The sequence below is a fragment of the Dipteris shenzhenensis genome, chromosome 4 (genome assembly GCF_047967505.1).
Source record: "Dipteris shenzhenensis isolate YYH24624 ecotype China chromosome 4, Dip_SZ_1.0, whole genome shotgun sequence".
NCBI lineage: Eukaryota > Viridiplantae > Streptophyta > Polypodiopsida > Gleicheniales > Dipteridaceae > Dipteris > Dipteris shenzhenensis.
In genome coordinates this window covers 40,984,644-41,128,822 of record NC_141599.1, presented here as the reverse complement: position 1 = coordinate 41,128,822, position 144,179 = coordinate 40,984,644, and the positions used below count along the sequence as shown (strand labels likewise).

General features: G+C 43.3%; 1 protein-coding gene and 1 pseudogene across 1 annotated transcript; both read left to right on the top strand.

The window, feature by feature from the left end:
* Positions 1–42,515: 42,515 nt before the first annotated feature.
* On the top strand, positions 42,516–140,741 carry LOC147902873 (uncharacterized). Its single transcript, XM_087373880.1, has 12 exons — positions 42,516–42,891; positions 50,593–50,704; positions 51,334–51,422; positions 51,528–51,596; positions 52,325–52,454; positions 59,303–59,461; positions 75,867–76,218; positions 97,116–97,228; positions 112,184–112,334; positions 137,696–138,183; positions 138,398–138,599; positions 138,794–140,741. The coding sequence occupies exons 1-12, from the start codon at positions 42,705–42,707 to the stop codon at positions 140,576–140,578; spliced, it is 3,837 nt and encodes a 1,278-aa protein (XP_087230006.1). The 5' UTR covers positions 42,516–42,704; the 3' UTR covers positions 140,579–140,741.
* LOC147902874 (uncharacterized) lies at positions 123,746–134,699 on the top strand (annotated as a pseudogene).
* Positions 140,742–144,179: the final 3,438 nt, after the last annotated feature.

Genomic DNA, 144,179 nt, shown 5'->3' with positions numbered 1-144,179 from the left:
TAGGAAAACCTAAGAAGAATTAAGAAAAAAAGTTAGTCAAAACCACTAATTAGCACGGTGTTCCTAATAAGAGGATGTCAAGAAAGACGTACCAAGGTATTGAGGATGATAACTTCATATGAATTATTTGCTATTAAAGTGGCCAATACTAAGCATAGTAGTGGGGTCAAGTACTACAGAAGTGGAAGGGGATGTTATGTGTATGGTTCCATAACCTTAACTTTACCCCCAATAAGGGATAAATTTGTAAGTTTTGACCATGGTTCAAGGTTAATATAATGAAAATTGGGTCAAGAATCTTTCATCTATTGAGTTCCTTGTATGAGGACCATATGGAATTAGTATGGGCATATCTATGTGCAATGAGAATTTTTGCTATGAAGTTCCATGATCGGTACTTGATATTGGGCATAGCCCATGAGGAATGTATAAATGGTAGGCGAAGAGGTATTTTGATATACCCTATAAGTTCTCTCTCTCTCTCTCTCTCTCTCTCTCTCTCTCTCTCTTTGTGTGTGTGTGTAGTAGACATTTACAACACCCCTTTCCATAGTGAAGAGTATACAAATTTGGAGTGGAAAGAGAAATGTATAATAGATAAACTTTGCAATAAACATCACAAAAAATGAAGTAGCATCATTATAGGATTTCCAAAAGAGAAAATGTGAGTAGTAAAGCTTTGATAAGTCATTGGCAGAGCAACACTTTTATTGAAGAGGGGAGTCTGCCTACTTGCCACCATCCAACAAGAAAAATGATAAGAACCATATTTTCACTTGGTTGGGAAGATAGGTGTCATAGACATCCCTCCCTTGTTATTGGGATCACAATAAAAATAGTTGCTCACACTACAGACTTATAAAGTTAAATTTTGATATTATGCTTTAAAGGAGGAAGAAGAAGGTAAAAAGAAGGAGGAAAATTTAAAGGTTTGGAGCACTTTTATTAAAAGATTGAGTATTTTTAAGAATGAAGGTTAAATGAGAAATAATAGGAGCAATAAATTGAATTTAAGACTAGGGGCAATAAACGTGAAAGTGGAAATGAATCTAAAACTTAGAGCATTTAAGAAAGGAAGGAAAAATTAAAGGTTTGAAAAAGGTAATCCAAGAAATTCTAAATAATGAGGAAGATAAGGGAAACAAGTCATAAGAAAACACTTAGACAACCAAACTTGGGAGGGAAGGGGGAACTTGGGAAAAAGAGTATTAAATGTCACAATAAAACCGATAACTTGACAACGAATTTGCAAAGCTTGATGTAAAATATTGAGAGTAGGTTAAATTGTCATAACATGAAACTAAGGGGAGGTTGTGGAACAAACGAAATAAACTTGGAAATATTAAGCTATTATCAAGCACCAAAAATTTAGAAGCAAAAACCCATTTTTTGCTAGTGGAATTATAATCATGTAAGGGGGGGGAGGGAGAATTACAAAGAAAATAAAGAGTTTAGCTTAAGGGGGAAGGTTAGAGAATGAGGGCCATGGAAAGAATAGGGGAGAAATAAAGTAAAGATTATTTAGAGGGGGAATATAAGTTTAAAGTATTGAATATTTAGAGAGAGGGGGGGGGGACGAAAGGAAGAATATATATAAAATTAGAGGGGGGTTTATTAAGGAGGCAATATGCTTAGAGAGGGGGGTACATTAACGAGGGGGTTTAGTCGGGCTATATGCTTAGAGAGGGGTGTGGAGATGAAGACTAAATAAGACCAAAGAAGGGGGGGGGCAGCCAGTCCAAGGAATGTAGGTACTAAGGGGATAAAAAACATAGAGAGGGGGGGGAGGGATAGCCAAGATTATAACATAGAATTATAATGTAAGCCATGCAAGTAGGTAATGAGCCTGTGTTCATAGCCGCTGTGCGGAGCAGCAGTCGAGGAGCTTGCAGTTGCAGACATGCAAGTGGTACATGCATAGTACCACCAAGGCAGCAAGGCATGCAGACAGTGGGGAGGGGCTTTGGGGAGCGGGCAAGAGAGTAAGGTGGTGCAGAGGCTACAAACTTGGGGAAATACGGAAGTGAGGCAGGCTGCAGGGAGCATGGGCAGCGGGATCTGAGAGTAGTGGGTGGGTAGTGAGTGGAAGGAGGGTGTTTGATTTTTAGGCAAAGCTAGGCTAGTTGGGGTAGGGGAAGTCGGGGAAGTGAGGAGCCCAAGCAAACTGAAGAGAGGAGGATGGCAGACATTGTCAAAGCAAAAAAACATATGCAATGCTAGAAGATTTTGTCTCCAAATGAGGGAGGTTCTGGGAGCGAGCCATAACTTCATCTCCCATGAGGTATGGGAAAAGCTACAGGTTCCCCTAAACCTCACCGTCGCTTTGGTACATGCTATCAATGGCCAACTCTTAAGTACCTTGGGTTTTGTGAACTTGAGTCTAACGGTTGTTCCCCAGGCAGTCATAGAAATCCACTTTTATGTTCTCGCCATAGAAGCAACTAACGAAGAGATCATATTAAGAAGGACCTAGTGTTACGCCATGAACTATCAAATTGACTGGAGGGCCAGCAGCTTCCCTCACAAATGGTGGTAGAACCACAATAATTCCCTTTTGTAAACCATGCCCTACTCCTTCTACAGCACCATTGCTAGCCCAAGGCAAGGAAGTTCTATGGGAGGGCATACCTGAAGCTCAATCCACCTCCAACCCTCCAAACACTAACCCTCTAAAGAAAGACCACCAACCCCAAAGGATCAGAGGACCAACTGCAGGAGCAACCAAGTGCAATTTCCCATTACTCTACCACTGCTATCCCCCACTTAGGAAAGCTATGAGCAACAAATACAAGAGGCTATTCTCTGCGCTCAATGCTACTTCAATAGCAACCGACCACCAGAAAAGATCCAAGTAGGGCATGGCTCCCTAATCCCTCTGGGAATGTCTTTGTCAAAGGCAACCTCACCTAGGAGAAGGATACGATGCCATCTATCGCCTCGACTCCCAGGCGCTAATCCACCCCCTCAATCGCAGAATCCCCCCAAGCATTGGGTTGCCACAAAAATCTTGGAAGACCAAGATAGTTACAATGGCAAGTAGGTCGTCTGGGTACCGAAGTTCAAATTGCAAACTATAGGGGTTCCAAAAGGTAGTAGCACAATAACTTGTGTTGACCTTGGATGCAGTACCACAAGAACCTATTGTCGAACTGACCACAACAACCAAGCCCTAGAGTCTCGACCGTGCCCTAGTACCACGAGTCATACAACTCACTACAAGGATCACCCAAGATAGTGCGAGGAAGCAACACAAGAACTGATCCCTATAATGAGGGGAATTACACAAGAAACTTCCTCCAAATTTGAAGGCAAACCATCAAAGATTGCTCCGATCATACCATCACCGATGGCACCGCCTGACTCACGAAAGCAAGTGTCTGCATCGAGGGCAGTCACACAAGACCCCACTTATTCCATGACAAAGGATCATCCCACAAGGAATCGTCAGCACACCAGTGTACCTTTGGCGTCCACAAGCTAGACACATGCTCTACATAGCTGTTAACATGCTATGCGGCATGGTGACATTCATCAGCACTGCATTCCACATGATCATGTATGCATGATCAGCCCTACTATGATTAGGGCTAGTACATCCCTTTTGCATTTTTTGTATTCCTGCAAGCTGACCTCACAGTACTCCCCATGCCTCACCTGTACACCTCATGTACACAACCGCCACTTCCTAACCCTTTCCTCTCTCTTTCTCTGCTTTCCACTTTCCCCCTTCTTCACCTTTCTTTACTTTTCTCAGACAGCTTTCCCGCTGACCATTGCCATCTCACTATCCCACTGACTATTTTGCTATCCCAGTATCCCACCGATTATTGCTATCCTAGTATCCCGCTGGTCATTGCCATCTTACTATCCGACCGACCGTCGCCATCCCAGTATCCTGCCGGTCATCACCTTTTCAATATCCCATCGGTCATTGCCATCCCACTATCCCACCGGTCATCGCAACCCCAATATCCCATCGACCATCGCTGCCGGAGTGCGCTTTCTTGACATTTTTGAGCGGGGTGTGCCTATTGTTGTCAGTACCTCTTGGGTGGCCTGTTGCATAGATATCTCTTCCTCCGCTTGTAAATCTTCAATTGGGAAGTTGGAGGGCATACGGATCATGGCAGAGGGCATACTCTGTGAGTCAGAGGGACCAGTGGCTTGTAGGATAGGTGGTTGGGGGTGGAGGCCAAGCTCCGACTCAAACTCAAAAAATTCGTTCTTCGGATCCATTGGGAAAAAAGAGGGCAACTGAATGATGAGGGAATAGGTGGAAGAGGAGGAGCTTGAGGACATGTACTGAGTGCTAGATTGTTGTGTGGAAGAGGGCAAGGGGCTGGGAGATTTCTGACAGAACTTTGAGAGAGTTTGGGGGTAACTACTATGGTGATGACCTAGGGGGATAGGGCTCCTTTATATAGATTTTTCTATCCCCATGACCAGGGGGATGGCGTAGGGAGTACAAAATTGTGCGCTCTCAAATGCACTCGCCACTTGGAGAGGCATGGCTCCAATAACTTGACACATGAGCCATCCACTCCTGTTATGCATACGAGGGTCATGACTACACCCTTCACTACCACACCACAGTGGCGTATCAAGCGCTAAAGGAGCCAGTAGTTTAGGATGTGCTTGCAGGCAGTGATGAGTGGCAGGATTGGGATCTGTGGCAAACCGCCTTCCTTGTCACTTGGACATGAGGCTCTTGGGAGAGTTGCTCCAAGCCTACAACTCCAACACGAATGTGGGCATTCTTCGAGATGTGACGGGCACTCCCTACTTCTACCACCTCAACGTGGACATGGTGCGAGTCGCCTTCGGCCTGCTGAGATCATCGACAATAAGTACTTAGTGAAGAAGAAGATGCCCGAGGCCCTCAATACAATCTGTTAGTACGACCACAAAAAGAGCAAGGGGCGCATCCATTTCTCAGAGATTATCAAGCCAGAAATGGGAAAGCTAGCACGGGCCCTCCAATGGTTGACACAAGTTAGGCACACGGACCACCCGGTCATTCCAAACATCTTGTTGAAGTTGGCAGAACCCCAGGTCATGAATAGGGCCGATTACTTTTGTAATCAGATGCAGGAGGACCTCAAAACACATGGAGAGGTCATCGGCAACCCAATGCTATACATGTCGATTCTCTATCATATGCTTTAGTAGCATCCGCCTATCGGCTATGGGTTGGCCAACAAGTCAACCACAGGTTCGGTATCAGTAGATTAAGAAGAAGCCGAGGTCATATCAAGTAAGCAAGAACAGAGCCCAACACCACCACTCTAGCCAACCATCCCATGCAACTTGACCCAAGTCAGTTGCTCACATAGTATGAGGATCACCAACTACTGCAGGCATTCCTATGCCGTTAGTTATGCCTCGAGCAGTCGGATCCTCAAGACAAGGGCAAAAGTGTACAAAAGGTGCTCATCATGATGGATGACCTCCGGGTGATGAGAGGGTCACCATTGGCCTCCACCTAGGAGCTCAAGTTATCTTGGCAACCCCTGTTATGCCCCAGGTCTCGGTCTCAACCATGGCCCATCCTCAGGAGACCACCTCCTTTGTCACTGGCTCCTCCTCCTCTCCATGGGCAAGCCTCACAAATTTTGCAGCATGCCCCATTATCGGGTACCAAGTGGTTATAACCACACAATAGTAGAGCAGCTCTCCCGTGCCAACCAAATGGAGCATAATTTATTCAAGGCAATGGCACAACTCTCACAATTAGCACAAAAAATTCTATGGAGGCAGCAAGAATAGTCCTCACAACTCTCCGTGACTCTCCTCCAGGCATAGATTTCATGGTGCGACAGCTATACTCTAATGGTCGCGGCCCAAGCCACAGGGCAAATGGCCCTAGATCGAGTAGAGGAGTACCGCACAAAAGCTAAGGAGCTAGAGCTGTTAGTCACCAAGATCAAGGATGAGCTCACCGCACACAAATCCCTGGGCCAAACACTCATGGACCAGGTTGACAAAGCCGAGTCCCACCTCCAGACACTGCAAATGAAGAATAGGCACAAGCAAGCATAGACTCAGGAAGGCTACAAACGCCAGATCTAGACATTGCAAGATCTCTTGGCACGAGAATAGGCAGTAATCATGTCCATGCAGGAACAAAACGAGCGGCTACATACCCTTGGCCACCCAGAGGACTTAGGGTTGGAAGATCATTAGAAGCAGGAGTTTCAGATGTATAGGGAGGGCTCTGCACAATTAGCCACCTACACACTCGGCCCATGCACTATCCCCCAAGCACTCCAACCATACTTCAACACACTCTGCACACAAATTCTCATTTTCCACCTTAACCTCAGCACCCCACTCCCTCCTAACGCCCTCCAAACCATCCTCCACCATAATCCCAATCATTGCCGCCCCAGTCTCGCCATGTCTTATTTCTCCTTAGACCTTCAGCCATCTAGCCTCTCTTTCCTTCGCCCCTCTGACCTCCAAAATCTCGCCTCCCATCCAATTTTTCTTAATTTCCAGGCATGGTGCCGCATCATTGGAGTCCATAAATTATCCTGCAGATGATGATGTGATGCAATTAGCAAAGCCCAAGGAGCTCAGCCCGTGGGTCTGCACTCAAGATAGTCTGTAAGTTGACATTATAGTGGATGCAGACCTACGACCGAGCCTCTGCAATACAAATGCAAGTGCATCTTGCGGCTTACCAATCCACCACCTACCATCCCCTCGGCATAATAATACTCTATAACCGGGTGTTACAAGCTCTCCAAGACTCACTTGAGTCCTTGGTGAGCCATTTTGAAACAATCCATGTAGCATACCTAGAGGAAGTTGCTGAGGAGGAAGGCCAAGAAGCCATCATAGTATTTAATTCTTTCGGCCCCCTGGTCAGATTCCACAACCACCTCCACTGGATCCCACCCAGCCCACCCAGGAAGCCACGCAACGCCTCCCACCCCCCCTTCCTCGCTTAAATTTGCATGAGTACTCTTACAATGCCTCTAATACCACCACCACACAAGATGGGACCTCCTCATCCATCCCAGCTATCGCTCCAGTCGACCTCCTAGAAGAGGCCCTTAATACGCTACTTAAGTCAACCAATTTTGTATGTATGTCCACCAATAAGATGCCCAGAGAGACAGCGAAGGATGAACCAACGCCGATTGAAGATGATGAGGTTCCTCAAACTCCTCCCTCCTCTCCCCACTTGAAGATGTATAGTGGAGACCCGACCTGCACTCGTTCCAAGAACTACCGGATAGTGCCCTCATGCACCATTGGAAGCAGCAGCTCGAAGGCTCCCACCTCCACCTCTATGAAATCTTGGAGGTGCCACCCCTCATGTAGTTCATCTCCTAGTCCTTCCACGACTGGCAGTGCACACATCCAAAGTGCACAAGAGGAGGTTACCATCTCACCCTCGATGCTCCACTTCCATTGACCAATGCCGATGCTGGTCTACAGCCTCACTGATGGATCCCCTTCCTTTAAAAGGAGCAATTTTGGTGTTATTACCACAGTGCCCATGTCGATCGACAAATCCACCTCTTGTATATGCCCATGGACGTCGATGGACTTGGGTCGAGTTTCAAGAGCTCCAGCAAAGGGATCCCAACATTTTGTACAATTTTCCCAAGTACAACTTCTCGAAAGAGATGATGCAAGAGGGATTTTGCTTCCGCCTCCAGTCCTTCAACCACATGTATGCCTCCATTCTCGATCTAGCCATCATTGCAGCGGTCCACTTTAATCGCCTTCTCCTCTTACTACTCTGCGATCTCCCCGCCCATAGTTGGCCCATCGGCTCCACAATCTAACCAATCAGATTGTCTTCAACCCCGACATCGGTCCTACTTAGTTTTAGGACTTCTGTGTTTGCAATCTCCACGACCATCACATTTTCATGTACGAAGACATGCACGCCACCTAGTTTTGGAAGTTTCACTCATACTTGACTCGGCTCACTCCACACCAACTGGACCGCTACGCAATTCTCCACACAGTCCTCTCCACCCACCTCCTCTAGTGCCGTTGATTCGAGCGGCTCAGCAATAGGAAGGGGGCATGCCAACATTCACAGAGTATAGTCACAGAATGTAGGGTAACCAGTGATTAGAGGTGATTAGGCTTCATGATTTACTTCAACGGTTGCAGCCATGGAAGGAGTACAATGCAAGCTCACCGGGTTTGAGCCCTAAATATCCCAAGCGATCACAGGTTCAAGCTGCAAATTGCCACAAATACATCAAGCGGTTATTTGCCTCACGACGGTCAAGCTGCAAGTGGCTCAAGATCAGCCTTGCCACTCCAAGTTTTGAGCCTCAAATGGCTCAAGACTTGGAGGCTTGAGGCTTGAGGTTAACACAAGCGCTATTTAGCACTCTTATCTGGTTAACACAAGTGCTATTTTTGACATAGAAGAGTGGAACACTGGGGGAGAGATGGAAAGAATAGCAAAAATGCCTTGGCACCCTACGGGCCCAAGAGCCTTTTAAATGTAAAGAAAGAGAGAGTGCTAAAAGGAAAAGGGTTGGCCCTCCCTTCAAAAGGTGACATGTATAAAAGACCAAATGATTGACTTTGGTCTTCGTTGTATGCACAAGTTTGGAATACAAGCTTTTCAATCCGAAAGCCGCTTGCATGACACAAGTGGATGGCTCATGCATTGCTCTCACAAGGAGTAGCTTGGAGTGGAGGCTCCATCGGCATTCCTTCAAGATCCCCACAACACATCGAGACTACACACATGGCCTAGATGTCGATAATTGAGGAGTCATATAGAGAGACTAGGACATGACATATCTAGGTCATGTGCACTTTAATTGACCCATGGAAGACTATTGAAGTTGCCCTTCTTACAGGCCTCCAATGCATGAATTTGTATGACTCTTCTCACCTTTACCTTTTTTTTTAATGCCTTCTTTCATTTGGTTCCCTCATTTTTAGTTTTATTTTGAAATTTAATGTTTTTAAGAGTGAATGAGCATGCCATGATTAAGCCCCGCTTCAGGGACATACTTATAAGTGCAAACGCTATTTGTGAGTGTGATGCCCAAGCTTTCATGAGCTCCCTGTCTTCCCAAGAACTTCAAGTGATGAACAATCCATGACATAGGTAGGTCAAAGGGAGTGTCCTTTATGAAGTGGATGTTTGGCTTGGCTTGTATTTCAGGTGAGCTCGATGTCATGGCCTTTTTAAATTTGCTTCTTGTTTTCTCGGAGTATGGACTCATGAATTGGATCTCTTTGTATGTTTGTACATTCTACTTGATTTGTCAATGGCTTACAGGTTGAGTTTAACACATGTCAAGAAAGGGCTTGAGAGGATTAAAGCTACAATTCCATAGGAGGAGAGAGTGGTTGCTAAGAAGAAAGAGATTGAAGAAAGAGATTGATCTAATTCAAAGGAAAATATGAGATTGGATGGGTAGGGTAAGTACATCTTTCTTAAGCAATTGGATATAATGGATAGTTGAGAAGTTTGAGTGTCCTTACACTTAAGTTAATGTCATGCCTTGACCCCTAGTTGGGGGTTGTTAGGTAGTTAGAGTTATTTTCATTGAATTTTGAGGCTACAAAATCATGTTGTTGTAGTGCTTGAGGAGCTCAAGACTGTGGCTAGCAGCATTGGGCAACTATTTGCATGACCTCCAAACTATATTGTTAGTAAGTATTATGATGATATAAAATTGGAGGGAAGAAATAAAATGTGTACATCTCTAAAGATACAAGAGTCTAGTGAATTGAGAGGCATTGGGAAGGCTAAAAATCTAACTACCAAGAGGACAAAACTCAATCAAGCAGTTAATAGGGTGTCTTTAGGTAGTTTCTTTGTTCATTCTTTCTATGAATCTCATTTATGTTCTTCTATCATTGTTTGTGCAAAAACTTGACTACTTTCTTTCATTGGCAATGACTTAGATATCTCACCTAGTTGAAGAGATATGTCAAGTTTTATGACCTCTCATGACATTGCAAGGGTTGGACATAGATTTTCAACCCTACCACATTTATGTATACTATGTCTATGCCACTCACAATGGGAGCTGGCCAGTTGCCCTTGGTAGTTAGATTTTTCTGATGGTAATGTGCTAACATGAGAGCTTGATCTCTACGTATGACATTCTAACACCAAGACTACCAAGACTACATGTGACATTCTAACACCAAGACTACCAATGAGCCATCCAAGGATAAAGACACTCCAAGGAGGAATGGAGCATTGTATGTCCAAAGAAGTATAGTCATATGGAGACTAACATTTCCTTTTTTTTCCCATTGGTAGTGGTGGATGTGGAGTGGGCACCTTCTTCGCCTCTTCTTTGCCTCCCAAGGATGATTGATGGTGTTATAGCTATACATTTAATGTCAAATTGTTTGAATTCGATGTGATATGGATAGGGAGTTTAGTAGGTTGAATTTGTTGCATACATTTGTCTATGGATGCTTTTGAATATGGTGTTGATTTTATGAACTTTTTAATAAGTAGTGAAAAATATCATGAAAGTTCTCACTTCTTTTATATTATGTTTGCCACCCTCACTACATTTTTCTTTAGGCCATGGTGGGCTAGCTTCATATGGATGCTCTATTGGAGATTACATCTTGGTAGGTCAAGACTTTGCATGTGGCAAAAAAAAAGACATATGCCATATACATGACTTTTTTTGGCTAGCATCTGATCATACATCTGATCATACTTGAGAGTATCAGAAGAAGGGGGAAAAAGCCAAATGGGCTACAAATTTTGTTTTCTTGGAATTTTCTAATAGAGAGGAGTTGGGTGTTAGCTCTCCATTGCCATCGAAGCCCAAAAATTATTGGACAATGACATAGTAGGTAAGACTAGGAATTCATAATGCCTATGCATTGTTCTAAACCAAGATTTATAAACATCCCCTTCATCAATATGTATTTGGTGGTACCCCATACATATATTAATCTTAGTAAAAATACATAGCCTATCCCATCTTTCTTATCAACCAATAATAGTGGAGCATCTCATGGTTTGCTTTTAGAGGACCATGTATGGTTTAGCCATAACTCCTTCTAGTTTGGGAGATATTGGATGGCTTGCAATGCTATGTCCTATTGTAGGTAATGTAAGATATTAATATATTACTTGATAAGTGTATGCATTTTTTCCTTCATTTATATGATGATTTAAACTTCTACAACACATTTCCAGACTCATGCTTGACATGAATGGAGAGGGATGTTCAAGTCCTTTGGATTGCATTCCCCTTAATGCAATCTTCTTTCTTTATGGGTTTGTCGGTTGGCTCTACATTCACTATACCTTCTTCAATTCCTTTGTTTTTTTCTTATTTTTCCTTGTTGTGGTTGACTTTTCATTAAGCACATGTTATTGAGAGGTGATTATTTTGAACACATTGGCAAATTATCTACATTACCATTTAGTGCATGTGATGATTCTATAGGCTTTTACCTATGTGTATCGATGAATTCCAATTCTATCACCTCTAGTTTTGGAAACCTTCCTTTCTAATCATTCCTCAATCTCTCTCAATTGATTCTTCAATCATCATTGCAACATCATATATCTTTGTTAGAGTTTTGCAACTATACTAATCCATTTTCTCTTTAATGTCTTCATGCAATCCTTTGATAAAACTTTTGATTGATTGGTGTTTTGTTAGCGATAAATTTTCCTCTATGATAGCGCCCTTTACCTTGTTGAAATAATCTATCATGTTATCCCAATTCTTTGAACTAGCATTGGCAATGTTAGTTTTGAATACCTTTGTCAGATTTTTCATGATTGCCATAATTAATAGATGACATATTCTAATTGAGATCCATCATTGTCCCATCACCATAGCATGGCCATGATTTTAGCAATTTTGCATCCATTTTATGTCCCCTTATGAGAGCTTGTGGGAATACATCTAAGTGATCTTCCTCCTACCTTGAGGTTTCTCCTGACCATCTTTTCTCCAATAGACCAATGAATTATTCAAGATTGCCTTTGCCTAAGAACAAGGGCATGTACATAAGTGGATCATGTTGTGGGATTGACTCCATTGATTTTGGTATACATGTCTATATATTGAGGGTAGTCCTTTGGAATTTGATCCCATATGGGCTCCATTCTAAACTTTTACACTAGCCGTGTTTGTGTCTTGTAAGAGAGTTATGAAGTCAAGGATTGTAATTCAATACTAGTTAACCAAGGATTGTAATTTCCTCCACTTGATGGTGACAACCAATGTAATGATTTATTGAGTTTACTTATACACTGGCCGTGTTTGTGTCTTGTAAGAGAGTTATGAAGTCAAGGATTGTAATTCAATACTAGCTGACCTTTTATTTCCTTAACTTGATGGTGACAACCAATGTAATGATTTGTTGATTTTACTTATAGTGGATCATCAAAATGCTTGAATTGAAAATTGAATTGTCAATTGACCTGCATAAGTTGCTTGAACTTTTGTTTTGTACCACCATTAGTTGAATTGAACTTGAAATGAGCTTATGGCATGTGTTGATCAAGATGCCATGATCTCGTTTATCTTTATGTTTAAGTTCTCCAATTCATGATGTCCTTATTGAACAATGCCGATTTTTTAATGAATCATTTCCTTTAAATAGTAATTTGACAAAAGCACCCAATAATCTTCAAATTACTCTAATATATTACCTTTGAATGGCTAAAACTATTCTTGAAGACTATTGAAGTTGTGATGATTTTTCTAAATTTTTTTGGGGTGGGAGGGATAAAAAAATGGGGAGGGAGGAAATGTAAAAAATGGCAAGGGAAGACAAAAAAGAGAGGGGAGGAAGAGGGAAAGGAGAATGTAGAGGTGATGAAAAATGGGGGGTCCTCAAAACCAAATGTTGTAGACCTCCTTTCTATGAAGCTCCATACAAAAGTGGCAACCTTTCTTGTAGCATGATGGAATGTCCACAATTGCCAGGTTGGGAGGTCATACCATGTCCAATGGGATATTCATTTGAAGCATTTCTGAGCAAAGGATATCCCACAAATATTTCTTATAGAAAAGCTTGCTTGGATTACTTTGAAGTGCAAGCTCATCTAACAATAGGCTATAATAAGGATATTGATGGACATAGGATTGCATAGATTGCATATAAGGAGGCCGAAGAGATTGCAAAAAGGATTGTAGAGATTATGATGAGATCATCACATATGATGAGAGTGAGAATGAAGAAATTGACGAAGAGGACAACAAATCCCAAAAGATGGTGATGTTTCAGGACATAATGTGAAAAGACATCTCTATTGATATAAAATTCATCTTTTTTATTTACTATTTCTTTAATGAAGCATCTTATTTAAATACAGGTGATATAAACATATTAATGTCATAAACAATTGAAAAAGAGGACAAGAAGCCTCGGAGGATAGTGATACCTCAGAGCATTACATTAAAAGACAATTCCAAACATTGGAGAACCATTGGGCATTGAGGGAAACTCAAGACAACATATCCACCATAGCTCTAAGGAAGTTCAATGACTCTCTCCAAAACAAGCAACTTCATCCGTGCAAGTCAAGATTTTGAGCAATGCTTGTGAGGAATTTGTGTAAAACTAAAGTTGCAATTGATTTTTGTTGAAAACTTTAAAGGTCTCTTACCAAAGGATGTGTTTTTGTGTACTTTTTTAGTATTATATTCTTCTAGTAATACATTCTTGAAAATGGTAAACTCTTAAAAGAATTGAATTGATGGATGGATATAACCAAAATCAATTGTGTGGATGCCTAAAAGAATGAGATATTATGCACTCTTTTGCTGATGTAAGAAATTTCATTGCAATCACATAGCATGATCATTGCTCCTTTCCATTATGAGTAATCATTCCCCCCATCCTCCTTCTCATGCCAACGATGTCTCTTGCCAAAGGATGCCTACACTAGTGGCAACACATGTGTATCCACTATGAGTGCATCCCATTTAAAAAAACATGATCTACCACTTTGCCTGGTATGACCTCATGAGAGGGCCTATGCCGCAACCCATCTCTAAAACTAGCAGCAAAAGGTTCTTAAAAATATCTATCCAATTAGGAAACATAAAATTGTGTCGAAGCCTTTCCTATGAAGTATCCACAAATCTGGCATTCAAGAACATCTCCCAAACATCTCTACAACTAGGACTCTTTGAGTACACCACTTTTGTAAAAAAATGAAGTAGAAAGTATTCTCTTTGAGAAGGCCCAAACATGGATGCTAGCCATAGAAGAGGGATTGCATCATCACTATGCACAAGAGGATTCCCAATGAAAACATAAAGATAGAACAATCAAATGCACTCTCTTATTAAAATACTCGCAAGCCAATTCTCGATGCGTTCATGAAAGGAGAACAAAAAGAAACAAAGCCACTACAAGATTCACAAAAACTCAAAGAAGTTTTCCATGAGCAAGTATGATTAATGAATGAATTCCAAGATCTTTGACAATAACAACTGGCACATATTTGATAACAATTACAACCAGAGAGCAATATCAAAAGAACAACCCTTGAACAACCACCCATCAAACAAAATGATGGGATTGCACTTTTGACAAGTACATTCTCACAGATGCATTCAAATTTCAATTCTCCTTACTAGTCCAACTTACCATCACTCCCATCTACTCAAGTACAAGGCTAGAAATGCTTCTGTAAAATCCAAAAGACCAATAAGAAAGCAACTTCTCTATGAAACATGTTCCCAATCATGAAACTGGTCTTTGAAAGAAAGAAGAAAAAAATCAAATAAACAAGTGGCATTTGTTAAAACTGTATTTGGGGGCTAAACCATGAAAAACAACATGTTTTCAAAGCCATTGCACCACTAAATAAAATTATAGGTAAGATTCTTTTAAATCCTACAATGTTGCAAATTTGTATACTTAGACACACATAGGTTAGGTCCACAAACACACACACAAGTTTTTTAAATTTAGACATGATAGATGCAAGACTAAGTTCCCATTGGATAGAGGAGGGAACGAATATGTTAAGAAATCAATCTCAAACTTAAGGCATAGTCTTCAATAGTCCTAGGTGAATAGGTGATCATATTGAATATCTAGCTTAGGTAGCACCATAGCCAACGAGTTCCAATCATGAACTTTCACAATCTCTAGGTGAAAATGGGAAGTTTTAAAGAGCACAACATATGCCATTAAGACAAATCAAGTGAATAGGTGGTCATATTGAATATCTAGCTTAGGTAGCACAACAGCCAACAAATTCCAACCATGCACTTTCCAAATCTCTAGACAAATATAGGAAGCTTTAAAGAGCACAACATATGCCATTAATACAAATCAAAACAAGAAGCAAGTACACTCAGGTAAAATTATTGACATTGTGAATACCATAGTTCCCCATGGGTTCCAAAATTGTACATTCAAGTTCTAACCACATCCTTGACAGCCTCATCTTTGTCTCTCTTACAAATAATCCTCTCAATGAACAATGAATCAATCACAAGGATCCTAGGAGCCATATGTTTTATACAAATAGAATACATGAAGTAATAGAGAATGTGTTTGTGAGTCAACATTGATGCCTACAACATAAAGAGAACATGCTCATCATCATCAACATGCAAAAACTCATACACATGGTATTCATCACAACTATCCAACATTGTGCCACATGGTTGATCAACAACCCATTTTTATACAATCCACCAAAAACTAGGAACTCTGGAAGCACTCAATGTCAAGGCAAGGACTACTTTGATAGCAATAATCACGTAAATAAGAAGTTCTATCAACTATGGAACAATCCAAACCTTACAAAAACAAAACTCTAGGGAAGGAACAAGTTTAAAAACTTCCTACTCAATACCTAAGGGCATGTATTGAGACTATAATCCGAGGGAAGGATGATCATATGCCAACAAGGACCTAAGCATTCTCAAAGTGTGTAAACTATGTGTAGAGTAGCAACAATCCTCTACTTGTAGTTACATGTGCTTAAGAGCTATTATAAAGGTTTGATAGGATAGACATTGCCAAAACTCTCTCTAGGAAAGATCTAGTCATACTTGTAAAATCTAAATGATCAAAGAGAAATACTAGTTTATTGAGAGAAAAGTGCTCACTCTAGACTGACAAGAACAAAATCTCAAAACTCTCAAAAGGAATCTAGGAATAATATCTTATAGAATCCTATATACAATTTCTACATGCAAAGAGAGAAATTCATATGATTCCTACATGCACGAAGAAAGTTTACGATTCTTACATGTAGAGAGAGAAAGTCCTATAGCTCATACATTCAAAGAGAGAAAATTCCTACAATTCCTACATGCAAAGAGAGAAATGCATACGCTTCCTACATGTAGAGAGAGAAGGTCCTATGATTCCCATCTATAGAGAGAGAAAGTCACATGGATCTTACATATGATTCCTATGTTTAGAGAGAGAAATTCTCATAAGTCCCACATGCAAAGAGAGAAGATCTCAAAACTTGTATAAATATCTCATAATGGAATGGATCCACACTCTTTGCAGCTTAATCCCGAGGGGTTAACTATGTAAAACCCCTATATCATGTGTGTTCAATAAAATGAGTATTAGGTGCCCCTTATGTATGTATAAATTTGTAAATCCACAACAAAATAAAACCCCGACTATTGAACCCACGTGCTATCTTATATATGCTTCAGTGAATCCCCCAACAATTCAATGCTCTATTCTCTTTTGTGTTCATATGCTCATCTCCTCATGTCCATGCTCCCTTAATGTGTGATAGTATGCTCTAACCTTGAAATCTTGTATCATTGTCTCCTCTATCCCTTCTCTTCCTCCTCCTCCAATATCCCACCTCCTTGCTCCTCCTCCTCTCTTCCCCCCTCTCTTCCTTCCCTTCCTTATCCTCCTCCTCCTCCTCCTCCCTCCCCTTTCTCCCTTGTCCATTCTTCTTCTCTTCCTGTAATATCTCTGCCAAACTATCAAAGAGTGGTCTTATGTAGTAGGCTCTAATGATAATGCAACATTTTTACCTACTCAAAAGGTGTTAGGGTTGAAAAAGAATGATGAGCAATAAGAATGCCCAATTTAAGCATCTCATGTGAAATCCAAGCCTTTATTTCATGGGAGTCACTTTATGTAAACCCTATATATCACATGTCTACAAGGTCTATTTCTTAAATTCCAAACTGTTTACATTTGTTTTCTATATAGATCTATAATTTTTTCCAAAATATTTTTTTATGATACCGCTTTGTAAATATATTCTTGTAAAAAATGTGATTAAAAATGTTCTCTTGATGAATGCATGTTATATTTACATTTCTTCTATCTCCTTCTATGTGACCTCCATGAGGCCTATATGATAGAACAAAACTAGCCAACCCCTCTAGGAGGGTGACCATCCCCTTTGTTTGAGTTGAGAGACCCTACATTATTGTCCTCATGGATGACTCTTCATACATTTGATCCTATAAGGTGTCCTCTTCTTCTTGTAGTCACTCTTGTATACTAGGTGAAGCTTGGTTGTCTATAGCCAACGTTTGCCAAAACTACCTAGAACTCAATTACTTCTCTCTTTGTAGTGAGATTATGAATGTTATATTTTAAAATACAAATCTCTTAAGTAGAGGAGTCAACCTATTAGTCTTAATGCTTCTTTCACCTTCTTTCAAGTGGGTCAAGGTGGTGGTCATGTAGGCTTCCACTCAATAGATAGCATGGTCATTTTTTATATGAGTTACCACTTAAATTGCTAAAATTGGATTACCAATTCCTTGGCATTGTGATTTTTGCCTTTATATTCTTATAGCTATTCGTCAACGCAATTCAATGCTACTCAATATCTTGGAGATCTTGGCTTTGTACTACTACTCAACATCATGAAAATGGTCCTCCATGGCACTACTTCAATCATGAAAATTCTCCATATCCCGGCCTTTGGGGTGCGATCCCCCCATTTTGCCCCAATATTGTGTGCCATGATAATCATACTATTTAAATAAGATTTATGAATTTTCTATGTGTTTTTAATTCAATTCCATTTATGAAATATTTTCTTTATGGACATGGTAAGCCATTTGTTGAATGATGATCATAAGGAAGACATGGTGATGATTAGATGGGGAGCATTTCCATATGCAAACATACATCATGAAACTCTAGGAAAGTATGTGTGATCATGACAATGATGCTTAATTAAGGAATGAGCTTATGAATAAATAATTTTTTGCATATTCATGGATAATTCATGTAAGCTGCATGGGTTAAGTATTACTCACTAAATTTGGATTCACATGCATCTCCAACCTATTTAGTAACATAAGGTATGAGATCAAAAATATATTGTGCCTATGATCGGAGTCTAACTCTTTTGGTGAGTTATGGATGTAGGGAGATGGCTGGCCAAGATGGCATGGGAAGAAGCATGTAGGATTAGAGATCGCAAGAAATGGTTCACCAAATCTATAACTTTGACTTCTACAAGTAGCCAACTCTCTTTTCACTTCTCCCCTATCCCTCACCTTTCACCACTTGCTTGATAGGTAGCATATCTACATGATACAAGGAGATCCTCCACTAGTATTGTGTGCTTGTTTTCCCTAGGATGAGTTGTATGGACAATCGTTAAACATTACCACTATTATGAAAAGAGGATGGGAGAATATTAGGTTTGACAAAATGCAAGCCATAAATATTGTAATGCATATTTGTGATTCTCTTGTAGGTAGGTCAAAGGGGAGTCAAAGGTCAAGGTATTATGTATCCTACTGGGGCAAAGATGGGTACACACACACACACACACACACTACTATCCCTTCCTACATTGGTTTTACCACTTGCTCATTAGAGCTTCCCTCGACAACCCCCCTTAATTTCCATAATTTCTTTTCCCTCAAACTCCCTTTTTCTCCCCCACACACACACACTTCCTATTCACTTCCCCTTTACATTTACCTTATTTTTTCCTTCCCCCCCCTTTTTTTCTCCTAATTCTCTAATATCTATTCTCCCTATAGTTCCATTTTTTTGGAAAAAAACCCCCCTTTTTTAATTTTCACCTGACTTTACCTTAATTTCTGCCCCCCTCTTTTTCCTCATTTTCTCTCCCTAATTTTTCCTATTTTAATCTACCCTCCCTAATTTCCCCCTATTTTTCTCCTAAAAACACCTTCCCTAAGTTTCCCCTATTCCCCCTAATTTCCCCTAATTTTCTCCCTACTCTTCCCTATCTCCCTGTATTTTCTCCTATTTCTTAACTATGTTTTTAAATTTTTTCTATTTTCTTCTTTTATTTTACTTTGTTTCTCAAATTTTCACTAATTACTCTACTCTACTTTTCACTAATTTACCCTCATCTATTTTGTACTATGGTTCGCTATTCCCCCCTTTTTCCTTATTAAAAATTTCACCAATTTCTCCCCTAATTTCGCTATTACACTAATTCTCCCCTTTTAGTCCCAAGGCTCTCTAAAGCCCTTATTGTCCCCTATGCTAGGCCTACCTACAACCTTTCTACCCACACAAGCAACCCATAATCACCCATGTGCTCATGTGCGACTCTTGCCATCCTCCTCTCTTCAGTTCCTCGGGCTCCTCACCTCCCCGACTTCCCCTACCCTGACTAGCCTAGCTCTGCCTATCAATCAAACACCCTCCTTCCACTCACTACCCACCCACTACTCTTAAATCCCGCTGCCCACGCTCCCTATGCCCTGCCTCACTTTCGTATTTCCCCAAGCCCGCAGCCTTTGCACCACCTTACTCTCTTGCTTGCTCCTCAAAGCCCCCCCCACTGTCTGCATGCCTTGCTGCCTTGGTGGTACTATGCATGTACCGCTCACATATCTGTGACTACAAGCTCCTTGACTACTGTTCCACACAGTGGCCATGAACACAGGTTGATTACCTACTTGCATGGCTTACATTATAACTCCATGTTATAATCTCGGCTATCCTTGCCCCCTCTCTAAGTTTTTTATCCCGTTAGTACATACATTCCTTGGACAACCCCCCCACCCCCCTTTGGTCTTATTTAGTGTTCATTCCCACACCCCTCTCTATACATATAGCCCGACTAAACCCCCCCTCATTAATGTACCCCCCTCTCTAAGCATATTGCCTCCTTAATAAACCCCCCTCTAATTTTATATATATTCTTCCCTCCGTTCCCCCGTCCCCCTCTCTCCAAATATTCAATACTTTAAACTTATATTCCCCCCTCTAAATACTCTTTACTTTATTTCTCCCCTGTTCTTTCCATGGCCCTCATTCTCTAACCTTCCCCCTAGAGCTAAACTCTTTATTTTCTTAGTAATTCTCCCTCTCCCCCCTTACGTGATTATAATCCCACTAGCAAAAATTGGGTTTGTGCTCCTAAATTTTTGGTGCTTGATAATGGCTTAATATTTCCAAGTTTATTTCATTTATTCCACAACCTCCCCTTAATTTCATGTTATGATAATTTAACCCACTCTCAATATTTTACATCAAGCTTTGCAAATTTGTTGTCAAGTTATCGATTTTATTGCGACATTTAATACTCTATTTCCCAAGTTCCCCCCCCCTTCCCTCCCAAGTTTGGTTGTCTAAGTGTTTTCTTATGACTTGTTTCCCTCATCTTCCTCATTATCTAGAATTTCTTAGGTTACCTTTTTCAAACCTTTAATTTTTCCTTCCTTTGTTAGATGCTCTAAGTTTTAGATTCATTTCCACTTTAATGTTTAATGCCCCTAGTCTTAAATTCAATTTATTGCTCCTATTATTTCTCATGTTAACCTTCATTCTTAAAAATACCCTAATCTTTTAATAAAAAGTGCTCCAAACCTTTAAATTTTCCTCCTTTTTACCTTCTTCTTCCTCCTTTAAAGCATAATATCAAATTTAGCTTTATAAGTCTGTAGTGTGAGCAACTATTTTTATTGTGATCCCGATAACAAGGAGGGGTCTCTATGACACCTGTCTTCCAAACCAAGTTAAAATATGGTTCTTATCATTCTTTTTGTTGGATGGTGGTAGGTAGGCAGACTCCCCTCTTCAATAAAAGTGTTGCTGCCAATGACTTATCAAAGCTTTACTGCTCACATTTTCTCTTTTGGAAAAGTGTTCATCCTTATATGATGCTACTTCATTTTTTTGTGATGTTTATTGCAAAGTTTATCTATTAAAGATTTCTCTTTCCTACTCCAAATTTGTATACTCTTCACTATGGAAAGGGGTGTTGTAAATGTCTACTACACACACACGCTTTCTCTTGCAACTTTGGACGGTTGCACATAGGACATTTAAGTCATCAAGGCCATTTTTTAGGCTTTTTGACTCCCCAATCTAACTTGGTTTTCCTCTTTGCTGTTCACCTACCTCACTCAAGTACTTCTCTTCCATTTCCATTACTTTAAATTGCACTTATCAATACTTCTTATTCTCTTTGGGTAGACAATAGTTCATCACACTAGGTGATGACCTACTGTCTCACCTAGTGTGTTGTATCCTCCTAGGGCAAAGATAGGTACACACACACATACACACACACACACATACACTACTATCCCTTCCTACATTGGTTTTACCACTTGCTCATTAGAGCTCCCCTCGACAACCCCCCTTAATTTCCCTAATTTCTTTTCCCTCAAACTCCCTTTTTCTCCCCCACACACACACTTTCTATTCACTCCCCCTTCACATTTAGCTTATTTTTTCCTTCCCCCCTTTTTTCTCCTAATTCTCCAATATCTATTTTCCCTATAATTCCTTTTTTTTGGAAAAAAACCCCCCTTTTTTAAATTTCTCTTGACCTTACCTTAATTTTTGCCCCCCTCTTTTTCCTCATTTTCTCTCCCCAATTTTTCCTATTTTACTCTACCCTCCCTAATTTCCTTCTATTTTTCTCCTAAAATCACCTTCCCTAAGTTTCTCCTATCCCCCTAATTTCCCCTAATTTTCTCCCTACTCTCTCGTATCTCCCTCTATTTTCTCCTATTTCTTAACTATGTTTTTAAATTTTTTCTATTTTCTTCTTTTATTTCACTTTGTTTCTCGATTTTCCACTAATTACCCTACTCTACTTTTGACTAATGTACCCTCCTCTATTTTGTACTATGGTTCGCTATTCCCCCCTTTTTCCTTATTAAAAATTTCACCAATTTCTCCACTAATTTTGCTATTAAACTAATTCTCCCCTTTTAGTCCCAAGGCTCTCTAAAGCCCTTATTGTCCCCTACACTAGGCCTACCTATGACCTTTCTACCCACACAAGCAACTCTTAATCACCCGTGTGCACACGTTCAACTCCTGCCATCCTCCTCTCTTCAGTTTCCTCGGGCTCCTCACCTCCTCGACTTCCCCTACCCTGACTAGCCTAGCTCTACCTATAAATCAAACACCCTCCTTCCACTCACTACCCACCCACTACTCTTAGATCCCGTTGCCCACGTGCCCTATGCCCTGTCGCACTTTCATATTTCCCCAAGCCTGCAACCTCTGCACCACCTTACTCTCTTGCCCACTCCTCAAAGCCCCCCCCACTGTTTGCACACCTTGCTGCCTTGGTGGTACTCTGCATGTACTGCTTGCATGTCTGCGACTGCAAGCTCCTCGACTGCTATTTCGCACAGTGGCCATGAACACAGGTTCATTACCTAATTTCATGGCTTACATTATAACTCCATGTTATAATCTCGGCTATCCCCACACCCTCTATAAGTTTTTTATCCCCTTAGTACATACATTCCTTGGACAACCCCCCCCCTCTTTGGTCTTATTTAGTTTTCATCCCCACACCCCTCTCTAAGCATATAGCCTGACTAAACCCCCCCTCATCAATGTGCCCTCTTCCCTAAGCATATTGCCTCCTTAATAACCCCCCTCTAATTTTATATATATTCTTCCCTCCGTCCCCCCCTCTCTCTAACTATTCAATACTTTAAACTTATATTCCCCCCTCTAAATACTCTTTACTTTATTTCTCCCCTGTTCTTTCCATGGCCCTCATTCTCTAACCTTCCCCCTTAAGCTAAACTCTTTAAATTCTCCCTCTCCCCCCCTTACGTGATTATAATCCCCCTAGCAAAAATTGGGTTTTTGCTCCTAAATTTTTGGTGCTTGATAATAGCTTAATATTTCCAAGTTTATTTCATTTATTCCACAACCTCCCCTTAATTTCATGTTATGACAATTTAACCCACTCTGAATATTTTACATGAAGCTTTGCAAATTTGTTGTCAAGTTATTGGTTTTATTGTGACATTTAATACTCTATTTCCCAAGTTCCCCCCCCCCACCCCTTCCCTCCCAAGTTTGGTTGTCTAAGTGTTTTCTTATGACTTGTTTCCCTTATCTTCCTCATTGTTTAGAATTTCTTAGATTACCTTTTTCAAACCTTTAATTTTTCCTTTCATTCTTAAATGCTCTAAGTTTTAGATTCATTTCCACTTTCACGTTTATTGCCCCTAGCCTTAAATTTAATTTATTGCTCCTATTATTTCTCATGTTAACCTTCATTGTTAAAAATACCCTAATCTTTTAATAAAAAGTGCTCCAAACCTTTAAATTTTCCTCCTTTTTACCTTCTTCTTCCTCCTTTAAAGCATAATATCAAATTTAGCTTTATAAATCTGTAGTGTGAGCAACTATTTTTATTGTGATCCCGATAACAAGGGAGGGGTCTCTATGACACCTGTCTTCCAAACCAAGTTAAAATATGGTTCTTATCATTTTTCTTGTTGGATGGTGGCAGGTAGGCAGACTCCCCTCTTCAATAAAAGTGTGTTGCTGCCAACGACTTATTAAAGCTTTACTGCTCACATTTTCTCTTTTGGAAAAAAGTGTTCATCCTTATATGATGCTACTTCATTTTTTTGTGATGTTTATTGCAAAGTTTATCTATTAAACATTTCTCTTTCCTACTCCAAATTTGTGTACTCTTCACTATGTAAAGGGGTGTTGTAAATGTCTACTACACGTACACGCTTTCCTCTGCAACTTTGGATGGTTGCACATAGGACATTTAAGTCATTAAGTCTATTTTTTTAGCTTTTTGACTCCCTGATCTAACTTGGTTTTCCTCTTTGCTTCCATACAGTTCACCTACCTCACTCAAATACTTCTCTTCCTTTTCCAATACTTTAAATTGCACTTCTCAATACTTCTTATTCTCTTCGGGTAGAGAGTAGGTCATGACACTAGGTGATGACCTACTATCTCACCTAGTGTTTTGTATCCTACTGGGGCAAAGATGGGTACACACGCACACACACACACTTACTATCCCTTCCTACATTGGTTTTACCACTTGCTCATTAGAGCTCCCCTCGACAACCCCGCTTAATTTCACTCAAACTCCCTTTCCCCCCCCCCACACACACTTCCTATTCACTCCCCCTTTACATTTACCATATTTTTTCCTTCCACCCCTTTTTTTCTCCTAATTCTCTAATATCTATTCTTCCTTTAATTCCATTTTTTTTAAAAAAACCCCCCTTTTTTAATTTTCACTTGACTTTACCTTAATTTCTGCCCCCCTCTTTTTCCTAGTTTTATGTCCCCAACTTTTCCTATTTTACTCTACCCTGCCTAATTTCCTGCTATTTTTCTCCTAAAAACACCTTCCCTAAGTTTCCCCTATCCCCCCTAATTTCCCCTAATTTTCTTGCTACTCTCCCCTATCTCCCTCTATTTTCTCCTATTTCTTAACTATATTTTTTTAATTTTTTCTATTTTCTTCTTTTATTTTACTTTGTTTCTCAATTTTTCACTAATTACCCTACTCTACTTTTCACTAATTTACCCTACTCTATTTTGTACTATGGTTCGCTATTCCCCCCTTTTTCCTTATTAACGTTTTCACCAATTTCTCCCCTAATTTCGCTATTAAACTAATTCTCCCCTTTTAGTCCCAAGGCTCTCTAAAACCCTTATTGTCCCCTACGCTAGGCCTACCTATGACCTTTCTACCCACACAAGCAACCCTTAATCACCTGCGTGCTCACATGTGACTTGATCTTGGGTGTTCAAGCATTGCCTTAAGCAAGGCCATTTGCTTACGCTATCTGAGCTTGGCATTACATGCCCTAGCTTCTTTGATGGCTTGGCATTTCATCCGAGCTACCTCAGCCTTGAGTTCTTTTTCTCTATGGATGGCTTAAAGGGTGTGCAGGGTGAGTGGTCCCTAATATCTCTTCAATTTGCTCCTGTTAAGGTAGCCTTCCATTTCTACTCCATCAAGGGTGGCTATTTGGCAGCACGCCCCTTGTGGAGTGATCTCTACCAAACGGTAGGGACCCATGCCTCGGTACTTGAGCTTGCACTTGGTATTGCGGACATTGTAGAGGAGTGCAAGATTGCCCTCTACAAGGTCTTTGTTCTTGAGTTGCTATCAAACCACTTTTTGCATCGGTCCTTCTCCACCTGGAGGTAGTAGGCTGCACACAACCTTGTCTCATCTGGCTTTTCAAGGTCAATTAAGTGTTCTACCAAGGCATTCTCAGTGATCCTTTCTATGACAGTAAGGCATAGGCTAGGCACTACATACTCCATTGGCATCACCGCTTCCACTCCAAAGGCTAGGCTAAAGGGGGTGCAATTCGTGGCCACATTGTAGGATGTTCTATAGGCCCATAAGGTAGCCATGAGCTTATGCTCCTAGTCGGTATGACTGGCCTCTACTGTGCAAGTTATGATCTTACAACAAGTTTTATTCGAGCTCTCAACCAGGCCATTTGCCCTAAGATTATAATCATGAATTCGTTGATCAGGATTGCTATAGTTTCATTGATAAAATGAGTTCCTTGATCGCTGACTAGCTCTAAAGGACATCCAAACTGTGTGATAACTTGCTCATGTAAGAATTTAGTGGTGGATCTCGCATCTACCTTCACGGTGGCTCTCCCTTCTACCGACTTGGTGAAGTAATCTATGGCCAAGATAATGTATCTAGCCTCGGTTCCTTTAGCCACTCGGCTTATAGGTCCAATATAATCAATGCCCCATTTCTCAAAGGGTTGATCGATTAATATTATGGTTAAGGGCATCGTGTCCACCTTATGTGGGATTTGCACACGCTGGCAAGGGTCGCACCGCTTGATAAATTTGGTTGCATCTTCAAAGAGAGTTGGCCACCAAAGGCACCTTACGTGATGTAACATCAATAGCAAAATGCCCTCCCACAATTCCAGAGTAGGCCTCTTTGAGCACCTTGATGTATTTGTGCTCGCACACACATCTACGCATGATGCCGTCCTTGCCCATGCGGTATAGTTGGCTTGTAATTAGCTGATATGGCACTGCATCCTTGATGAGTTTGCGGGCTCTATCTTTCTTGAGAGCTTATCCTAGGGGTAAGCCATTGGCCAGGTAGTGACCGCGATCTTGGCGGCCCATTCAGGTATGATGTCGATGAGGAAGAGGGAAGCATCGGGGAGGTCATCTTCAACTCCCCGTCTTGGGGCTTCGCCATTTGGGATTCTCGAGAGGTGGTTAGCTAGGACATGGGTCTTCCCTTTACACACAGCGACTGTGAAGTCAAACTCTAAGAGGATTAGCATCCACTTGGTGATGTGTCCCGTCATGCATGGCTTGTTGACCAAGTATAGCAATGCTCGATGGTCCACAAAGAAGACAAGCTTGTTGGCCAACAAGTAATGCTTGAACTTCTTGACTACATAGACCATGGCGAGACCCTCCCTCTCTATTATGTAGTTGACCTCGGCCTCATTCAATTGCCTACTCATGAAGTACACCAGGTAGTCTAGGTTATGCTCCCCTGGTTGGGCTAACACACACCCGATAGCAAAATTGGCGGCATCTATATGAACATGGAATATTAGATCCTAGTCCAGTGCTCTCAACACTGGTGCGGTGGCTAGGGCTAGTTTGAGGGTTTCAAAGGATTTTTTACATTCCTCAGTCCACTCAAAGAATACTAATAGTTTATATAATGGACGGGCTGTGTTCACGTAGAACAAGATGAAACTCCTATAGTAGCGCATGTGGCCAATAAATCGTTGTACTCCCTTGGCGTTGGTGGGGGGTGGTAGTTCCAAGATGAGTTTGATTTTGTTGTGGTCCATGGAGATACCATTCTAGGATGCTATGTGGCCAAGAATTATGCCATGCTTAACCCAAATTTGGCACTTAAGGAGGTTCAAGGATATACGGTACAACCAGCACTTTTCCAGGACGAGTCTTAGGTATTTCAGGTGATGATCCCACATCGAGCTCACACATATGTCATCCAAGATGACTTCCACAAAGTCCCTCAAGTACTCCTTAAAGACATCGATCATCATTCGTTGGAAGGTGGTAGGCACATTAGTCAACTGAAATATCATTACTCTAGCCACATACACACCCCACTCGGTTACGAAGGCTATTTTGTGTTGAACCTACAGAGCGATGGACACTTGGTTGTATCCAAAGAATCCGTCTAGGAAGCTATAGGCTTCCTTTCTGGCTACCCTTTCTAGAACATGTTTTGTGAATGGCAAGGGGTAGTGGCCACCCCTGGTGGTGGCATTAACTTTTTTCAAGTCCATGCATACTTGAATCTTTTCATTCTTCTTCAGGACTATCACGATGGGTGACACCCAGTCGGTATGCTCGATCTCATAGATGAATCCCGCATCTATGAGTTTTTGGATTTCCTCCCTCACTATGAGCACGTATTTGGGATTCATGGGGTAGGAATGTTTACATACTAGCCTGGCACCATCCATCATGGGTATCGTGTGCTGCACAACTTTAGCGGGCTCCCCTTTCATATCAGTGTAATTCCAAGCATACAGTCCTTGTATTCTCATAGGAGAGCTATTAGAGCATTCTCCTCATTGGGGGAGAGATCATCGATGATGAATACAGAGATGAATACAGATTGGGGTCATGCCCTTCCAGAGCCAAGTTTACCTCCTTGACCAGGGCTGGGTCGTCATATCCTTGTGAGCACCTGTCTTCCTGAGATCTTCTGGCCTGTTGGTATGAGATCTTCAATCCTCGATTGTGTAGGCCTTTGTAGTGGGCTGGTACCTATTGTAGATCGTCCTTCTCTCCACCTTCCTCTTCTATTTCTTCAAGAGGAGTGGTCCTCTTGGCCTTATCCAAGCTTTTGGATAACAAGAGTTTCGAACCTAAAGGGACTTATAGAGCCAACGGGGAGGTTTTCTTGCTCACCTTGGCTCCCCGATTGGAAGAGAACTCATGGTAGGCGATAGTGGGGCCAATGTATGCTAGCTAGTGGAGGTCTGATTTGACCCTTACTATCCCTTTGCTCACCTCGCAGGGTTTGAGCATGTTAAGCATCCACCAGGGTCAATTTCTCGAGCTCGAGGGTTGTAATTTGGAACCCTATTCTCTCCAGAATATCAATGCTGGTCAGGATGTGCATCCACTTCTAAGGAAATTCCGGGTCGGGAAGAGGTGCATACCAAAATTCATAAGATTCTTTTTCATCCTCTTCCCTCTCATCACAGTATTGGAACAGCTTTAGGGATGTTGTCCAGATGGTTGTCTCAGATTCCACTGTGAAAAGGTGCCTTGACAATGGGTGGGCCTTGTAGGTGCGCAAGTCCACTCGCATGATTTGTTCCTCATGCCACAGATAGATGTTATCAGTACGCCAGTCATGTACGAGCTCGAACATTTGTAAGAAGGGTCTACTTAGGATGGCTTCATATCCCGACTCTATTGGGTGAAGTTCAAGACTACGAATGTGATGGGGTATGTGAATCCGAATACTTTAATGTTAATACCGGTGAGGACTCCCAAGGGTTCTACAGCTCCGCCATCATCCAACTTCACGACCAGATGGGTTTGCTCGAGCACAAACTTTACCCAACATTCACCCCCACGGTGGTTGCTGCAACTTGCTCCACTGTGGCTGCTCTCTGCATCCTTCCTTGCTTTCTTTGCATCATGGCATCCTCTTCCATGTTTGAAAAGGAGTTTTTCAGCATTAAAAAGTTTGATGGGACAAATTTTTCTCTGTGGAAAGAACATATAAGGGATGTGCTTATTCAAAAGAAGCAGATTAAACCCTTGGAAGGAATTGTAGCTAAGCCTGTAACCATGTCTGAGGATGATTAGAATGAGTTGGATGTATTAGCAAAGTCTACTATTAGATTTCATCTTGTAGAGTTAGTTTATTTCATAGTAATAAATGAGAAGACTACAAAAGATTTGTGGAAGAAATTATGTACCACTTATGAGAAGGATTACCTCTAATAAAGTTTACCTCATGAAGAGGTTGCTTGAGTTGCAAATGAAGGAAGGGGTCTCCATTGCTTCTCACTTAAATCGATTCAATATTATTTTTAGCTAGCTTCAGCCTCAGAAGCTGAATTTTGATGTGGAGACTAAGGCAATATTCCTCTTGTGTTCATTACCATCCTCATGGGATACCTTTCATATAGTTGTCAGTAAGTCTACACGTGGTGGAGTATTGAAGTTTGATGTAAAGAGATTAGACGAAAGTCTATGGATGACAACAAGTAGGATGCAACCTTAAATGTGCAAAGGGGTAGATCACAGTTCAAGGGGAACTCCCAAGAAAGAGGGAAGTCTTGTAGCAAATCCAAGGTAGGGAACATTGAGTGTTACCATTATGATAAGAAGGGCCACATGAAAAAAGACTGCTACAAGCTGAAAAGAGAGCAAAAGGATAAGGAAAAGAATGCAAATTGGGGTGCAAATAAGAAGGAAGATAGTCCAAGGGAGGACAAAGGAAAAGTGAAGATCGAGGAGATCAATGCAATTACACTGATGATAGTGACAATGACATTCTTTTCATGTCTAGTCTACCTGCAAAGTTGCTTACCACTTCAGGTGATGCATATTCCCAGGATTGGATTTTGGATTCCGGTGCTTCATTCCATGTTAATCCCCGTAGGGAATGGTTCTCCACTTATGACAATGGAAAGATAGGTTGTGTGCATCTTGGAAATAACTATGCATGTGACATAGTGGGAGCAGGTGACATAAAGTCTTCTTTTGCAAATGTGTTCACTTTTGTTTTGAAAAATGTGAGACATGTGCCTAAGCTAACCAAGAGTCTCATTTCAGCAGGTCAATTAGATGATGTTGGTTTTCAAACCATCTTTGGTTTTGGGAGTTGGAAAATTCAAAAGGGCTATATGCTTTTAGCTAGGGGTGCCAAGTGTGGGACTCTGTATCCCTTACATGTATCAAGGGTGTCTGATCATGTTGTTGCAATAACCAAGTAGCTAAGTATTTATTTGTGACATTGCCGGTTGGGCCATATGAGCCAAAATGGAATGAAACTCTTATGCTTTTTGGGTTATGTTACAGTACTGATGGGATATCTCAAGGTGTATGCCTCAGGCACACCTTGGTTTCTATGTGTGAGTGCTAGAGGCACAGTTAGGTGTCCACAAGCACAGTTAGGTGGTGGAGAGCCACATAGGATGATTGAGAGAATCTAGGAGTAGATTGAGGAGATGATTGTGGAGCTCTGAGGTCATCAGTGATGTCAGTGAGCATGTATGAGGTGCCTACTTAAGGACCTCACTCTTCTTCATTCTACAACCGAGTAATGCAAGTATTTTGAGTTTGTGTCCATTCTTTGCTTTCCTTTCAGTTTCACCAACATGGTATCAGAGCCATTTGATCCCCCTTGATCCCATTTCTGCCACATCATCATCTTCTTCTTCATCTTCTTCTTCACCATCTCTCCCTCTTCTTCCCAAACTTTTCTTAAGCTTGTTCTCCTCCGGTTCTCAGCCATTTCCCACGTCCTTCCTGCTGGAGATCTATCTCAAAAGGGCAAACTTCTGGCTGAGAGGAATTGAAGAAAGGCGCGCCCGTTTCATCGCCATTGCACGAAAGTCGTCGATTGTTCCTTCTGCGTTTTCTCCCAGCACACTTCATCTTTCTCTAATTCCTTTCAGGGGGAGTTAGTCCATACCTAGAGCTATCCTGTGCTAAAATCTGAGCAGCAATGGCTGCATATTCAAGGAGAAATCAGAGAAAAACCAGTCGACTTTGAAGAGGTAAGATAGGGCGACCTGACGCGTTTTTTCGCCTCTACTTCCCAGAGGACCTTCTGTGGTATACCAGCTCTCTTTTGCCTCAGAAACCCCCTTTTCCTTTGCTTTGAAGAGTGAGCTACAAGCCCTCCAAATTCAGCTTTTCTGTTTTGATAGTTTTGGACAAGTTTTTGAAGATGATGCTACATAAAATGTTACTCTAGCATTTCTGGTTTTTTGAAGCTTTCAATAACTTCAGTACAATTGTGGCTTCAGTTTTGTTTTGAATTACTAGACCTGGTTTTGATTGGAAAGTATTTATTTCACCCACTTCTATGAAGCATGTAAGAAGAAGCATCATTGATTGAATATTGGTCACTAGTCTTTGCTACATCAAGTGCTCATATTTTGGAAGTCTTTCAGTTATTTTTGCCTTGTAAGAGAGATAGAAACTGCCCAATATCTGGGTTAGACCCTCTCATGGCTACCCTATTTAATCTTGAGAAGTTCAATGGAAAGGGCTTCCACACATGGCAGATGAAGGTGAAATTTGCATTGATGAGGGAGAACTTATGGGGACTTGTCAAACCTACTCCTACCGCTTCTTCTACGGCCTCCAATGCTGGAGAATCCTCAACTCCGACACGACCGGCAAGGGATCCAGCTAGAGAAGAAAAAGCATATGGTATCATTGCTCTTGCTTTAGGAGATGATTATATTCACCATATCTCTGACTTGGAGTCTCCTTTGGAAGCTTGGCAGAAGCTTGACATGATTTTTGGTGCTAGCTCTCACATCTCTAAACTATCACTTAAAAGCTGTTTCTTTGAATTGAAGATGGCTAGTGGTACTACTTTAGCAGCTCATGTCAACTATATGCGGAGTCTTATGACTCAATTAGCTTCTATCAACTCTCCTATTACTCCAGATGATGCTATGGCAGTGTTACTTAAGAGTATGCCTGAAGATTATGATCACATTGTTAGCACTTTGAAAAATCTTCCTAATCCTAATCTTGAAGGTATTATCTCTGCTCTCCAAGAAGAAGAAAGGCATATGGAGCTCAAGAAAGGCAATGACACTGCTTATGCTATAAAAGTCCAGAAGGGCAAGTATACCCCTTGCAATCACTGTGGAAAGACAAATCACCTTTCAAAGGACTGCTTCAAAATTAATCCATGCAAGCACTGTGGCAAGAACAACCATAATGAGAAGTTTTGCAGAGCCAAAGCAAAGACAGAAAATGCAAATCTACTTACAGTTAATGAGCCTCCACAAGATGAGGCATCCTTTGAAGATTATGCATTTTAAACACATCTCTATGTATGCTCCAGATCTCTCTTTTTATGTCAAGGTACTCAGCCTGGATAGTCCTCTAAAATGAATGAAAATAAACTATTGTGTTTTGTGTGTTTTGTAAACACCTCTGGTCACCTTATGATGTAGGCCATGTGTATGTTTTGCTCCATGGTACCTCCTGCAGACATTGTGTGCATGTACATGCAGGGGAGATAACCATTGGAAGGTCTTTTTGTATCCCTTTTGTTTACCTTACACCCAAGGGAACCCTTGCTAGCATGAGAACCTAGCCATAGATTAATCCTTGACCACCATGAGATGGCATGAGAAACTATGAGACTAGATGTATCCTTGACATAGCCTGAGGCATTCCCTTGAGGGGGGGTTTGATGGGATATCTCAAGGTGTATGCCTCAGGCACACCTTGGTTTCTATGTGTGAGTGCTAGAGGCACAGTTAGGTGCCCACAAGCACAGTTAGGTGGTGGAGAGCCACATAGGATGATTGAGAGAATCTAGGAGCAGATTGAAGAGATGATTGTGGAGCTCTGAGGTCATCAGTGATGTCAGTGAGCATGTATGAGGTGCCTACTTAAGGACCTCACTCTTCTTCATTCTACAACCAAGTAATGCAAGTATTCTGAGTTTGTGTCCATTCTTTGCTTTCCTTTTAGTTTCACCAACAAGTACCACATTTGACTTTTTCTAACTTTGAATTTTGTGAGCATTGTCTCTATGGGAAGCATACTAAATCAACCCATAAAAGAAGCGAAAAGAAAGAGCTTGAAAAGCTTGATTTGGTGCATTCAAACGTGTGTGGTCCCATGCCTACATGGTCATTAGGTGGGGCTGAATACTATGTGACATTCATTGATGATGCAACTAGGAAAGTGTGGACGTATGCTATGGCTCGAAAGAGCGATGTGTTCCAGGTATTTAGAAATGGCTGGCTTTGGTTGAAAATTAGTCAAGTAGAATGCTTAAATGCCTACGGACTAACAATGGTGGAGAGTTACTCTCTCATGACTTTCAACATTTCTGTGATACATGTGGGATCAAGAGGGAGCTCACGTCCCTCCTACTCTAGAGCAAAATCCAATTGCAAAAAAGATGAAACGCACCATTCAGGAAAGGTTGCAATGTATGCTTTCCAATGCAAGTCTTTTCTAGTGGTTTTTGGGCTGAGGAATTGAAGACTGCAATGCATGTGATCAATAGATCACCTAGTAAGAGTTTGGATGGTGGTATTCCTAAAGAGGCATGGAGTGGCAAGAAGACCTCTTACTCTCATTTGTGTATATTTGGGTGTGAGGCATACGCACATGTGTCAAAATAGATTCGAAAGAAGCTAGATCCTAAGCCTAGGAAATGCATCATTCTGGGTTATGTGGTGAAAGTGGAGAGATGGGCTATCATCTTTGGGATTCAAAAGCAAAGAAGATCATACGAAGCCATGATGTGGTCTTCAATGAGAAGAAGATCCATAAGACATCCATGAGGGATGTGGAAATGAGGAAAATCACTTTCTAAGATGTGAATCCACCCACATATGTTGATATAGACATCAAGTTGTCCATGCACCGAATGTGCAGGAAATGGTGCACCAAGTATTCCCATAGGGGCAGATGATGGATAATCTATTTTGGTGGAAATGATGAGCCAAATGTGGTTGATATGCAAGTAGGACAACAAGTTAAAATGCCCTTGAGAAGATGAACTAAACTGTCTAGACCGCCTGATAGGTTTGTTCTGGGGGCAGACTATGTGATGCTTACTGATTCTAGGGAGCCTTCTTGCTATAAAGAGGCTATGATGCACGAGGACCAGCGCAAGTGGAAGTATGCTATGCAATCAGAGATGAGTTCACTCATGAAAAATAAGACTTGGGAATTGGTTTCTTTGCCACATGGAAAGAAAGCATTGCCATGTAAATGGATCTACAAGATGAAGGTCACAAGTGATGATGTGCCTAAGTATATGGCCCCTTTGGTTGCTAAAGGGTTGAAGCAAGAGAAGGGTGTGTACTTTGATGAGATATTCTCTCTAGTTGTGAAGGTGACCACACTTAGATGCATACTTGGACTTGTGGTAGTAGAGGATATGTAGCTTATGCAGATGGATGTCAAGACAACTTTCTTGCATGGGGATCTGCATGAGAAAATTTACATGGTACAGCCGAAAGGCTTTGAAGAAAAGGGTAAAGCACATTTGGTTTGCAAGCTGAAAAAGAGTCTCTACGTGGCCTTAAGAAGGCTCCTAGAGAATGGTATCAAAAGTTTGATGCTTTCATTCGGACCCAAGAGGGACCCAAGGTTTCAGAAGGAGTGAAATTGATCATTGCCTCTATACTAAAAGCGCTAAGGATAATAGTATGATACTCTTGGCACTTTATGTGGATGATATGCTATTGGATAGCAAGAACACTTATGAGCTAGATGCATTAAAGGTCAAGCTTCATGAGGCCTTTAACATGAAGTATTTGGGACCTGCAAGTCATATTCTTGTTATGGGCATCATGCGTGATCAGAGTAGGAAACTCCTTTGGCTTTCACAAAAGGAGTATGTTACAAAAGTATTGAAGCATTTCAATATGGAGGGGGAAAGGTAGTAAGTACTCCATTGCCTACATATGTGAAACCAAGTCATGAAGATAGTCCCAAATCAGATGAGGAGAGGGCCATGATGGCCAAGGTTCCTTATGCATAAACGATTGGGAGTCTTATGTATGCTATGATAGCTACTAGACCAGACATTTCATTTGCAGTGGGAGTTGCTAGATGGTATATGACTAATCCTAAAAAGAGGCATTGGGAGGCAGTTAAGTGCATCATGAGGTACATGAAGGGCACCAAGGAGATGTGCATCTGCTTTGGAAGAGGAGAGATGTGTGTACTTGGGTACACAAATTTGGACTATGGAGGGCATGTGGATAGCACGAGATCCACTTTTGGTTATGTGTTCACCTTTGCAGGTGGCGCAATGTCATGGATGTCTCGTCCACAGAAGTGCGTTGCTTAGTCTACCATAAAAGCCGAATATGTTGCAGCCACAAAGGGTTGCAAGAAGGCTATATGGCTTGATTGGCTAGTGGGAGACTTGAGGATTCATACAAGTGTACCGACATCTGACAGGTGTACCGACATTGCATAGTGATTCCATGAGTTCTATTCATACAGGTGTATCAACATTGCATAGTGATTCCATGAGTGCTATTCAACTAGCACGGAATCCGTTCTTTCATGCAAAGACCAAACACATTGAGGTCGAGTACCATTTCATCAGGGAGGTACTTGAGGACAAGAGCATAGAGCTTGTCAAGGTTCATACAAATGATAACCCTATAGATATGTTGATGAAGAGTCTACCTAGTTAGCGGTTTGAGTATTGTCGTGTCTTGATGGGCATGGGATAGTATGTCCACTAGTTTTTCTCACTTTAAGACACATTGTTCTTTAAGTGGGAGGTTGTGGGGATTAAAGGCCACTGTGCCTTAACCTCAATGATGTACACAATACTCAAACATATATATATGAATAACATAGAAGATAAGGGTGGTTCAACACCCACAAATCTGTGTGTTCCTCTCTGGCTCTCACTCTCTCTCTTGTTTTCCGCTTCCGTTGTGAACTCACACCCCACATGTCCCTCTTCTCCTATGGATTGGTTTCCACTTTAAATATTTCTTCAAAATATCCCAAAACATTGCATTGCAAAGTGTAGACTCTTTTCCAACACATTTTTAAGGGTGTGCTATAGAAGCCGTCTCAAGGTAGTATTTCCATTTCTGGCATCTCTAGCTTGATTACTATATTGAGATTTTTTCTCAATGTTTTCTTCATCTTTATTTTGATCCTATCACCAATTTGCCAATGAATATATGTGCAAAACTAAATACTTCCACAACCTCTAACCCACTTCTTCTTTGGGCAGGATGCAAAATTCCCACCTCCATTTGGGACTCTACTATGGCAATCATCCCCCCTTATGAAAGTTCTCAATATAAGAATAAATTATTTAGATTTGTCTTTGAAGGATACCAACAAGAAATAAAGTAACTAATTGATGGGCATAGGGAATAATAAAGTAGAAATACCCTTTTATTAAGGAAGTGTGCAAACCACTCCACATATGAATATAGTTTAAAACAGGCTTAAAACTTGTTCAATAACCACTCTACACCTACCTTCATTAACACCTCAAACCCTATGGGTATCCCTAAAAATCTTAAAATGGTTCTTTTTGGAAAAACACAACACATAGCGTAAAAGATTATGTTGGGCATTAGTACCATGTGCTTCTATTTTTTAATGAATATCACAAAGTAGAGGTACCCTAAATAGAAGGTGTCCGCATGCATACATTATTATGCACGTAGTCATGGCAAAACCTTGAAATGTATCCAACATAGCATTCAATATCATGAAACCAATGAAAGCATTTGCAACAATCCCATCCACACTCGCTAACTGTTCCTTAAGTTCTTTCAGGAACTCATCCATGTTGTCTCCCTCTTGCATCTCAAGATTCTCCAATTGCCTTCTAATAAAGGTAGCATGTGACTCATTGCACACTCAATCTGGCAATTGTGTCCCAAGCCTCCTTGCAATAGAAGATCCTAACCCTAAGGTAGTAGTGATAGTGGAAGGAGTAGCTGGCCTAAACTCAACACCACTCACTACACCCCACACTTCTTCATGTACTGCCACAATGGGTATCAAAGGCATCATGTCCTGCCATCGCAATGCAGACAAAATGCACAAATCCCAAAATTCCACTGAAGCTCTTCCCAAAAATATTCATGCACAAATTTGAGTGCAAAGTGTGTTTCCATACAACTCTCAAGTGTATGTATCTAAAATAAAATCCCTAAGGTAGGAGGGGCAATCCGAATACAAATGGAAAAAAATTTACCCAATATGCAAGGGGAAAATATGCCAAAAAAATAGGGCAAATCAAATACAAGTCCTAAAATATCTCTAGCAAAAATTGCACTCATAGTTCCCCCAAGATGTTGACTAAGACTACATATAGTCTCAAAAGAAAATGATTATAGAATCAACAAGGGTCAAAACTTAGTCAAAGATAATCCATATTTAGATATGCACAATAGTTCTTTGTCAAATTTGGTCACCCCAAATTGTGGACAGCAGATAGTGATGATAAAGAACTCAAAATTGAGTTGAATTAGTTGTAATTGGAGAGCACAGAGGTTTTAAAATTTCAAACAATAGAAGGTGGCCAAATTTGGTATTATTTTCTCTAATATTAGCAAAACGAAAATCCCCCAAATGTTGGTTGACTAACAAGACATAAACTGTCCCCAAAATTAGTGACTATTTTTGGTGTTGAATCGAATAGTAATCGGCCACAAAATAATTAAAGAAATGGTGATTGTACACTCCTTCTTCCTATAGGTGACTTGATATCTGATAGTTTTGAGCCAAATATGGCTGCATAGAAGCAATATCAGACTCCTCTTGTAGGTGACCAGATGGCTGATGATGATTGAGCCAAAAATGTGCTTCTTGAAGTGGGAATGCACCATAAAATGAGGCAATAGCCTGTAGATGTACAATAGGGGTAGAGTTACACCAAAAATGGTGACTTGCGGTTGAATTTGGTGGTGTTTTTGTTGTAGGATGAGGCGCAACATAGGGGCAACTAGTGTCAAGGCAATAGCCTATAGATGTGCAATAGGGGTAGAGCTTCATAAAAAATGATGACTAGTGCAGAATCTGATGGTGCTTTTGTTGTAGGTTGAGGTGCAGCATAGGGGTGACCAGTGCCAACAAGGAAACGAACAATACAAATAAGGCCGATCCCCTTTCAAAACAGCAAGGGCAAGGTTAGGTCCAGTAGGCATAAAATCCACCATTGCCATGTAGGATGAATTCAAGATTTGTATAAATCCATGTTTCCCATGTAGTACAATTACCATGGGGCAATTTTCATCCCATTAATTCCAACTCAAAGCAAGATACAAGTTGGTAGCCACATGACATTGTAGAGATTTGAGACTTTGCACTCTCTATGACACACATGAGGTGGAGGAGCATGCCTTGTTGAGATACCCCAAAGATTATGAGATCCAAAGAAGGTTCCACTAACTCTGCACGCACGAATACGTAGGCATGAGAAAAGTCATCAACTACTCAAACAAGAGATGCACCACACTCTTCATGCATGAGGTTACCCAACTCAGCTATAGGCTCATGAGACACTCCATTGATCAAATAGCAGGAGATCTTTATAGACTCATGAGACACACCATCGATCAAACATCTTTATACAAGAACATGTAATCAAAAGATGCTGAGGGAGAAACCTTGAATTTTAGGTAGGTAAGCAAGAGCTTAAACGCAAGTCTTACAAGCACATGTCCCATCTAGGACACCATCATCATGGCATCTAGCAACCCACCTCATGTCACCCATGTGTTAATCCCACAAGGAGGGGCCAAGAATGCTAGTGATAGATTTTAGACATGTTCCATCCATGCTAGGAGTCCCAATGAGGCCCCAATCAAGCCCACATGGGGTTTGTCCTATCCTTAGTTTTCATTTTATATCATCATCTATAGTTTTCAAGAGGTGTGCTAGACACCTCTAGTTTCCCCATGGGGGGATCTAATCTCATGTGGCATTCGGTTTCCTTTCCTTGATTGCACTTTTCAGCCTTCAACAGATGTTCATAAGTCTTCCTCTATCAAATACACAAAATGATGTAAAGCATGCTAGCTAGCATGCTTCCTTGCCATATTTGGGAAGGAAAGACATAAATGATTCCATGCTTCCTTGCTTTTCTTGGGAAGCCAATCGCAAGAAGTGAAAGATGATTACCAGCAAAGTTTTTTAGCCAAGGAGGAAGGACAATGCCAAATCCTCTAAATTTTCCTATATCTTGCATAACCGAGACACCATATACATTCTTCTAGAAACACAATTGATAAAGCACAAATTGATGCTTATGTAGAGACAAAGGCACACCAAGCACGAGATATGAGCAGCAAAGTGAAAAAGTTTGAGTAAGATCACTTAAGCTAAATGCTAGAGATGAGTCTTGAGACTTTTTTTGCTACTAAAGTGTCCTATCTAGCGTAGTACTAGAAACTTACAGACATAGTTATCAAGGGGGAAATATAAATGCAGAATAACTTTCTAGCGTAGTGCTAGAAACTTACAAACATAGTTATTATCAAGTAGTACATATAAACACAAAATATCTTTCTAGTGCCAAAAATTTGGAGAAAAAGCCCTGTGGAGGAGGAAATATAAATGAAGAAGAAAGGCTAACAAGTCTGAGTGACATAGTAGTGGATCAACAAGCCTTGAGTTGGTAATGGCTACATATAATATCATTGATTTGGCCAAGTTGTGTCAATAAGGCTCAAAGAAAGCCAAGGAAAAGATTAAGTTTATTAGAGTACTATAAGGGCTATGAGGGTGGCAAGGTGGAAAGAAGCTAAAGGCCAAAGATGTATAATAGACCAATCACTTGCGTGGAGGAGCTTGTGAATTCTCTCAAGAGCAATGCCAAAAAGTTACTAGCATGCAAGGCTATATATAAATACCCAATTGAGATACACCCACCTAATCGAAGGAGCAAGCATGTGGCATGGGGAAAGCTTATAAGATTTTGAGAGATTAGACACAAAGCATGATTTCATGCAGATAGGTTTAGCCCACATTATGACATGAAGCAAGGAAAAGAGAAGGGTTCCAATGAAAGCACAAATGGTAGTTGGCTTTCTCTTTGATTATCCATCACATTTTAAAAGTTTGAGAGCTTCGTGACTCTTAGCAGCCAACAGAGGAGAAGGTGATCCGTAGGAGTGGCATGGGAGCAATCTGATAGAAATAGGCAAGGCTAGACAAGAAGAGTTGTCAAAACTACCATCACTTTATGAGAACATATAATTGACCATTGCCTTATGAGAAATAATCATCAAGAGAACTAGTAATTCCAAATGCTTTTGGGGTCAAACCTATTGCATTTTGTTTTGTCACGCATATGAAGAAGATGGCCATGAATGAATTGGATTACCAAGCAAGAAGCAAGAAGGTTCACTCTTCTCATAGTCAACCTTAAGTTGAGCAGGGGCAAGAAGGTTGATGGCTTGTAGCAAATTTTGGCAGACTTGTCAGTAGTTGTGAAAGAGCAAGATCATGAAGAACAAGGTTGGCAAGGATATGGTGATGATTGGAACCCATAGGAGACTAGAACTTAAAGTCGATGTTGATCAAAGGTTGATTATATTTGCTACGTTTGTATGTTATATACTAGTAACTTGAGGTTGATCAATTCACTAGCAATTGGTTGATATGTGCGAGGTGAATGGGTGTATCTTGACAAAGTCACTTTATGATCCAAATATGAAAGGTAAACCATAACGATGCTAGAATAAAGAGACACATTTATAAATGTAAATCCCCAAAAAGGGATTATACCTTCTTGTATGGGTGGGTCCAAAATGGAATCCACGCCCCTTAAAAAAGGCTATAAAATAATTAATCAATCAATATATGCTCAAAATGTAAGAGACATATATAACCAACATATCTAAAGTCTGGCTAATAGATGAGGTGGTCATGAATAAAAGGCCAATGAGATTGCTCCTTCAAGGAAAAGACCATTAAAAAAGAAGTCAAAAGTATGCGAATTGCATATAATGTCTATATTTGCTCAAATAAAGGGTCATTAAAAAGGAAGACAAACGTTTGCAAATTTGCGTAAAATGTCTATATTTGCTCAAATAAAGGGTCAAATATTTGCTCGAATAAAGGATCATATAAATGCAATACGCAAAAAGAATATATGCCCAATATGATAGCCAAAGTTATAAGTAGCTAAGTACAGGTGAGCATAAAAAAGACTTTCAAAATGCGCATGTGTGTGCACACATGCATCTGTGCACAATATCCTCCTCTCCTGCCACTCCTCGCTCATATATAAGCTTTTGGGGGAGCTCCCCCCATGTTAGGTTTCTATGTTTGTGCTAGGCTAATGTTGATACTTAATATTACACCATTGCATTATGACTAATCCACATTACCATCCCTACCACATAAAGTACTCCATTGCATGCATTAACATCCCACGACGCTTTCCTCCCAAACAAAATAAGGAGGGTGTAAGAAGGCATTCCCATCTTTTGCTAGAGCACCAAAATGGGGGTACCTTTGCCCTCAGAACCACAGTCCCATGTTTGTTTGCAGGGTTTATGCTTGAAATATCGTAGTTTTGTTGGACCTCTTGCTCTTGTTAGCATTGACAAAATGGCCAACGTTAGCTATGAATGCATGGCTTATGTGAACGTAGAGGCATGCCTTCCTATCAAACAACCAGAGTTAGCCCTGTAGATACTAAAAAGCTTGGATATATTGAGCTTGATAAAGGTGCTCTAAGGAAACTTTCACGCTCATTGCCAGGTGAGTAGAAATGTCACAATTCTTGTCATTTCAAGTATGTGCCTTAACTTTTGCCATCTCGCAGACGATTTTGCTCCAGTTAGAGGTGGTAATTTTGGGGTTGCCACTTACAAAAAATTGAGGTTTGACTCCTTCTCCTTCGTTTGTGCATACGTTGTGTCTCTGTTTCACAGTTTTCCTAAGGCTGATGTTAGCCACCAAGAACGATGGAAGGCTTTCATGAATGGCCATATTTTTTTAAAAATTTTAACAACCCCCCCCACACATGGCCAACTACGAGGGGCTAACTGCGCATGGCCTACGCTGACAGGCAACAAATGGGAAGTGAAAACATGTTCACTTATATATTAGCACTACTTTCCAGTTTCTTCATCATAATATACTCAAAGGTTAAAGATTAAGTAGCCTCAAGTATCAAAATGTGGCTCTTATATACTCATGGAAATGATTCCACTAAGTAATAGAGATTGAGTAAACTCTAAGACACACTCAAATGCACATGCATGCATGCAAGGGCCGGGCACCCCACCACACACAAAACACAGACACAGACACAGGCACACACACACCCCCACCCACCCCATCTTCACCATCTCCACACGATCCTCCATTTCCTCCACCTTTATTTTGCTTTGCCATGTACACCACCATTGTCCTCCTCTCTACCATCTCTCCACACAGAGCTTGAGCCAGTGGATGGCTGAGTGTGAGCAAACGCCCAAACCGCCTGAGCTCAAGTGAGAGCATGCGAGCCGAGCTGTGGCGCGGCTGGGAGTTGGGGATGGGTCAAGTTTGAGTGTGTGTATGTGTATGTGTATGTGTGTGTGTAATAATAAAGGCTTTGGGACTGTGCTGTTGATAAACACAGAAAACACTCCTTTTTAACCTTTTTCTGCATTCGCCATAGCCCAACCTTGCTCTGCTGTTGCTTCGTGTCCGCCATACCTCCAACTGTTTTAGGGTTTCTTCTCCCCTGCCTCTCTCCCCTCCAATTCCCTTCCCAATTCCCCCTACTTCTTGCCATTCCTCCCCTTCCCTGCATTTCCTCCTCCCCCCCCCCCTTCGCCATGTCTTGCATTTCCAGAGACGACGACGGCGCCTGTTGCTCCGCTGATACCCACAAAACCTCCAAATTCGATCCCGTCGACTCCTCCGCAGAATGGCGATCCTGGGAGCAGCTCGAGGCGTCTTCCGTGTCTACCTCCCCCCCCTGGGACAGCGACGATGACGACGATTCCGGCACATCTGTGTCTGGTAAGCGCGGGGTCTTGTTTGAGTTTGAGTCCATAGGTCGCGGGATAGAGATAAATTTGCTTGCCATGGAATATAGCGGAGTTCAGATGCGTAATGAACGCTAACTTGTCTTTCGTCAAGTGGGTGTATTTGCAACGACACTCTTGTGGATCTCTTATGTTGTAATCTCCAGATCCCCTTGTCTCAAATTTCCTAGCGCAGTCATCTGGCTTCTTACGATGTGCCGTCGGCAGCTACAATTGCCTAGTGTCGTAGCCTCCCTTATTTTGAAGCATGGAATACGCTTGCCGTGAAGCTATTAAACCGCCCTCGTGGTATAGGCTACTTTTATAATAGGTGCATTTCACGAGAATCCAGTCCTGAGCCAGTTCAGATTGTTGAAGCTCTCCAGGTACATGTGGGGAAAGGATGCTAGCATTTGATGCGAAGCACCTGTATTTTAGCGAGCAGGAACTCTTCATGCCCTTTTCTACAGTTATGAATTTTGGGTCCTTAACGACGACGTCGTTTACAACGCAGTTGACACTTGGAACAAGTTGAAACGATAGTTGTAGGAGTGTCACCCTGGAGAAGTGGCGACTGCCACGTTTATTGGGAAATGGGTAGTTTCACCTGTTGTTTATCGATGCGTTGCCAACGTAGTTATGCTGATAATAAGGTCATCTGGGTAGCATGTTACAAAAAAGCGCTGTGTTTTTGTTAAAAAGAAGAAATCTGCAAGGGCTTTTTCTTGGTGTGAACTTAGTACTGTGGTTTTATATTGACGCTGGTGATGATTGTTTGATATATATTGTCCGCCATATGGAAATTTGATCTTTCAATGTCACAGCCTGTGAACTTTTATTACTGCAAGCTTCTTGACGCTCGATTCTTTGTTGAAATTTCAGTATATGGCAAAATAAATACAAGAAAGTGGATAAAGATATTGCTAGCTTTCTTATGAGTACTTATAGTTGTCCGCAGCCCGAGAAACTAATGCAGTTACAGATGTTGGGGTAGCAATAGTATGAAAAAGGTATTGCTCGTTTTGTTTTTGATTGAATTTGGGCCTTGATTCATTCAGATAAGTTTATGTGCCATACTGCTGGACATGCAAGTTTGGCATATGAAATTCTCATCCATGTTGTGGCCTGATAGTTTTCTGTTTCTAGCACCTCCATTGTGCTATCAGCTTAGACTGGGCTGAAATACCATAGGCAGTTGTAGCATGAAGAGTTTCTGGACTCTTTCATGGTAAGCTGTCTTAGTGCTAGGCTTTGTCCTGACCGAGTCTGCCCTTTACCTTGGAGTGCTTACTGAAATTCCATATGAAGACCTTTGTATAAGGTGATACTCGTGTGTGTGGTTGTGGATGTTGCTTGTGTGATAACAGATGCTTAGGGAATGCAGTCTGGTGGGTGCTGATGACATTGTTGGTGATGCCACATAGTCCTTGCTATCTCACTTTTTTGTGTTTTTTCTTATAAGATGAGTTTGGGCATGTTCCCAGATTCATCTACATAGCTCACTAAGGGCGGCTCCAAGTTGCATTGACACATGCAGCATCATCTTTGAAGAAGACTAGGTGAACAATGTGTGTCTTTGGGCATGGAGGTGCCAAAATTTAAGGGAAGTAACCAGCCTTTACAATCTAAGAAATGCTTATGATCAAAGTGTTGAAATATGGAACAATTCGAATTTAACATCAAAATTTCAAATAAAACCAGCATATGCAGTATGCCATCAATGATCATGAATGGCATCGCTTTGGATACTCCAGGCAATGCAGAATCCAAATACATCAGTCGATAGCAAATGACTAGCTAGTTCCAACTAACTACTCTTAGAATTAGAATCTGGATCAGCTAGTGCCATTAGTCAGGACAGCATCCTCTTGTCCTGTCGATTTCTCCTCGTCCTTGCCCTTCTTGCTAGAGCTGGAATGGACCTCTCAACCTGCGGCTCTATTGACGCAATGGCCTATGCCATAGCGTGAGATCGGGTTTGTGGCCTAGCTTCAATTGTTCTTGATAGAGCATAGCATATATGTCTTCTTCTCCTGTCGAATATCAGGAATGACATTGCTGTTATCCACATCCACCTTGTTTGGGTTGACCTTCATAAAGGCAATAATTTAAAGATCAAGAAATCATGCATCATGTATGTAATTTAAAGATCAAGAAATCATGCATCATGTTTTGAACATTACATACAAATTTTCCTTTTGAACTTCTCCAGCAAGATGCAAACGCAACTTTCCAATTGTGCTGTGTATAGTCTATTGCTCTTCTTCGTAAGGAATATTTCCGATGTGCTGCAATTCCACTCACAAGCTGTAGCTGTGCATTCTTGTGAGAGAACTCACCATGCATTGTGTTGAAGAGAGGGAGTGCAAGTCCCATGCTTCTCCCTGCATGACACTGGTGCTAATTGAGTATCTCTGCTCCTCATAGTGGCCCTTCTGAATGGTAAGCTAGAGTTCCGAAACAAAAGTAGCTCATCCTCTAGCTCTTGTACGACTTGCGTGTTGTCACCTTTCAGGAGATCCAGATAGGACTTCCATGTATTGGTCGACTCCTCATCCATGAATTGTTCTTGCAGCTCCATAGAGTATCCAACACATTGGCCATGGTATGGATTGCCTTATGAAACCAATCCCATTGTGTTTGCCAGATGTCATTTATTTGGTCAAGCTCTATACATTACAACAAAGAGCACAAAGCACCCTAAGAAGTATCAGTGGCTACTTCAAAATACAATGCATATTAGATTCTAGTGACTATTAAAAAAAGGAATGCTGAAATTTACAGCATCACATGACATTCCTATTACCTTGTAGTGTGGTGTTTGACTGCAAGTTTTGCCAATCTTGTCCATGAACTCATATAGAAGACCAGGATTGGGGTCTCTTAATGTGTGAGCTGCAATTCTTTGAAGATGGGCCGCAAAGCTTTTGTGAGAGCCATGGCATCAGGCCAAAATGTACTACCCATAATGATTTCTGTAAACTCTCATGCCTTCTGCCTCATCGTGTTTATCCCAATCAACCCACTCATGGGAAACCACAAGTGTGGAGTCGTCCCGGTTTTACCCTCATTATCCTCTCCAAAACAATGCACATGTATGTGAAGCGAGTCTTGGATGGCTTCAAAATCTTGAAGTCACTGGTTGCCTTGCACATAGCTAACACTTTTGGCTTCTGGTGATAAAGTTGACAAGCTTTCTTGCTGTCTCCATAGTACCCCTGATCCAATCTACATCTCTCACATCCTCAATTAGGACGTCCAACCACAAGGAGCCCACACAATAGATGGGAAGTCTTCCTTCACTCCGGAGTGCTGACAGAAACCCATATGAGGACCTCTGTATAAATGGATGCTCAAGTGTGTGTGGATTTGTGTTTGAGAAAATGTTTACTCTATGGTCTACACCACTGATGATGTCTTTGGGGATGTCATACCAGCTAGTTCCTGCTATGCATTTTGGAATTTGTGGTTTTCAACCTTGTGAGTGATGATCATGATATTGAAACTGCACACTGTGTTATTTTTTTAGAGGATGAGTTTGGGCATGTTCCTGGATTCATCTAGACGTATATCCCTCCCATTGCCTTGCACCACATTGTTCATGCCAACATCCAGAACGGCTTGCTTGATGTGCTCATAATTAACTCCCCAGTTATCCTGGTTCCTGCAACTGCAAATGTGCTTTGATACGTAGAGGACGGCCACCAAACTCCAAGTTGCAATACTTGCATCTAAATTCTCTTCACTCCCTTGGATGCGTGGCATCTTCCAATTGCTAAATATTGAAGCCTGTTACCTATGATCTGTACAAAGTAAGCCAAGGTACAGGTAAGATAGATAGAGGCTGGAGTCTAGAGCAGTGGTCAGTACATAGTAAACTATTCACTAGAAAACAGAAACTGCTTGCTCTGTTCAGAGTAAGGTGTTGACTGTTTACTGTTAATAGTCTGCAGTTTACTGTTAACAAAAAAAGCTTCAATTGCAAGTTTCCAGCGTACTGCTATAGTTTTCAAATTAATTGAAAAGAGGAAAATGCGCGGGTGATTATCAATTCCACTGATGTATTGAGTCGGAGGAGTGACATTACAATTGATTGGTAAAGGGAAGACCCCCACAAGCTTGAAAGGGGCAAACGTGTGTAGCGAATAAGAATGTGTGTGTGTGTGTGTGTGGGGAGAGAGAGAGAGAGAGAGAGAGAATGTGTGTGTGTGGGGGGGGGGGGGAGAGAGAGAGAGAGAGAGAGAAAGAAAGAATATTAAAGCCTTCGGGAGACCGTGAAGGTCTATGAGACTAAAGATAACTGATACAATGAGCTTAACGGTGGCGGTCTCAAAACGGGCCAGCCAACCGTTTCTACAAAAAAGAGGTTATGAAGGACGGTGTGTCTAGTCCTGATACAAAAAATATGTGTCTACCTCTAGATGATACAAAAAAGAAGGGGGGGGCACCAAAAATGGGGCAGAGGGGGGAGATACAATATATATGTGCAGGTGGTGATCGTCAGAGACCAATCATAGAGGGGCTGTCAAATGGGAGGCCGGAAAAAACCCTGCGATAGATGATTGGCCTCTGACGTCACGCGGCTTAGTCGAGCTCGGTCGTCGGGGGCGGCGGGTGGCCCTGTGGATGAGGGCAACGGTAACCCCGGTGGGGCGGGCAGAGAGCAGAGATGAGATGTCATGGACCCGGATGTGTGAGTCTGTCTGCTGGCGCAACTGTCGTGGCTCTGGCTCTCGCTCACGTCCACGTCGTCGGCTAGACTGAGGAGAGGTATCCTGTGACTGGAAGAAATCAGTGATAGGCTGCTGGGTGTCCTCACGCTGTGTGTGCTGCTCGTGTCGCCGTGCTCGGAGAGAGAGGTCTATGGGACCAACATGTCCATGGGAGACCAAGAGGCCTATGGGACAGCAAAAAACCAGCTAATACATGCGTTTAGGGAGGGCAAAAGGCAGCTCCCAAGGAGTTCATAAAGTTACTCTGAGCTATTTTAAGTACCGACATTGTAGTCTGGAAAGTAAGACAGTAAATGGCCATACCTAGTGGAAGACTGAGGGTCTTTTGGTTTTGATTTAAGCTCCTTGATTAGGGCCACACCCTCACATTATTTTCCATCCTTTCTAGCAGCCTTGACCTTGGCTAATTGTGTTGCCTTTTGGTCCAGTTGAGTTCTTCAGATATTTCCTTTCAGCTTATATGATTGGCAAAGAAGCTTGATTTGTATATACATTTAGATGCTTGTTTGGGAGAGACTAAAATGAAATCATGTAGACTTCACAAGAAGTTGTAGCTTGAATGAAGAGTGTTTGTACTACTTTTTAATTAGCCGTTGAATTTAGTGCTAGCCTTCATCATGGCTGAGTCTGCCCTTCACCTCCGGAGTGCTGATAGTTTTGTCTAAATTAGAAAACAACTCCTTGTGGGTGGAGTGAAGTGACTGGAGACTCTAGAGTTTTTGATCCATGACTCCTCAGCGTGGCCAGACTTATTTGGCTTTGAGATAGCTAAGGCTTTCTCGAAATTATTAGTCTGATGCATAGCTAAATTAGTGGTGTCTTTACCATTAGGTTTAGAGCTGCTATCTGCCATTCGACACCCCGAAGCAAAGTGGCCAAGCTTCCCACAATCAAAGCAAGGTCCTTTCTTCTTGATTACCTAACTTCTTGCTTTGCCTTTTTGGTTTCCTTAGTGATGAGGTAATCATGTAGCTAAGTGAAAGTGGTGGACTGCTTTTTGTAAGGGAGCATGGTGACAAAATTGTCCCATGAGTCTAGAAGATCAACTACTTGTTGATGAGCCATTTTCTCACCATGCATTACTGGTTCCGTACTTGGGTCTGTACGCGTATGGTTGGCTGCCGTATTGGCTGAATCATACACATATAAAATAATTATTCTGTACTCGAATGGTACGGCCAATCATACATGGCTTGGGGGGGGGGACGGGCCTCCCAGACCTTTATCAACTCTTTTTTAATCACTTTCTTGAGTTTAAAATTAATACAAGTTTGAAGTTGAATTTTTTGTAGCTCTCTGTCAGTTAAATGTGTACAATGTAATTTTTCTGAGTTTTTTTTGTGTGGTAAAATTAGGGTCGCATATGATTCAGCCACAGGGGCTGATCCAGACTCCAAACATACTTCCGTACCAGTATGCAGTATGCGTATGGTAACATATGGAAAAAACTATGTTTGGTTCATCTATCAGGTTTTGAAGCTGATTCAAATGGTCATTCACATTTTGAGCCTCTCACATTCTAAGCCTACTCAATTGTCATTTAATGAGTAAGGCTTTTTGCATACTAGCATCTTCATAGGTGGTTTGCAATGTCTTCCAGGCTTGAGTTTGTGTTTTAGGTTTCTAACAACAGGGATAATGTTATCCTTGATCCTCAGACTTCTGAGTATGAACCTGTTGGTCCTTTTTTCTATAACTCTCAAAATTCTCTTTTGGACAATTTTCAGTCTTGTCAATGATACTCTACAGCTTTTGAGCTTTAAGATCCTAAGTGCTAAAGCTTTTGCAGAGTTCTTGTAACTACAGTTCAGCATAGTAAGCTCCGTTTTTGCCACTTCTTAGGGATAAGCTTGAGAAAGAAAGTTAATTAATCGCTACAAAAGACTGAAGGGTCCCGTCTATGAGGCTGAAAAAAACCCAATACAATGAAGCTAAGGGGTGGGGCCACTAAACGGGCACCCAAGCCCAAGGCTGATGTCTGATGCGAAAAAGATACATCTCACTGTTGGTATTGTTGCGAGAGGGAAAACCAAAGCAAGGACATAAAGGAAGATCCCTGGCTATTGGCTACCTGATCAATGAACTATCCATTCGAGTGAGCTTTTTGTAGACTGTCTTTCTAGAGTAGGAGTAAAGGGCCCACGTCGATCCCAAAACTCTTTGCGGAAGTCCATCCTCTCTTGGTGGTTTGCCGTTTTCCATGCCATTAACAACATTTTCCAGATTTGCAAGTGAAGGTGGAGCCTTCATATGAGGAAGTTCAAAACTCTTGATAGATTTGGCTGGCATATTGACTTAACCATATCTACTCGACGCAACTATGTCAAGATCATACCAAATTGTCACTGAAAATGTTGATTGATTCCCACAAATCTTTAAGCTGCACGCAACATGGGAGCATAATGTAATGAAGGGGAAAAGGGTTAAAGTACCCCTAAATTAACCCCTTTCCCCCCTTCATTACACATAAATAGATGTAAAGTGGAAGTGCATCCTCTTGAATCTCAACTCAAGGGAGACCACCTCCCCCTTGGATCGCCGTCCCAGCTTACCACACCAGAAGCATGGTGGTTGAGGATGCCTACAGTCCCCCCTTACCGTCCTTCTTCATGATTGGTGGACAACTACGAGCTTCTCTTCTCAACCCTAGATAATGTGTGTTCTAGAGAAATAGTTATCCCTAAGCCATTGAGCTAGATCTAGAGGTCTACCAAGATCAGTTAACCCACACACATTTATAGTTATGGGATAGAAACAATTTAGAGTGCGATTTTATTCTAGCATACTTGATGCATTCTATTTACACATTTATGCCCTCCTTTTTTGTTATGAATTGTGATTTTTTGGGTTTGTAATTTGTGAGGATTCTGTTTATTTCTGGTTTTGTCTTACATGGACACTTTTTGGGGCAAATTGGATTATGCATTTGTTCCCAAGTTGACATTGGGATTTTGAATGTTTAGGACCAAGGCCATCTGACCTATATGGAAAGTTTACGTGGAAGATTGAGAACTTCTCACAAATCAGCAAGCGGGAGCTGCGGAGCAATGTTTTCGAAGTTGGTGGTTACAAATGGTAAAACAGGATGAAAATTTCTGCTATTGGTTATATGTTTTGTTAAAGGATTGTGCTTAGGCATCTAGGATCGTGGATGGGATTAAACTGTTCTTCATGAAAGATGTACATGATTGGAAATAAGGGCTTAAGTAGAGTACAAGTTTACATGCAAGGAATTCAATTGCAGTAACAGGATGTACATAATTTTGAGGAGGAGCAATTTGGGAACTGGATAACGCTTTCGAGTCTTAAAGGGTGTTGGGCTAAGCCTTTAACCATTGAAATTATTGAGAATTAACTATTTTGTGATTTCAATATGAGCGGCAAGAAGTACTACTGCAAGTCAGTTCTATGAGTTGTACTTGTTTTTATGTATCCTGTGTTTCATACTTGCAACGCCCCATGGTTTCTTGCTTTAGCTCATGGGAAAACACCCTCTTAACAGTCAGTCAAACTGGCATTTGCCTTTTTCTTCTATCTGTGTAAGATGTGTCTCTTTTGCCTGGGGAAATACAGAAACACTGTGTCAATAGTGGGTTCTTTGCCACCTGAGATATTTTTGATCATTCATTTTTTGGTGAAAAGTAGAGCATGTGAACTGGTGATGGTATGTATAATTTTAGTTGTCCTGTGTATTCTGTCTGCAGGTACATTCTTGTTTATCCTCAGGGATGTGATGTGTGCAACCACTTGTCTCTCTTCCTATGTGTTGCTGACTATGACAAACTTTTACCAGGTATGCTTCGAAATAATTTTAACACTTCAGGACTTTTAGGCTCCAAAAATTACTTAAGAGTCTCTAAAAATTACTGACTTGTTTTTTGCTCATATACTATTATAGGATGGAGCCATTTTGCACAATTTACCATTGCTGTTGTCAATAAAGATCCAAAGAAGTCCAAATACTCAGGTAAGTATGGTTATCTCGTGCTCTTCTACTCAGTGCTCCACCTAGCTTGTTCTCTTGAGTTCCTATTCTTTGCTTGTTTGTACTAGGGTTACCAAGGAATGATGTATATTGAACTTGCATCTTGTATTTATATTTTTTCATAATGTCTTCCCTTACTTATTTCCAGATTACTAAGAGCTCTTTGTATCCTTGCATGGTGATCTGAGGGCTAGGGATTTTGACATTTTTAATGTGGAAAGAATATGTAAAACACATCTACAAGAAAACCAAAGCAACTACACCAAAAGTACATTGGTATTAAGAAAAACTTAATGGATTCTTTCACCTATTTGACCTTGTTTTTTGAAGTCAGAATTTACTGCCTGTCAACAACGTTCATGTGCTGTTGAAGCTACAGTAGTTTTGTTTGTGTGGCTCACTAGAAATCAAATGCTCCTAGGATGTATACCCAGTGTTGGATAATTCAATTGCAGAGTTGCAATTGACATCTTTGAAAAGGTGTGGTTATGCCATGAACACAAAGGGGCTTTTACTCTTATCCTAAAGCAGTGTGGCAAGATGTTACAATCAGGACATGCAGTCCTCTTGACTCCTGATTACGGTGGTTGTGTGTGGGAGTGATCAATGAAATCACAGTTGTTCTTTGTGCAAGTGATCTTTTCATTTTATTTTATCACAGTTTTCCTTTCCATCTTTTATTGTAATCTTTTAGCTATCTTTAACTGCAGATACGCTTCACCGGTTTTGTAAAAAGGAACATGACTGGGGATGGAAGAAGTTCATGGAGCTTTCAAAAGTCTGGGATGGTTTCACAGTTGCTGATACACTGGTCATTAAGGCTCAGGTGCAAGTAATTAGGTGAGACGATATGTTCTGTAAATATAGTGAGCTAAAGGAGATCCTCATTTTGTCTATAGAGATGTATGATAGTATACCTAGGCATTGGATGCTGTCTTAAAGTTACTTTTACGTAAGCAAAACATTGCAACTCTTGATGAACTGATAGTGCTGTTTAATGTTTGATTCTCAGGTTTAGATTGTTGTCCAAGTTTTTGGAGTATTGATAATCTATATTTCTTGGTGGAAACTATGTAGCCAAAATATGCTCTCATGGTCTAGTTGTGGGCTTTAGCTCTCACTGGAAGTTGTGAAGGAGTTTTACTGTGTTACCTTTTTTGAATTGGCCATTGTGAATTAGGACATCTTAATTTTCTCTGTGAATTTGATGGTCAGGGGATTATCAGTTGACATCATACATAACTTTGTTCAAAGTTCGGCATTCCATTGAGGTTTACCATGTGTCATGATGGCTTGGCATCATTGTTGAGGTTTTGATTTCGATGCCATGCATCTGCTTGCTTCAGAGCTATGTAAGCGTTGAGCATGATCAGATCTTGTCATAGTGGAGTGAAACATCACTGTATCAGATTAGAGGCTTGTGGTTACATGTATAGAAATGAAGTAGAAACATATCCAGCTGCTTGTGAGTCTTTTGAAGTCGCCTATGGTTCTTGGAGATATTTTGATGGTGGCTTTGCCACAATGGTCTACAAGACCCCAAGAATAGGTCTAAAGAAAGGGATTGAACAAACACACCTACCGACATATTTCTGATTTAAAAATAACCTTGTATTCTGTTAGCTAAATCATAAATGCTTGTTGATTTACTTTAACAAACACACCAAGCAAGTATTTCAGATTTTGAAAAAACCTTGTAGTCCGTTAATTAAATTATAAATGCTTGTTGATTTGCTTTGTAGTTTTCTGTGTAACCTGCCTGCTAATTATTTTATTGGATGCCATTGGATTTTCTTTACAGTTCCTGTTTAACGTGTGTGCAATGATTCTGAGTGTTATACGACTGGTAGTGATGTGAAAGTGGTATCAACACTCAAAGTTTTTCCGAAGACTATTAAACGGCCTCAACAAAATTAAAGTATCATGAGTTTGGTTATGGTGGGCAACCTTACGTGCAACGGACGATGCCGTAGATTGATTTGAATTACAGAATTACATTATGTTGACACTAAATAAATACTTTAAATGCTGTGTTCCTTTGGGCTTGTACACATATATTTGACGACCTTATTGAGATGATTCATTGTACACATATCTCCTTTCTTGATTCACCTTTTGGCATACTTGACAATGAGTGACATTAGTGGATGTCTGAAAAACTTCCTTTCTAGTTCTTGAGGGTACCTCGTATACCCTTGTGTTCGCCAACTGTGGACAACCGTGGAATTACAAGCAACATGTGAAAGGTGTCCTTTTCACAGTCGGTCTTTTCTTGTTTCCTTGTCCCTCGGTTCCTTTCTTCTCTCATCTCTTGGAGATGTAACATCTGGGTGAAGAGATTTTCTGACTGTTGTGACTGCATTTGCATCATGGTGTCTGACTGTTGTTGCTGCATCTGCATCATGGCTACCATGGTAGATGGAAGCATAGTCACCTTTGGTGTTGGAGGTGTTGGAGCGAAGCTCTACTTGGTGCGGACAGTGTTTGATCCCCCACTCTTTGTAGAGAGCATTTACTGTTTATTACTGTTTGCCAATAGGCTCAGATCCAATGGTTGCCCAAAGGGCTGAGAATATGAGTGTAGATGAAGGGGCCATCCCTTGTAGGATGGAGAGGGGGATATATAGGCTCGTCCTCTGCTTCCTGGTTGATGATCAGGCTTTGTGGATCCTCATAGATCTGCTAGAGGCTGAGGGATGCTCTGGTTGAAGGCTACAGAGGTTGATTAAAAAGGAGGGAGGGAGTGGTCCTTACATGGGTTTTGACCCCCTTCCTCTCTTTGGGCCCATGGCGCCTTAAGCTTGCCGGACACGAATATTGACTGACCCCCCCTGCCCTGTTGGCAGTCAAACCCTGACCTGCCACATGGCACGTGGCAGTTAGGTACTCTTTGCAAGCTGCCGCTTGTTGGACAGCTAAGTGGCAGGCCTTGATTGAGGCATGCGATAGCAAAGTTCTTAGATATTTCATGGTTAGAACATTTGAGTTGTACCATTTGTGGAAAGGCCTAATCGTGTGAGACATGTTGTGAGTTGTGCACGTCAGCCTCTTGTGTTCTCTTCTTGTGCGTACTGGGATGCGGAAGACAAAGCCAAGGCAAGAAGCCTGCTTTCCATTCCCATAGCCTCTCCACTTCATCCCCATGACCTCTCTGCATGTATGTGATGGCGTTGAAAGCCACAACCAACTGCAAGGGTGATTCTCTGGTAATATTTGATGTGGGATCTTGAGCTTTCCATGGGAGCCTCATGATGTCTAGTCACTCGTCTTGCTTTATTCTTGGTTCTCATGGAGGTTAGCCCCATATATAGTTGTTGACCCGGCCAAACTTTTTACTAAAAAAATGTAATTTTATGCGAGCATCCTTAAGATGTGCCTAGAAGCATTGCCACTCAGCCTCCTTTGCCGAGTTTGTCATTTGTGCTTTGGCAGAGAGGGGGTGGGTTTTAGTAATGTCTACGAAAAAGGAAAATGATCAAGAGGGAGGGAGGGGGCATGGACAAGGACAGGAGGGAGGTTAGTATACTTAGAAAAGATTAGGGAGAGAGGGATATTTTAATAATGTCTACAAAAAGGAAAATGATCTATGAAAAAAAGTACATACTATAGGAAAGGAGGGACGGGGATAGACGGTTGGAGGAGTTTAGTATGCCTTCAAAAGATTAGGGAGGGTAATTAATTTTTAGTAATGTCTACAAAAAAAGAAACAATTTTTGGAAAAAAAGTACATATTGTAACCAAAGAACCAAGAGAAAGATTAAATGCTAGTGCAAAATGTACCCAATACAACCTATATCATGTGTGAAGTGTAGTATGACATGGAATAGGCGCAATATCCCATCAACCTAAAGTTGAGAATGTCAGTCAACATATGGTGGCACTTTTGAGGTAGGCTTCCCTTTCAAGGGCCTTTGGAGTAATTGCCTTGAATTCTGTGGAGAGGAGCTATCTAAGATGTGATGCGCTCTCAGTGTTAGCCTATTGAGAGAGTGGACTATCTTTCGGAGCATGTGGAGCTTGGCAGGCTTGGTATTTCAATTGGCCAATTGCAGAACTCATCCCAGTGTTGGGCAAAGAAGGTAGGGATAGATGCTGTGCTAGCCTTTTCCTAAGTACAACTTGCAGTTTGCTGGGCCCAACTCACCTTGAGATGTGCTCCATCTAGAGAGAGGACAGTTATGAAGAATGTTAAGAAATATGTGATATGAGTCTTGTTGAGATGTGGTGCCATGAGCACATAGATTAAAGGGAAAAGGTATGTGATAAGGAATGTATTAAAGTAGCCACCCTAGGATGTGGACTACATGATGTGGAGATGTGGATTGAGGATATCCACAAGGAGAGATGTGGATGAAAGGATCCTACATGGTTTGACTATTGAAAGGGCACTCTCTATATAAGAGGCCTACCATGTATTGTTGAACACACACATTGCAAGAGATATAGATTTGCAATCTCCCTCTCATGTCTTATTTAGTGTGCTTTGAGCCTCCTTAGTTCTTCCGCTGATCTTGTGTGCACTAGGCTTAGTGGTGGTGATCACATGCCGGCTCTTTGACATGGTATCAGAGCATAGGTTGCCCACAAGCCTAGGTAGTTTAGAGTGAGTGGCACACTCTTATCTTGATGTTAGGAAGAGTTTGTGAAATTATGTCCATGAGATTCCGTGTGAGAGAGAGAGCGTTCATTTCGAGAGAAAGAGAGTGAATGGTTATCCTATTGTTTGAGAGAGAGCTCGAAGCTCTACCTACACACCCATCTCTAGCATTTTAGTATTGAGGTTCCTTATGGAATGATCATAGACTCTCTTCTGTGAGATTGTTCATTTTATGTGCGTCTTGAGAAAGTAAGGTTCAAGGTTTGCTTTCTCTGTTGTTGTTCCAGTTTCGGTGAGCCTCATCGACTACCTACCTCTAGTCCATAGCTCTCGACTTCAGAGCTCTGCAACGCCTCACATCTAGAGAGAAGGCTCTAAGCCCAAGCTCCTGCGTGACTACAGTAGCCCACTACGCTTCATGCCAAGCCCACTATGACAAGGTCTCCTGCTATCTGCTACTCAGCTCACGAGTGCAATGCTCTACCTAAGCAAGGGGTATGTGAGTGATGCAATCAAAATGAGGTCAACCCATGGAGCTGAACATTATGCTATTCCCAGCATTTTGCTTTTACATAGCTGCACGGAACTTCCTGATGTGTCTCATCCATCATCCAAAACAATGGGGCCTCACAATCTTTGTATAATGGATGACCAATTGTAGACACGATGCTCCCCAAATTTTTTTAAGCACCACAACAATAGGGAATAGACCTAGACTTGTCAAAGAGCCAGCATGTGATCACCACCACTAAGCCTAGTGTACACAAGATCAGCGGAAGAACTAAGGAGGCTCAAAGCACACTAAATAAGACATGAGAGGGAGATTGCAAATCTATATCTCTTGCAATGTGTGTGTTCAACAATACATAGTAGGCCTCTTATATATAGAGTGCCCTTTGAATAGTCAAACCATGTGGGATCCTTTCATCCACATCTCTCCTTGTGGATATCCTCAATCCACATCTCCACATCATGTAGTCCACATCCTAGGGTGGCTACTTCAATACATTCCTTATAACATACCTTTTCCCTTTAATCTATGTGCTCATGGCACCACATCTCAACACCTCCCCTTGGTGCCATGATCTCTTGGCTATCGCAAGGTGGTCAGATGTGAGTTACATTCCATCACCTCCCCTTAGTGCATGCATTGCTACTTAAGGTGGTCAAGTGTGGCTTTTATAAGATCAAATCCTCCCCTGGGTGCTTGCATGGCTACTCTCAGGTGGTCAGGTTTGCTTTACAAAACATATGGGCTGAAGGTGGCAAGGTTGTTCCTTCTCAATGCTTGATGCTGATGGTGTTTACATCTTTACTTGATGTAGCTTGATGCATGACGCTTTGTTCTTTCATGTGCCTTAATGCTTAATGTGTGGATGCCATGTTTTGGGCTATGGTCATCTCATACACTTGCACTTTTGGCATGCTTATGACAGCGATGTGTGCATTCATGCTTTGATTTGTCATTTGTTGCAAAGGTCTTACCAATTGATTTCTTTCAATATTGGTAGTGTCTAATTGCTAACATTGGTTCTGACTTGATGGGCGCGTAGAGCTCAAAAAGACAATCACTTTTCCTTTTTTGAGCGTGTCCAAATTCCTCCTAGATTGCAAGTTACGGCTTGTCGAAGTTTCTGTGAAGAGGGTCTTTGATGATGTGGCACAGGGATTCATATGCAGAATTCAAATTGTGCTTCACAAGGGCCTTTGTGCTTAGGTGGCAGTGTTGACATGTGGCAATCTTTTGACCCAAATGAGTTAACCCAAAGTTAAGAAAACTTAACTATGGTCCAATCATTGAACCTAGCCTTGCTAGCGTAACCACTTCTAACCATGGCTTAGTGTGGGTTGAGTTGCCATGTGTTAACCTTACCTAACCACACCTACAAGGTTTACTAACCCTATCTGCCACGTGTCATTTTTTGGGGACCTTGGAAACTTTGTGGATGGAGCTTACTTGTTGCTGAGCTGCGTCGTCGTCCTCAACTCAAGCTCTGCATATATTCTGCTTTGAATCTGCTCTTGGTTTTGTGAGGCGTGGTGTCACAGCGGAAGAATTCACGGCATCCATTTCTTTTCGCCTAAAATTAACATTGAAGTGTGGCCGTTGTGTAGCTGCTTGGATCGATCGAGCTGCGGCTTTCTTTTGTAGATCAGCAACCACTTCCCATATCTCTTCCTTCGTTATCAGACATTTGTGACGTTCCATTAGGCCGGTTCCATGACAACTTGGGCATACCCCACATCAGATCCCTCTTACTGGAGTGTAAGATATTTATGTGACAACTTGGGCATACCCCACATCAGATCCCTCTTACTGGAGTGACAACTTGGGCATACCCCACATCAGATCCCTCTTACTGGTTAACCAAGAGACTGCAAATCATCATGATGTCCTTGAAGAAGGGATCAGATGCATTGTTTTTTAAAAAAATCTTAATCTAAGCAGTAGCAAGTACCATTAGTATCAAACACTAACAGTGTTGTCAATACAGCAACAGAGATAGATGTATGACTGCATTTTATAAGCCAGAGATGTATCTGACCTGTGCAGTCTGAAAAATAGGGCAGTATATTAAATGGTGAGATGGAAAAATCTGAGTGCTAGGTAAGGGGAGGTGCTTCTGCGTGCAAGCAAATATCTACTACAGGGCTTTCTAGGACCTGATCCCTTAAAACAAAAATAGGGGTTTTTTAGAAAAGGCATGTCTTTCAAGATGAGTTCCATTTTACTTGCATGTCGTTGAAAGAACTGGCATCTGCATGAACTGCAGGAGAAATTTGCCTATCTGCACTTCTCGCAATGAAGTATCCCACATACAAGTCTCCCCCATAGAGGCAAAAGAGTCCATGCCAATCAGTAGGAATATGCAGGGCTGATCTACCATAATTGGGCTCAACGTTGGGAAGTAGCGTACTACAATAAATAGATATCTGGACAAGTCCACTAATTATTTATACGACTTGACCATGTATGTAAGGCTTACACTTTATCCTTTGCATTGGAAATATTTTTGTATGATGACTTCTATTAGTTTTTGGTGCCTAGAATGTCTTGCATCGTGCTTATTTTCACTGGTTCATGCTGCAGGGAGAATCCTCACCGTCCTTTTCGGTGTTTGGATTGCCAGTATAGGAGAGAACTTGTTCGCGTATATCTGACAAATGTGGAAGGTATTTGTCGGCGATTTGTGGAAGAGAAGCGTGAGAAGATTGGAAAGCTCATGGAAGATACTGTGCGATGGTCTAGGTATGCTCCACAAGTGTCTGCGTGAAGTAGTATTGCTTTTTGAATTTATATATTTAGTGCAAGATCTGATGGTTGCATAACAAATCTCCAGAGTTCTATTTTGGTAGGCTTTTAAAAAGAAATTCAGAGTAAAGATTTACCATGTGGTGAGAGTGAGTAATGCTTGGTGCATTGTTTCGTCAGCAGAGGTTATGTCTTTTATCTGTACATTGAAGCTTTTGACGGATCCCTGCAACAGTTAATATCAGACTTAATTCAAGTTATAGATAGGTTTTGCTTGGCTATAATCGTGTTCAAATTAGTGTCTAGTCTGATATGCTGAGGCAACTGTATTGTTGTTTGGCAAATGGAGGTGACATAGTGTGTGGGGATCTTATGAGTTGAGTTTGGGATCTTAACTTTAATAGTTGATTTTGGGAGTTCAATCATGCCATGCGTATTTAGTTGTTGATACTACAATTGTTAGTATGGTATTAGTGGACACCAATGTCTTTCCAACTAGCATCTGTACCTGACTTTCAATTTAAACTCAAGGTGAGTGTTTAAGGGACCAATTGTAAGTCGTTTTCATATTCACTTTGGTGTTTAACTGTAGTCCTGTATAATACCTTGCTTTCCAATCCCATAGCTGGGTCAAGAAACCTATTCATGGAGGACGTGATTGGTTGTAATCAGTACATTTTTGAGTTGGTTAGATTCAGCTTGCTGCTTTAGAGACATGATCACTTTGCAAGGTCACATACAAGCAGCCATTCCAATGTAGCTCTTTTTGATGCTTCTGTCTTCATATTTATGTGCTGCTAAGGCTTTGAATGGATTCTGCTGTTTTAGCCTTGACAATTTAGAGTCCATCCATGCTTGCTACTGGTATGAGATTGATACACAGATTCTATCATCAGTTTATCTCTATTCGTCTTGAAGATTTGTCTCTAATGTCTGGCTTCGGTATGATGCAAGACAATGATGATGGAGAAGCTCAAGAGCCAGCAAAATTTTCATGAATTGCTGGCAGTTTGGATACTTAATTTTTACATCCATGAGATTGCATGATCAAATGAAATTCAAATGGCAGATATTCTTGCACTTATGGGATTATAACCTTTTTCTATCAATTATCCTATCTTTTTGACCTTGAGTTTTCTTTTCATTACATCAATTTGATTTATTCAGTAGGGTTATATTCCCTGCATGGGTTGTTGTGGTTTCAGACTTCAGTGTTTAGATATGGGAATTTGAACTGCTCATTTCAGATGTACAGGTACATACAAAATTCCCTGGTTCAAACCCTTTGAGCGGTCTTTCAGGGACCTGAAACTACACACTGTTTTTAAACCTTGCTGAGCTTTACCTGTCTTTGATGTATGCTTCTCCTATAGTAATAGACTCGTATTCCTCTTGTGAAGGGCGTGTTACAAAAAGAGAGTGTGAGAGCAAGAGAGCTGAACGTAGTGCTTGCAATAGAAGAAGTGACTAATACAAGAAGTGGGATGGGTTTTGTCTAAGTGACAAAACCTTGTCCTTCACTAACCGTAGTTAGTGAACTAACTGTGGTTAGGGGAAAAAACCTCTACATTACATTGGTCACTGCTGAATTATAATAATAATTCTAACACCCCCCTGCAGTGCCAATGTCATGTACAAGGAAATGATCAATCACCAAAAGGAGATAAGTTCAAGGCATTGCGAAATGCCTCAATTTTTTCACGTGGAAGTGCTTTGGTGAAGATGTCTGCAACATTGTCATTTGTTGACACATAGATCATACTGATCTCTCCTGCATGCAACTTCTCTCTGACATATGATAGTGAACCTCAATGTGCTTCGTGCGAGCATGAAACACAGGATTCTTTGCCAATGCTATAGGACAGTGACTATCAGTGAGAATCGGAGAAGGACCCTCCAATGAAAGATGAATATGCAGCCAAACACATTCAATTGTCGCTGTGAAAGCTGCCCTGTACTCAGCTTCACATGAGGAGGTAGCCACTGTAGACTGTTTCTTGCTCAACCAAGAAATGCAAGCATGTCCTAGAAAGAAACAATTCCCACTGGTGGACTGCCTAGTATCATAGTCTCCAGCCGAATCTGAGTCACTGTAAGCATGCATCTGCAAGTCACCCCCCCTGGGAAACATTAAGCCAAAAGACTTTGTACCTTGCAAGTAACGGAAGATGCGTTTTACAGCGTGCCAATGCATAATCTTTGGGCTGTGCATATACCTGCTCACCTGAGAAACTGAAAACTGAATATCAGGTCGTGTATTGTAGAGATAAATGAGGCATCCAACAGCCTGACTATAGAGTGTGACATCAATTGATTCACCCGCATCATGCATTGTAAGCTTCAGCCCCGGCTCCATGGGAGTGGACATAGGCTTGCAATCATGCATGTTGAATCTGTCCAAGAGCTTTTGAACATACTTGGACTGAGACATAACAATGCCACATTTCTCTTGAATAAATTGGATCCCCAAAAAGAAATGTGACAAGCCCAAGTTTGACATATCAAATGTAGCTTTCAATTGGGCCTTGAAATCTGCAATTACTTCCTCATTTGATCCGGTGAGCAGCATGTCATCTACATAAAGAATGATGACTAGAATATCCCCCCCATCCTTTTTGATGTAAAGGGTGCTCTCAGTTGGACTATTGTGCAGCCCCTTATTGGTCAGAAAGGCATCAATTTTGGCATACCATGCACGTGGGGCTTGTTTCAGCCCATATAAGGCTTTATTCAGCTTGCATACCTGAAGTGCATTTCCTGAAATTTCAAAGCCCGGAGGTTGTTTGACATAAACCTCTTCCAACAAGTCTCCATTAAGGAAAGCTGTTTTTAAAACCAAATTGACTGTGAAAGACAGCTTTGGCTTTATTTCTACGACGGAGATTAACTCTCCAAAGGCTCTCCCTCACTCCCTCTCTCTGAACAAACACTAGGGCCCAGGACAAATTGTCGGGCTGGACCCCCCCGAAGGTCTTTATTCATTTCAGAAAAAATCTGTTACAGAAGTTCAGCTTAGAGCTGTCTCGTAAGTCTCTCTCTCAAACGTGAAAAGGATTCTTCTTTTACAAGAGCTTCAAGCCCCATTCAAATTGGCAACATGCCACTTGTCTAAAATCTAGACTAAAACCTATTACAAGCCTCTAAGGGCCATTCTGCAGTCTTCAAAGCTCTCGGTCACACGAACCGCTTCCTAGATGCTTGTCAGGCTCCCATTTCGCTTAGGAAAAATAGTCCTTGCTAGTACCTGCAACAATTAATTAAAGCGCACCACCATGGTACCCATTAATTGTTAGCGCTTTGCATGCAAATAACACACTGTGGACTAATCCTAGTCACGGTGGGCGTCCCCACTGAACACATGTGCACATCTAAACAAATATATATATACAAATAAATATATATATGTTTTCTCTGGTTGACCGGAGTCAACACTCTTGATTATAATTAAAGAGCTTTGACCAAAGGTCAAGGCGCCTTAATTATAGCCAAGTCTCTCCAACCGGAGTTGGCACATCTTGGTTAACCGGGGTTAACCCTCTTGGCGCATGCCAAGTCTTGTTGACCGAAGTCAACACTCTCTGACCGCAGTCAGGTTTACTTGACTAGTGTCAAGTATCTTTGACCGTAGTCAATCCTTTGACCATTAAAATAACTCTTTGATCATAATTAACACATATAAAACTCTTTAATTATGATCAAATAAATGATCAACTGTACTTTGACTTAGGATATTTACATTGTGGTGACATCCCCTTGGCTTCTATTTAGTTGACCTCAACTGAAAAGCTTCCTTGTAAACATCCAAAAGCTGTGGATGATCGGATAACATGTCTTCGTCCATCCACTTGGCATCTAATGCCGTATAATTCTTGAATTTTACAAGATACCTGCAAAATTCCTTACCCTGAGGGCCTTTACGTACAGTATGGTACACAATTTGCTCTGGCTGAAGGACTTCCTCCAGCTCATCTACTTCTGGTGGATCTTCTGATACTGGTTCTGTAGGCTCTGGTCCCTGAAATTTCTTTAGAAGACTCACATGGAATGCATTGTGAATCCTCCAATGCTCTGGCAATGCTAATCTGTATGCAATCTCATTTATTCTTTCTGTAACCCTGAAAGGGCCATAGTATCTGGGAGATAACTTTGCATACACTTTCTGTTTGCCTTTAAACTTGTGGAGCCTAGCTTTTTCAAACTTTAAAAGCATCCAGTCCCCTTCCTTGAGATCTAGCTGTCTCCTATGTTTATCTGCAGCCTTTTTATGTTTCTCTTGAGACCTTTCAATTGCTGTCCGGACTTGGCTGTAAGCTGTCTGGAGGTCTCTTACAAACTGATCAGCTGCAAATATTTCATCTTTAGTCCTCAATATAGGTGGCAAAATCACCTTCCCATATATGACTTCAAAAGGGGCTTTCCCTGTAGAGCTATGTACTGTATTATTGTAAGCAAACTCTACTAACGGTAGGTACTTTTCCCAGTCTGAACTTTGGTCACCCACGTAGCATTTCAGCATATCCAAAATGGTAGAATTTGCTACTTCACTTTGACCATCTGTCTGGGGATGGAAAGAAGAAGAAAAATTCAGATTCGTCCCCATGTTATCAAATAAAGCTCTCCAGAATAGACTGGTCATTCTGGGATCTCGATCACTAACAATGGACTTAGGCATACCATGATGTTTAAAAATTTGTGCCATGAACAGCTTAGCCATATGATCTGCCTTTATGGTTTTGCGAACCGGAATGAAATGAGCTTGCTTGCTGAATCTATCTATGATAGTCCAAATCCCATCATTTTTTGCCTCTTTGCAGAAACGAGACATAAGTGTAAAGTGCCTTTTAACTTTTTATGTTTTAAATAAGAGAGAGAGAGAGAGAGAGAGAGATTCTAGTTTTTTGGAAGTTTTTGTTTCTTGACTTGCTTGTTTATTTTTGCTTAAGTCACCTGCTTCGTTTCTTCTTTATTTCTTGTTTTCATTCTCTTTTGTTTATTTGACGTATTTTAGCAAGCACTGGGTTTGCCCAAGAGACTCCGCGGGTCTTTAGAAACCGAGTATAGCTGCTTATGCTTAGGCACTGATGACGACATAAGTGTTGCTTTGCTTGCTAAGTATGTCTTCCTTTTGCTTTTCATAAAAGTTTTTGTTTACCGCTTTTTTCTTCTCTTTCATTTTCTCTTTTATTTTCTTTGTAGATTTTTGATCTTTAGAACAACAAAAAATTCTAAATTTGTATGATTGGACTTATTCTAGTCTTACAAAGGTATATACAAATCCCATCATTCCCTGACTTTGATCTCGGCAAATCAAAAATAAAGTCCATTGTAATATTTTCCCATGGTGCCTGAGGCACGGGAAGAGGCATAAGTAGGCCAGGTGCCTTCTGTCTATCATACTTCATTTTCTGACACGTAAGGCATTCAGTAACAAACTGATGTATATCTTTCCGCATTCCTGGCCAAAAGAAATACCTCTCTAGTGCTAGAGTTGTTGCTGTAATTCCTCTATGTCCAGCATAGGGAGGTGCATGGCATTCCCCTAAAATCTTTTTCCTCATCTCCTGGGTGATGCATAGGCAATCATCTTTCATTAAATACCCATCTTTCAGGGAATAGTGACTGGTAGATTGTCCTTCTTGCATCTGCTGTAAAATTTCACCAAAATCAGAATCATGAGCATATTGTTCCCTCATGCCTTCCAGGTCCTGATGATAAGCAATAGTTACATTATTGACCTGGGGTCTTCGGGACAAGGCATCTGCCACTCTGTTCCGAATTCCTGGAGTATGGACAATCTGAAAATGATACATTGACAGCATGTTTGCCCATTTCATATGCTTCTCTGAAAGCTTGGTTTGAGTCAAAAAGTATCTTAGACTTTGGTGATCTGTTTTGACAGTAAAATCTGCACCCAAAAGATAGTGTTTCCATGTATGGATGGCATGAATTACAGCTAATAACTCTTTCTCATAGATTCCTAAATATCTTTCCGCATCCCGAAGTCGCCTGCTTTCATAGGCTACTACATGACCATTCTGATGCAATGCAGTCCCAACACATTCTCCACAAGCATCGCAATCCACATCAAAAGACTGATACAGATCCGGAACTACCAGAATAGGCTCTGTAGTCAACTTTTCCTTGAGTGTATTGAATGCTTTCTTCTGTGATAATCCCCATGTGAAGGCTGCATTTTTCTTAGTAAGGTCATGTAATGGAGCTGCGATATCAGCAAAATGTCTGATAAACCTTTTGTAGTAAGAACACAGGCCTAAGAAGCTTCGAACTTCATGCACAGTTTTCAGCTCTGGCCATTCCTGAATGGCACGGATCTTCGCTGGATCCATTTGTATCCCATTCTTGGATATTATATGTCCCAGATAGTGGATTTCTTCCAAGAAGAACTCACTTTTCTTGCTGTTTGCATAGAGCTGATGATTTCTCAGCTCTTGAAACACTATAGCAAGATGTTCTCTGTGCTCTTCCTCTGTCTTAGAAAAAACTAAGATATCATCAAAGAAACTACCCGTAAAATGCCTGTACTTCCGGAAGATGCGATCCATCATTCTATTGAATGTGGTTGGAGCATTTGTCAACCCAAAAGGCATCACTAAGTATTCATACAACCCGAATGTAGTGCGGAATGCTGTCTTGTGCACATCCTGCGGCTGTATCCTCACTTGGTGGTAGCCACTCTTTAAGTCTATCCTGCTGAAAACTGAAGCTCCATTTAACTGATCCAGGACATCATCAATGCGCGGAATAGGGAATCTATTCTTGATGGTCATTTTGTTCAGTGCGCGATAATCGACGCACATACGGAATGAACCATCTTTCTTCTGTACTAACAGTACAGGGGAACAAAAAGGAGACGAGCTGGGCTGAATCAACCCTTTGGACAGCAAGTCCTGTACCTGAGCCATAATCTCCTCTCTCTGAGTCGCACTGACTCTATAAGGGGGTCTGTTTGGTGGCTCACTACCAGGCATTAACTCTATCTGATGATCTTCTGGTCTCTCTGGGGGTAACTCCCCTGGCAAAACATCAGAAAAGCAATCTTTAAAGTTTACCAGAAACTGAAACCTATCTTTGTCTGCATCATTCATTTCAGCATGCATATCATTCTCTTTTTCTTTTACAAAAACCATGTACGCAGAAATTGCAGACTTTATTGCTTTACCGCATGAAACATCAGATACAATGGGGATAGTGTCCCCTTTATTCCTGGCAATTACACGTTGATTTTTCCCCCTATGTACAAATTCCAGCACTCTTTCAGGAAGAGTCAACTTCACTGCCTTGCGGTGAAACCAAGGCATCCCCAAAACTACATCATAATGTTTCAGTGGAGAAATGAAGAAGTCTTCCTGATCCACATAACTCTGAACATGTAGACGGAGCTTCCCTATCAAGGGAGTAACTGGCACAGGATTCCCACAAAACATTTGATCGGCATCCAAAGCCCTGCCTAACTCTTCCGTCTTTATTCCCAGCCTCAGGGCTAGATCCTCTGATATGAAATTATCAGTAGCCCCTGGATCAAATAAAATTAGCGCTTGCTGGTCTCTAACTTTGCCCCATGATAGCAGCAATTCTCGTTCTTCTGGGTTCAAAGCATGACCCAGTATATCAGGAATTCCCCCCGCCATTGGCTTTTGCGGTCCTCGTGGCTTCTCTGCCTCTTTTCCCTTCGATGTTGAAGGCTTTTCTGGGCACTGGGCAGCCACATGCCCCTCTTTACCGCACCTGAAGCATTTCCCATCTCTACGGAATTCCGCTATCTGTTCAGGGGTGAATAGAGATTTGCCCTTATAGGTCTTTGAGAACTGAGTACCCCTCGGCTTCTGAGGCTGAAACCCTTTCTTTTCAGCCTTAGGGGACTCTTTCTTTTCTGATTTTAGAAAATCAGTTTTCTTTTTATCAGCACGTCCTGCATGCAAGGATGGCACTGTAGATGGATCTTGTAGCGGCACAAGACTCGCTACTGAGGCTGAATGCATAAGATCTTGAATATTCTTTGCCCCCAAAGCATTCACTACTGCGTGAATTCTTGGAGTGAGACCTGCTCTGTACTTCCTCATCTGGGTACCTTTGGAGATCTTTTTGAACGGTGCAACCTGCAAATAAGCATCCCAAAACTTTTGGTTGTACCCATCCACTGTATCTCCTGCATCCATGTGCAAGCTGTCCCAGTCTTGAAGAACATGGTCTCTAAACTGTTTAGGCATGAACTGCTGGTAGAAGGCTTTCTTGAAGCCCTTCCACTTTCTTGGGGCTGATCCATCTGTGGTCAATGCACTCCACCATGCACTAGCCGTTGCTGTTAAGTGTAGGCTGACCATTCTTAACTTGGAGGATTCTGAAAATTTCTCTGTACCGAATGCAGCATCAAACTGTCTGATAAACTGCAATGCTTTGTCTGTATGACCATACTGTCCATTGTAGGTCATAAACTTGACAGATTTTCCTCCCTCTTTAAATTCCCTGGTCGCTTTGGAAGACTTTCTCTTCCCAGACTTCTCGTGTTTCTTTCTTTTTCTGGATGGTTTATCTGATAAGGAAGAAGAAGACACAGAAGTCGAACTCGAGGTAGACGGTGATGGACTAGGAGATCGGTGATGACGCCTCGATCTCTTTTTACTATGGGACCGTCTCCTATGAGATCTATGAGATCTCTCTCTCTCAGACTGTACACGAGAGTGTGCCTCTGGCATTGGCACGTCATATACTGGATTAGGCATAGCTTCTGCTGGAAACAAATGCTGAGCCTTGGGATCCCTTTTAAGATTTTCCAGCTCTTGTATACGAGTGCGTACCATTTGTTCAAATTCTTGTTGAGTTTGTGGCACATTCCTCTGTCTTGGATGCACATCCCTATCTTGAGAATCCCACTGGATAGGTAATTGATCCATATTCTGAGATCTGCAGATTTTTCTCACACTGTGCAAGTAACTAATGCACACTACCTTTGCTTTTCCAACAGAAAAGGTACCTCAACAAGAGGTGTTTTGCATTCACAATCTATGCCAGTACTGGCTGTCAGTTCAAGGCATGCACCCACACAGTTGCCAAAGCATTATCAACTATATTGCCCTTTTCTGGCTGCTGCAGATGGCTTCAAAAGGCATCTGTTTTTCCCTCTTTTTACTGCTCAAAGGCATGCATACTCCTTTTTCTGCAAATCTCTGTTTTCTCTGTTTTTCTCTGGTTTTCTGCTACTTTTCTGACAGTAAAAGTCTGACAGGCAGGAGAAAATTGATAGCCAAAACTGTCTCTGCAACTGTCTTTTTTTTTTTTTTTGAAAGAACAGTAACCAGATGGAGTAACTGCTAGTTAGTCTAACCAGACTAACTGGTTCTGGTCTGGTTAGTCTGTGACTGGATAGTTACTGTCTGGTCAAACTGACCAGACTGGTTCTGCTCTGGTCTGGTTTGGTTGGGCCAACTAACTGGACATCTGATCAAAGTCCAGCTAACCAGACTTACACTAACCACAGTTTTACCACCTGTCTGCCACGTGTCAGTGCTATGTCAGCATCTGAGCTGACTGCCACCTGTACTGCCACGTCAGGAATCCACACGTGTCTGCCACGTCACCTGCCACGTGTCAGATTACACACGTGTGCCACATCAGCACCTTGCAAGACCTCTGCCACGTGTCCTGCGCCACGTGTCCCGCGCCACGTCAGCCTGCCCAACCCTTGGTCATTGTCTGTTCGCCATCGCGCGTCGCGCCTTGGTGACCGTCACCCAAACATTCATCCTTTGTCTCACTGGAGCGTTGCAAGCAGGAGACCAATACAAAAACAGCCATGGAAGAATTTTTGTTGCTCGCGTCTATTTCATGACGAACACCTCAGAAGCTCTTCTGTTGCGGTTCACCAGTCTACACCCCGCGCTGGGCAACCGTCACTGCTCGCGTGAGAATATTTCTTTGGGGTCGTTAGTACCGAATTTAACTTCGCAAAACCTCCACGCTGCTAGAAATTCCAAACAACGTTGAAAGGTCTCTGCAGGTCCTTTCGGTCATTCAGCGTCGTGAGACCACCCGGAAATGCATGCCAAGGTATGCGTCACGTGAAGACTTTACTCCACGGAGAGGTGTATTGCTGCGTGGATGTCTCCGTCATCCAGCTCTTCATCAGACGCGTAAGTCTCTAGTGAGGGCGTGTCTACACCTTCTCGAGGCTTGACCACATATTCGCACCCCCAAATCTCTATCTGCGTCACAATTTCCTGTGCAATACTCTCTTTTTGCATACAACCCGTACTTGATCGTCACACAGGAATTGTTTTCTCTGATCGTGATTGCCATAGAAGACAATTCAAACCTTGCTCTGATACCAATAAAACCGAATTGACTGTGAAAGACAGCTTTGGCTTTATTTCTACGACGGAGATTAACTCTCCAAAGGCTCTCCCTCACTCCCTCTCTCTGAACAAACACTAGGGCCCAGGACAAGTTGTCGGGCTGGACCCCCCCGAAGGTCTTTATTCATTTCAGAAAAAATCTGTTACAGAAGTTCAGCTTAGAGCTGTCTCGTAAGTCTCTCTCTCAAACGTGAAAAGGATTCTTCTTTTACAAGAGCTTCAAGCCCCATTCAAATTGGCAACATGCCACTTGTCTAAAATCTAGACTAAAACCTATTACAAGCCTCTAAGGGCCATTCTGGAGTCTTCAAAGCTCTCGGTCACACAAACCGCTTCCTAGATGCTTGTCAGGCTCCCATTTCGCTTAGGAAAAATAGTCCTTGCTAGTACCTGCAACAATTAATTAAAGCGCACCACCATGGTACCCATTAATTGTTAGCGCTTTGCATGCAAATAACACACTGTGGACTAATCCTAGTCACGGTGGGCGTCCCCACTGAACACATGTGCACATCTAAACAAATATATATATACAAATAAATATATATATGTTTTCTCTGGTTGACCGGAGTCAACACTCTTGATTATAATTAAAGAGCTTTGACCAAAGGTCAAGGCGCCTTAATTATAGCCAAGTCTCTCCAACCGGAGTTGGCACATCTTGGTTAACCGGGGTTAACCCTCTTGGCGCATGCCAAGTCTTGTTGACCGAAGTCAACACTCTCTGACCGCAGTCAGGTTTACTTGACTAGTGTCAAGTATCTTTGACCGTAGTCAATCCTTTGACCATTAAAATAACTCTTTGACCATAATTAACACATATAAAACTCTTTAATTATGATCAAATAAATGGTCAACTGTACTTTGACTTAGGATATTTACATTGTGGTGACAGTTTTAATGTCCAACTAATGAACATTTTATTCAAAATTTGCAGCCATGGCTATAATTGACCTGATGGTTGTCATCCTGGATGTAGGAGCAGTTTTAATGTCCAACTGATGAACATTCCATTCAAAATTTGCACCCATGGCTATAACTGACCTGATGGTTGTCATCCTGGATGTAGGAGCAAAAGTTTCCTCATAATCTATGCCCTTTTTCTGAGCATATCCTTTTGCAACCAGCCTTGCCTTGTACCAATCAATGGACCCATCTGGTTTTCTTTTGACTTTGAAAACCCACCGTGTACCTATGGCATTCTTACTTGGCAATCCACAACATCCCAAGTTTGATTTTTATGAATGGACTGCAACTCATCGTGCATGACATTCATCCAATGCACATTATCTTTTGCTTCTTCAAATGTCTCAGGTTCCTCCTCATCAAGAAGAGTACTTGCATAAGCTGATTCAACTAAATGAGCTCCCTCCATGTGCCTTACTGCACTACGAGTTCTGCCAGGCAATGGAGCTTCAAGCCAACTCTCCCTGAGAGTGTGAAGCAACCAATGCGGGACTGTTTTGGCTGCGTGTATCTCTTGAATTTCTTGCCTGACAACTTCATCCACACCCTGAGGTTGTACCAATTCAGCTTGGGGCTGAATCTGTACTTGTGGAGCTGGCGGAGGTTGCTGTAAATTCTGATTTTCAGCGGGGGAACCAAATGCTATAGAAAGCATCCCCTCAAACACATCATCTGAAGAGGCCGGAATCTGAAATTCAGCATTTGTATGTGCAGAATTTATCTTTACTAACAAAAATCTTGAGTGTAGTAGGATTGTAGAGACGATAGCCTATGCTTTGTGAACTATATCCCAAAAAAATGCATTTTAGTGCCTTATCTGACAACTTGTGTTTGAACTCCACAGGCACGTGGGCATATGCAACACAACCAAAAACTCTGAAGTGGTCCACTGAAGGCTTTCTCCCATGCCATGCCTCACAGGGAGTGATTGTCTTCAAAGCCTTTGTAGGAGCCCGATTTAAAATATAGTTGGCACACATGAGGCCTTCCAGCCAAAACCTGTGAGGCAACTTCTTACTTGTGAGCATGCATCTATCCATTTCCATGGTGGTGCAATTCTTCTGTTCAGCTTTGCCATTCTGTTGAGGTGTAAGCCTCACTGTAAGTTGATGTATAATGCCTTTTTCTTTCAGAAATGTCTCAAATTCATTAGACATGTATTCCCCCCCTCGATCTGTGCGAAGTGTCTGCACCTTGAGTCCTGTCTCATTCTCAACCATAGCCACAAAGTGTTTGAAATGCATAAACACTTCTGATTTTGCCTTGAGACCATAGACTCAAGTGTAATTGGTAAAGTCATCTATGAATGTAACAAAATAGAGATAACCCCCAAAAGTAGGTGTCCTCATGGGACCGCAGACATCACTGTGAATAAGCTGTAGTTTTCTTGTAGCTTTCACTGCACCATCCTTCTTGAAGGACTCTTAAGTGTCATTAAGCTGCCATAGCTCATGTGCCCATACTTGGCATGCCATAACTCCGCATTGTGCATCGCAGTAGTGGGAGTGCTAATTGATAATGCAAGATGGGATCTTTTTTCATATAAATCAAGCTGAAAAAGACCCCGATACAAAGTGCCAGACAACCTCAAAGAATATTCATTTTCTTTGTCTTTGACTGCACACTTGTCATCACCAAAAACAACCTGAAATCCTCCTCTATTGAGTGAGGACACTGAAAGCAAATTCTTCTTTATACCTGGCACATAGAGTACATCTGAAATTCTGAAATCTGTGCCATTAGTGGATGTGAGAATAATTTCTCCCACTCCACGCACTGAATAAGAAGAATTATTTGCACAAGTGACGTTCTTCTTGGTGGGTGAAGAATGCAGAGTTACAAACAGATTTTTCTTGGAAGTGATTTACTTTGAAGCACCACTATCAAAATACCAAGTATGTAGTGTCTCATCAACACTGAAAGAGCATTCATCCTTTGAAGGATCGTAACTGCAAGTCAAAAAAGCATATGGGTCATCATCATTAGTGGCTGTAGTATCTGAACTACCCACTAAAAAATCTGAAGTGCAAGTCAAAAAGGCATAGTGCTCTTCAACCAAGTTGGTTGCAACATCTTCTCCATCATGGCAATGTGGACCTGATGCCTCTGATACAGCCATACCGGAATCCCTTTTCTTTTCTTTGGCTATGCGCTTCTTGCACTCTCCAATATAATGACCTGGCTTCTTGCAATAATGACAGATGCCCTTCTTTTTCTGCTTGTTTGTATCACCCTGTGCCTTATAAGAAGGCTGTCCAGAATCAGCTTTATGCTGATGTGTGGGCTGATTGGCATGTGGCTTATGCTGCCCTTTACCCTTGGGCTTGAACTTGGAGAGCATAGCATGCTCGCCAGCCCGGGTTGCCATATTTCTGCGTGTTTGTTCCTCCTTCAACAGAAGTCCTACCAACTCGTGAAAGGAGAGAGGATTGCTGCCCCCCCCTCAATGTCAAATTCAGCGAGGTGTGGAAACAGAGATAGGACTCAGGAAGAGAGTTCAGAGTGGTGGAGATCATCTCTGAATCTGGAATGACTTCATCAATGTCAAGCAATTGTTCCTTGAGATCCTGAAGCTTTGAGGTGAGAATTCATGGAATCTCCCTCCTCCATATGTGTATGGGAAAGTTCTCGCTTTAGAAAGGAAACCCTGGCATCGTTCCTTGCTGCAAACATACTCTCAAGTATTACCCAAGCTGCCATAGATGTCTTGCATGACCGAATATGAGGTATAATGAACCTCTTGACAGAAAGAGAAATTACTGAAAGAGCTTGTGCATCTCTAGAGTCCCATCTTTTCTGCTCTGCTGTGGGAGCTCTTGGAGCGGCTGCTCCAATCACCTGTGCTGTATTTGTACCTCTACCCCTGCCTCCAGCTGTAGGAGTGACATGTATAGGCGTTGTATCTGGTCTTTCTTCATCTCCATTGACATAATCCCAAAGATTTCTGCCAACTAAGATATTGCGAACCATGAAACTCCACAAGGAGTAGTTGGTACCATCCAACTTATCCTCTTGTGTGAGAATCCCGAACACCTCATTTGAGTTGTTCTGTGCCATTTTTGCCAGATAAACTCAGAAATACAGCTAACTGAACAAGTAAAAGCCCTTCCTGGGATGTAAGATGCACAAATAAAATCTGCCAAAGAAAATCTGCCCTCAGTGACAAATATTGTCACAACCTATCAAAGGCTTAAAATGCACCACAATGCTCTGCTCAATGCATAAAAATCTGCAAATAGAATCTGCAAAAAGTGGCAAAAGTCTGCAATTTGACTCGTATTGAGTCCAAAATTGTTTGCAGACTTACCAAAATGCCCTTTTACCTGCAAAATTGCAACCCAAATGCAAAAGCCCCAATTTCTTGTGGGAAATTGCATACAAAAGAGGGCAAATGGTCTGAAAGCCCCAAATGTTGCACAAATTGCAGTCTGCCTGCAAAAGCCCCAAATTTCACTGCAAAATTGCAGTGTAATTGCAAAAGCCCCAATTTCTTGGACAACCTAGCAACCCAACTGCAATGTTTGTCCACAAATACGGAATGCCCCAAATTTTTGCAAGATCTAAGCCAAAAATGGCTATCTACAAACAATGCCTGCCAAAAAAACAAAATTGCTAGAGTACCTGCAAGGCTAGAGCTTGCACAGAAGGTTCTGCAACAGAAGTGTACGGAAGGTATACGCTTTGCACTGTACGGATCCCATTGAACTTGTACGGACGTATGGAAGAACTTTAGGAAGGAGTACGCAAGTACGGATGAGACTGTACGGAAGTACGGACAAGTGTACGGAATGTACGGCCGGAGTGTACGGAGTTTGTACGGCAATTGTACGGAAGGTACGGAATTTGTATGGTGCCCGATGTACGAAATGTACGACGGTACGGACAGCAGATGTACGGAATAGTCCGTACGACTCGAACGGACAGCAGCGTACCGATGAGTATAGAAGAAGTGACGCCTGTAGTACGTACGTTGTACGGGGACGAAAAATTGTACGGACGACGAGCAGGAAGAGCAGGGAGTTTGCGGGCAAGGAAGCTAGGCGCAAGGTGCAGGTCTGGGAAGCAGTGTCTGCTCTGATACCAAATGTTACAAAAAGAGAGAGTGTGAGAGCAAGAGAGCTGAACGTAGTGCTTGCAATAGAAGAAGTGACTAATACAAGAAGTGGGACGGGTTTTGTCTAAGTGACAAAACCTTATCCTTCACTAACCGTAGTTAGTGAACTAACTGTGGTTAGGGGGAAAAACCTCTAAATGAGGGAAAAGTGCCCCTAACCTACTTATTACGTTACATTGGTCACTGCTGAATTATAATAATAATTCTAACAGGGCGTGTATATGAGTGCCCAAATTGTTGCCTAAAAGTATGAGCAGAAGAGGGCAAATGGCCCTTTTGATCTTGTGCAGACAGATTACATGGATGGGAAAGTTTGAATGTACTTTTTATAAAACGTTCTCAAAGTTCAAAGAGTTCAATGCATTTGTTGACAAAGAAAGTGTAAAAAGATCAAGACCTTAATAAGTGACAATGAGGATGAAGATATGTAGAAGGATTTCGGCATGTTTACCATGAGATACCTATAGTATCTGTTAATAGATTTGTGCATTGTTGACTAAGGAGAAATCTATATATATATGTGTGGGTGTGTGGATATGTATACTATGGTCTAACCCACCGTTTAGCACTGATGAGGTCGGCGGGGATGTCATAGTAGCTAGTCCCTGCTATGCGTGATTAAGTTTATGGTTTTTGATGTTGTGACTGTCATGAGATTGAAACTGTACCATTTGTTGTATTTGTAGAGGATGAGTTTGGGCATGTTCCTGGATTCATCTAGATGTAAGGCATATCTATTTTTTGTGTCCACAATTATTTTTTTTGAAGGATTGTATTGGAAAAACTGTGTGCATGGTTCTTAATGAGCTCTGATTGCATGCAAGTTTCTCTTATAATCTTATTTGAACTCATCTGTTCTCCATAGTAATATATTCAATGTATGAGCATTTTTCATTTTCTGTTGAAGCTGTTTTTGACTGCCTGGTGGCTCTGTTGATGTGAAATTGGACAGCTTTCGTGGTTTCTGGTCAGCAGTTGAAGAGAACATGAGACGCCGTCTATCTCGGGAAAAAATAGAGACCATTTTGAAAGCGATTGTCAAATGCTTCTTTAATGAAAAAGAGGTCACATCTACCCTGGTAATGGATGCACTCTACAGTGGCTGCAAGGCCTTGGACTATCGCAGCAAAAATAAGAAGGGCAGGATCAATGGTGTTGAAGTAGAAGAGACAGTCAACCCTGTCATATGGGTGGATAAGGAGTTTTTTGTTCTTGCTGGTGATGTACTGTTATTGCTGGAACGTGCTGCAACTGAATCACTTCCCCCATACAAGGACGATAAGGGCCCTCAGAACAGAACAAAGGTAGGACTTCTTTTCCATGTCTCAACCAAAGGGCTCAGAAGGCCGTTTATTTGTGGGTTTTCTACCTTCCAATATGCTGACTGTGGAAATGTATGGGCTTTTGTACGTGTCTTTCATGTCAGATAAGGGTCAATTTTCCCTTGATGCTTGTCATTAGTTCAAGGATGAAATGATTCACTTGAGATAGTTTCCATCATGGCCTGGTCTTTGGGCTATCAACATTATGTGATTTGCTAGAACAGATTCTGTAGAAGACAGTTTCCCTTCACCTATCATGTCAGAAAGGGGAGGGTATGGATGTGGAGAAGGGGGAGAAGATAGCAGCAGGAGGGGGGGCGGAGAGAGAGAGAGAGAGAGGCCTTGCAGGCTTATGAGACAAAATAACTCACACAAGCCACTGTGGGCTGAGGCAAAGGGCTCTCTAGGGCCTTTGATGAGTGCTATGCTAAGAATTGAAAAGCTCAAAACTCAAACCTAGTACTCAAAATGCAAAACCACAGCTCTCCACCGGACACGAATATATCTCATATGTGTATCTTTCGAGTCGTCTCTTGCAGTGGGGGGGGGGCATGGTCTTCGTGATCTCTGTATCTAGTGAGCCATATCAAGAGTGACACCTTGGCTCAACGGTCCCTGCTGAGGAGAGCTGAGATATGCTGGACCTCCACTATGCGTACTGCATCGCACGTGGTCTCTGTATCTCTAGCTCCTTCTTCTCTTCCCGTCTCTAGCTCAGCGTCTTCTCTTCCCACTGATCCACTTTGTCCTCATGTCGGCTAGCTTCTCCTCCTCCACTCCACTATGTCTTGGAGCTGACTCAAACACGTAGAAGCCTGTGACATGTCGTTGTGCTTGGTCTATCCCTGGCTCCTGTGGCACAATCACCTCCTGTTGCCTGATTTGCTTGAGTAGGGTCTCCCTGTGCCGCTACATCTCAATCAAGTAGAGGCTAATAGTAGACCTGGTCATGGAAGTGGATCACTTGAGGGAGTGGTCTACAGTCCTGATTTCATAATAGACTAGACAAGTACATACGAAATGCTCCTCTTTGTCCCCCTCCTCCAACGTGCATAGCCTACAGATCCGCTGCGCTCTGGGTGTGCCTGCCTTGATCCTCAGCTGATGAGATGAGATCTACTTCTATCCAATGGCAGTCCTAAGTGCATGTGAAACTCCTCTGTCCCCTAGGTACCAGTTCTACCATGACCACTTCTTGAAGGTAGAAGAGCAGCTCCCCCCTTCAAGTGCGTGATGTATGGAGTTGGAGTAGATTCACCCCTATGATACAATTGATCTCATATTGTGAGATCAAGGGGGATGGTGCATCCATCATTAGTTTAAGTTTTAGAGTTGAGATGATGATGCAGTAGGGAGGTACCTTTTAGAGTTGGAGAAGAGGTAAGTCAAGGGCTGGACTTACACAATAACTTGTGAGCGGCTGCGCAAGGACATAAAAGGATTATTCTTTATTGAATTCCCAGCTGAGCAGTGAGCCCTTCTGTACAATCCAGTTTCATTAATGAATGGAAGTACAATGACAAGATGAGTGCATTTGGAACAGCTAGGCCTTTTATAGAAATTAGGGCAGGTTGTTTTACAGTTGTGCTTATAGGATAATTCCCAAAACTGCTACATGGCAACATCTTAGCATCCTAAAGTACAAAGTACTTACAAGGCTAAATAAAAAGTCACTAAAACTACCCCTTTTATTACAAGTTTATTGAAGCCTTTGAAAGACTGAAGGGTCTTTGAGACTAAAAAGCCCAGATATAATGAGAAAGAGCTGAAAGGGTGGGGCCAATAAGAGGGCATCCACACCCATGGCCAACGCTGGAATCAAAGTGATAGTCGTTTGAGAATGGGTAGTACGGTCTCAGCGGATAGATGCTCCGGCGGAGGCAAGCATCGTTGAGAGAGAGAACCTCTGATAGAGTGATGCTTTTGATTGATTTGAGTGAACCTTTGTGGCCGCCTCATAGCAGCTCTCCCTCAGACAAGTGCTACTATCACTCTAGGTGGCTATGTCCTTGGAGTAGTGAACATTGGACGATCCCCAATTCTCATGTGTGTGTTGACGCGTCGGCGGGTCTATCGTATCCCTCTTTGGGCCTCAACAGTATCATCTCCTTGGACTATTGGTCCATGCTATCCGACTCAGTAATAACCCTCTGGTTGGACTTCGATAGGCCTCTTGCTCTCGTCTTTGTATCATGAGTAGATGGTCTTTTTGTCATACCGTCTCGTGAAGGAAAATTGCTAGTTTGGATATGCTAGGAGATTTGAGAGAGTTAGTGTGAAAATCCACACTTTTCGAGAATGCAAATGTGTGCAATGCATGCAAAATTTGAATGCTGATTGGCCCTCCAATGGGGAAGAGCGCCCTCGTGAGAGTATTCGACCTACATGCAAGGTGGGAGAGAGAGATGTCGGATGAATGCAATGTGGTAGAGAGAATGCTACGTGAGATTCACAATGAAAGGGTGATACCCTTTCATTAATGTCCCATTGGGACCCAGGAGAGTGGAGATGGCCAGAGGTTGCGACAGGTCAGGGGCCAACCTCCTTCTTTGCCTACAGCACGACTTTGGGCAGGCGAGTTCTAGGGAGGATGCAGAGCCGCCCTCCCACCCAGCGGCCTAGTTGGTATGCACAGGGTATTTCCAGGTTCTTTTTGCAGGCCTTTTGGAAGGCCTTGTGGGAGAGCTGGCGGCCGCGGAAGATCTCCTACTTCCTGTGGCTTCTTGCCCACAAAGGTCTTCCAGTGGGGAGCTAGCTGGTTGAGGCAGATTGGACAGGACGTCCGGACGTTGCCAGATCTGTCATGAGGACGAGGAGTCACCAAAACACTGCCTATGGAGTTGCACTCGCGCCCAGGAAGTGTGGACGTGGACTTTCGGGATCCTTACTCGCGTAGCACCGGAGCTTGGGGCGCGTTCTGCTGGTGCAGCACCGCACCTGGTTTTCATCATTTATTCGAGGCCTGTCAGCAGGACCCCACATTCCTTATTACACAGGGGACGTGGGGGCCGCTCGAGAGTATCCCGCAGCACTTGGCGGAGGCCGGCACAGGATTTCAAGAGAGGCAGCCAGTCTGGGAGATTATCAGCAGCATCGCAGGTTGGCACATCTGGACCTCGCGCTGCGCGCAGATCCTCGGTGGCACCTCCTTATCGACTGCCCAGATCATGACTGACCTCTGGAGTGAGATTATACATACCCTCAGAGGCCAGTGGGACCAGATACAAGGGGACTCCCGGGCCGGTCGGGAGAAGCGGAGACGCTTCCTCCGGGTTTGGGACACACAGGGCCTCTTCTTCGAGCAGGCTTCGCAGGCCCTTCGGTGGCGCTACTCACCACCTCTCTGGCTGTTCATTCACACTCGCCTTATCCCTCCGTGAGAGAGAGCTTTACTTTAGTTATCTTTTTGGGCTGCGTCCGATTTGTGAACGCAACCCGTCAGCTACAATGCTGACCTCTTGTATCTTGTTCTCGAAGTAATATAATTAGCACTGTTTTTTCCGCACACATTAATGTCCCTTGAGATCACTCAAGTTTCATCTTCCCATTTACACCTACCCTTAGCCTATGACCCATGCATCTACCATTCAATGCACCTCAATGCACCCTTCCCTTCCTATTGCCCCTAGGACCTAGACGTGTGTGCACATTTTTATTAATAGAATAAGTATCACATGTCCAAATTCGATGCCGTTTAAAGCAGTGGCTCCAGCTCGACTAGTCCTATCTACTCGGATGATCCACCGCCATAACAAATCGGTTGATGTCGATCATAAATACAAATACATGTAACATAATTATAATGTTTTAATGTCTACTAATCACAGATTAGTGATTTCTCTTGTCATGACACTCCCTCTTGCTTGAATGGGCAGAAGCTCTCTTCAGGATCCTCTCTTGTCTCTTTCTCTTGCGTACGCTTCTCTTTTACTTCTGCATTTGCATCTCCTCTTCATAATCTGCAAATAATCTTCTCCTGGTAGTACACGATCTCTTTTGAATCCGAACTTAAATCTCATCTTCAAGTTCTGGTTCCTCTTGATGCTGAATATTCAAAATGCAAGAGTACCACTGCAGTGCCTCTTCAGTATCTCTTCATGCTCAGAATCCTCTTATGAATACTTAGCTGCTGAAATCTCTTTACAGTAACCTGCTCAATAAGCTTAAACACATTCTCAACAAATTGGTCAGTATTAAAACGATTCTCTCATCCAAATGTTTTCATTGAACTAGGTAGATCTTGGCTATGGATGATTTTGCGATGGAGAGCTACTTAGTCTATAGATACTATAGACCTTCAATCTCTTTTTCCAACTCTCCTATTTCAGCCCTATTTATCTTATCAGACGCTCTACACGGAGGAGAAAAATATTTATTCTCTGTCCATACTCTACAATGAATATGCCTACTCTCTATTCAGTTCACACATCCATACACGCGTGTTGGCTGAATGGATAGCATTTACTCTTGGTTCTATGTTCATCGTAGAGTCTTGGGATGAGGAGGTAGAAGCCTTACCCTCCTGCTTGGATGCGTTGCCTTTCCCTTGTACAGAATTGGTTTTGACCATTTTGGCTAATAGAGTAGGACATTTATGCCATGGATGCCTTGGCTTATGTTTCTTACATCTGAAGCATTTTCTTTCCTTAATTAGCTTTTTCTTCTCATCGTCAGTCATGGAAGGAAATGGTATCCATCCAGGACGTGATTTGTTGTTAACATTTTGTACAATATGTCACACACTAACTACTAACTACCTACAGGCAGATCACGGGAGAAGCACCACTATTGTTCCACCCAGCCAACCTTGCTGAAACGAGAGAGCTGACAGAGAATTCGAATTCCAAAAGCATACGTGAACAGTTCATTCTCTTCTCTCACTAGCCTCAACAAGCCCTATCTCCCTAGATGGATCTAGATGCCACATGTCATCAGCATAGGGCCTTCCTAATGCAACATTTCACCCCTCTCTTGGGATGCTTTAATATCCTTTGCCCCTAGGCACATTCCTTACATTAGCCCCTTAGCCTTAGATCCACCTAGTCTAGTGCTATCAACCCTCACCTAGGACCTTGACATTAATTCCCTCCCGATCATTTACATGAAGCGCAAACAAATAATTACAAACATAGATCCTTTAAGGGAAATGTCGACTGATTCTTCCGATGTCATGCTACCTCGGCTAGAGCGTAACATTCCTTCCCTCTTCAGACATCAGCGTCCTCGATGATAAAGTCTGGGAACAGTCTCCGCAATTGGTACACGGATTCCCAGGTAGCTTCGGATAGAGGCTGACCATGCCATGCAACCAACACCGTGGGTATCTTCCGATTTCGTATTTTGCATTGTTCCTCGGTCCAGGATTCTTGTTGGTTTGCGCCTTGCATTATCCTCTATCTCCTGAAACAAAACCACACCTGCGATTAGGCTACCTTGCCTATTCTCTTTAGAATTAACCACGGCCCACAGTATCGAGGTGATAACTTAGCACACTGTCCTGAAGTTAACGACTTTGAGTGCGAAGGAACTCTGAGAAAAACTTTTTCTCCTTCCTTAAATACTCTTATAGACCGGTTTTCACCCGCATACATCTTGGCTCTATTCATAGCCTGGCGGATATTAGCTCTCGCAAGTGCTAGCATCTCCCGCATTTGAGCAACAAAGTTCGCGGCACTAGGCACTTTCTGAGGTACTCCAACTATAGTTGGATTGGCTGGTCTATAACCATAGTTCGGCTCAAACGGACTGAACCCGGTAGAGGAATGTTTTCTATCATTGTAGGCAAACTCCAACAATGGCAACCACTTGTCCCATGTATGTTGCCTCAGTGACACATATGCCCTCAGCATATCCTCTAAAGTCTGGTTGACTCTCTCCGTTTGACCATCCGTCTCAGGATGATCCCCACTACTCATTCCCAACTCAGTCCTTAGTGTCTCAAATACCGCGGTCCAAAAATGACCGGTAAATCTGACATCTCTGTCTGACACTATGGATCTAGGCAATCCATGCAGACGAAATATATGTCTAATAAACAAATCCGCCACTTGCGGGGCACTAACAGACTCTCTAGTCGGAATGAAGTGAGCCATCTTGGTTAGACGATCAACCACCACAAGGATAGAATCATACCCTCCTTGTGTCGTAGACAGCCCTATAATAAGGTCCATGGAAATGCTCTCCTACTTACTCAGTGGTATTTTTAAGGGTTGTAAAAGTCCAGGTGGCTTCACCCGCTTGGCCTTACTTACCTGACGCGAGAAACACCGTGTCACATATTCATGAATATGCTTTTTCATCTCTGACCAAAAGAAATCTCACTTCACGAGATCATATGTCTTCTCGACTCCTGGGTGTCCCGCACATGGGTTATCATGGCACTGTGTCGAATGACTCTCTGCCTCAGATCATTCTGACTAGGTACTACAACCTTGTCATTTCTGTTCAGCCATCCCTTATGGTATATCTTGCATAAGTTTGGCCTTTTCTGGATGCCAGGTCATCCTTTTCATTTTCGCCGGGTCTAAACACATGAGCTTTAGGCCATAAGCTCTGGACAAACTCGTCCAGCTTTTGAGTTTCTCTAATCTCAATCATTAGAGCACTCTCTAATACCGTGAAACTCAGGTGTGCATAATGCAAGACAACGCATCAGCAACCTTATTATCTTTTACTCTTCGGTACCGAGTCGTTAAATTAAACTCCTGCATGAGCTCTGCCCACCTAGCTTGGCGACCCCTCAAGTCAGGCTATTTACAGAAATGTTTCAGAGTATCATAATCCACATCCATATAAAACTCTGAACCATACAAATAATGCCTCCATGTTTTCAAAGCATGGATAACAGCATACAACTCCAATTCATGAGTTGGCCAATTCCTTTGAGAGGGAGGAAGCTTCTTGCTTTCAAAGGCTACTGGCCTTTCCTCTTGGAGGAGAATTGCTCCTACCGCAATGCCACTTGCATCGATTTCCAAGAACAACGGTTTCTGGGGATCAACTATTTTTAACACCGGTCCTGTGACCACAGCTTGTTTTATGGTGTTAAAACTTTCTTGTTGATTCTGTCCCCATATAAAAGGTACTGTATTTGAGGTCAGATCAATCAATGGCGATACTATTTCGGAATATCCTTTGATATGCCTTCTATAAGATTGGACAAATCCTAAGAATGATCGCAAGGCAGTCAGACTCTGAGGGATTGGCCAAGTCAGTATCGCAGCCACTTTCTTCGGATCCATTTCTACCCCCTCTGGAGTAATTATGAATCCTAAATATTCCAGCCTAACCATACACAGTATAGTTTTCTTTTTATTTACATAAAGATTGGCTTTCCTCAAAGTACTGAAAACTATTCTCAGGTGTTCACGATGCTCAGTAATACTTTTACTGAATACTAGAATATCGTCAATAAAATGTATCACAAACTTTTCGATATACGGACGTAGTAAATCGTTCATAAGCATGACGAATGTCGCTGGAGCATTGGTAAGTCCAAATGGCATTACCAAAAACTCATAATGACCAAATCTGTTTTTGAAAGCGGTTTTATGCACATCCTCGGCTCTAATCCGGATTTGATGGTAGCCACACTTAAGATCTATCTTGCTGAAAATCACGGCTCCATATAATGCATCTAGCAAATCATCAATCCGAGCCATCGGATACCTGTGCTTAACAGTGATATTATTCAATGCTCTGTAATCTATACAGAGGCGAAACGTATCATCCTTTTTCTTCTTTAATATCACTGGCGAAGCAAAAGGTGAGAAACTTGGTTGAATGTGTCCCAACTTGAGGTATTCTTCCAGTTGTCTACGCACCTCTGCCTCTTCAGTAAAACTCATTCTATAGGGAGGTCTATTTACAGGTTCTGCCCCCGGAATCAGTTCAATCTTATGCTGAACATTCCGCATTGGAGGTAACCCATAAGGTAGTTCATTCCTAAAATATTCAGAGAACTCCTCTGTTATAAGATTAGCCAGCTTGGCCATCTCACCATTTTGCGTAACATCAGTGCTAGCCGAAGAATCATCAACCGGCTCTACCGATGCTGTGCAAAGGAATAAAAACTCTTCTTGAGCTTTTCGGATTTTCATCACGTAAACCAACGGTCCCTGAGATATATCTTTCTCAACTCGCAAGACATAAAGCACATCATTCATCTTGAATTGATATACGTGCTTTTTCCAATCAATGGCTGGATTCTTCCTAGAATGCCACGCCATACCCAGGGCTATATCTGCATGAGCAAGCTTGGTCATTTCAAAATCAAGCTTCTCAGCATAGTTTTGAATACGAAGCTCCAACTGGGTAACCCTTTGGTCCCATACTTCAGTTGAACTTCCATCGGCGATCCTAACTGTATACGCATAGACATTGCCACCCCTTTATTGAAGATATGACACCTATGACTGTCTTAAGACAGTCATAGGGTGAAAAACCTAATCCTAATAAAACCTATGAGTTTGTGGTGTGGCTCATCACTTCACACCCACATCTTTTGTGTCACTCCTCTCTCTCACTCTCTCCCCGTTGTACTTCTCTCTCATTCTTTCCCTCTCAACTGGTATCAGAGCCTTCATCTCTCCCTCTCCACTTCAGCCTACCCTCCCTCTACCCCTCCCTATCCCCTCGGGCCTCGTGCCCTCAGTAGCGGCAGCAGCGAGCTCACAGCTGGGCATTGCGCAGGCAGCGTGGGCAGAGAGGCGGTGTGCAGGTGCACGCGCAGGCAGCGCGGGCAGTAGCGCGGGCTGCAGCGGGGCAGTGCGGGGCAGCCTCAGGGCATCGAGCAGGGCGGCGCGCATCGAGTACTGTACGGACGCCGCCGTACGGACTGTGTTAGGGAGCTGCGTCAGGAGAAGGTGTATTTCGAAATTTTCTTTTGGGATCTGTACCCTACAACAGGTACAGCAAGTACACAAGTACAGAAAGTACAGCAGGTACAGCAGTTTTTCTTTGGGGAAAGAAGAAAAAGAGAGAGCACTCTGCTCTTCACATTCCCGGTTGTTCAGTCCTTAAAACTGTGTGTTGAAGGTACAGCAAGTACCCTCGTGTCCCTCGTGCTTGAGGTGACTAGTACCACAGTGTGTGGTGGTTGCACAATTATCTTGTTTCGGGAAGGTCAAATGCCTTGATTTTGCAGAGGGCTTTTATGCTTTTGCTGAGTGCAAATCTCAGCTTTTGGGTGACATTTTCAAAGGGCTTTTGCCTGGAAGTTTATGCAGTGTATGCCTTGAGGCAGTGTGGAGCCAGGGAGCTCACATTGGTCTTGTTTCCGCAGTGTATTCAGTGACATTTCTGCAGGTCACATTTTGTGTACGACACCTTGAAAAATCTCAGTTGAGCCACGCTTGGCCAGGGCGCATCGAGTTTACTCAGTCCCTAACTGTCCATCGTTGACAGTGCTCAAAATATTTTCTCTTCAGTGTTTGTACGTTGGGATCTGTGTTGTTATTGTGTACACAGGGCTGTTTATGCATTGCATTGTTAGGTGAAAGTGCCGGGAGAGCGCTGTATTTTGTATGCTACCTCAGTGTTGAGGTGTTTTTCACTTGGTACAAGTGTCAAATCAAAGGGCTTTTGCCCAGATTTTGCTTGAGAGCACTTGAGTTACTGTTTGAGACCTTCAGATGCCTTTTATCCCCTTGGCAGAAGGGTGATTGCTTGGGATTTGTCCCATTTTCTGTTGCAGGTTTGTGACAGGCTGAAGTGTCTGGAGCCTTTTTTCAGTGAACAAAACAGTGTATGACAAGTGGTTTATGCATATAAAATCAGTGCAATACCTCATCTGAGGTGGGAGAAGTGTCCAGGACAGCAGTGTTTTGTGCTTCGTCAGCTGATGATGCACTGATAAAGCACTTGTGGAACAGCTGCAGCATTCTGAAATTACTGTTTTATGCCTATTTGAGCACGGTACAGTGTGTCAGAAGGTACAGTAACTGGAGGGAAATTTTTTCTGTTTTGCTGCAGATTTTTTGACAGTAAAAACAGCACTATTGTGAGTGCTCCTGGCTCTTGATAGAGCAGGTTTTTTTCTGAGAAATCAGAATTTTATTCAGTCATTTTTTGACTTACAGGGAGTCAGGTACTTTCCTTATCTGATATGGCATCAGGGGGAAGTGAATCATCAATTCTGAACATAAAGAAATTGGAAGGGGCACACAATTATGCATTATGGGCAGAACAGTGTTTGAATGTACTTCTGCTAAAGAAGATTTCTAAGCCCATAAGGGTGAAGGGTGTCAAGCCATCTGGGATGTTAGATGATGAGTGGGAGGAGCTAGATTTGTCCGCGAGGGCTGCTATCATGCTCACTCTCAGTGATTCTCTTGTGTTCAATGTTCAGGCTGAAAAGACCTCTTATGGCCTATGGCAGAGGCTAGCGGAGTTGTATGCCCAAAAGAGTTCAGCCAGTAAGGTTTATTGGTTGAAGAAGCTGGTTGATCTTCGCATGAAGGAAGGTACAGCTATGACCTCACACTTGAGTGAGTTCAATGCCATCTTTACACAGCTGATTGCACAGGGGTTGAACCTTGATGAGGAGTTCAAGGCTACTTTCTTGTTGTGTACCCTCCCTTAGAGTTGGGACACTTTCAAGACCACCCTGTCTAATTCAAATGTCACTCTTATATATGCTGATGTGGAGAGCTCTCTCCTTATGGAGGAGATGAGCAGAAAGAATAATGCGGGCAGCAAGTCTTCAAATGCTTTGCAGGTACAGGAAAGAGGCAGGACTCAGCAGAAGGGGAGATCTGCTAGTAAGTCCAAATCCCGCAGTCAGTCCCGTGGCAAAAAGGATATTGAATGCTTTTATTGTGGCAAGAAGGGACATGTGAAGTCTAAGTGCTTCAAGTTTATACGGGATCAGAAAGCCAAGAAGGCTGAGGCAAAGGATGCAGGCAGTGGAAGCAAAGGAAAAGGCAAGGCCAAGGCAGATGACTTGGATGTAGTAAATGTTGCAGCAGAAGACAGTGAAAGTGACAGGCATGATGTTTTATGCTCTTCTGCTGTAATTGCACATACATTGGTTATTGATGGTCATGACATGCACATCTGGCTCTTGGATTCAGGTGCTTCTTTTCATGTTACTGCTCATAGGGAGTGGTTTACTTCCTACACAGGTACTCATGGAGTTGTTCACCTTGGGAACAACTATGCATGTTAGATTGCAGGGATTGGCAGTATACAGATAGTATTCCCTGATGGACGCATATTTATGCTTGATGGTGTTCGCCATGTGCCGCAAATCAAGAAAAATCTGATTAGCACTGGCTTGTTGGATGACAGTGGTTACCACACCACATTTGGGGATTCCAAATGGGTGATTACTGATGGCCAGGTTGTAGTGGCTGAGGGTTATAAGAGTGATACCTTGTATCCTCTTTATGTTTCCAGTGTAGGTAATCATGTTGTTGCCATAACCGAGCTGCCAAAGGTTTCATTGTGGCATAGCCGGTTGGGACACATGTCCGTTAAAGGAATGCAAGAACTGTCACGTTTGGGTTATCTGCCGTCTCTTTCATTTTCAGATTTGCCTACTTGTGATCATTGCATATTTGGCAAGCATTCTATGACTCCTCATAAGAGGAGAACTCCCCAAAATAGAGCACCGCTTGATCTAGTGCACACTGATTTGTGTGAGATGCCACAGCTATCACTAGGGGGTGCAAAATATTTCATTACTTTTATTGATGATGCCACACGCAAAGTGTGGGTCTATTTCTTGAAGCATAAGAGCGATGCCTTAGATGCTTTCAAGAAGTTTGTCGCTCAGGTTGAGAATCGGACAGGTCGCAGGCTGAAATGCCTCAGATCCGATAATGGGGGTGAGTATGTGTCAAATGCTTTTGTACAGTTTTGCGAAGCTAAGGGCATTAAACAGGAACTCACAGCCCCTCATAATGCATCTCAAAATGGTGTGAGTGAGCGGATGAATCGAACTATTCAGGAGAAGGTTCGATGTATGTTGTCTTATGCTGCATTGCCCCATGGCTTTTGGGCAGAAGCCGTGCAAGCAGCAGTTCACATAATTAACAGGTCGCCGAACAAGGCTTTGGAGTTGAAAGTGCCAGAGGAGGTGTGGTCTGGCAAGCCACCTTCATATAAGCACTTACGTGTGTTTGGCTGCGAGTGCTTTGCTCATATACGCAAAGAACTGCGCACCAAACTGGAGCCAAAGTCTTCCAGATGCATCTTTATGGGTTATGGTGACGAAGGTGAAATGGGGTACAGGTTATGGGATCCCGTTAAACGGAAGATTATACGCAGCAATGATGTCATCTTTAAAGAGGATAGTGTACACAAAGAACCCGTGCAACCTGTGGAATACAGGAGGGTTATTTATGATGATGTCGGACAACAAAGAATGCCCATTTATATGCAGCAGCAGGCTGCTGCAGATAACCCTGTTCAAGAGGGTATACAGGCTGAAAATCAGCCAGATAATTTTGCCAATGATGCACCACTGGATATGCCAGCAAATGGGGCTGTAGAACAGCCAGATATGGTGGTACAGCCACCCGTCATGCATGACGAACAGGCTAGACAGCAGCCTAATCCGGAAAATTTTGTTAGGAGGAGCACCCGTGTACAACGCCCTCCTGACAGGTTTGTTCCAGGAGCCAATAATGTGGCTGATTTTATCATGCTGACAGATTGTGGTGAGCCTTCCAGCTTCAAGGAAGCTATGGGAAGAACAGAGAAAAGGAAGTGGGAGAAAGCCATGCAATCTGAAATGGACTCCCTACTTCAAAATGATACATGGGACTTGGTGCAGCTACCTGCAGGCAGAAAGGTTTTGCCATGCAAGTGGGTTTACAAAGTCAAAGTGGATTCAAATGCTTTACCAAGGTATAAGGCTAGATTGGTTGCCAAGGGATTTAAGCAGGAGAAGGGCATTGACTTTGATGAGATTTTTTCCCCTGTAGTCAAGATGACTACTTTGAGAGCAGTGTTAGCTCTTGTTGCTCATGAGGACATGGATTTATGTCAGATGGATGTGAAGACTGCTTTTCTTCACGGAGATCTCCATGATGAGATCTATATGAGTCAGCCAGAGGGATATGCTGTTAAAGGGAAAGAGCAGCTTGTGTGTAAGCTCAAGAGGAGCTTGTATGGACTCAAGCAGGCACCAAGAGAATGGTACAAGAAGTTTGATGCCTTCATGCAGTCCCAAGGGTATCATAGGTGTGAGACCGATCATTGCTTGTACACCAAACGGGCAAAGGATGGTAGTTTGATGCTACTCATTCTATATGTGGATGACATGCTAATTGCCAGTAAATCTCAGCATGAGATTAGTGCTTTGAAAAAACAACTGCATAAGTCTTTTGACATGAAAGACTTGGGTGATGCAAACCATATTCTTGGCATGCGGACTACATGGACAGGTCCAAGGGACTTTTGTTTCTGTCACAGAAGGAGTACATTGACAAAGTACTGCAGAGGTTTAAAATGGAGGGGGGGAAGTCTATTAGTACCCCGTTGCCTCCACATTTAAAACACAGCAGTAAGGACAGCCCGAGATCAGATGATGATAAGGCTGAAATGGCCAAGGTTCCGTATGCATCTGCAGTTGGTTCTTTGATGTATGCCATGGTTGCCACTCATCCGGATATTGCTTTTGCGGTGGGAGTCATCAGCAGGTATATGGCAAATCCAGGCAAGCGGCACTGGGAAGCAGTGAAAGGTGTCTGGAGGTATCTCAAGGGTACCAAAGACTTGTGCATATGCTATGGTAGGCAGGATGCATTGGTGCATGGTTTTATAGATTCAGACTATGCAGGGAATGCAGATAACCGGAAATCTACTATCGGTTATATTTTCACATTTGCAGGAGGTGCTATATCATGGGTGTCTCGGTTGCAGAAATGCGTTGCACTGTCAACTACTGAAGCTGAATATGTTGCAGCCACTGAGGCTTGCAAGGAAGCAATATGGCTTACTTGGCTGGTGGGAGATTTGGGCATTACAGGAGATATGCCAGTTTTGCATTGTGATAGTCAGAGTGCTATCATTTTGGCAAAGAATCCGGTCTTTCATCAGAAGACCAAGCATATAGATGTGAAATACCATTTCATCAGGGAGGTACTGGAAGACAAGCGACTTGAGCTTGTGAAGGTGCATACTGATGATAATCCTGCAGATTTGCTCACTAAGAGCTTGCCTACAGAGCGGTTTGCACATTGCGTCACATCATGGGATTAGGATGAGACCATTCTTATTTTATGGTCTTGTATACAGTAACTGTATATTGCTGTAATTTTTATTCTTTTCTCCCCTTTAGGCACATTGGCCTTTAGGTGGGAGGTTGTTGGGGTAAAGGCACATTGCCACCCCTTTATTAAAGATATGACACCTATGACTGTCACTGTCTTAAGACAGTCATAGGGTGAAAAACCTAATCCTAATAAAACCTATGAGTTTGTGGTGTGGCTCATCACTTCACACCCACATCTTTTGTGTCACTCCTCTCTCTCACTCTCTTCCCGTTGTACTTCTCCCTCATTCTTTCCCTCTCAGTACACTCCGTTTGGGCTACTTGTTTTGAGTGGATTGGAGCTCTAGATACCGTTATAGGGGGTACTTGATGGGTGGATCACCCCCAAGAAATTTTATTCCGATCCGACTTTCCGTTGGGGAGAACGGGGATCCCTTTTTCTCACGGCTTAAGGATTTTAAGGGTACATTCACATTTTGGGGGAGGGGGGGGGGGCAATTCACCTCGTGAGGACACCCTGTTCACCGTTCAAGACCAGAAATTTTCAGAAAAATTCCTTGTCTCAGAACCTCGGAGATCGGTCGGTCGTGATCCTCTTCCGCAACTTCTCTTGCGACTTCCGTCGTCCGCAACCGTCGCCCTCTTCTCGTCCCGCTCGTGGATCGTCACCGCTCTGATACCAAATGTGAAAATCCACACTTTTCGAGAATGCAAATGTGTGCAATGCATGCAGAATTTGAATGCCGATTGGCCCTCCAATGGGAAAGAGCGCCCTCGTGAGAGTACTTGTTTCTATTTCGACCCACATGCAAGGTGGGAGAGAGATGTCGGATGAATGCAATGTAGTAGAGAGAATGCTACATGAGATTCACAATGAAAGGGTGATACCCTTTCATTAATGTCCCTCCTTGAGATCACTCAAGTTCCATCTTTCCATTTACACCTACCCTTAGCCTATGATCCATGCATCTACCATTCAATGCACCTTAATGCACCCTTCCCTTCCTATTGCCCCTAGGACCTAGACATGTGTGTGCACATTTTTATTAATAGAATAAGTATCACATGTCCAAATTCGATGCCGTTTGAAGCAGTGGCTCCAGATCGACTAGTCCTATCTACTCAGATGATCCAGCGCCATAACAAATCGGTCGGTGTCCATTATAAATACAAATACATGTTACATCATTGGCTAATAACATAATAATAATGTTTTAATGTCTACTAATCACAGATTAGTGATTTCTCTTGTCATGACAGTTAGAATCCACCTCGGGAAGAAAGAGCGGGGGGAACAACAGAGGATAGACGTGAGGGGGTATGCACAACCGGAGGGGGAAGTGGGGGGCATACAAAGGGGACATCGGGCCGGTGGGTGGAGAGGTGGGGGAGGCGGAGGACAGGGGAGGAGGCGTAGGAAGAAGGGGGGGTGGAGAGTCGAGAGACATGCAAGAGGAGGAGGTGGGCGCGAGTTGGGGAGCGTAGAACAAGGTTGGGGGTTGGGGAGTGCTGGAGTAGGTTGGCAGTCCAGGAGCAAGTGGGGGACATACGAAGGGGACATGGGGCCGGCAGGTGGAGAGGTGGGGGACAAACATGGGGGAAGGCAGAGGACAAGGGAGGAGGCGTGGGAAGAATTAGGGGGGTGGAGAGTCGAGAGACAGGTAGGAGGAGGAGGTGGGGGATAGGCGAGCTGGGGAGCGTGGAACAAGGTGGGGGGTTGGGGAGTGCAAGAGCAGGTTTGGGAGTCCAAGAGTAAGAGAGAGAGAGAGAGAGAGAGAGAGAGAGAGAGAGAGAGAGAGAGAGAGACCTCATTTACTGCAAACACACACACACACTCTCTCTCTCGCTCTCGCTCTCTCTCTCTCTCTGCAAATACACTAGGGCCCAAGACAACAGTCGGGCTAGACCCCCCCAAGGATTTTATTACTTGAGAAAATTTAGAGTACATGAGTTCAGCGTGCAAGCTGAGTTACAAGAAAATCAAATGTGACTGAAATTACAAAGAGCTCAAGGCTCATTCATTTGGCAACATGCCACTTGTCAAATCAAGTAACTAAAATTTAGTTACATGCCACAGAAGGCAAAGCTCTAGGGTCTTCGTAGCCCTTGGTCACATGGTCCATAGGGCTTGGGTTTTCAATCCCGTTTGGTACCTGCAATCATTAACTAAAGCGCACAACCATGGCACTCGTTAATGGTTAGCTCTTTGCATGCAAATAAGAATTTGTGGACTAATCCTAGTCACTGTGGGCGTCTCCACCAAGCAAACATGTGCACATGACATAAAACAAATTCTTTGGTCAACCGAGGTCAACCCTCTTAGTTGTAATTAAGGGGGCCAAGTCTCTCAAACCGAGGTTGGCACATCTTGGTTAACCGAAGTTAACCCTCTTAGCGTAAGCCAAGTCTTGTTGACCGAAGTCAACACTCTTTGATCGAAGTCAGCGCTTTGGTTCGTTGGTTAATTGTGGTTAACCATCTTGGTCGAAGCTAAATCTCTCTAATCGGGATTAGGCTTATTTAACCGAGGTTAAGTATCTTTGACTAAAGTCAACACCTTGACCAAATAAATATAACTCTTTGAACATAATTAAATAAATGAAGAACTCAATAATTATGATCAATAAATGGTCAACTAAAACTTTGACTTTGGAGTATTTACAGCTTGGCGACATCCCCTCGGCTTCTATTCAGTTGACCTGAATTGAAAAGCTTCCTTGTAAATATCCAAAAGCTGTGGATGATCTGACAAAATGTCTTCATCTATCCACTTGGCATCCAATGCTGAATAATTCTTGAATTTTACAAGATACTTGTAAAATTCCTTGCCTTGAGGGCCTTTGCATATAGTATGGTACACAATTTGTTCTGGTTGAAGGACCTCCTCTAGCTCATTCACTTCTAGTGGATCCTCTGTTATTGGCTTTGTAGGCTCCGGTCTGTGAAATTTCTTTAGAAGACTCACATGAAAGGCATTGTGAATCCTCTAATGCTCTCGCAGTGCCAACCTGTATGCAACCTCATTAATCTCTTTTGTAACCCTGAAAGGGCCATAGTATCTGGGAGATAACTTTGCATACATCTTTTGCTTGCCCTTTAGCTTGCGGAGCCTAGCTTTTTCGAACTTCAAAAGCACCCAATCCCCTTCCTTGCGATCTAATTGTCTCCTATGCTTATTTGCAGCTCTCTTATGCTTTTCTTGAGAGCTTTCAATTGCTGTCCGGACTTCGCTGAAAGCTGTTTGGAGGTCTCTGGCAACTTGATCAGCTGCAAATATTTCATCTTTGGTCCTCAGGATAGGTGGTTGAATCACATTCCCATAGATGACCTCAAAGGGGGATTTCTAGCTCACTTTGACCATCTGTTTGGGGACGGAAAGAAGAAGAAAAATTCAGATTCGTCCTTATATTATCAAATAAAGCTCTCCAGACTGGTCATTTTGGGACCTCGGTCTCTGACAATGGACTTAGGCATACCATGGTGCTTAAAGATCTATGCCATGAAAAGCTTAGCCATATGATCTGTCTTTATAGTTTTGCGAACCGGAATGAAATAAGCTTGCTTGCTGAATCTATCAATGATAGTCTAAATCCCATCATTCCCCGACTTTGATTGTGGCAAATAAACAAGTTGAATACATTCAAGAGGCTTGCCAAGAAGAGAGAGAGAGAAAGGGGGAGAAAATGATGGCCAAATTTTCGAAATTACTAAAATTGGATTTTAGCTTCTTAGAGAAATGACCATTGCTTAAGGCCTAGCCCAGGGGTAGGCCAAAAATGAAGTCCATTGCGATACTTTCATTTGTCGACATGCTTTACACTGGGTGTGATTTTTTGGTGAGCTTTTTGTCATGAGCTTTTTTTCAATTTTCATGAATATTGCGAGCTTTTCATTCACCTGAGAGAGAGAGAGAGGGGGGGGGTCATGGAGTGGGGTGGGTTGAAAGTTTGGGTTGTGGTTGCAGTTAAGAGGAGAGAGGGGGGGGAGGGGAGATAAAGGAAAGGGGGAGGGACGGGCGCATGGGTAAGGTGGCATGGAGAAGGGAGGGGAGGGGAGTTGGAACATATATTCATTATCATAGTGGAGAACGTAGAGGGGAAACTTATAAGGTATGCAAAGAGGAGTGCAAGGAGGAGAGAGAGGATGAGGAATGTGAAAGTTATGTTCATCTACTAAATGTAAAGGGGAAGGGAGAGCATGTGGGAAATTTGTTTATTTTCAAAGTGTATAATTTGACAGAGTTGACCTCATATTTGGATTCCTCGTTGAATTCCGGTTATTTTGAGTACCAACATGACCATATTCTGATAAAAATTGGAAAAATGGTATTTTTGTCATTTTGGCCTGTTTGGGGCCTGTTTGGGGCCTGTTTTGAGTCTGCGCTGTTTTGAGTCTGCGCTAGCGCAGACTCAAAACAGCGCCCAAACAGGCCAAAATGACAAAAACACCATTTTTTCAATTTTTATCAGAATATGGTAATGTTGGTACTCAAAATGACCGGAATTCGACGAGGAATCCAAATATGAGGTCAAAAGTTTCAAATTATACACTTTTAAAATGTACATATCTCCCATAGTTCCTCCCTTCTACTTTGAATATGGACATATCTTCCATAATTTTTTGCCTCCTACTGCCACTCATATCCTCCCCCCCCTTGTGCATAGTATACACTCTTCCACCCCTCCCACATGCTATGAAAATGAACATATCCTATATTCTCTCCCCCTCTTTCTAACCTCCCCATCTTTCTTATAACAAAAACATGTATGGATTTCTAAAAAAAGCTCGCAAAAACAAAGGAAATGGTAAAAAAGCTCACATTAAAAAGCTCGCCAAAAGATTTCCCCCCTTTACACTTGGTTCCCTTTGTTACATGATCTGACATCCCTTGTACATTCATAGGTGGCTATATTCTTTTGGATGAACATATGCCACCATGACTAGAAAATACCAAGTATTCAGAGACGTTTCCAGAGTACTTCAGCCCATCCCATGGAGGGGTTTGTAGGCCATCCTCTAGTGGTTCTAGTGATGCCCTATAGGCCATGGTATGTACCTTGTAGGCATAAATAAAGACACTTATAGTGTTAGTGTCTTTTAGGCCACATAGGACACTTAGTCCTATGTGACACCTAGGACACTTAGTCCTAGGTCTAGGTACTTGTACCTTGTACTCCTTTGTTTTTGATTATCTAATCCAAGTTTAACGTGACGGCTAAGGCTTGTGCTACGTTTTGCTATCTGTACTCTCTCTCTCTCAAAGCGATCCTACACTGAATGGCTTGGATCTTTGCCAGATCCATTCGTATCCCATCTTTGGATATTATATGCCCTAAGTAATGGATCTCTTCCAGGAAGAATTCACTCTTCTTGTTGTTTGCATAGAGCTGGTGATTTCGAAGCCTTTGAAAAATTGTAGCAATATGTTACTTGTGGTCTTCTTTGGACTTAGAGAAGACAATAATGTCATCAAAGAAGGTTCCTGTGAACTGTCTATAGGGTTGGAATACACGATCTATCATTCTATTGAAAGTAGATGGGGCATTAGTCAATCCCAAAGGCATGACCTGATACTCATACAACCCAAAAGTAGCGCGAAACGTTGTGGGCCATAATTTCTTCTCGCTGAGTTGCACTAACTCTGTATGGGGGCCTATTAGGTGGCTCACTACCAGGAGTGAGTTCTATGCCATGATCTTGAGGTCTCTCAGGGGGTAACTTCCCTTGGCAAAGTGTCGGAAAAATAACCTTTAAAGTTTCAAGAAACTGAAATTTATTTTGATATGCCTCACTCATTTCAGCATGCATTTCAATATCTCTATCTTTTATGAAAACCATGTACGCTGAAACTGCAGACTTTGTTGCTTTTCCAAGCGAACTATTTGATACAAAGGGGATAGTCTCCCCTTCATTCCTAGCAACCACGCACTGTGTTTTACCCCTATTTACAAATTCCAACACTAGGAAGAGTTAACGTCAGTGCCTTGCGATGGAACCAAGGCATACCCAAAACCACATTGTGATGTTTCAAAATGAAAAAGTCTTCCTAACTTTGTACATGAAGGCGGAGCTTCCCTATCAAGGGAGTGACTGGCACAAGGTTCCCACAGAACATCTGGTTAGCATCCAGACCCCTGCCCAACTCCGCCGTCTTTACTCCCAGCCTCAGGGCTAAATCCTTTGATATAAAGCTATCTGTAGCCCCAGGATTAAAAAAAATAAGCGCTTGCTGGTCTCCGATCTTGCCCCATGATAGCAGCAACTCTCGTTCCTTTGGTTTGATACACGACCCAGTACATGAGGAACTCCTTCCTCCATTTTTTTCTGCGGTCCGCGTGGCTTCTCTACCTCTTTTTCCTTCGGATACAAAGTTTTTTGCCATCTGTTTGTTTATGTCATAATCACGCTGATTGGTACATCCATGGAGGGGTAGAATTTAGACATATTTGGCCTGCATCAGTTGAACATTTAATTCTCATTTCTTATGCTGGCATTGTGTCTCATTTCGAGCTAATCTTAACTTTCATGGATTTCTTGTCTTGGTTTTAGTTCGCGAGCAAGTTTTAGAAGTACAATACTATGATAGTTGCAAACATGCATACCCTGAAGTGTTATATTGTGACTGGTTTTCTTTCTGGTAAGCAATTTGATGCTGCAGGATGGTGGTCCAGGAGACGACTTTGGAAAAGATTCGGTTGATCGGGATGAGAGACGACTTACAGAGCTTGGGAGGCACACTGTTGAGATGTTTGTACTAGCTCACTTGTTCAGGTGTGAATGCGTCACTCATTTAGTTTTTTTGTGATGAACTGTGAAATGCAGGACAGTTTTCAATAAAGAATATTTGAAATGCAATAAGCCATGTTGCGTGTTTTGTATGTGCACACACGCGTGTGCGTGTGTGTGTGACGCATGTGTGTCAAATGCATGTTGTGTGTTTTTGGGTTGCTAAACTGGTAATTGAACAAGAATCATTTTGCTTCTTGTTAGGATTAGACAATTTGGACCTCTTTTATAGGCAAATGAAATATTTGTCGTCTGTATGTAATAAATTAAGCTGAAACAAATGGACAGACTCTCTCAAGCAAAATGAATTGTCAAGATAATCTACCAGTATAGTTGTCTGCTAGGATATTGTCCTAATAGTGGCAGGGTTATTGAAGAGCCTTTCGAAGAACGTTAGTCAGTTGGGACTATATTCACGGTTCACCTAAATACATTTGCTTGTAGAGACTTTCAAGACAAAATAGTTTCAATCATATGGAAACACTTTCGAATTTGAAAATTCCTTGTGTGGCCTTGCACATTGTCAATACCGGCATACTCAACAAAGATGCATTTTACAGATTTTGTATCCAGCTTCAACCCAAAAAGTCTTGAGACATTTTGTATCTTTAGACATTACACTGGCACATTTACCAAGCATTCTATTTTCGTTTTAGAACTCCGTTTTACTGACTGTATACTTCCTTTTAATCCCTCATCTTTTGCATAATCAAAGAAAGGCATGTGACTTCAACTTTCTGCTACAAATCTTAGAACTTCCATTTTTCTTCTGTTTTGAATATTTTCAAATAGTACAAAGCATCAGACTTCTGTGCGATATATAAATCCGATAAAAAGTGATGACATAGTCTTACAAACTTATATATGAAGTAGGTCAAGGCTTGGTCTCAATTGGCCCAACAATGTCTGTGTGGACAAGCTGCAATATGTCAGTGGGGAATCTCGCTCTATGTTGCTGACCCTAGCAACACGGGTCAATTCTGCCACTTAATGTGGTGATCGATGTATCAAACCACAGTATAAGGCTGTTACAACTCAACCCAGGTTTCCAGGTTTCGTTGTCATTGTTGGATACTAGCATTATATCCAAGAGTTGAACATGATTTGCAAAATGGAAGATGAGTCAATCAGCAAAGATCATTAAGATAACTTAGATGGAAAGGTGAAGCCGAAAAATAGTGGCAGCAGCATCTCATTGATCTTTTATGGGAGACACATGGCCAGCCTTATGGAGCTGATGACAATAGCAAGATCAATGAAAAGAGAAAAGGAGGATGAAGCTCCATTTGCGGGTGATACCTCGAGAAAAAATAGCTCCATTCGCTTAAAGACTCAAAGGCTATAGACTAGCATCACTACATGGAGTCTTCCCTTCTTCCCGAGTTGCTACCGAAATGTTTGGTTCTACAAAAGGAGTTCCATTCATGGAACTGTTTGAGCTAGGGAGTTGAAGGGAGCTGATTTTGCCTGTGGGTTTTGACTTAAACACTCTCCAAGTCCAACCAACGAGCCTTATTCCTTCTTTTGAGCCTAGGCAATTGTTACTATGAAGACCGGAGCTGGGTTTCAAGTCTAGAGAGGAGGATACTACCTTTGGCTGCTCTAAGTTGTATATGGAAATTTCTCCATGCAAATATTTTAAGAGTTTTTATAAAAAAAAGGGTTTGGAATTTTTCTGTTTAGGTAAGGGCTGAGTGTTTGAAGTTTTGCAGCTTAGGATAGTCATATTATATTGCGGAATCTATCAAAACCCAGATGGCAGCTTATGCTTGGGTACTGATGAGAACATAAGTGTACCTTTGCTTAGTAAGTTTTTAAATAAAATTTTTACTTTCCATTTCTATTTTTATTTTATGCTTATTTTTTTATTTTTAAATTTTTTTTTGTGCATTCATAATTTTGTCTAAAGTCGCTCACAAACTTCCTGCTTTCCTTTGTCCTTTCACTTGTTCTATAAAAAATGACAGTCTGTAAGATCGGATATATTCTAGTCTTATGAAGGTATATATATTACATCACAATGTCAAAACAGGCTTTAGAGTCTCTCACTGCGTAGCATATTGCTATATCAAAGTAGGCTTTAGATATCAAAGTAGGCTTTAGTATACTCTCCTTTAGTGCTAGCCTTTGTCATGGCTGAGTTTGCCCTTCACCTCCGGAGTGCCGACAGAAACTCAGTACGAAGACTTTGTATAAATGGATGCTCAAGTATGTGTGGGTGTGTGGATTTGTATGTGTGAGAGCATACTTTTATACTATGGTCTATACCCACTGTTGGGCACTGATGACGTCAGTGGGGATGTTATAGTAGCTAGTCCCTGTAGGCCATCCTTTGCTGGTTCTAGTGATGCCCTATAGGCCATGGTATGTGCCTTGTAGGCATAAGTGTAGGCACTTATTGTGTTAGTGCCTTCTATGCCACGTAGGACACATAGTCCTATGTGACACCTAGGACATTTAGTCCTAGGCCTAGATACAAGTACTTTGTACTTGTGTTTAGTAATGTTATCCATCTATCTAAGTTTGTGTGACTATCATCCTCGACTCGTCCTGTACTGCATACACTCTCTTTCTCCCTTTCTCTCAAACGTACCTTCAGTGGTATCAGAGCACTCCTGGATCTGTTCTCCTACCTCCGGATCTGCATTACACACAGATTCCAAGAAGTGGCGCTCCATCCGTACAATCCGTACGATTGTACGGACTTGCGTACAGATTCTTGCAGACCCGTCGCATCTGCTCCGTCGTACCTACGCGTTGTACCTGCACGCTGCATCGCCGTACCTTGCATTCCTGCTTCGTCGTACGTTTCGTACGTATTCCGTATTCTGCGTTTCCTGCTTCGCCGTACGCCGTACCTGCAGTGCGCAATCGTACTTTCAGTGGTACCACGCATTAAGTACTTTGCTGTACTTTGCCGTACTACCTTCCTCCTACTGTACGGAATCAGCATCTACAGCGACAGCCGTACGCTCTTCTCCGTACAGGTGTACTAGCTCCGTACGATCATCTGCTCCGTACGTACACTTGCAGATCAACCGTCGTGCGAATTTATATACAGGGCTTTTGCAAGACATTGCAAAATTTGGGGCTTTCACACATTTGCCCTCTTTTTGGCCTATTTGCCCTCAATAAATTTGGGGCTTTTGCCAAATTTGCTGTTTTTGCATCAGATTGCAGTACATTAAATCAGATTGCAGGACATTCAGTTACATTTGCAGGACATTGAGTCAGATTTGCAGGATATTGAGTCAGATTTGCATACATTGGGTCACATTTGCGAAATTTCAGCAAGATTTGGGGCTTTACTGAATTTGCCCTCTTTTTGGCTTATTTGCCCTCAATAAATTTGGGGCTTTTGCCAAATTTGCTGTTTTTGCAGTGAACATTGCCTGTCACAGTCACATTTGGGTCAGATCTGCATTTGCCCTTTGATTTGGGTTAGAAATTTGCAGATATTTGCTGTCATTTTTGGACAGCCAGCTTATTGCAGTGATAGCCTTGAGGCTTTTTTGGTTTTCAGGTCTTTTACAAGTTATCACAGTTGCTATGGTTGGGAACAATCAAGATTTATTTGGAGTTCTTCGTGAAGATGATAAGTTGGATGGCACCAACTATCCGATGTGGTCTTATCTCATGAAACATATTCTTGTTGCAAAGCATTTGTGGAATATTGTTTCTGGGGCTGATCTGAGGCCAGCCAATCCTTCAGTGGTTGTTTCTACTGCTGCACCTTCTGCAGGTGGTACTACTTCTGATGCCTTTTCCTCTAGCACTTCTGCTGTTGCTCTTCCAACTCAAGAACAGTCTAGATGGGATGCAAGAGATGCAAATGCTCATTCATGCATTGCTTTATCATGCAAGAGAATCATTATTCCACACATCCGTTCTTGCAGGACAGCAAAGGATGCTTGGGATAAATTGGCTTCTCTATATCAGATTCGCAATGAAGCTCGTGTTGCATATTTGAGAAGGCAATTACAGGAAGTGAATATGAATGAAGGTGAGTCAATGGATGCATATTTGACAAAGGTCAAGGACCTCATGGAACAGCTTGCCAACATTGATGAAGTGGTGCCAAATTCATAGCTTGTCAGTACTACATTAAATGGACTACCAGATACATATCAAGGGTTTGCTACAACCCTTCGATTAGTGGCCATGGGTAATCCAGACCACTATTCTTTTGATCAGCTTGTTACTTTGCTTTTGCAGGAAGAGCAAAGTAGAGCTAACAGACAAGCAATTATTCCTGATCATGCATTTGCTTCACAGCAAACAGGAAGAGGCAAGGCTCCCAAGCCTATGGGCAAGCCAAAATCTGCACACAGCAGCTGCAATTCCTCTACGCATAGCAGCTGCAATTCCTCTCATGCATCTAAAAATACAGCAGATAAGGGAAAGAAGAAAAGATGCAATTATTGTCGCAATCCTGGACATGACATTTCAGAATGCAGGAAGCGCATTGCTTCGGAGAAAAAGAAAGCAGGATTGACAGCTAATGCCTCACATGCCATTGAATCCCATGAGCCTGCAGATGCTTCACATGCACATGCTCTTCAGGATGATTGGGCATGGGTTGTCCATTGCTCATTTGATCCCTCCAACGCTGATGCACTTTTTACTTCTAATGATGCTCAGTCCTGGTACTTTGATAGTGGTGCTTCCAAGCATGTCACATCTTGCAGACAGTTGTTTCATTCTTTAGCTGATGCACCTCGAGGGGGGACTGTTACATGTGCCAATAATGCTTCATATGCTGTAAAAGGAGTTGGAGATGTGCAGCTCACATCCATTTCCAGTCATCCTGTCACTCTGACAAATGTTCTTTTTGTGCCTGGAATTGAAGTCAACTTGATTTCAATTTCAGCAATTGCTACTTCAGGTTTCAGAGTAATTTTTGATGGCTACAGATGCCTAGTATATGATCTTCGTGATGACAATGCCATAGTTCTCACTGGCACCTTGAGAAAAGGGCTTTATCACCTTGATCATCATGCAGCTGCACTTTACACCGAAGCATTGGCTATTTCAGATTCACAGCTTGCTGAAACTCATCTGTGGCATGAGAGAATGGGCCATCTAAATTATAGAGCTCTTGCAAAGCTGCATTCACACCAGATGGCTAATGATGTACCTCAGACTCACACAGTTTCTAAACATGTGTGTGAGGGTTGTCTTTTGGGTAAGATGCATCGATTTCCTTTTCAAAAGAATTGTCCAAAACTCTCACAAAGGAAATTGCAGCTAGTACACAGTGATGTCTGTGGCCCAATGAGGACAAATGCCATTGGAGGATACAAGTATTTCATGACTCTCATTGATGATTTCACAAGGTATTGCTGGATATATCCTTTAAAGGCCAAATCTGAAGTTTTCTTATGCTTTCAGAGATGGCTGAATATGGTTGAGAATGAATCAGGCTGCAAGCTTGTCACCCTCAACACAGATAGGGGGGGTGAGTATATGTCAAAGGAGTTTGATGCATTTCTTTCTTCACGGGGCATTATTCACTCATGCACTACTCCTTACACTCCTCAGCAGAATCCTGTTTCTGAAAGGAAAAACAGGTCCACAATGGAGATGGCCAGATGCATGCTCAAGGCTAAGTCTTTGCCCAATAAATTTTGGCTTGATGCAGTAATGTGTGCCAACTATGTGCTGAATAGATCACCTACACGGGCATTACAGACTATGACACCTTATGAAGCATGGAAAGGCAGGAAGCCTTCACTTTCACACATGAAAGTTTTTGGGTCTCTTGCGTATGTTCATGTACCATCTCAGCTGAGACATAAGCTTGATGACAAGGCAATCAAATGCATATTCATTGGTTACAGCCAAGAGAGCAGAGGGTATCGGTTATATCAACCAAATACTGGGAAGATTATTGTCAGTAGAGATGTGATCTTTGCTGAACATTCAGCTTCTCCCCTTGTGGACTGCAAAGCAAAGCCAGATATTGACATGTTTGATGCCTTTGAATCTTGGTTACCTCTACCATCATCAGAAGAAGATTTTGAGCAGCAACATGCGCCTCCTGCAGGCCCTCCACAAAGCAATAATCAGCCTCAACCTCATGCTGATTTGCAGGCTTCTCTTCCGGCACCAAATGATCCCATTACTCATGATGCAGTCCTTGAAGAAAGAGCTGTTAATAGACAGCAAAGGCAAGTTCCCAGATGGCTTCTTGATACATTGAGGGACAGCAAACAAGATCAGCCTTTTGCTGCCCGGACAAGATCAGGGAATAGACAGCATGGTCACTTTCTTGAGTTTGCACTCCTTGCTACAGCTTGCAATGAAGAGCCTTTGTGCCATAAAGATGCTTTTGACAGCAAAGAGTGGATGGATGCAATGAAAGCTGAGTTACAATCTATTGCCAAAAATGACACTTGGGAATTAGTAGATCTTCCACCTGGCAAGCATGCCATTGGAACGTGTTGGGTCTACAAATTAAAAAGAAAATCTGATGGCAGCATAGATCGATACAAAGCCCGTCTTGTTGCAAAAGGGTATGCCCAACAACAAGGCATTGACTTTGAGGAGACATTTGCTCCCACATCCAGGATTACTACCATTCGATGTGTCATTGCCATTGCAGCCCATCATCATTGGCAAGTGCACCAACTTGACATCAAGACTGCCTTTCTTCATGGGGATCTGCAGGAAGAAGTCTATGTCACTCAACCTCCTGGTTTTGAGGTTGTTAATTCTGAAAATAAGGTATGCCGGCTTAGAAAAGCCCTTTATGGTTTGAAGCAGGCACCCAGGGCATGGTATGCCAAAATTCATGCACACTTACTATCCCTTAGTTTTCAGAATAGTCCAACAGAACCCACTCTTTATTTCCGTGGGAGTGGATCTGATTTTTTAGTGCTGATTTTATATGTGGATGATATGCTTATCACGGGCCCCGATACTCAGCAAATTGCAGCTTTCAAAGCTGATTTGCAGCAGATTTTTGACATGTCCGACATGGGACGGCTTCATTATTATTTGGGCATTCAGTTTGCTCATGTTGAGGGGGGTATCATGATGTCTCAGTCCAAGTATATTGGACAGCTCCTTGATCGTTTTCAGTTTGAGGATTGCAAGCCAATCTCTACTCCAGTGGACCCTGGCTTCAAATTCTCAGCTCATGATGGGAGCCCACCATGTGATATCACTCTTTATCAGCAGGCTGTTGGATGCCTTATTTATTTATGTCACACCAGACCTGACTTGCAGTATGCAGTATCTCAGCTCAGCAGATTCATGCACATGCCCAGTTCACAGCATTGGCAGGCAGTGAAAAGAGTCTTCAGATATCTCAGAGGCACTCAGGATTTAGCCCTCTTCTATGGTGATCAGGGTTCACTTACCATGCATGCTTACACGGATAGTGACTGGGCAGGATGTTCCGACACCAGAGTGTCACATACTGGCAATTGTTTTTTGCTTGGCAATTCATGTATTTCTTGGCTCAGCAAAAAGCAACCGACAGTTGCCACGTCTAGTCGTGAGGCTGAGTACAGGGCAGCCTTCACCGCTACAGTAGAGTGTGTTTGGCTTCGACAGTTACTTACAGATCTTGGTATTTGCCAGACATCCTCCACTATTGTCTACACTGACAGCCAGAGTGCTTTGGCCATTGCGCGTAACCCAGTGTTTCATGCGCGTACCAAGCATATTGAAGTTCACTATCATTATGTTCGGGAGCGGTTGTCAGCAGGTGACATAGAGTTGTCCTATCTTCCCACAGAGGACAACATCGCAGATATGTTTACAAAGGCACTTCCTCGTCCCAAGTTCGAAGTCTTCCGACAGGCTTTACACTTGGTTCCCTTTGTTACATGATCTGACATTCCTTGTACATTCATAGGTGGCTATATCCTTTTGGATGAAAATGTGCCACCATGACCAGAAACTACCAGGTATTCTGAGACGTTTCCAGAATACTTCAGCCCATCCCATGGAGGGGGGTTTGTAGGCCATCCTTTGCTGGTTCTAGTGATGCCCTATAGGCCATGGTATGTGCCTTGTAGGCATAAGTGTAGGCACTTATTGTGTTAGTGCCTTCTATGCCACATAGGACACATAGTCCTATGTGACACCTAGGACATTTAGTCCTAGGCCTAGATACAAGTTGAGAGGGGGGAAGAGAGAAGGAAGGGAGCAAGAGAGTGAGAGTGAGAGAGACACAATAGTGCGGGTGTGAAGTGATGAGTGAGCCACACCACAAACTCACTTAAGTTTTATTAGGATTAGGTTTACCCTATGACTGTCTTAAGACAGTCATAGGTGTCCTAACTTTTAATTCTTTAATTAAGGGTAGGCAATGTGCCTTTACCCCAACAACCTCCCACCTAAAGGCCAATGTGCCTAAAGGGGAGAAAAGAATAAAAATTACAGCAATATACAGTTACTGTATACTAGACCATAAAGTAAGAATGGTCTCATCCTAATCCGATGATGTGGCGGCAATATGCAAACCGCTCTGTAGGCAAGCTCTTAGTGAGCAACTCTGCAGGATTATCATCAGTATGTACTTTCACAAGCTCAAGACGCTTGTCTTCCAGTACCTCCCTGATGAAATGATATTTCACTTCTATGTGCTTGGTCTTCTGATGAAAGACCGGATTCTTTGCCAACATGATAGCACTCTGACTATCACAATGCAAAACTGGTATGTCACCTGTAATGCCCAAATCTCCCACCAGCCGAGTAAGCCATATTGCTTCCTTGCAAGCCTCAGTGGCTGCAACATATTCAGCTTCTGTGGTTGACAGTGCAACGCATTTCTGCAACCGAGACACCCATGATATAGCACCTCCTGCAAATGTAAAAATATAACCGGTAGTAGACTTCCGGTTATTTGCATTCCCTGCATAGTCTGAATCTGTAAAACCATGCACCAATGCATCCTGCCTACCATAGCATATGCACAAGTCTTTGGTACCTTTGAGATACCTCAAGACACCTTTCACTGCTTCCCAATGCCGCTTGCCTGGATTTGCCATATACCTGCTGATGACTCCCACCGCAAAAGCAATATCCGGACGAGTGGCAACCATGGCATACATCAAAGATCCAACTGCAGATGCATACGGAACCTTGGCCATTTCAGCCTTATCATCATCTGATCTGGGGCTGTCCTTACTGCTGAGTTTTAAATGTGGAGGCAACGGGGTACTAATGGACTTCCCCCCCTCCATTTTAAACCTCTGCAGTACTTTGTCAATGTACTCTTTCTGTGACAGAAACAAAAGTCCCTTGGACCTGTCACGAGTAATACGCATGCCAAGAATATGATTTGCATCACCCAAGTCTTTCATGTCAAAAGACTTATGCAGTTGTTTCTTCAAAGCACTAATCTCATGCTGAGATTTACTGGCAATAAGCATGTCATCCACATATAGAATGAGTAGCATCAAACTGCCATCCTTTGCCCGTTTGGTGTATAAGCAATGATCGGTCTCACACCTATGATACCCTTGGGACTGCATGAATGCATCAAACTTCTTGTACCATTCTCTTGGCGCCTGCTTGAGTCCATACAAGCTCCACTTGAGCTTACACACAAGCTGCTCTTTCCCTTTAACAGCATATCCCTCTGGCTGACTCATATAGATCTCATCATGGAGATCTCCGTGAAGAAAAGCTGTCTTCACATCCATCTGACATAAATCCATGTCATCATGAGCAACAAGAGCTAACACTGCTCTCAAAGTAGTCATCTTGACTACAGGGGAAAAAATCTCATCAAAATCAATGCCCTTCTCCTGCTTAAATCCCTTGGCAACCAATCTGGCCTTATACCGAGGTAAAGCATTTGAATCCACTTTGACTTTGTAAACCCACTTGCATGGCAAAACCTTTCTGCCTGCAGGTAACTGCACCAAGTCCCATGTATCATTCTGAAGTAGGGAGTCCATTTCTGATTGCATGGCTTTCTCCCACTTCTTTTTCTCTGCTCTTCCCATAGCTTCCTTGAAGCTGGAAGGCTCACCACAATCTGTCAACATGATAAAATCAGCCACATTATTGGCTCCTGGAACAAACCTGACAGGAGGCCGTTGTGCACGGGAGCTCCTCCTAACAAAATGTTCCGGATTAGGCTGCTGTCCAGCCTGTTCTTCATGAATGACAGGTGGCTGTACCATCATATCTGGCTGTGCTACAGCTTCATCTGCTGCCATATCCAGTGGTACATCATTGGCAAAATCATCTGGCTGATTTCCAGCCTGTATACCCTCTTGAACAGGGTGATCTGCAGCAGGCTGCTGCTGCATATAAATGGGCATTCTTGGCTGTCCAACATCATCATAAATAACCCTCCTGTATTCCACAGGTTGCACGGGTTCCTTGTGTACACTATCTTCTTTAAAGATGACATCATTGCTGCGTATAATCTTCCGTTTAACGGGATCCCATAACCTGTACCCCATTTCACCTTCATCACCATATCCCATAAAGATGCATCTGATAGACTTTGGATCCAGCTTGGTGCGTAGATCTTTGCGTACATGAGCAAAGCACTCGCAGCCAAATACCCGTAAGTGCTTATATGAGGGTGGCTTGCCAGACCACACCTCCTCTGGCACTTTCAACTCCAAAGCCTTATTTGGTGACCTGTTAATAATGTGAACTGCTGTTTGCACGGCTTCTGCCCAAAAGCCATGGGGTAATGCAGCATAAGACAACATACATCGAACCTTCTCCTGAACAGTTCGATTCATCCGCTCACTTGCACCATTTTGAGATGCATTATGAGGGGCTGTGAGTTCCTGTTTGATGCCCTTAGCTTGGCAAAACTGCACAAAAGCATGTGACACATACTCACCCCCATTATCGGATCTGAGGCATTTCAGCCTACGACCTGTCCGATTCTCCACCTGAGCGACAAATCTCTTGAAAGCATCTAGGGCATCTCCCTTATGCTTCAAGAAATAGACCCACACCTTACGTGTGGCATCATCAATGAAAGTAATAAAATATTTGGCACCCCCTAGTGATAACTGTGGCATCTCACACAAATCAGTGTGCACTAGATCAAGTGGTGCTCTATTCTGAGGAGTTCTCCTCGTATGAGGAGTCACAGAATGCTTGCCAAAAATACAATGATCACAAGTAGGCAAATCTGAAAAAGAGAAAGGCGGCAGATAACCCAAACGTGACAGTTCTTGCATTCCCTTAACAGACATGTGTCCCAACCGGCTATGCCACAATGAAACCTTTGGCAGCTCGGTTATGGCAACAACATGATTACCCACACTGGAAACATAAAGAGGGTACAAGGTATCACTCTTAAAACCCTCAGCCACTACAGTATGGCCATCAGTAATCACCCATTTGGAATCCCCAAATGTGGTGTGGTAACCACTGTCATCCAATAAGCCAGTGCTAATCAGATTTTTCTTGATTTGCGGCACATGGCGAACACCATCAAGCATAAATGACTGTCCATCTGGAAGTACTATCTGTATACTGCCAATCCCTGCAATCTGACATGCATAGTTGTTCCCAAGATGAACAACTCCATGAGTACATGTGTAGGAAGTAAACCACTCCCTATGAGGTGTAACATGAAAAGAGGCACCTGAATCCAAGAGCCAGGTATGCATGTCATGACCATCAATAACCAAAGCATGTGCTATTACAGCAGAAGAGCATAAAACATCATGTATGTCACTGTCACTGTCCTCTGCTGCAACAGTCACTGCATCCAAGTCATCTGCCTTGGCCTTGCCTTTGCCTTTGCTTGCATTTCCTGCATCCTTCGTTTCAGCCTTCTTGGCTTTCTGATCCCGTATGAACTTGAAGCACTTCGACTTCACATGTCCCTTCTTGCCACAATAAAAGCATTCAATGTCCTTTTTGCCACGGGACTGACTACGGGATTTGGACTTACTAGCAGATCTCCCCTTCTGCTGAGTCCTGCCTCTGTCCTGTACCTGCAAAGCACTTGAAGACTTGCTGCCCGCATTATTCTTCCTGCCCATCTCCTCCATAAGGAGAGAGCTCTCTACATCAGCATAAATAAGAGTGGCATTTGAGTTTGACAGGGTGGTCTTAAAAGTGTCCCAACTCTCAGGAAGAGTACACAACAAGAAAGTAGCCTTGAACTCCTCATCAAGGTTCAACCCCTGTGCAATCAGCTGTGTAAAGATAGCATTGAACTCACTCAAGTGTGAGGTCATAGCTGTACCTTCCTTCATGCGAAGATCGACCAGCTTCTTCAGCCAATAAACCTTACTGGCTGAGCTCTTTTGGGCATACAGTTCTTCTAGTCTTTGCCATAGACCATAAGAGGTCTTTTCAGCCTGTACATTGAACACAAGAGTGTCTGAAATAGTGAGCATGATAGCTGCCCTCGCAGACAGATCAAGCTCTTCCCAATCATCAGCTGCCATATCAGATGGCTTGACACCCTTTACCCTTATGGGCTTAGCAATCTTCTTTAACAGAAGAACATTCAAGCACTGTTCTGCCCATAATGCATAGTTATGTGCTCCTTCCAGTTTCTTTATGTTCAGAATTGAAGAATCACCTCCTCCTGATGCCATATCAGATGAGGAAAGTACCTGACTCCCTGGAAGTAAAAAGACTGAATAAAAAAGTTCTGATTTCTCAGAAAAGCCTGCTCTATTCAAGAGCCAGAAGCACTCTCAAAGGTGCTGTTTTTACTGTCAGTAAAATCTGCAGCAAAACAGTAAATGTCCCTGCAAATACTGTACCTTCTGACAAACTGTTCTGAGCTCAAAAAAGGCATAAAAACAGTAATTTCAGACTGCTGCTGCTGCTCAACAAGAGCTTAACAGTGCATACTTATCTGACAAAACCACCAACACTGCTGTAAACACTGCTGTACTGACTGTACTGATCACTTCTCCCACCTCAGATGAGGTATGTCACTGACTCAAATTGCAGAAACCACTTGACAAACACCCCAAAAAACAGTAAATGACCCTTCAGCCTGTCACAAAACCTGCAACAGTAAATGGGATAAATCCCAAGCAATCACCCTTATACCAAGGGGAGAAAATGCATCTGAAGATCTCTGTCGGTAACCCAAGTGCTGTCAAACAAAGTCTGGGCAAAAGCCCCTTGATCTGACACCTGAACCAAGTGGAGAACACCTCAACACTGAGGTAGCATGCAATATGAAAATCTCTCTGACACTTATACCTGACAATGTGTAATGCAGAGACTGCTTCTGTGTACTCGGTAACAACACAACTCACAACGTACAGACACCAGGAAGAAAATCTTTTGAGCACTGTCAACGATGGGCAGTTAGGGACCGAGTAAACTCGATGCGCCCTGACCAAGCGTGGCTCAACTGAGATTTTCAGAGTGTGTACAAAGAATGTGACCTGCAACAAATGTCACCAAATGCACTGCGGAAATAAAGCAAATGTGTGCTCCCTGGCTACACACTGCCTCAAGGCATAGACTGCAAACACATCTAGGCAAAAGCCCTTTGATAAGATCACCCAAAACTGAGAATTTCACTCAGTAAAAGCATAGAAGCTTCTGCAAAACAAGCATCTGACCTTCCTGAAGGACAAGTAACTGCGCAAACACCACCGCTGTGGCACAAGTCACCTCAAGCGTGAGTGACACGAGAGTACCTGCTGTACCTCAACAAGAGCACAGTATACAGCTGAAATGCTTCAGGAATGCATCGGAATGCTTCATGTACTGCGTGTACATGCACAAAGCAGAGTGCTTCAGCACTATTTCTCTTCCAACAAAAAATGTGTCTGCTGTATTTCTGTCCTTGCAGCAGCACGCTTCCCCAAAAAAAAATTTCGACCTGCTGTAGGCACACTTCCCAAAAAAAAACGAGTCTCTGCCTGGCTCCCTACGCGCGCACACGCACGTCGAAGGAGATCCAGCTTCCTGGGTGAAGGACTGTCGTCCGTACAGTTGTACGGCAGTCCGTACGACTGTACGGACAGCCCGTACGGTTGTAGTAGGACTAGCTGCACACAGCAGCTATGCAGCTGCCTGATGCAGCGTCGAAATGCTGCATACAGCGGCTGCTGTACAGCTGCAACAGATGACGCCCGCGCCCGCGACGTCGCCCTGCAGCCCGCAAAACACAAAAAAAAACGTCGCCGCCGTACGCTGGTCCGCTGCCCTGCAGCCTGCGAAAAAACGCCGCCGTACGATGGCGAGCCCGTACCCTGCCTTCGCAATGCGCTGCCACAGTCCGTCGTCCTGCGCGATATCCGTCGCAGTCCGTCCGTACGGATGTACGGACGACGTACGGCCGTACAGATCTGTCCGTACGTCCGTACGGAAGGGGTAGGCCAGGAAGAGGAGGCTTGGGAGGGGAGGCTCTGATACCAGTTGAGAGGGGGGAAGTGAGAAGGAAGGGAGCAAGAGAGTGAGAGTGAGAGAGACACAATAGTGCGGGTGTGAAGTGATGAGTGAGCCACACCACAAACTCACTTAAGTTTTATTAGGATTAGGTTTACCCTATGACTGTCTTAAGACAGTCATAGGTGTCCTAACTTTTAATTCTTTAATTAAGGGTAGGCAATGTGCCTTTACCCCAACACAAGTACTTTGTACTTGTGTTTAGTAATGTTATCCATCTATCTAAGTTTGTGTGACTATCATCCTCGACTCGTCCTGTACTGCATACACTCTCTTTCTCTCTTTCTCTCAAACGTACCTTCAGTCCCTGCTATGCGTGATGGAGTTTATGGTTTTCAATCTTATGAGTGATTATCGTGAGATTGAAACTGCACTATGTTGTGTTTTTAGAGGATGAGTTTGGGAATGTTCCTGGATTCATCTAGGTATATATTTAGTATACTCTCATTGTGTACCTGCTTTCTCAATGTAGATTTTCAACATTTCTATGTTTCTTGTTACTTGTGTTAGTTGCCGTTATTTATTTGAGTTGATGCCACAACCTTTGCTTATCTTTTTCCATGTTTGCAGCAACCGTGTAGAGGTGGCTTATCGAGAAGCCATTGCTTTGAGAAGGCAAGAGGAACTTATCCGTGAAGAAGAGGCTGCAGGGCAAGCTGAAATTGAGCTGAAAGCAAAGCGCGAAGCGGCTGAAAAGGAGAAGCGGACCAAGAAAAAACAGGTTTGTATGGTCTGGTACTCGCACAACTTCTACTTTTTTAGATTTAGGGCCTAATTTCTTTGCCTTTATTGTCCTTCTTTGGGTCTAATGCTTTTAAAAGGAGGTAGGTGTGTGAAGTAAACGATCGCACATTTTTGTTTCATTTGCTCCTATACAAAAGTGGAGGTTTTCCAATAGTGCTTGTATTGCAATTGTTGCCAAGTATAGAATTATATAAGTGACTGGACTTGCCATAATGTACGGTTTTTGTTTAAGCACTATGGTGAATGAATTCCAATCAGTTACATACATTTCTGAATTACAATCAGTTAGAATTGTTTTCGCTCCTGCGAACTCCCTCCCTCCTCCGCTCCCCGTCTACCCCCCCTCGCACGCTGCGCGGCCCTCCCCTCTACCTCCTCTCAGCCACTGCCGCGCGGCCCTCCGCCCTCCTCTCCTCACCCCCGCCCGTCGATCCTCGCCTCCCCCCTCGCCACACTCCGCTCACCTCGCCGCCCCGCTCCACCCCCCCTCTCTCCGCCCGTTGCTCCCCGCTCCTCCTCTCCTACTCCTCCCCTCTCCGCATTCAGCCCCCCCACCCGCCCCACCTCCTCGCGTGGCGCTACCAACCCCCCGGCCCCCTTCTCCCCCCCCCGCTACTGCGCCACGCTGCCCCCCCTTTTTCCTCCCCTCCTCACCTCTCCTCCCCACCCCCCTCGTGCGGCGCTGCCACACCTCCCTTCCCCTCCCTCTCACCCCCCTGCGCTGTGCTCCCCCCCCCCTCTCTTTCTCCTCCTCCTTCCCCTGCCATCCCCTTTTGTCACCACCCTCTCCCCCCCCCGTTCCCCCATACCTCTCCATCTCTCTTCTTCCCTCCTCCACCTTAATCCCCCATCCCCGCCCCTTCCGTTTCCTTCCCCTTCCCCCGCCTTGGAGTGTTCGCAGTTAGTCAATGCGATATGGCGGCCACGTGCCCGGAACCGGTGGCCCAGACGGACCCCCCCCTTCATCAGCCTATCGCGTAATATTGACAGAGCACCAGATCTCCTTGGTGAAGCAGGCCGCCACGGACTTCTCCCAGACATTCGATTATGGGAGAGTCATTGGCTACTCCCCTTCATGAGCAGACATCAGGGACTGGTTGCAGTCCACCCTCTACCTCGAGGACAGTCACATCGAGGAGGTTGCACTCATGGGACATGGCATCTTCTGGCTTAAGCTCTCCTCAACACAGGCTGCGATCGACATGGTGAGGCGATCCCCTACTTCTGTGGGTTGGAAGATCATCCTCATGGTCCCATGGTACAGGGGTTTCAGTGTAGCGGACTTCGATGCCCGCTTTCGCATTCCTAGCCATCCAGTTACCCTGATCTTCCCAGGTCTCGCAACCGAGCTTCGCCCGATCATCAAGGATCTGGGGGCGCACTTTGGCTGGCCTATGCAGGACACCTACGTTGATGCGGCGGCAGCCCAAGGGGTGCCACGTGTCAGAGTGGCAGTCCTCGATCCACAGAGTATCCCCTCGGAGTTTGAGATAGAGACCGACACAGGTGTGGTGACGTAGCGCATTCTGGTCACTGGTCGTCCAAACCAGTGTCTGAGATGCCATGGCTTCGGGCACCAGGCGCGCTCATGTCCTCGCTTCACGGGTACAGAACCTCAGAAGACCCCCGTTCAGGCAACTCAGGATCCTCCTCACCAGTCAGCGACATCCCCTCCCGAAGGGAAAGGCTGGACGGAGGTCAAAAGAAAACGGAGGGGAAACAAAGCAGGCCCCAAAAAACCTGCCCATCTACAGCAAGAGCTCCCTTCGGTGGTCCCTACTCATCAGCAGCCCGGTAAGGGGAAGGAGAAGGGAAAGGAGAAGGTCAGCCAGCCTCCCCCTCATCCTTCACCCCGCCCTCCTCCCCCTCCCCCCTCCTCCTCGATTCTCCGGCCCCCACCCTCTCCAGGATTCCCCTCCGCACCGGTGGTTTCCACTCCACTCTCTTCCTCGAGCATGATCCAGAGGGAATCTCCCCCTCCACCTGCGCCACCTGCAGCCCTGAAGCCAGCACACACCTCACCCGCGCCTATCCCTCCGGGCCCGGCGGAGGGGAGTGGCTCTTCCCCGCAGGTGGCCAGCACCCCTCTCTCTGGTTCAGACTCCTCGTCGTCGTCCCCATGCCCAAGGGCTGCTCCTAGAGCTCTTCCATTGGAGTTTTATCGAGCAGGTCCTTGGGATTATCTGGATGCAGCGGGTATTGGCTCCTTCCGTGCATGCCTAGACATCAGCATCTTCTTCCTCCGCAAGGGGGCGGAGGGTAAGGTGTCCGTCCTTGCCCCACACGATGGTCCTAGCTATTCCTTCACTATCTCCAGTGAAGGGAATGAGCAATGGACGAATGAAAATGTTTGGGAGACGATATGAGATCAGTCCCAGGAGCAGGTGCTGGATTGGATTGGTAGCAGAGCAGCGGAGCTTCTTCAGCAGCAGTGGCAGGAGGGTGATGTTCGTCTGCGTTGGTGCCACAGCGCCAAACGTTTCCGACTCCTGGTCATTATTAGACCACCGCTGGAGTGGGCGTACGCGGAAGGGCTTCGTTCATGGAGGACCTTAGAGGTAGCGGGCTTCTACAGCATTTCCTTGGCAGAGGTGTCAAGTTGGTTAGAGAGAGCCTACCACGACGGGGCGAAGGGCCTCTCCCCTCTGCGGAAGGTTTTAGAGGATGGGTCCGATGATCCGGCCTCTCCTTCGAAACCTTCACAGAAGCGCCTTCGTCTCCACACAGGACATCCTCCGACCACTTCGACATCGATCGCAAGCAGACAGCTGTTTGTGGCCCACCTTCCCTCCTCATGAGTTTACGCATTATCTCTTGGAACGTTAACGGGTTCCACTCATCAGGAGACCGTGGCCCCAGGAAGATGGTGCTCAGACAGGAGCTCCAGCTAGCCTTAGTGGGAAGGGTAGATGTGCTCCTACTACAGGAACACACGCTCTCGGCTTCTCTGACCAGTATTTGTGGGAAGGTCCTCACAGGACGCTCCCACACCTACTGGGAACCTTCGATTGGCGAGCAGGGGAGGAGCGGGAGTGTCTGTACCTCCATCGACGCTTCTCTAGTTCAGCATGTGTGTGGCTTTGGCACTCTGATCCCAGGACGTGCGCTTTGGGTGGGCTTGCATATTGAGGATCCCGTATCGGCATCCTCAATATCTACGCCCCGACCGATCTCAGACGTAGAGCCATTTTTTGGAGATTCTTGACTGACTTGTTGCCAGAGATGGACTCTTGGATTGTAGGAGGGGACTTCAACAACCTTGAGACCTTAGAGGATCAGTAGGGACGGGGCCCAGAGTTCCTCGGTATACCTCAGGCAGAGCAGGCAGATTGGGACTCCTTTTTCTTCGCAATGGGAGGTCGGGACAGTTGGAGGGAGCCTTCCTTTCGCAGATGGTCCGGGAGTCTGGACTTCTCTTGGGGTTACAGGAGGGAGGTAGGCAGACTTCTGGAGCGGCTAGACCGTTTCTATGTCAGCGACTGGGCGCTTAGCAGAGGAGGAGAGTCAGGAGTGGTTCCAGGGACGACACTCTCTGACCATGCCCTAGTCATCCTAGTCCTGGACTCAGCCTCTCACTCCTCACCTTCACGTTCATGCCAGATCCCTGACTCCATCTACTCCATAGCAGCGGTTCACAGCAGGATAGTGGACCTGTGGGAGCAGGATTGGGACCCCACCAGGGATATGGCAGCACATGTAGCTCAGGCGCTTTCTGAGTCCAGCCTCATCTGTCAGCAGGAGGTGATTCAGCTCAGACAGCAGTGTTGGGCGCGGGAGAGGGGTCTCCGACGTGATCTCGCTTCGATTCAGCGTATGCAGGAGTTTTCTCCAGGCTCTAAGGAGCTCAGACAGCAGGAGGTTCGGGCCCGAGCCATGCTAGAGGAGATCACCCAGCGTCGCTCAGAGTTTTCATTTCATGCTTCCAAGTCCTTCTGGGCTAGGAAAGGCGAGAGGATGTGCAGAGAGTTCTTCAGGACTCATGAACAGAGGTTAGCAGGGGAACAACTCCGTTCTCTTAGGGCGCATGATGGTAGTGTCGGGACTGCCTTTGGAGCTGCTCGCATGGGCAGACGGTTTGGAAGGGAGTCATGGGGATCTTAGCGAGGGCTACACCCGAGCTAGGACCGATCACTTGGGGAGTCGTTTGCTGGTGCAGCACTGAGACGGGACATCACTTGGCCTATGATTTCTCTAGACAGGATCCCGTCTTTTTCATCACGCAGGCCACCTGGGCATACATGGACAGCTTCCCTTTGCATCTGACAGAGACAGATGCAGGAGCGATGCTCGGCACCCAGTTTGGGAGATCATAGGGAGCATTATAGGCTGGCATATCTGGACTTCCAGATGCGCGCAGACTGTAGGAGATCAGACTTCTTCTGCTACCCAGACCCTCGCAGACATTTGGAGCACGATCGTTCACACGCTCAAGGGTCAGTGGGATCAGATTCAGGAAGAGTCCCGGGCAGGGAAGGAAAAGAGACGATGTTTCCTTCGCGACTGGGACCACCGGGAGTTGTTCTTCCAGCACTCTACTTAGAGTCTTCAGTGGCACTACGCCCCTCCACCGTGGCTGTTTGTCCACTCTCCGATGATTATGCCCTGAGAGGCTTGTATTTAGCATTTTGATTCCTCGGGCTGAATCCGTTTTGTGATTGCATCCCGCTGGCCTTTAGGCCTTCTTGTACTCTTGCTTTCAAGTAATATAACTAGCACTACTTTTTGCGCAAAAAAAAATTTCTGAAGTTTCAAGAAAGAGAATGTACTTTATTTTAATTATTCAGATGTGAAAATACACCATACAACCAAAAGAGGGAGCTTGATATAGGGTCTTAATTCACATGGATGAATGCTGTTTCATTTTTAATCTCTTGTTAGAGGGAGACATAGTGGAAGGGTCTGAATTTTTGTGTGTGTGTGTGTGTGTGAGAGAGAGAGAGAGAGAGAGAGAGAGAGAGAGGATTAGATGTCACATAAAAAAGTAAGTACAAAGGGTGGGGAGGTGGACTTTTATAGTCCCCCTTCACTATATCTCCTTTTTGCCCCTCTCTATGCCCAAACATCCCCTAGCCAAATTAGCCCTAACCCTCACTAGCTTGGCCCAATCTTGGCCTTCCTTACAATCCATCCCCCCTAAAAAATAATTGTCTGGAAAATTGAAGGTGATGGTTAGGCACCGAGGACCCCTTACTGTAAAAACGACATACTCTATCATGCAGGCATGATGCCACAAAGGCCAAAAGGAAATGTGATATCTTCCTTTGCCTTGGGTGTTGTGGCACCTCCGGGGTCATGTGGGTGGTAATCCATCTTGGCATGCTCATCGTCACAAGCTCCATAATCACACAAGTTCCGGATGTCCACATTTTTTTTGTTCTGCACATCCCATTATGATTTGGTGTCCACTATTCTCCACATGGGAAGCATTGATTGTTTGCCATATACCCCACAGGGTAGCTTTAATGAGTGTATCAATGAGCTGTCCTTGCATTATTGCATCTCCGTTTATGTTGTCTTACCAAATGTGAAGATCTAAAAATCATCTTCCAATGAGCTGCTGTGTATGGGCACAAACAGCTCCATGAGTTTCTCCAATCCCCCAACATTCCATGGAGCTAGAGTTCTCAGATATGAGACAACCAATACTTGGATGCTAGCATACATGTCTTTTGGATGTCTTCCAAGATGATGTATCTGCTGAGACATGGTACTTCTAGCCTCTGAACAGCCACATAATCTAAGTCATGCCTGCTAGGAGTTGTGTAAGCATGATCCCATAATCTTTCCTTGTCATTGGATACACCTATGTCCTAACCCCTGACAACAAAATAATCAAACACATTGTTTGAACCAGTTTTGGTAGAACAAGGATTGGGCATTGGATGAAACAGGCAAATGCCGGATCGTGTTTGACGTTCATTTCCTTCAGGCTGGAAAGGGTCAGCTATCCATGCCATTGTTGTAGTAAGAAGACAGCACAAACATGCACATCCCTCAAAAGCTATCGGCCATGTGCAACCCAAAGCGCATATGCTGACCCATAGTCTTGCGTACACCTGCCATATTGACCGCAGCTGATTACCATTGAGCAAGTCATCTCTGGCATAATCGTCAAATTCCACTAACCAAGATTGTGTCAAGCACACTAACGAGTATCCACTTCTTTTTTGAAGGTGAGGCATGAACTTGCATAAGTTCATATTCAAGACATGCTACAACCAAATCTGTAACAAAATTACCGTTCATTGGCTGCATGCTTCTGGCCCTTTTTCCACACAACACCAGCTGGCTGCATGCAACACGAACATTAAAATTAGATGGACAAGGCCTGGTCATACATTCTTTAGCAATTATTCCTTTCGAAGTGGCTCCTTCGAGCTCAGTTAGTTCTTTTGCTGAGCTGCCTCTGCTTAAGATTTCCATAAAAGGCACAATTCCCAAGATCTATATCATTGCAGGACACACAGCGGAAGACTTATAGTAATGCCCAAGAGCTCACACAGTGTGCATGTGGGGTGTGGAATCACAAACTTCTTTACTTATGTGCATTCAATAGATGATGAACCGGCCAAATAGAGAAACCACCAAAATATATATTTCCGTCCAAAACTATGGGCACAATACAAGAGAGAGAGATCCAGAGTCCCACGAATGGTGTGGTCCTTGATCTTACCACAAGGTCCTCCTCCTATCTGCTGGCTATCTCTAGACTCGAGCCCGCGTGCTCCACCTCGAGTGTAAGTTGACTTTCCGTCCAAAGATCTCAGCACCTTGCTGCCCTAGTAGACAGCCTAGGCTTCAGCCCCAAGTGAGCTCAGTCTGCAGCAACTCTGGTCCTGCTTTGCCTCCTGGATGTAGGCCCAAAGATCAGGCTTCTGCTGCTCCTGCTGCTCCTATATTTGCTGACTTGCTGGATGTTGAATGCCCTGCCAAAGGGCTCCTTTTATAGGCCCCAAAGGGGCTCAAAACTGACCGACTTGAAGGGGCTTCCTGGCCGACTTTGTCTGTCCATCAACCGACCCCACAGCTCCCTATCTATGGGGCTGTGTGCTGGCCAACTTTGATTGGCCAGCCGACCAGCCTGCTAGCCCTATATGAAGGGCAGGGTACTGCCTTATTTGCTTATGCAGGGGGCATTCCACTGGCCAGCCCATAACCAGGCCTGTCTGGCTGGCTATACCCAGTCCAATCAGCCTATCTACACAGGCCGACCCTGCTGCTGCACACCTGCCTTCATTGCGCCATATCCAGAGCATGTTGCAGGCCATGTGCTTGCCCACAAACCTCGCTCAATAGCTCTGCATGTAGGCTTTTGTACCTCGGGATACCCTGCCAACCATGAATGCTCCAGATCTGTCCCAGATCCACACATCCAGGTAATCTCTCTTTGGGCACAGGTCTCCCTCCCCCACGCTCTCCTCATTTGGGGGCTTACAGATGGGGAGGTGACCTTTCCAACAGACACCCTTCTGAAGCTCCGCACCTTCATTTACAGCACTCCTATGAGATGCCATTGTTATCATCATGATTGCTAAGTGTAGAAGGAAAATCTCCCAGGTATACTCACCTGATGAGTAGTTGTGGAAGGCATTAGATTGTGGCCATATTCCCCATTGTCATGCTCTTGAATGTGTTGTGATGCAGCTTCAGGATTAAAACTGTCTTGCTTTTACGCACAAGCTGCTCCTCGTCATTGTAAGTTTACTTTGGCATCCTTTGCTATCATCCCTCTTTCTCTTGCTGTCCATATTTGTTTTCATCATGTGTGCTATCTCCACCCTGTAATCACCTGAAAATAACCAGATTTTTGTCAGAGGAATCTTCAATGGCTTGAAGCATGATTTGGCTGCATACTAGGGAGAGGCATACTATGTAGCATGGCTGGGCTGCATTGGCTGGCATTCTCTTCAGATGTTGAGTGTCTATTTAATAGGATTGCTTAGCCTTTGTCATAACTCCTCTAGGCATCATAGCTCCAACGACAGGTGGCTGCTCTAAGGCATTTACATCTCCACATTTAGCATAGAATGACATTTCTGTTAGTTATAACAGTTGAATATGTAAGGTACAACGATCATATATATCCTGACCTTGCAAGGCGTTTCGTGTTCGCAATGCATTAGCTTGTGAGCCCCATGACAATCTTCTAAATAAAGCCCAAAAGGAGAAAATACTTCATGCGACACATCCAATGTAATGGGGTACAACAGATTGTGGATGTTAATCAAGCGTATTTCATTGGATTGTGAATCTTCCTTGCATTGAAGGTGCCCTAAGCTTTTTGCTGCTGCTCAAATTCCTGTATAAGCTGCCCAAAACTAGAGGCATGTTCCCCCATGTTCCCTCCATAGGCATTTGATTGTCCCATGGTGTGTCATAAAGCTTTGTTGCTATGCTACTGTGCCAAATGCTTGCACATGTGGTCAAGGCCTGCTTGTCTCAAAGGGTGAAGAGGTTGCAAAAGTGAGCCCAAATGGGGCTGTGCAAAGCCATAAAAATGGGCTGGATAAAGCCCTTAAACATGTTTGTTGGGACCGAACCTAACCCCTTGGATTAATCCTAGTAAGCTCCTAGTTAGATTTAGCCCTACCTAAGTTAACTTTTCCTAACATGACCCACCTAACCAGACTTGAGTTGACTATACCCTAACCTAGCGGTAACTGACCCACTCTAACCTGCGGTTAGACCAATCTAATCAAATCTAAACTAACCTAGTCAACTTTGTAACCTTTGCAGCAAGGCGACGGCAATGGTGCTATGGTGCGGCAGCAGTGCGGAGAAGGTGGCGGAGCGGATGGTTGTTGCTTGTGAATGGCGGTTTCCAGCTAGAGACTGGTCAATTTACAAATCTCGACTCTTTGGCAGGCTGTTCAGGCTGATCTTTGGGAAGAACTGCTGGTCCTTTTCCATCCTGTGGACAAGGCGTTTGTGTATCTGGCAATTGTGGTGGCCGGTTCAATGCAGCGGCGCTAGAGTTGTAACTCTGGCCACTCTTGTGGAAGTCACCTTGGCAGGAGCCCAGAGTAACATCAAGAAAGACTTCTACGAAGTTGATTTAGTTGATGGTTTCAACCTTCCGATCGCACCAAGGCTCTGGCACCTGTCAAATAGCAGGTTGCAGCAACAGCTTGAATGAACTCTATAGGTATTGGACGATGGAGGAGTGTGGTAGAGTGCTTGTGACGCTTTCGAAACTGTAGAGTAGTATTGCAAGGGTGCCTAGGGCAATTATTCCACTTGCAAGACCACTTCGTACTCAGAGTTGTTCAAGGCATTGTGCCCCAACGCCTACAGCTATGCGTGTGATGATCCAAGATTATAGCATCACGTTTTGCCCCTCCTGAATTGAGTACGTTGCTGAATTGCTCTGTTGTCCATTGTGTCACTGTTAATTGGTGTGTTGAGTTGTTTTCTATGTTCAACGCCGACTAAACAGATCACACGATCGGTAGTTTTTTCCAAAAGGATCTACTGTGGCACTGCTTGGAAGTAGAAGTGCCTGTCCGTCGCTTATCTTGCTGAGGTGGTTCGCTGGTACGGTGAAGGTACCGAAAAGAAAAATGGTAGATAGAGCAATAGGAAGGAGAAGAAAGCACAGGCCATAGGAAGGTGCTCTGATACCAATGCATAAAAGGGTAGGGGCAGATTTAGAGAAGGGTATATGAGTGGAAGGGAGAGAGAAAGGGGGAGAATTGAAAATGGATAAAAGGGTAGGGGCAGATGTAGAGAAGGGTATATGAGCAGAAGGGAGAGAGAGAGAAAGGGGGAGAATTGAAAATGGAGAGAGAGAGAGAGAGAGAGAGAGAGATTAACGTCTGCAGAAGACCTCATGGGTCTATGAGACTAAGTACCAGCACCAAAAAATGACTTACTACATCTGGATAGCCATAGAATCAAGGGAGTGGACAAGGCCAACTCCTCCCGAGCTATTATAGAGCATAGCTACATTCTAACACTATCATAAAGTGGTATTAATAACATCAGTTTAAGACTGAGAAGCTTTGGGTTTGGATGCGACATACATACATACATACATACATACAGAGAGAGAGAGAGAGAGAGAGAGAGAGAGAGAGAGAGAGAGAGAGAGTTGAATGTGATGATGGCATGATTTTGGAAACATCAAAGGTTAGTCTAGGGTGTAGACCAGAAATGAATTTAAGCATCTTGCCCCTTTCATCAATTCTGTGAGTAAATAGAGACTGTTTCCAGAATTGCTTCATGTAAGCCTTCAGTGTTCCTTGCTCTGAGAGAGAGAGAGAGAGAGAGAGAGAGAGAGAGAGTGACTTGAATGTGATGATGGCATGATTTTGGAAGAGAGAGAGAGAGAGAGAGAGAGAGAGAGAGAATTGAATGTGATGATGGCATGATTTTGGAAACATCAAAGGTTAGTCTAGGGTGAAGACCATGAATGAATTTGAGCATCTTGCCCCTTTCATCAATTCCATGAGTAAATAGAGACAGTTTCCAGAGTTGCTTCATGTAAGCCTTCAGTGTTCCTTGCTGGGACAGATCATACCACTGACATACATGTTGATCTATAGCAAGGTTTGAAGCAGAAGCCCTAGATGTAGAGTACCTTAGGTTCAATTGATTTGACAGCTTGAATATATTGCTGGAAAGTCTAACATTGCCCTGAGATCTACTGGTAATACTTTAACATCAAATTTCTGATATAAGCCATCAGCATCAGGACAATCACCTCTAGGAACATTAGCATTTGAAGAATCATTAGCCTTGTGAGCTGCTAAGCCATTGGGATGATATGCTCTCTTGGCAGAGGACATGAACCCCATTGGATCAACTTCTGGAACGAGATCATCCTCTGAACCAAGGTCTGCCACAGCCTCCACGTGCTCTTCCCCTCTTGGATTTGGCTTCTTTTGAGTCGATCAAACCCTGTGTTCATAGTGAATGAGAGGTTCTTCAATCTCTGGTCCATTTTCTGGTTCTTCAGCTTGATTTCAATAGTCAAATCCTTGAATACTTGGGAGCATTGGTCTCATGTAATTTTGGATTAATTGCGCGGGACAAACTTGAAACTGATCTTAATTATTAGTTTCTGTAGGAACTGAATCAGAGCCTGAATTTTGTAGGAACTGAACATTGCCTTCAGGCTCCTCCCTGCGAAGTGAAGTCTTAGCCTGCTCCCCACCAATTGGTCTTGATCCCCTCATTGCAGTACCAGCAGCTCTTAGTGAATCTTCAATTTCATCCCCATTCATTCTAGGTTTTGAATCATCCAGTATCTGCCTTCTAGAATAGCTTTTAGATTTCCTTGTAGGTATTTTAGAAGCAGAGGAATCACTAATCTGGACTAGAATTCGAAATTTGCTCCAATCCGATTACGTATGCAGGATTCAGTTGAGCATAGGGAAAGGATGGAATATGGAAATTCCTAGTTGCTGGAAATCAGCAGAGATTAAAAAAAGGTACAATTGCGCCAGGCAAGAAGTTGATCTGATCCGAAAACCAGGGCAATGGAGATCTGATTGCAGCAAAACTTGGTATGCCCCTTGTAAATGATATTCTGATGCAGTTTGTTGAATTAGGATGGAATTTGGTTTATTACTTTGGGGAGCGTGCTTCAGCTTTCAGTGCCAAAATGCAGATCCAATCTGACAATTTCACAACGATTTCATAGGGCTTTGAACCAGGAAGACATTGCTATGGAGATTATCCAGCTAGACGTCTATTTAGTGCATTACTTCCTCACATTGCTTTAAATCAACAAATCTGCCACAATTAACAATTCTACCAGTGTCAACACTCATCCCTAAATTTCAGCTCCAGATCTGGAATTTTGCAGTGATTTCTTAAGGGATTAGAATTTAGAATCAGGATGGCAAGGTGATTCATGACAGAACTTGGCTCGGAGGTGTGCCATAGGCTCAAGAACACATGTTCTGATTTTCAAGAAAAAGGATGAAAAATTCCCACAATTTCCCATGATTTGCTAGTGCAACAGGACTGCTACTAACTAGGGCTATCCCCAACCAGTTTAGCATAATTAGACAACCTAATGATGCTTAGAGCAGATATGAATAGCTTTGAGTAGAAAGTAGGCTAGATCCATTCATTTAGGAATAGGGAATGTATTGCTGAATTGTGCAGGGAGTACCATGCGAAGAGAACAGAAAATGTACCTTCATAAATTTGGAGAGCGCAAGAGAGAAAATAAGTCAGGGGCTGAACTTACAATAGATGGTTGTGAGAAGCTGCACAAGGACAATTGATCTTAGAATTCAGCTTGGAGCTAGAAGCCCTGGCTGTAGAATCCCATTTTGGCATTAGAACAGAGTAGTTCATAAGCTGAGTATAAACCATGTCACCAAATCTTGTCGTCTTCTTTCACTAGGATCTAGGGAGATCTGGCTATGTGACCAAATCCTACTGTCTTATTTCAAAGCACCAAGGTCTAAATCGACTTGGCCATAAGGTCTATAGATATTTGGTGATGTGGTCAATTCTTGATGGCTTCTTCTAAAAGCACCAGGGACTAGGGAGATGTGGCCATGTATACAAATCTTGTTGGATTCTTTTAAAGCACTATGGTTTGGGGAGATTTGGGAATACTTCTAAATCTTATTGATGTACATCTTTTCCATATGATAGCACCATGGTTTAGCATCCTAGCAACCCTAGGTACAATGTACAAAGCCAATTGAAAAGCAACCCCCCATTTAGGAATAGGGAATGTATTGTGGAAGTGTGCAGGAAGTAACATGTGAAAAGAACAGAAAATGTACATTCATAAATTTGGAGAGCGCGAGAAAGAAAGAAAGAAAGAAAGAAAGTTTATTAAAGTCTTGGGAAGACCGATGGGTCTATGAGACTGAAAATTCTGGTAGGGTGGAGCTACTAAAACGAGCATCCACACCAATGGAGAATGCAAAAAATGCAAAATGGTAGTACTAAGTACTAAGTACAACATAGTCATGTCAATGGTCGACTACATATCAATCTCATCATCATCATCATCATCAACATCGTCAACATCATCAGGGCATCGGGATGGATGAGGCAATGGAGGCATGAACACGGCAATAGAGTGGTGTCGGCCGCTCACGGGTGTGGCCTTGTGACATCTCCTGGTCATAACTCTGCGCCTAACAAGGGCTACAGTAACCCCTGTCGGCCGGGCTCCGTCTCTGAACAAGGAGGGGATATCCCCAAGTGTAATCTGTGTGTCAATCCTCTGTCTGAGCTATCGAGTCACCGGCTCTAGGTCACGATCATGTCGAGGTCTCGTCCCGTTGGGGTCCATGTGATCTGGGAGGAAGAACTCTGTGATGGAGCTTTGAGAGGTATCTGCCAAGGAAGAAGTCTGCTCTTGTCTCCGTGATCGAAGTAGTCTCTCGTGGTGCTTGATTGCTTCATGAATGAAAGCTGTCAAGCATCTCTGGTCTGGATAGGAGAGGAATCGGGACAAAACCCCAGAGCTATCTTTGAAGAGGTAGTAGAAACGCCCTTCGATCTCATAGTAAACAAGACACGTGAAGATGAAATGCTCCTCCGTCTCAACCTCCTGTACATCACACAATGTGCATATGCGCCTCTCCTGGGTAGGCCCTCTGCTCTGCCGCTGTCGATACAAAGTCTATGTGAAGAGATCCGCAATTGCTCAATAGAGATCCTCAGTGAGTGGGGTAAGTGGATCTGCATGTATCCTGGTGGGTCAACGAATCCCTCCTCTGTGATATGCAAGCAGTGATCCTTGTAAAAGTTGAGCTTCACTGGAAGCTCGTTCCGTCCCAGCCAGGTCCGGAATGTGTTTAGTTGTAAGAGTTCCTCGCAGATGACCTGGTATACGAGGGGAGAGAACGGAGTGTCCATACTGTATTGGAAGGGAGGGAGTCTAGCCATGTGGAGCCCTAGTCGCTCAAACCATCTCTCTGTGCGTTCATACTAGCATCTCTGGTCCCCTCTTGCTGAGAGAGCCATAGAGGAGGACAATGCTAGCCATGGTAGCTTGCTGCGCCTAAAAGTGTAATCCCCATACTCAGTGACTCGGTACAGATACGTGATAACCTGAAATGCAGCATCTAGTTGTAATGGGGATGACTCGAACTCAACTTGAATGATTTGGTGAGAGACGGATGGCTTACCACGGATCATCCATGATAGCATGAGAACGTGAAGCCGCTCTACACGGGACCACTCTGTATCCCACAAGTCTGTTGTCACGAGGACGTGAAAAGTGATGTAAAGTATCTTCGTAACTCAACCTACGCTTAACCCGGGGTTAACCATGTCTAAGTGTTGTAATGGTTTAGCCGTGAGGGACTGGCTAGAGGAAGTGCATACTTCCTAGAAGTTCCTAAGGGCAAAGTCTAGGTGTACCACTAGGTCCTAGGGGCAAGGCAAAGGGTTTAAAAGAGGGTTCTAAAAGTTGGGCCCAAGGACAATCAACGTTGTCCTTGGTATGGGGGTTAGGACTTGAATGAAGGGACAAATGGCAAGGAGGAGGTGCCATTTGTCAAGCATGTGTATGCATGCCCTTCCCCCACCTTCCATCTCTCTCCCCTCACTCTCCCAGAGGTGTAGGACGTTTTCAGTTGTTCTTGTGCAGTTTTTGAGCTGTTAGAGCTGTTTCAAGCTTGTTTTCAGCCATTTTAACACTATTTTGACTGTTCCAAGGCTAGTACGCACTTCTAGGAAGTGCCAGAACTTATTTTTGAACTATTGGGAAATTTTCGTACAGACTGCACGGACGTCCGTACGGCTGTACGGAATCCGTACGGACGTGTTCAGTTGCCTCGAGCAGGTGCCTGGGGTTGTCTTTTGCTGTGCTGGACCTTTGTGCACATGTTTTTGGCTGCGTGGTGGCTTTTGGAGCTGTTTTGGACCAGTGCAGGTTGCAGGAGGAACTTTCCCTGTTGCTTTTGGCACCTTCTCTTAGGAGGACTCATGCATCGATCCCGAGGCAATCATTTTGGGGCAAATCTGTGAACCATCTTTCCTCTACAGCTCTTTCTTGTTCACCCTCCGCTGTCTACCTTCATTTCTCTCTTCTCATTGCTGGAAGACACCTGCACCCTGCGAGGAGCTTGGACAGAGGATAGGTGCGAGGAAGGAGCTCGCCCCTCTGCCATAGACAGCGGGAGTTGGTTCCAGGTTCGGTTTTTCCTTGTTCTTTCTTGCTTTGCAGCTTTTTGCAGTGCATGCGTGTTGTGTGCAGTCCTTTCAAGACTCTAACAGGTTCTAGTAAGCACCCAAAGGCCATGGTGATCCTGTGGAAGGCCTAAGGATAGTGTGGATGCATGTGATAGCCTTGAGGCTGCCTTGAGCTCAGTTTGCCAGTGGTTTGGATGCATGAATGCCTCTAAGTTGTGTCAGATCAGAATTGAATGCCTGAGTATGCCTTGCCAGTGGGAATTCTAGTGGTGCACTGGGATTAGATGCCTTGAAGACAAGTAGAGGATTTGCAGAGAGGAACAGTGCAAGGTTGAACCCTTGTTGTAAAGCATTTCCATTCAGAAGCATTAAATAAATACCTTAAGGGGCGCGAAGGCATTTGGGGCCAGTGGGTGCACTGTGTACTATTTTCATTGAGCAGGGGCATTCTAGCCTCACCTTTGTTGTTGTTGAAGCTTGTTTCTAAGTTGTGCTAAGTGATTTAAGTGATTGAATCTTGCATTGTGGCTATTTATGAAGTTTATGACTGAGTAGAAGATCACTGTCCTTTTGTTTATCGAAGGCCTGTTTCAGTGGTTCCATTGCCGGGATCGTCACCATCTTCCTACAGAGGTGGGCCCTGGTAGTGTTGGGTGAAGGACATCACTCAGAGGGCAGTGGAACTAAACCTTTAATCACTTCAGCACTTATTTACAGCTCACAAAGCATATATCACAACCATTAACCATTGCATGATGGCCATTTGGCATTTACCCATTTGTTCACAAACAAAACCACTGAAAAAGGGATGGAGGCTAGAATGCCCCTGCTCAACAAACATAGACAAGTGCACCCGATTGGCCCCAAACACCGTGGCGCCCCTTTCGGTATTTCTTTATATTTCACAGTGAAATGATTACAAGTTGCATCTAGGAGACCTTTCCTGGAACTGAGCACACAGCCCCAATTCACTAAGCCTTCGCAAGGCTTTCAAGCATAGAACACCATCACATAAGTGCACTTAACCCATAGGCTCAACCCAAAGGCATTCTCTTTTCCGAGTGCAATTTCATTGGCTGTCTAGATGCAATCACACTGCACCCCAGCTGCACTCTCTTTGAGTGGTTTCCAGATGGCATTCACAAAGCTTTTCAAAGCTCCAAAATAAAATCAGCAAAGTACCCAACCAAAGAATGACTCATGTAGCACTGCCTGGGCACCTGTGAGCCAAGAAAGAGGCGGCACACGAGGCCAACCAAAAGCTTATGGCAAAAAGAAATTGCAGCAGCAAAATCACAACTCACCAAGCCTTGAAAACTCGAACCAAGTTCTCAATCGCCAAGAGGGCGTAGTAGCCAATGCCTAATTGCATTCTCAGCCAAAGAGGAGTGCAAAGGCATGAAGAAAGAGCATTTACAAGAGCCGACTAGCAAGAATTCCACTGAAAAATGTGAAAAGAAGCACTTATGTTGCGAAGAAGTGGGAGTTCTTGAGCTCAAAAGAAGCGTGCTTCAGAGAGGAATGCATTGAGAAGGTTTTGGAGAAGTTTCATCGCCGGAAAGTCCTCCAAAACTGAGAAAAACTAGTTAACCAGCGCGTGGGACCACTCGAAATTCAATAGAAAGCTGTAGCTTTGTAAGAGGAGAGGCCGAGGAGGCGGTAGAAGCAAAAAGGTCCAGAAAAAGCCACTTTTGCAAATTCGACCAGCGAAAGAAGTGCTCAGCTCTGCCTATTTTACCAAACGCACGGAGGGAAAAGCATATCAGTATGAAGCGGAGGCAGAGGGGAAGCCATCGGGCCAAACGGAAGTCGAGGAATCCAAACGGGTGAGGAGTACCACTCTTTTAATTCCTTGGAATGCCTTTGGGCCTAAGGATTAATTACGCTTATGTGCTAGGCACCATGCCGCGTTTAATTAATCATTATTAAGCCCATGCTTGGACTTTTAAAACCAAAGTTGTCACGGTCTTGTAGTACATTAAAGTACTTAGAATTTCACGCCCTCGTGACAGACACCTTTAGTGCAATTGTTGCTATAGCCATCAATCTTAGCAAGCATGTCACACCATGAGAGGTCATTCACCATTTCAGAGCAGGAGGGGCAAGACGAAGACAAAGCATCAGAGAGCTTTGAAGAGGAGCACAATACCAGCGGGGGTGATGACCAGCAAGACAGTGGGACTCATCCAGTCTCTTTTGAGCATGCCACGGAGGACTCATAGGATGAGGTAGATGAGGCAGAGGAGCTTGATCCCAATGCACTTTTTCAGCTACGAATGCAAAGTGTAGCGGGAGCCCTGTCGCAGTTGCAACATGCTGTCACGGAGATTATGCAAGCTCCTCCCCCTATGGTTGCTTCCCCTGGAAGCAAAAAGTCATCTCAAAAGAAACATAAGAAGCGTAAGAAGACCCCTAGGCATGTTTCTTTCAGTGGACAGCCATCAGAGATGCCCTCGATCACCCCTGTAGCGGGTAATGCCAATAACTTCCATTCAGTCACTCAGGGACAGCAAGCCCTTCTTCAGCCCACGATGCATCCAGGATATTTCGGAGGGGGATTAGTTTTTCAGGCAATGGTGGCACCATCCGTAGAGGCACTCGGAATGCCAGGTAGCTTTATGGGCAGCACGCAGCGGGGAATGCAGAATTTCCAGCAACCTATGATGGGTGGAATGCCCCTTGCAAATGCCAATATGATGTACTCAAACATTGGGATGCAGCCAGGAATGCAGACAGGAATGCCTGGGACAATGGGCAATACTTGGAATATGCCACAGATGCAGGGAGTGGGACCTGGAATGCCAAACCCCACCATGGGTACGGTTGGAATGGCTCAGAATGCGGGAGCAGTGATGCCCCCACCGTTTTCACAGGCCCCCCGTTTATGACAATCTAACCCCTAAAGGCAAATTGAAAGATTACAAGGAGGGAGGGGCAATTGTCAAGTTTGAGACTTTTAATGGGATGCAGGACAGATTGAAGGCTTTGACATTCGTGCAACAGTTTGATGCTGCCTACTCAAGCGGACTTTTCACAGAATCCTCCAAAGTCCGAAAGGCAGCCACCTTTTTGAAGGGCAATGCGCTCCAATGGTGGACCAACCTCCTCTGGCAAGGCAGAGCACCTACCACTTGGGTCGAATTCAAGCAGGTCTTCTCAGCAGCATGGCTCACTACCACTTTTGAGGTGGATATCATGACCGCCTGGTACAGGTTGGATGCTGCAAATTGCAGAAATTTGGAGGACTACAATAAGGAGTTTTGGAAAGCCCTACTGCCAGTTAGTTCTTACAGACATGTGCCGCTGTCCGAGCAAATTGAAAGATATTGCCGTGGGTTGCCAAAGGAGATTCGGGACTATTGCACGAAGACAAGGGTTTCCAATATGTCTCAGTTGGTTGAGAATGCCACTACAGCTTATGCACTAATGCAAGGGAAAGTTTCTGGGTTCAAAGGAAGCTCACAGGAGACATCAAGGTCAAAGGGCAGCAAGACGGAATCCCCTAAGAAGTTCAGAAAGTTTTCGCAGCCCATGAAGGCAAAGTTTGCTGGAGGATAGAGGCGAGTACCGACCCGCATGTCTGATGAGGAAAAGCAAATTCTCTATGATGCCAACAAGTGTTATATTTGCAAGGAGGAAGGCCACAGGGCTTTTGAATGCCTACACAAGAAGCGGAAGTTCTTTCCTTCTGAGCAGAGTGAGCACAAGGAGGAAAAGAGGACTGATCAGAAAATAAAAAGCCCAAGCCCACTGCTGGTCTTTTGCCAGACTTGATTGGGGCTGTTCAGAATACAGATGCTACAAAGTTATGCCGGGCATGGGGCAAGATAAGAGACCAGACAGCTTTGATGTTTTTCGATCCGGGAGCCAAGGCCAATTTCATCTCTCCAGAGCTGGCTGGAAAGTTAGGAATAAGGGCAGAAGAGATGGGTCCTTTGTGTGATGCAGATATGGCGTGTACGGGACTCAGCCAGTCAGTTACTCCGGTGATAGGCAAGCTGCGGATGCATATTCAGAGCTACGTGGACACAGAAGAGTTTTATATTATGCCGTTGAATGGTTGTGATGTGTTACTGGGGATACCTTGGCACTTTCGTGTTGGGGCTGTTTTGGATACAAAGAATAAAACAATCACAATCACTCACCGTGGCAAGACCCACGTTTTGGATGCTAAATTGGAGGGAGAATCGATCTTTGTTGTATCTACTTCTGCCATTGGCAACGTAACGAAAAAGCATCTTTCAGCGTACTTAGTGTTTGCATCTGAAAAGAAGTCAGTAGAAGAAGAGTCTCATTTTTCTAAGCTGGAAAAACAGCGGACAGATTTTCTTTTACTGTTTTTCGGACTCACTTCCACCGGAGTTGCCCCCTGAAAGGCCAGAAGACCACACGATAGATATAAGCCCTGGTAGCAGTCCTCCTAACCGACATCCTTACAGGGTCAGTGCAGCCCAGCAAGAGGAAATTATGAACCAGGTCAAGGACCTGCTGGAGAAGGGGCTGATTCAGCCCAGCTCTTCACCTTACTGCTCACCCATGCTCTTGGTCTAGAAGAAGGATGGATCCTGGCGGATGTGCATTGACTATAGAGCCCTCAATAAGATTACCATTAAGAATAGATTCCCTATACCTGAGATAGATGATATTTTGGATAGGTTACAGGGGTCTGGAATTTTCAGCTGCATTGATCTGAAGAGTGGTTATCACCAGATCAGAATTCAGCCAGAGGATGCTCACAAAACAGCATTTCGTACCACATTTGGTCTGTACGAGTTTCTTGTCATGCCATTTGGGTTAACTAATGCACCTGCCACCTTCAACAGAATGATGGACAGGATTTTTAGAGAGCACCAAACCTTTGTTGGCACTTTCTTCGATGATATCATCGTGTTCTCTCAGGATGAGGCTGAACATAGGAAGCACCTGGCAATTGTTCTCGAGGAGCTACAGAAGCATAAGCTGCTTGTCAATGCCAAGAAAAGTGAATTCTTCATGCATGAGATCCATTTTCTCGGGCACATTGTTTCCAAGGATGGAGTTAGGATGGACCCTGCCAAGGTAGAGGCCATCAGGAATTGGCCATACCTGAAGAACATCCATGAAGTACGTAGCTTTCTGGGCTTGTGCTCATACTACAGGAGGTTCATTCGGTATTTTGCAGAGATTGCATCTCCTTTACATGCCTTACAGAAGAAAGGGGTCACTTTTAGATGGAGTCCCAAAGAAATTGCAGCTTTTGACCTACTATAGGAGCGACTCTGCTCAGATCCTGTGATTATTTTGCAAGATCTTTGCAAACCGTTCACTGTGCAAGCAAATGCATGTGGGAACAGCGTAGGAGGGGTACTTATGCAGGATGGAAGAGTCGTGGCATACGAGAGTAGAGTGCTCCACGATGCTGAAATGAATTTTGGCAGAAAGAGATGTTGGCTGTCATACATGCTCTTTCGACTTGGAAGCATTATCTTTTGGGTGCTGATTTTTATGTTTAGACCGATCATCAATCACTTCGGTACTTTCTCACTCAGAGAAAGTTGTCTGAGAAGCATATGAGGTGGGCAAATTTTCTTTCTATGTTTCATTTTCAGATTGTGCATGTGCATGGGAAGAAGAATGTTGTCGCAGATGCACTCTCACGCAAGCCCACTCCAAATGCAGTGTCTGTTAAGCCACAAGTTTCAGCAGTGACCATTGCATATCATGATGAGCTTGATGCCATGAAGGATCAATATGCCAATGATGCTGATTTTTCACGGATTTATGATCAGTTGGTTGATGGACAGAGGCATGAGCACTATACTCTCAAAGACGGATTTTTGATGATGCATGGCAGATTGTGTGTCACAAAACAGTTGAGGCCCAAAGTGTTGACAGAGAGTCATGCTCCACCCTATGCAGGACACAGAGGCATTGATGCCATCATCAAAGTTGTGGAGCACTATTCTTTTTGGCCATCATTGAGGAAAGATGTCGAGGCATATGTCAGGACATGCATCACCTGCCAAAAGGTGAAATATGACAGGTAGAGGCCAGCTGGACTGCTGCAGCCTCTACCTATTCCCAATCGACCTTGGCAGAGCATTGCCATGGATTTTATCTTTGATCTTCCTCGTACACCATCTGGACATGATGGGATATGGACCATTATTTGCAGATTCAGCAAGCAGGCCCACTTCTTCCCGTCAGAAAGAAAATTACAGCAGACCAGATGGCGAGACTCTTTATGTCTCATGTGTCTAAACATCACGGGATGCCTCAATCAATTGTTAGTGATAGAGACCCGCGGATGACAAGTCTTTTCTGGAGAGGTATCTTTGAGAATATGGGTACCACGCTGAATTTCTCATCCTCTTTCCATTTTGAATCTGATGGGCAGTCCGAAGAAGCCAATTCCACTACCCTTGATCTTCTCAAATGCTATGTTTCGGATCAGCAATCGAAATAGGAGCGATTTCTGCCACTTGTTGAGTTTGCGTACAATAACACTATACACTCATCCACGGGGAAATCCCCCTTTCAAATTGTGGCAGGAGAACGGAAGGTACCTCCCATTCTGCATACGAAAGAGAAGATTTTTGAAGTGGACAGATTTGTGGAAAGTTTGGATGTTGCTTACCAGAAGGTCAAAACAGCCCTCCAGAAAAGCCAAGAGAAGCACAAACGAGCAGCCGATAAGCATCGCTGCGAGTTGCTCTTGAAAGAGGGCGATTGGGTGCTGCTGCGTTTTCAAAAAGCACGACTCAGGAAGATGAAAGGCAAGACGAAAGTGTACACAAAGCTGAAGATGCGGTATTATGGTCCTTTTCAGATTTTTGAACGCATTAATGATGTAGCTTACAGGCTGAAGCTACCTGCCACTTGGACCATACACAATGCCTTTCATGTGAGTTTATTGAAGCCTGTGCCTGTTGACCTATTGCATGAGGATCAACCCGAGGTAGAAGAGTTGGATGAAATCTTGGTTCCAGAACAGATTTTGACACATATGGAAAGAAAAGTAAAAGGTAGAGTTTCTCGTCGCTATCTGGTAAAGTTCAGGAATTATCCTGCACTGGATGCGAGGTGGATGGAGGAGGGTGACCTGGCAGACTCACCTCAGATTTGGCAGCTCTACCTCGACGCATTTCAGCTTGCGTCAACTACGGTACATGCTTCTACAGGTTGTGTAGAGCAGAGATCTGGAGCATTGCTTGGTGCCCAAGAGGAGGGTAGCACCTCCCCTTGATTTAGACTGCTCATATATTTGGAGATCGCTTGGTGGCACCGATTGTCTCACCTGAGATGCAGCTTGCTGATAGTATTTCTACCGCGAGGTCTCCATGATGGGTGTTCGCGACACTCGACATAGAGGATGCATTGATGTATGGATGGACTCTCGAGCTCTCCTAGCCCATATTATCATTGAAGGTTGTATCTTACAGATGATGTATATTCTGGTATGGGCTATTTTTGCCTATTTGTACTTTTTCCACAGCAACCTAGGTAGTTTGCTGTGGTTAAGTGTTGTAATGGTTTGGCCGTGAGGGACTGGCTAGAGGAAGTGCACACTTCCTAGAAGTTCCTAAGGGCAAAGTCTAGGTGCACCACTAGGTCCTAGGGGCAAGGCAAAGGCTTTAAAAGAGGGGTCTAAAAGTTGGGCCTAAGGACAACCAACGTTGTGCTTGGTATGGGGGTTAGGACTTTAATGAAGGGGCAAATGGCAAGGAGGAGGTGCCATTTGTCAAGCATGTGTATGCATGCCCTTCCCCCACCTTCCATCTCTCTCCCCTCACTCTCCCAGAGGTGTAGGACGTTTTCAGTTGTTCTTGTGCAGTTTTTGAGCTGTTAGAGCTGTTTCAAGCTTGTTTTCAGCTGTTTTAACACTATTTTGACTGTTCCAAGGCTAGTACGCACTTCTAGGAAGTGCCAGAACTCATTTTTGAACTTTTGGGAAATTTTCGTACAGAATGCACGGACGTCCGTACGGCTGTACGGAATCCGTATATCTCAACAGGAGACCGGTGTATGACGGCACGAGATGTGTTGAAGATCATAACCTTGGTTTTACCCAGGTTGACCTTCAAATCATGAGACTCACAAAAGGACTGTAATCATGAGAGAGAGTAAGTTAGGGCTGGACTTAAAACAAATGGTTGTGAGCGGTTGCACAAGGACAATTCAGCTTGGAGCTAGAAGCCCTGGTTGTAGAATCCCATTTTGGCATTGTAATAGAGTAGATGATAAGTTGAGTACAATTGAGCAGCCATGCCTTTTTACAAAATATAGGGCAGACTGTTTTAAAGCATTGCTTATGGGATAACTCTTCTAGACTGCCATGTGGCAGCATCCTAGCAACCCTAGGTACAAAGTACAAAGCTACCCCCCCCCCTCCCCCCCCCCCCCCACCCCCCTTTCTCTCTCTTTTGTTACAACATCAGTCAATTGGGAATTTTGCATCTCGAGAGCAAGGATTGCCACCCTTTTTCAAGTTGTATGGTGCACAATACATTTGGGGGAAATCATTTGGTCTCACCTAAGACAATATCCCACAACCCTTTTGCAACCAAGATACTTTCAATCATGAAGCTCTAGGTGGAGTAGTTGGTGCCATCCAACTTATCCTTAGTATACAATGTATTCATTGTATTTGCTTCCTCGGCCATCTATGAGTAAATTGATCTTTACACTTGCAAATACAAGTCAAATGCCGTTACCATGTGCTTGCAATTCCGGCACGAGGGGAGCACCCCTTGTTTGTTGGGCAGCCCAAAGGTCGGAATAGGCATGATACAAAGAATGTCAGTAAAGGGGATAGTGATGCCTCATATTTGGTCATGCAAGACGGCAAAGGATGCCTGGAATTTGCAAAGCTGCATCAATCCAAAGTGTTGTGAATGTTCTTTTTTTGGGTCTATCCCATGAGAGAAGGATATGAGGTTTCTAGCATTTTTAGAACTTCCTTGCAATGGTGGAAAAGCAAACTAATCACAAGGTTAAAAGAAAACAAATCAAAAGCATTATCGAGAAGGCTTGGGAGAGTTATTAAAACAATTTCAGGGGGGTTATAAATTAGTAGTGCTATTTATTTGTATTCCCCATAGGTTACTATATCCTTGTGGATGAATTTGCGCAACCATGATACTCAAGTACCCTATGTACTAATGAGGCATTTCCAAAAGTACTCCAGCCATACCATCAAGGGGGGATTTGTATGGATATTATAATGGTATGGTTATTTAGGTTAGTCATGTCATGTTCAATTTGGGTTTCATATATAAGCAAATACTTCACACTTTTCAGTTAGGATTAAATGAACTAGTTGTGCTCCTCTCATTTGTGTGAGCAAAGTATTGTCTCTCTCGTCATTCGATGTCCACCAATACCATAACTGCATGTATCCTTGCTATATCTCAATACCCTAAACTGGCATTCCAGTGGCTATCCCCTGGTTTTGAAGGAAAATTAACAAAGTAATCCAACTGCAAATGTAATATTGGTCAAGTAAACCAACCTCTGATACATACCATAAGGAGGCTTCCCTTGAACATAGCTGTGATGTTTGCGAATCTTGTAGGGTAGGACTTTCACTTATTGTTTATTATTAGATGTCTCTCCTTTCCATTTGGTAGGAGGATAATGGTTCTTTTTAAGACTCCATCTAGTGCTGCCACCTATATTGATCATTCAATATCTGTCCAAGAATATGCTTGCAAGTTGCGGCCACAGCATGCCAGAAAGTACTTTGACTATGTCTATAATCTCTTGCTACAATTACACTTATTGAATCACTGGATTGGAACTCACACACTGATTCTTGGGCAGCGATGCTGGGTATTAGAAAGAGTGTTTCTGGGATTTCTGGGATCGACTGCCTTAGATGACAAGCAAGTCTCTACTATAAATTTATTAGGGTGTAAGATGCTCGTTCCAGTGAACCATGAAGCTTGCTTGTAAAAAAACATACTTTGGCTCATTATTAAGATGTTTCTATTCCATGTTTTTTACTTTTCTTTTTTGGTTTCTCTTGAGGGTGGCCTGGCTTGGAGTTTGGGATGGGGTGATCTGGGCATTTTTTTTATCTATGTGAAGAAGCTGAGATTCTCTACAATTTGTGGAGTCCGTTAGCAAGTTTTTAGTGATTTAGGGAGGTCTAGGTGCAACTCTGGAACATTCTTTGTGCGCAGGTCTCGTTCTTCACGATATATCTTCTGGATGCAGTTGACCTTACTTTTTCCCTGTCAGGCTAAACAAAGGCGAAGCAACCGCAAGGAGAAAGAGAGAGAAGCGGAAGAAAAACGCCTCATACCAGTACAAGAGGCTCGGCAAAGGGAGGACTCTACCAATAGTAGAACTATAAGAGGTCACTTGCTCAAGGGCACACCAATTACCACTGTAGATATGGGAGATGAGGATGATGATTTGAGTGTTCTTGACGCTACTGATGACATAGTAGGTACTCTAGGACCTGCCTTGGAAGATGGAGATGCAGATCGTGCACTGTGGGGCCAAGAAGGTTCAGAAATGCATCAATTAATGGAGGCAAGCTTTAGTGGAGGTTTGAGTGTGGATTCTGGTCAAAACGGGAGGTCGGACCGGAAGCATCAAGGCCTTCTGGATGACAGCTCTTCCACGTGCTCTTCAGATTCTATCCCATCGATCAGTGCTGCTTCAAATGGGTCTATTAGAGCCAGGTCAATGATGGTAGATCAAAGTCATCATTTAGTCAACAGGTTTGTGACTGTTCTTTTTCCCAACAGGTTTGTGACTGTTCTTTTTCCTTTCCAACAAGGTGCCAAAGGTGTAGATCTCTATTTATTCATATGTGTATTGCAAATTGTTTTTGCTAGTGCGTGATTGTGATTTGAATCCATTCTCATTTCAACCAATGGGTTTAAGACTTATGTTTTAACTCTTAAAATCCTGATTAACTTTTATGTTGCTCAGAGGACGAAGGAGAGGTGATCATGAAGTATATGATAAGGACTTGAGGCTAGCTGAAACAGATGGCATGCTACGTGGCAGATTGGGAACAGTTGGTACTGCTGAAGCCAGCAGCAGCTGTAGTTCAGGGGGTGTAGATTCAGAGACAATCATTGCCTCCTTGAAGCAGCGTGTCCAATGGCTTCAACAGCGACTCCTTGAAAAGGTAGTAATCTGGGATTAATAGTATATGAAAAGTAATCATCCAACACTCAGACTTAACCATTGTGTTCAAAACAGTATAACAACAAGTATCCATGTGCACCCAAGGACCTTGATCCAGATTGATGTTTTACTGGATTTGTTGGTTCGATGTGCAGCCTTGTAACTGTTATACTCACTTGAAGTATGGACTGGCAGGAAGAGGAGGTTGTGATGTTGCATGAACAGCTCAGTCTATATCAGCACCATTTTGGCAGTGATATAGCTTTTGATGATAAGAAGATGTTGGAGCATGGAGATCGTGATCAAAGGATAGAACCTCCAGATGTAGGACCATCAAGTTTTGAAATTCAAAAAAATGATAGAAAAGCTGAAGAGGACATCGGAACAGTTACTGATCTGACTAATGGGATTACTCATTCACAGAGACTCACTGTTCCTCCCTCTGACAGTGGTTATTCATGTGGTTCTTCAGAAGTAAGCTCTGCATCTGTACCTCCAACTGCTTTCATCAGTTCATCTGGAAGCTCAGTTACTTGCCAGGTGGGTCATCCAGGTCTTTCAGCAAGTCTTCACACAGAGACAGTATTTTCAAGGCCTTCCAGTGCTCCGGGTGTGGTAGCAGCTCCAAGGGCAAGCTTCCCCATGGTTCAACAGGTGCATCCACCTCCGCCATTGGCTCGCTCTGCTAGTGCCACAGGTAGGTTGGGGATCACAGCTGGAGAGCCGACCATGTCAACTGGTTCTGCCATGCAGCAGAGTCCACCAGTCACTCCTTCTTACAGGAACGCAGCTGTTGGTGTTATTCGAAGCAACAGTATGGTGGCTCAGTCTGCTCCATCAGTCTCAACTGTTTCAAATGGTGGTGCTAGAAGTCACAGTGGTTCTGGCAGTTATCCATACTTGAGTGGTGGATATTCACATGGACCATCACATCCTTTGTCAGGCCCAATGTGTTTAGGCGATTTACCTGCATTGGTCAGCACAAAACTTTCAGGAAACGAGTCCCAAACTGGGGCAATTTGTGGAGTTGAAATGATGGAAAATCTTTCAGCTCAAAGATCTGATGGACAAAGGAGCATGGGATTTACTTTTGGTACGGTAACTCCTGAAATGATACATCTACAGCATCAGCAAGATCAACAACGCGAGTGTGCTGATGGGAGTCTCCAGTATATGGAGCTTGATGTCCAGAGACAGGATTACCTTCGAGATCAGCAGCTACGGCAGCAAACAGTGGATAGAACTGATAAAAAAGAAATGCCACATTCCATCCAGCATCAGGTCTACAATCGTGCGCTTGAGGCTCAGAAAAATAACCGAATCCTACAGCAGGACTTGGCTCTGAATGCACGTGCACGACTTGCTGGTGCTCGGCTATCTCTGCAAACAGCAGCCGAAGCTGCTATGAGTACTGGTCCAGTGTCAGAGGAATTTCCTCATCTCGACATCATTAATGATCTCCTAGATGATGAGAAGATTTACGGTGCAAAAGCCCTGAATGCTTTTTTACAACAGCCTGGTAATCAGGGTTTTCAGCAGCTCTCCTTTCAGGAACTTCACAACATGTGCTCTGGTGGTCCATTACATCCTGAAATTCATTCAGTCCATGGTAATGGACCTGAAAGAATAGACAGGGGTAGGCCTTGTGATGAAGGTGGGCGATCACAGCTTTCTATTCCTTCAGACCACACCCGTAGCGGCCTTCGGGAGAGCATGCAGTTGCTACACCCTTACCCCCATCCTCCTTTGCCACGCTCTTTTAGCCAGCATGGTGGCTTGTTGGATGGTGTCTCTGGGCAGCACTGGACAGGTGCCCATGGCGATGTACCTGTAACCAGCTGTGCCAATGGCGTGAGGAGTGGGATGGATGTTTTTGTTGGATATCCCATGCAAAGCCCTCATTTACCCATTGCAGATTGCCCCACGTTTGCATTGGGCCAGAATGGATACACAATGTATTCACCTCTAAAACATCCTTGATTGTGCTTACATTTGGGATTTGAGACTGATTGTATTTAGATGAAACACATTCAATGATGCTGGTTTGTGTTCGGTGTTTCCCTGTTGAGGATCCCGAATTCCTAATTGTTTTGTTGTTGATTATCATCGCTTTCCAGGAGTCTTTTTGTACAGTTATAGTATCCAATCTCCTTACACTTTTTCCTTGTTCCCAATGGTTCTAAAGTTTGTTTCGCATGGAAAGGAATCTGCTCATCAAGAAACTTTTGAAGGATGCATCAAGATAAAAAACAAGGTTGTCCTTGTGTGCGGTTCATGGCATTGCAGGAATGAGCGAATAATATGCATAGCATTATCACTTGGTAAATCTTTTACGATTGTTTAGATTGATTGTGTGGTGTGAATTGTGTGGTGAGTGTTTTTTAAGAGATTCATCTGCATGTCTTATAAGTTTCTACCTCCCCTGCCAGCTCAGAGAGTTTTGAACACCTCTATGAATTGATCTGCAAAAAAATAAAAATCTTTCGTTTGATAGTCTGTAGAAAATAAAGAGTAGGAAGTTCCAGAAGGGAGAGCCTAAACTAAGAAAAATAATATAATGGACTGTAATTTCTAAAGGGTTTATTTGCCTTCTGGAATGTATGATGAGGTGTTGGTCTTTTGAAGGGTGTATATCTGTATCAACTCACCTAGCAGAAATCGGGCACATGAGGATTTAGTGTTATTCCATCAGAAGTCCGCAGAAGCCAAAATGAACAACGGCTTGTGCTGCTTGTCACAAATACTAGCAGCTTATGTATAAATGGTTGGACACATAAATGTAACCATGTGGCAGAAGTCTTTAGGGTTTGCTTTGGTGTTGATTCCATGAGTTGCTGATGCAAGCATGAACATTCCATGCAAATTGTGAGGCTCTACACCTAAATGACTAGATGCCCTTTGTGTTACAAAATGACAATATTGTTTCTTTGGATGTGGAGACAGCTAAAAGCATAGATTCTTGGAATGAGATCCTGTCTACTATATCCATAATTGAATTTAATACAGTTTACAGCCTCGTGAACTTGAGTGGTATCTCGTTTGTTATCGAACCATGTGTCACAAAGTATACCATTGATGGGATATTGATACAGTTGTCATGTAAGAAAGCCCATGATTGTTTGCCTCTTGCGAAGTGCTCTTGGGTATCCATGCTCCGTTGTTTGCAATCTGGAGCTTTGAATTGTAGGACATTACCTTCGTTGCAAGAGCCCTTTGTTCTCATGCTTACCTTGATGAAAAATATCAGTTATTCATCATATGTCAAACTCATCATATGTCTACTCATTTTGGGCTGCAACTGGGGTGTCATCCAGAAGTCAAAGGGAGTTCTAGACCTGAGTTTCTGAATGATTGTATTGGATAGCTGATTCTAGCTCAACACCTTAGCTTTGTCCATTGCTCCCTCATAACCTTTTGAGTATGTAGACTCTTTGATACTTTTTCCTTTCATTGTTTTTGGGTTCCCTTCCATTGCTTCTCTTCTTTGCTTTTCAGACTTATAGTTGGATTTAGTTCTTCATTTTGCTTCATGCTTTATCATTGTTAGAATGAGCCTTAACACGTTTTCCATAGTGATATTTGGAATTGCTAGAACAAAGAGATGGGGGGGCTTACATGGCACCAATATTTGTTTAATTTATGAAATGGACTTGATTGGACTTGTTAGACAAGGTCATGAGATTGATCTTGTCTCGAGAAAGGGAGTGATATGAGTGCCATGTCTTGAGGGCAAACTTCCCCTTACAAGGCAAATGGTTCAAATATACGTAAGTAGGCAACGAACCAATGTGAAACTTGCTTTTTTTAAAAGGGGTTGGATTTAGGAGTAGGCAACGAGAGGAGAGGACAAGCGGCTTCTCTCTCATACAGTTGTTCAACAACACTAAAAGACAAATTGATAAAGTTCATATGACTGTTTCCTTTGTTGTTGAGAGGAAATGCTAATAAATCTAAGTTGGATGTTGCTGATCTATACATGAAGAGAAGAGATTGTTCTTTGGACTTAAGAGAGAGAACACGTTAGATCTCTCCCAATAATCATGTGGTTATATATACATGCACATATGCATGCATGAGAACACACCCACCACCATGCCCATGCCCATGTGTGCCTGCCCCTCCCCTCCAATACACACACACATGCATTCATGCATGCTTATGAACATGCACATTAACTTCAAGGTTTTATAAACTTGGTACATATCTGTTTCTTTGCATGTGGACTTTTTGGAGCATATCTCATGAGTTTAGTAAGTTCAGGTCCTAGTAAATGCACATTTATGCAACTTTGATGATTTGGTCATAGGTAATATATGCCATTTTAACTCATGATAAGCTTTGAATTGAAATGGAGATTCTCAATTTAAAATTCTTTTATTGCAATTTGAAGTCATTAATCAATTGCTATCTTCTAATCCTTATGAAATTTTCTCAAGTCTAATGTGTTAAGGCATCACCACTAACTAGTAGTAGTACTTTTTCTATCTTCAATGCCCATATGAGAACAACCTATATTCAATGCTCATATGAGGACAACCAATCCGCTTCTAGTTCCATGAATCCAAAATTTAGTCACTTACAAACTCCTAGTGACTATTGTAAGGTTATTTTTGAAATAACTAACGATATAAGCTAATGAAGTACAATTTGATAGAACAAGTCTTGTTGCTTCCTTCGATATAACAATCTATGCTAAACAACTTGAAATAACAAGTCTTGTTGCTTCCTTGCACCAACCGCTGGGTATGAAGTGGAGAGCTCAAATCCGCCCAAGAGGAACTACCCTTGTCATAGACCCTCCCATAAGAATCTTTCATGGCTTCTTGTTCATAGTGTAGGAGTCATATAGTTGGTCAAAGAATGGAAAAAGCGTTGATATGTGTCAGAATACCAATGATAGGTTCCACAGGAACTAATAGCGGTTGGGACTAATCATGAATTTTTGGGCATGGCTTTTAGTTGGCTTGTTTTAGAGTTGTCTCCTCTAAAGTAGCTAGTCCTAGAACTAGTCTACATGTTGATCGAGATGAAAAGAGACCTGAGCCTACCTCAACCACTCCTCCTACCAGAGATCAACAACTAGAGCTCACAAAGCAACAAAAGGAGTGGGATACAAAGGCCTGGCTTGCCTTGAATGTCATCAACTTCAATGTGAAGCATATCATGATCCCTCTTCTTCATGGTGCACTTGCCTAGAAGAATTTGGAAAGAAGGTACAATGCCAACAACATGTCACATATTCTCTTGTTGGAGAATTAGTTGAACAACCCCCCAATGCTTCCAAATTAATCAAGTCATGATTTGTTACTCAAGTTAAAGAACCTTGGTGATCAGCTCACATGACTTAGATAAGAGGTCAAAGAAGAAAGACTAGTTGAGCTTGTAAACAATGGTGGACTTGGCCTAGATTATGGCCAGATTGTGACTACATTAGTCACTCGAGACAGACCTCCCTCATTTCAAATGATGTCAAACATGCTCATGCAGGAGCAATTGAGACACAGTCTCAAAATAGATCCAAAGAATCATGACACCACCTTCATAACAAGAGGAGGCTCATACAGAGGAAGAGGCAAGAATT

Excerpts from the sequence above, each read along its gene's own strand:
- LOC147902873 (XM_087373880.1), top strand. The coding sequence starts at position 42,705 with ATGTCTTGCATTTCCAGAGACGACGACGGCGCCTGTTGCTCCGCTGAT. Across the intron at positions 51,597-52,324 it reads AAAGAAGTCCAAATACTCAG|ATACGCTTCACCGGTTTTGT; the intron begins GTAAGTATGGTT and ends CTTTAACTGCAG. Across the intron at positions 112,335-137,695 it reads AGCGGACCAAGAAAAAACAG|GCTAAACAAAGGCGAAGCAA; the intron begins GTTTGTATGGTC and ends TTTCCCTGTCAG.